The following is a 138,381-nucleotide window of genomic DNA, read 5'->3' as shown; positions in this document are numbered from 1 at the left end:
TCTGCAGGAGTGGTGAGCAGGGACAGACAGACCCTCCCTCCCTCCCTCCCTCCCCAGGCAGGGTCTGTGAGGTGAGCAGGGATGGACAGACCCTCCCTCCCTCCCTCCCTGCCCAGGCAGGGTCTGTGAGGTGAGCAGGGCTGGACAGACCCTCCCTCCCCAGGCAGGGTCTGTGAGGTGAGCAGGGCCCTGCTGTGCTGGTGTGGGTCCCACCCTGGCAGTCCCTGGTTCCCCACAGGGAGGCCTGGCCGGACTCACAGCCCTCCTGTGCCCTGGGGGCAGGGCTGGACATGGGCCAGGCGAGGGGGCTCATCCCGGGAGTGCCCAAGTCCCCGGACAGGTCCTGCAGGGACCCGGGGGGACCAGGTGGGACAGGCAGCCCCAGCTCTGCCAGCCCAGCTCCCAGGGCTCTGGAGGTGATGCTGAGTCTTTCCTGGCCCAGGGTCCCATTCCAAGACAAACACATGAGCTGAAGTGCAAGTTCAGTATTCTGGGAGAGAAGAAACAAAATCACCGAGGGCTCGAGATGGAGGAAACATCCTCACTTTAATTAACCCAAAAAATAGGGCAGTCACACTCCCACTGACATTCCTTTTTCAGATCTTTTATCGACCAGCATTGCTCAGCTATTTTTATCCTCAGGATGCAAAGGCAGCGCTGGAGGTGCAAAGTGGATGGGCAAGGATGGATAATTTATACAAATAGCAGGGAAACAAGAGTGAGTGCTCACACCAAGGAGAAAAATCTGCTGTGTTCCTCTCACAATTACCTCTTTGCCTTCTCCCCACTGCGACAGGGGCCTCTGCATCTCGGGCAATAAATGGGAGGTGAGGCAGGAGAAGGATGGACCTGTCACTGCAGGGCTCCAGCGGCGCAGGGGAGGAGAGGCTCTGCACAGGGACAGATAAAGTCAGCATGAGGAACAGCCTGGCAGCCAGGGCAGACGTTTGCTTTGTTCAGCCTGCAGAAAAGACCAGGCAAGGAAGGAAAAACCGAAAGCCTTGTGATGGATTTTTTGTTAAGCTGATGGAAGAGGTGACAAAAATATTTGTGTGATGTTGAAGCCAGGGCTGCTGGGAAGCAGGCCCGAGTGACAGCAGGTCTGGGGCTCTCTGGGAAGGATGAAATGCGGGAACAATAGAGCTGAACACGGTGCTACAGCACATTCCCCTTCCCCCTGGGGGGTTCCAGGCTGTGCTGGACTGTGTCTGTCCTGGAGAGGCGTTTGTTTGTCCTGGAGAGGAGTCTGTGCATCCCTCTGGAGAGGAGTCTGTCCTGGAGAGGAGTTTGTCCATCCCTCTGAAGAGCTGTCTGTCCTGGAGAGCTGTCTGTCCGTCCCTCTGGAGAGCTGTCTGTCCATCCCTCGGCAGTCGGGGATCACTGCAGCCCCGGGCTGAGCCCCACCATGGGCTGGTGCAGGAGATGCTGCTGCAGCTGCTCAGAGCCCCAGCAGCACTGCAGGGTGTCCCTGGGGGGGTACACGTCCCCCGTGTCACCTGCTGAGGTGTCCCAGCCCGCCCAGCACAGGCAGAGGGGTGGGCAGGGGGCTCCAGCCAGGGACCTGCAGGAGGCTCAGCCCAGGCCCCTGCCTGAGCCCAGCACTGACACCAGAGCTCGGGCACACACATTTACACTCAGCTCTGCATAACCCACATTTACACTCAGTTTTGGATAACCCAGACTCAGGCACACACATTTACACTCAGCTCTGGATAGCCCAGAGCTCAGGCACACACATTTACACTCAGCTCTGGATAGCCCAGAGCTCAGGCACACACATTTACACTCAGCTCTGGGTAAGGCAGAGCTCGGGCACACACATTTACACTCAGCTCTGGGTAAGGCAGAGCTCAGGCACACACATTTACACTCAGCTCTGGGTAAGGCAGAGCTCAGGCACACACATTTACACTCAGCTCTGGGTAAGGCAGAGCTCGGGCACACACATTTACACTCAGCTCTGGATAACACACATTTACACTCAGCTCTGGATAACACACATTTACACTCAGCTCTGGATAGCCCAGAGCTCGGGCACACACATTTACACTCAGCTCTGGATAACCCAGAGCTTGGGCACACACATTTACACTCAGCTCTGGATAACCCAGAGCCCAGGCACACACATTTACACTCAGCTCTGGATAACACACATTTACACTCAGCTCTGGATAACCCAGAGCTCAGGCACACACATTTACACTCAGCTCTGCATAACCCAGAGCTCAGGCACACACATTTACACTCAGCTCTGGATAACACACATTTACACTCAGTTTTGGATAACCCAGAGCTCAGGCACACACATTTACACTCAGCTCTGGATAACACACATTTACACTCAGTTTTGGATAACCCACATTTACACTCAGTTTTGGATAACCCAGAGCTCAGGCACACACATTTACACTCAGCTCTGATATTTCCATCCACAGGTCAGGCTTGGCAGGGCTCCTCAGCCTGACCCACTCCCTGCTCGAGCTGCCTGATTTTCTGCTTTACCTGTGCCTCCCTTTCACACACCTGATGCCAAGCCCTGAACATGAAAGGCTTGTCGCTGAAATCGATTTTTTTCAAGTTACAAATTACACAAAGCATGGGTTTTAATTGGATGTACAAGAGAACCTTTGCAACACCAGCAGGAATTAATAGTGTTTAAAAATAACTTTTCTACGCCGAGCAGCTCCTCTGAAGCAAATCATGGGAATGTAATGACATGGAGTTTGCATTTATTTAGGTATTTATTTATTTGTATCCCAGGCCCCACTCCTGGAAGTGTCCCAGGCAGGGCTGGACAGGGTGGGTGGCAGCTGGGGACCGTGGGCTGACCTGGCCCTGGGCACACAGCACAGGGATAATGGCTGGGGAGGGACAAAACCATCCTTCCACGGCTAAAACAATTAACAATTGTTAATTAACCATTGAAACTCTCCATCTTGAAGCTCTGTGAGGTTAAGTGCAATCAATGTTTATCTGATTACACTCAACAGGGTCAGGAGGCTCAGTGCACAGAGTGTTTGAGGAATTGCTTGGGAAAGAGAAATAAATGCTGGGGGCAGGATGGGGAGGGGCACTGGAGGGGGCAATCACCTCCAACAAACAAACAAATAAACAAATCCATCCCATGTTCAAGACTCAAATGTCCCTGGATGGACACATCTCCCATACAGACACCCTGGGGAGTGTGCAGTGTCTCAGTGTGCTCAGCAGAGATGATGTTTTTCTCTAAATCAAACCCAACACAATCAAACCCAACAAAATCAAACTCAACAAAATCAGACCCAACAAAGGCAGCCTGGAAAGGCCCTGCTCCACCAGCCCCTGAAGCCAACAGAAAAGTGTCTTCAGTGAAGCTGGATCGAGCTCAAAGTCTGCATATTTCTGCTTTCCTGAGCCGTGTAAACTCCATCTGTTCCCCGAGCCCTGGGGAATGCATCTGTGTCTGCCTGGCTCCGTGTGCTCCCTGCCCAGCCCAGTTCCACCAGTGCCACACACCAGTGGTGCATGGAGCAGAGCTCGGCTGCCTGCGCCAGGGCTGGCACCAGACACCTTTTTAATTAAAAATAAAATGTTATTACAGCACAGCCACCTCTCCTGTCTGTGTTCTGAAGAGCAGAGCCTGGTGTGGGACACAGCACAACACAGAATTTTGTGTCCTGCGTGTGCTGCCAGCGCAGTGCATGCAGGAGATGCAGGGCTGTGCATTCCCCTGCATCCCTGGCAGTGCCCCAGGCCAGGCTGGACAGGGCTGGGAGCAGCCTGGGACAGGGGAAGGGGTCCCTGCCATGGCAGGGGTGGCACTGGGTGGGATTGGAGGAATTGAGGTCCCTCCCAAGCCAGAGCAGTCTGGGATCCCAGGAACTGTGCCCAAGCTGCTCATGCTGAGCACAGGCCAGGCTCAGGGAGGTGTCCCAGGGCACGTCCCCATGGGAGCTGTCCCACACAGCACCCCTGGTGTCCCACTGGTGCCCTGTGTCCCCCATCCCTCACTAGGGGAGGTCCCTGCCCTCGCAGCTCCTGACCAGGAACCACAGCCCCAGAGCTGACAGCCACAGCAGGGAGGGCCAGGCTGGCGGAGCACAGCGAGCACAGCCTGAGTGTCAGGCAGAGAGCCCCAGAGGCAGCCCAGGAGACACAGCACAGGCGGAGCTGCCCTGGGGGGGTGAGAGCTCCTCCCAAAAACCCCAAAAACCCCTCGGAGCCGCCGCTGCAGCGCCCCAAAGCCCTCGGAGCCGCCGCTGCAGCGCCTGTCGCTGCCCAGGCTGATGGCAGCAATAACTCTGATGAATTGGTGCTGCAATTATGGACCTGTGAGGTTCTAGGAGGGGCAGCAAATGTGTCACTGCTTATCCACAGCTGGAGAAGCAGCTCCCTGTTCCTCCAAACCTCTGCAGCCTTGAGACGAGTCACTAGCACAGCTCTGCCTCTCCACAGCGTTCTGCTCCTGCACCTGAACACCAGTTCCGCAGTGAAATTGCATTTACAGAGCCAAATGTCACTGAAAAATATCTAAATCCTCTCTCTTGTTTGGTAGGAGCCATTCTCCAGGAAAAATACAGTTTTATTTTGCAAAAGCTGACCTATGGTTGTGCAGCCCTCCATCTGCCAGGGCTGTAAAGCTGCTCGAAAACACAAATGTGATTTGGGTTTGAAACGTCTACACAATTGAGTAAGAAATTGCAATGTTTGCTGATACGGGAGCTGGAAGCACAGCTCACATACAAATAAATCCTGGGTGCAATGAGACAATACCAGTGCAGGTGTTTAATCAGCCCTGGCCCTAGGAGCTGTGTAAACACGGGCCAGGGGTGATCCAATATTCATGAGAACCCCTGAAGATTGCAGGCCTGCCCGAGCCTCAGCAGGTCCTGCACCAGGCAGGGCCTGTCATCCCTGCTCCAACAGAGGGCAAACACACCCTGAGCAGAGGGGCAAACAAACATTCTTTACAAAGAGAAGAGGCCTTGGCTCAAGTGTTTCCAACCCATTCTAAACCAGGTGCTTCCTGTGGTTTGCTCCATGGCCCCATTTCCCTCTCTGCCTCTTGGACACGCAGGGGTTAAACCCTGGGGGTCTTTACATGGATTTATTGATAAGAATCCAGAAATTCACTGAAAATCAGAATATCTGTATCCTTCAGAACCATGGCAATCCCTTCACTACCATTCTGCTATCATTCAAACTTTTTAACCAGCATTTTGTGGTGTTCTCCCTTGGTGATGCTCAGTGTTCAGAATGTGACCCACCCTCCTCTCCATCAGCCTGGGAACAGCAGGAGTGATGCCCTGCTCCACCCCCAGGGAGGAATTTCTCACCCTGCCCTCTGGCAGTGGGAAGCTGTTCCCCCTTCCTCATGCAGGGTGCAGTTTCTGCACTATTAACCCGTTTATAATTTCAGTATTCTGTGCTCTCTTGGCCTGTTAGTTGGCCTTAAGCTCCTACATTTGTCAGCACACACAAGGCTTTGTTCCAGCTCTGGTACCTTTGTTTGCTGAGCTGCTCTGAGGCTGTTCCACAGCTCTCACCACACCCATCCCCAGCAAACACCTGCAGCTCACTGTCCCCATCCCCTGGGCAGGGGCAGAGCCAGCTGCTAAATAACTCCGTGTCCTGGGGAGGCAGGGACAGCAGCCTGCAGGGACACCACGCTGAGAGGCTCCAAAAATGGGGAAGAATTGGGGGTTGGAGCCAGCAGGAAGCCAGCGAGGCTGGACTCCAGCAGGGACTCTCCAAGTTAAGACAGAAGTGTGGGTTTTCTGTTTATCAAAAGGACTGATGTCGTCCTGCAAGATAAAGCAGCTCCTGGAAAGTGCTATTGTTTGTCTTTCTTAACCATTTATCAGCAAAGAACAGTTTAATGTTCTGGTAGAAGGCACAAGTGAGTATCTCTTCAGTGATGAAGGAAAATAAGCTTAGTGCTAAGGCAAATAGAAAATATTGATCTATCTTCAGGTACTGCAGCTGAAAATCTTTTGTGAAATTTATCTTCCCTACCCCTCCTGAGCAGTGCTCTTTGTCTCTTACCAGCTAATTCTCTGTAGTGAAAGTTTAACCTTGAACACAGAGAAGGGAAAAAACTCCAACCCAAAGCAAACTAGCTCTAGGAAGGGTTTAGATCAGTAAAGGCTCAGCTGGGGTGAGCATCCCCATCCCCTCTCCCATCCTGGGAAAACTCCTTGGGAAAACCACGTTCTGGGCTTCACTTCTTGGTGAAATCTCCAAGGCAGGAAAGAAACAAGGAGAGAAATCAGCTGTTAGGTAAACCTAGGAGGCTCAGAAATCGGACTCCCTGGGCTGTGATTAGATGGAGTCCCCAGCAGAGCTCTGTCTGTCCGTCTGTCTGTCCTTCACCTCAGCTCAGCCAACACTGGCCCAGCTCCTACAGCTGCAGCTGCACTGCAGAGGAGAACATTGACCATTCCCCAGGCTGGCTCAGGCCCCTCTCCTGCCCTGTCTGCAGCTCAGAGGGCAGGGACAGCACCAGGCACTGCCCAAGGGCACCTGGGGACAGGGGCAGTGGTGGCCTTGGCAGAGCTGGGAATGGTTGGACTCGATGGGCCCAGGGGCTTTCCCAACCTAAAGAAATCCAGGATTTTGGTTCTGTTGAGCCAGATTTCCCTTTTCAGTGTAATCATAAACCTGTGAATCATGGAATCCCAGAGGAGCCCTTCAAATCCAACCATTCCCGGCACTGCCCAGGTCACCACGGCCCGGTGTCCCCAAGTGCCACACTCACAGGGCTTGAAATGCCTCCAGGGGTGGGGACTGCAGCCCTTCCCTGGATGGCCTGCCCTTCCCAGCAAGAGATTTTTCCTAATCTCCAACCTGAACCTCCCGTGGCACAACCTGAGGTCCTTTCCTCTCATCCTGTCCCTGTCACCGGGGAGAGGGGCAGCATGGGGAGCATGGCCTGTCATGGTGGGACAGTGCCACAACCCCCCTCACTGGCATTAAACCAGGGCTAAAGTGGAAGGAGAGGAAAGAATGTGGAGGGGCTGACTGTGCTGGCAGCAGGAGCAGCGCCCAGGCAGCCTGGAGGGGCTGGGGGACTGCAGAGCCACGTGTGACACCGTGTGTGACACCATGTGTGACACCCCTGTGTGACAGCCCCGTGTGACACTGCGTGTGACAGCCCCGGAATTGTCACCACAACAAACCCAGGAGGCACAAAGAGCCCGAGCAAACTGAATTCCTGTTTAAGCAAATGTTCAGTCACTGCCCAAAGCAGGCCATCAACTCCAATTCCAACCAGCACTTGACAAGCTTCCTGCTTGTTCCAGCCGCGGGATGGGGTTCCAGGCCAGCCTGTTTGTATCTCCTCTCTTTCTGTTAAGCACAGCCTGGGCCATAATATCATTTTTCCTACTCTCATGCCACTGACAGCGCATCCATCATTCTTCATAATTGCATCTAACAAATATTGATTTTGTCTCCAAAAGAGTAAACAGAAATATTAAAGTGCTTTTGCAGAAGGCAAAAACACTCATGGAAAGCACATTTGAACAGGGCGAGGAGGATGAAGCCTGGACAGAACATATGGCTGTGAAAAAGCAGCTCCAATTTGCACTGGCTTAAAAATGCAGCAGAAGAGTGCAGAGCTGGGCAGCCGAGCTGCGTGCCAAGGAAACGCCATCGGGACAAGCGGCAGCTTCTGTGCTCTGTCTCAAACACGAGTGGCTCCAAACATTTCCCCACTCCTCCCTGAAGAGAGGAAGTGGCTGAAGCCTGCCCTCAGAACAGGGTTAATGCTGATTAAAGCACTGCTGGCTGCCTGTGCTGGGAGCCACAGCAGTGCCAGCCCCGGAGCCTGGCACGGGGCTCTGAGCAGCCTGGCCCGGGGCAAAGCACCCCTTGGGACTGCCTGGGCTTTAGGGCCCCCACCCCAAACCATGGGATTCCACGATGATGTTTGGCTGTACTAATCCATCACTTTAATCTCCCCCTCAGAGAACCTCTGGGAGGGCACAAACGAGCCCCACAAACGATCTGTCCGTGTGCAGCAGGGGCAGAGGGCAGCTGCAGCCAACCCTGCAGGGGTGAGTGAGAGTTCCTGGGCACTGCATGGGGTGGGGTCTGCCAGCCCGGGACAGCCCCGGGGGCAGGAGCAGCACCTCAGCCCCACGCTCAGCCCCACGCTCAGCCCCACGCTCAGCCCCACGCTCAGACCCACGCTCAGCCCCACACTCAGCCCCACGCTCAGCCCCACACTCAGCCCCACGCTCAGCCCCACGCTCAGCCCCACGCTCAGCCCCACGCTCAGCCCCACGCTCAGCCCCACGCTCAGCCCCACGCTCAGCCAGCTGGGGCACTCCTCTGGGGCGAGGGAGCCCAGAGTGTCCTGGGAGGGCCCGGGAACGGGACACCACAGCAGGAATTGCGTGGGTCAGGGCTGCCCCGCAGGGCACGGCCAGCACAGACCGGGGACACGCCAGGGACACAGCAGGGACACACCAGGGACATGCCAGGGACATGCCAGGGACGTGCCAGGGACATGCCAGGGACATGCCAGGGACATACCAGGGACATGCCAGGACCACAGCAGTGCCATTCCCGTTTGTGTGAGCCGCAGTGCCCAGGGCAGCCGCCCTCCCAGGACAGCCCAGGTGGCATCACCTGGCAGGGCAGTGCTGAGCCCCACCTGGCACAGACAGAACTGATGTTCTCCCCCTCGCCACAGGGCAGTGCAGTCTCCAAAAGAGATGATTCCCAGGAATACTGAGGCCACCTTGATACACCTCCATTAAGGACAAGGATAAGAAGGAAATTGTCACCTCTGCCAGTCTCAGGAGCAGAGTCCACAGCAGCAGCCCATGTTTGTCCCAGCTATGCACAAGCTCTCCTCTCCCCAGAGAAAACTCAGGTTATGTCCACATGCCTCTTCCTCTCACTCATGAAACTGCCACAGAGCAAAAGATTGTCCTAATGAGCCAATGGTTTATTTTCTCAAGGATTTTTCCACAGCTATGCTTAAATTCTCCAGGAGCAGCTCTTCCAGCTCCAGCCCCGTGGGCAACATGCTCAGATGTTTATTTCAGGAGGGGATGCTCCATTTGGAGACAACTCCAAGAGGGGAAAAAAACCATAAATCTCTCAAATCAATCAAGCAGTGTGTTGGCATGCAATAAACACCAATTTCTAAAGGAGAAATCTTTCTAGAGAAACTTGATCGACTCTCTGACAGTGTTACAGAGTTGGAAGATGAAAAGAAAAATTATACATTGGAGCTGGAGTAAAATATTGGGTTTCATGTCTCGCTGCATCTTGATTGCTAATACGGTTTGAGCTGTGTGTGCAAAATACCACCACGCTGGAAATGAGAAGTACATGAAACCATCAGGGATGAAGGATGGGGAGCAATCCCCAGCTGGTGGGTTCCCTGCCAGCTGCAATGCCAGCAGCAGGGTACAGCCCCCACTGAGGCCACCCTGACCTCTGCCCCCAGCAACCATGGAAAAATCCTGATCAGAGCAGATGTCATGGTAAATCAGGCACAAAACCAATCCAGGCCAGGCTGGGCAGGGCTTGGAGCAGCCCGGGACAGTGGGAGGTGTCCCTGGCCATGGCAGGGGTGGCACTGGGTGTGTTCAAGGTCACTTCCAACCCAAACCAGTCTGGGATTGTGGATCCAGCCCAGGGGCAGCTCTTGGGCCACCAGCTCTGGCCCATCCCAGCTGCAGGGTCTGCCTTGGGTCACAGCAGCTCAGCCCCACCTGCAGGCTCTGCTGCTGCTGTTCCCCAGGCACACGTCCCTGCAGACAGCTCCTGCATCAGGACTCAGGTGTGTCCCAGTTACCTCCTAGCCCTAGGGAAAACCCTTCCATGAGCCAGCTCTCTGGGAGCTGGCCTCCAGCACTGCAGGAAGGGCTGCAGGGATCCAGCAGAGCCCAGTGTGAAGCCAGGGCTCTCTGAGCAGGAATCCAGAGCCAGAGGTTCTCGTGTGGTTTTGTGCTGAAAAAATCAGGAGGGAATTTATGCATTTTTCTGTCTACAACAGAGGGTACAAAATCCTCCCAAGTTCTTTTCCTCATCTGACACCTCTGCTCTATCACATCCAAACTCTTGCTGATTTGATCTCTCTCCTCCCATTTGTCTCTTGTATTTCCTCTCCTGTTCCATTCCTAATTCTTTCTTAATTCCTCCTATTAAAAATGACTGAGGAACCAGTAGGAAATGTCCACAGTGGCAGAGAGTCAGGTCCTCATCTGCTCTTCCAGAGGCGGATGAGAGCAGTTTCCAGCTATAATATGTTACATCGAAAGGAAAAAAGCTGCTTTAAAAATCTATATTAAAGCTTTTATCCAATTAATATTTCATTACAGCTGCCTGGGAGAGACTCGTCACTCCTCAGTCGTTTCATTCTAAGCAGCTAAAACCCATTTGTGCAGTTGTAAATCCTTACTTTTTAATATGAATTTTTTGTAAGGTACTAATTAAAAAAAATAATTCAAGGAAATATTTTTTCCTCAATTGGCTTCTTCCTCTTATTGCTTTTTGCAGCATGAGGAGCAAGCATTAAACCCATCCCAGCCCCGTGGCAGTGGCTGCTCACAGAGCTGAGCCTTTCATCTGCCCGACATCAGGCAGCCAACAGCAAAGTCCGTGTGGGTTCGGAAAACCCTGGATAAGGAGCCAGGCAGGGCTTGGGGTGCGGGATGTGGGATGGGGAATCCGGGATGCGGGATGCGGGATGTGAGATCCAGGGTGCGGGGTGCCGGGTGTGAGCTCTAGAATGGGGAATCCAGGATGCAGGATCCGGGATGCGGGGTGCAGGATGCAGGCTCCGAAATCCAGGGTGCAGGCTCCGGGATCTGGGATGCAGGATCGGGGGTGCCAGATCCAGGATGTGGGATCTGGGATCCGGGATGTGGAATCCAGGATGCGGGATCTGGGATCTGGGATCTGGGCTCCGTGTGCGGGATGCAGGATCCGGGATGCGGGATTTGGGATCCGGGCTCAGGGTGCGGAATGCAGGATCCGGGATGCGGGATTTGGGATCCGGGCTCAGGGTGCGGAATGCAGGATCCGGGATGCGGGATCCGGGCTCAGGGTGCGGGATGCAGGATCCGGGATGCGGGATGCAGCTCCATCGGTGCGGGAGCACTGCCCTCTGTTGCCCGCGGCGTTGGCACTGCCGGAGCGATCGAGCGCCCCGTGGAACAGACCCTTCACTCCCTCTGTTCATCCCTCTTGCCCCAGTGCGCGATTTCCCCGTTCCCCACGCCAGACCCGTGTCAGGAATGGCCCCCAGAGCCATCGAGCACGGATCCCTCTCCTTGCAGAGCTCTCTAAAGGCAGAGCCCGCCCCAGGGCTCGCAGGCTCCCCGATCCCGGCGGGGCGCGGAGCTGCTCTCAGAGCTCCCTGGGCCCGTCCTTTCCATGGGCATCACCCGTGGGTTCCCAGGAGCAGCTCCGGACCCTGGCGCTGGCCGGACGAACCCGCGGGATGAGGCATTCCCGGCACCCCGACCGCAGCGGGCGATCCCCGGTGCCGAGGGGCATCAGCAGCTCACAGGCTGTCCCTGCCCGGAGCCAGCCCAACAAAGCTGAACTCATCACTCAGCTCGGCGTCTCCAGGAGCAACGAGTGCTCTGTATCTCTGCAGATCAGACACTTCCCATTCAATAGTCAATTAGGGAGCGAGTACCCAATTTACTGCAGCCAGCCTGGAAGAAAAATGTTAAACTGATGCAGTTTAAGCACAATTAACACGGGGACCTGCAGCTACCTGCTCGGGATTACAGGAGGAAGCTGTTCCCCAGTAACGGGTTCCAAGAGAAGAGATCAGTGATTCCTCTCTGCTGCTGATCCTGGCCCTGGTAACCCCCAAACATCCAAACATCCAAACCCCCAAACATCCTGCACTGCCCAGCTGAGGCTGTGCACCCCAGCTCAGCCCACCAGCACTCTGCGAGGGGGAGCAGGGATGCACGGTCAGACCAAGCCGATGCCAGGTCCCTGCTGGACCTGGGCTGGGACTTGGCTCTCCTCCGCAGCATCAGCCAGAAGTGTTTCTCCCATGTTCTGAGCCATGAGACAAAAGCCCACAAGGATTTGAGGCAGAGATGTCAAGACAATGTCACCAATGTCACAACTCTCAGTGCTTCTATCACTGCTCAATTCCTCCTGTGCTCCGTGACCTGCAGCTCCTCGGGAAGCTCCTGTTTGTGCCGTCTGTATCTGCCCTCTGTCGCCTCCTTGAGAGAAAACGCCTTCACAGCTCAAAGTGCCGAGTTCAAAGCAGAGTTCAGGAGAGCCTGCAGCGGAGCTGCGGCTGTGCAGGCTGCATCCGCCTGCACTGGTGCCTGCAGCTGCACTGGTGCCTGCAGCTGCACTGGTGCCTGCAGCTGCACTGGTGCCTGCAGCTGCACTGGAGCTGCTCCGTGCTCCCAGCACTGCGCCAGCCCTCGCCCAGCCAGGCAAACAGGGACACTGCAAAGTGTCAGGAAGGAAAAAGGGAACATGAACAGCCTGTCCTGGGGAATGCCCCTTCTGAACCAACCCTGCTGCCCATCCTCTCCGCTGTGCCCTGTGGTCTCGTGGTTGCTAATCCATCCCTGGGCTCTCTGAATTAGCAGATGGCAATTATGCATTCACTCTCACATTTTACCTTGTGACAGAGCATTTCTATACAAAACGTTCCTCCTTCATCAGTATTCTACCCACAGACTCGGAGTGTGTGAGTGTTGGAAATGGGTTCAGAGTCATTTCCCTGTGTTTTACACATTTTTCACTTTAAAGAAAGATGAAAACCCATGACCCAGAGAATCCGGTCCATTAGGATAAATCTCCATAATTTTGCAGTCATTAGACAAAAAAATCGTACTTGTTCCTCTTTTCATTCATGTGTAGAAGCTGTGTCGGAAAGACCCCAAAAGTTTGAGTGGTTTTTAGTGAAAATGCAGTTCTAAGTGTGGTGTAATAAGGACCAATGGTGCCACCAAGTGGGGACAGGGTGCAGATGGAAACACCGCGATTTTCTGTCATTCCTCGTTGGGATGGAAAGTCACAGGAAAGCAGAAAGAGCCACTTCAGTGAAGGCCATTGCTCTGCCTGTCCCCTCAGACCCAGGGGTTCCACATCTGTTATTTAAATTTTGAAGCACAATAAGGTGGAAAAAATCGGAAAAATCAAAAACTGTTCGAGAAGTCTTTCCCATTCCAAACATTTTCTTTTTCCACACACTGAGAAGCTGTGCTGCCCCTGGATCCCTGGCAGTGCCCAAGGCCAGGTTGGACACTGGGGCTGGAGCAGCCTGGGACAGTGGGAGGTGTCCCTGCCATGGCAGGGGGGCACTGGGTGGGCTCTGAGGTCACAATTCCAGGCTGGAATTCTGTGATTGTGGGCAGCAGCTCACAGGAGAACTCAGCAGAGAACCCAAAAGCCCCTGGAGCTGAAGGATGAGCAGAGGCTGAGGCACAGCTGAGGGATGTCTCTGCTGCAGCCGGAGCCCAGGACAGCAGGGAGCACTGCTGCACATGGAAAACACCCCCGACACTCCCAGCATCTTCAGACAGGGCTGAGCAGGACAGCAAACAGGACAAAGCACCTCCAGCTCTTACCATAAAATAAAATAAAATAAAATAAAATAAAATAAAATAAAATAAAATAAAATAAAATAAAATAAAATAAAATAAAATAAAATAAAATAAAATAAAATAAAATAAAATAAAATAAAATAAAATAAAACTGAAGCAGGAAATAGTTGATCACCAAAGAACTGTGTCACGTAATAAACCAAATATTTGCAACACATTGAAATGTACTACTTTGAGAAAAGCGGGAATATTTTAAAACTCCAAAGCCTGAACTTCTCACAGGAACTTTGGTGTTTGGAATTGTTGTAATGTTTAGTTCCAGGAAGATGGGGAGCGTCTTGAGTGCAGGAGGCTTTGCTGTAACAAACGTCCCAGCAGTGCCAAGGGAACCTGAGAGACCCCAGCCAAATGGCCACAGCCAGCAGCTTGTAAATTACAGCAAAAAAGGAAATTAAAGAAAGCCAAAAGTTTTTAAAATTACTACTGTTAATTTGCTGGATGGGTAACAGTGTGTTTCTGTGAATCTCTAATTGCAGGGTGCTAACCAGCTCAAAAGAAATCAAAATAGAATCCTCATAACTTCTATCAATGCTGAAAACTCCCTGGTCACAGCTGAAGACAACACCTTGTGCCAGCTTCCCAAACCTGGGGGGAGCCAGATCTCCTTATCCACGCAAACATAAAACCTGAGAGCCATAAAATCACAGACCTGTTCAGGGTGAAAATCCCCCTGAGCCCAGCGAGTCCAGCCATCAACCAGCACCACCCGGTCACCAGTGAACCATGCCCCAAAGTGAGTGCCACATCCACACGTCTTTTAAATCCCTGCAGGGATGGGGACTCCACCTGTGGGCAGCTGTGCCAGGGCTGGGCAGCCCTTTCCATGGGGAAATGGTGCCCACCCTGAGCCTGCCCTGGCCCAGCCTGAGTCCATTCCCTCTCCTCCTGTCCCTGTTCCTGGGAGCACAGCCCGACCCCCCCGGCTGTCCCCTCCTGTCAGGAGCTGTGCAGAGCCACAAGGTCCCCCTGAGCCTCCTTTTCTCCAGGCTGAGCCCCTTCCCAGCTCCCTCAGCCCCTCCTGGGGCTCCAGACCTTTCCCAGCTCCGTTCCCTGCCCTGAACAGCTCCAGCCCCTCCAGGGCTCTCCAGAGCTGCCCCAGGATCCCAGGGGGTCCCTCAGCAGGGCCAGCACAGGGGACAATCCCTGTCCTGGGGGACAGTCCCTGCCCTGGGGCCCAGTCCCTGCCCTGGGGCCATCAGTCTCCTGCCCCCCTGGGCCCGTGTCCAGCCCCTCTGTCCCTGCCTGGAGCGTTCATGGTGTCACCCAGGGCAGGACCTGGCTCTGGCCTTGTTGACCCTCACCCCGCTGGCTCTGCCCGTGCCCCACCACTCTGGTAACACATCACTGCCACTGACAAGGTTCTTGCCCCTGTGCAGTGGGAGATTATATCTGAGAATGTGCTGCCCATAATTCATGTAGCCCAAGCAGCACTAACGTGCCATGAACTGCCCAAACAGCGGCCCAAATGAGGAGGGATCTGGTGGTGTTGCAGCCTCATTCCCAGCAGCCAGCTTCATTTTCTGTCTGACTGCACAGAAGCGTCAGGATGCAGCATCCATCCGTGTTCCTGTCAGTTTGCACAGCGGGTTGAGTATCACTACCAAATTCTCCGGGCAAGGACAAGCATTAATCTCCATGAGCAGAACTGAAAGCCAGGGGGAAACAGGTGCCAGCAGCAGGGTGGGAAAGGTGCAGGGCAGGTCAGCCCGCTGAGCAGCAGCTGCAGAGCACGCCAGCCCTCAGTGACCCCCAGCAGCAGATCTGCAGTGACACAGCTCCTCCCCAGCTGGCAGCCCAGCCCTCCCAGAGCTCAGCCACCATCCCAGGTATTTGCCCAGTCCTGGACATCCTGGTGTCCCTGGAACTGCTCCCCTGTCTCACCCATCCCAGGACTCTCACACTGCTGAAGAACTGGCAGATACTCTGTTCCCCAGCTCCACATCTCCACCTCACACTTGTGCTGGCACACAGCAAATGCCACGGGCTGGGGAGGAACTCGGGCAGGGGCTGCAGCCCCTCCACAGGAGCTGCTCAGGCAGGAGGAGGCTTCAGAAAGAGCAGCAAACTCACCCAGTCCCTCAGACACAAGGAGCTCTCAGCAGGCAGGCTGGGAGAGAGCAGCTGTCCCAGCCCCAGCAGCTCTCCCAACCCCAGCAGCTCTCCTCTCCAGCAGAAACAGTAATTCCCTTCTGATCTCATAGGAGAAGGGCACCCCTGGGTTTCTGGAGAAAACCCTCTTGTTGGTGCAGCTTTTCTGCAAGGTGTGCACACCTTCTTCCCCAGGTCAGCACCTATTCTGAAATGCACTACATGGCTTCCTTCTTCAAAATAACTTCCATTTCTTTGACTTTAAGCAGCTCAACTTCCTATACAAAAACCCTCTGCCATGAAAGAGCCTTTGGTGTAGGGCTCATTAGTAAGCTCAGCTCTCCCCACTGCTTCCCACATCTCTGGGATCCCTGGAGAGAACAACTTTGCTTTGATTAGAGGGGAAAACATCTTCCCTTTCAGTTTATATCAGAGTGTCTGAAACCAAACACTGAATTTGGGATGGGGACACGGTACTTGTGCATGCAAGAAACGGAGAGGTTTGTACAGGATGGAGTGAAAGCAAAGAACAACTCCAAATGAAGCTGGGCTGGCAGACAGCACTCAGCAGCAGGGCTCAGGGCAGGGCTTTCCAGCTCTCCAGGGGAAGGTGTTCTCCAGGACCTTCTTGCTGACATAATTTCACTGGCTGTTCATCACCCTCTGTTCTGGGGGACCCAGGGCTCCCTGCTCCCTGTGGCCGTGCTGGAGCCCTCCAGAGGGATTTGGGGTTTTCCTGGAATGATTCAAGAAGTCATATGTATAACATGCGTCAGACAGAAAGTCTGAACACAGAACTTTGTAAAATGAGGAGTACAGTGCCTGGTTTTGGTGTGCTGAGTGCAGAGAGCCTGTGAAGGCACCTGCACAGCTTTGCTAGGGGGCTCACCTGAGCCAGAGCCAGCAGCAGGACAGGGTTTGACACGTGCACAGCTCATCACCCACAACACCAAACCAGCCCTCCCAGCCCCTTCAGCCCCACATCCCCCTCAGAACCTGAACATGGGCTGTTTTCCTACCCTGCCCACCACCAAGCTCCAACAGGACAGACACAAGAGAATGCAGACGAAAATATTGGTGTGAGGATAAAGAGGAAAGGTTAAACCTTGGAAACACTGAGCAAGAATCAGTAAAACTCAAAATGATGTGTGCTGCAACACTGGAATGAGTTGAATGTACAGCTAAAATGTGCCCCCCTTCTGGAGTGTAACTGGGTGGCAGCAAAGCAGCAAAGAGAGAGGAACTGGAGCGCAGCAGCTCCAGCCACAGCCAGGCTCCCTGGCAGTACCTGCGCAGGAAACCAGCCAGGGCTCATACTGCAACTCAACAGCCACCCTGACGGCTGTTACTAATGGGTGTGCCCTAGTCACTAACTTTTATGACATTGAACTGGAAATGAATCAGTGGAAAAGGCTTCACTTCGGAATTAGGACTTCAAAGAGTCCAATAGCTGAGACAAGTTGCACTACTAATAAAACTAGCTTTCTTTATGAGTAGGATATTCCACTTCCAGCAGTAACCCTCAGTTGGGAAGTGGCTGCAAACACTTCCTGAGCTTGTGTGAGCAAACAGGGCAGCTCCAATCACTGAAACAAACACTTGCAGAGGCTGTGTTGTGTTCCCGGGTGCTGTTTGCCCTGGCTCCGGGCCCGGTGCCAGCCTGCGTCTCACAGCTCGTGCCGTTCCGGGGACACGGCTCCGTCAGCACTGCAGGACACGGGCCAAGGGACACCTCCCCAGCTGGCCGGGGCAGGCAGGACGTGTCACCAGTGCCAGAGTAACCAGTGCCAGCAGGGCCCACCACAACAGCACGGCAGGGACAGCCCTCAGCTCTGCTGAGTGTCTGTGGGGTGCTGCACTTCGGGGTGCAGCCCCGGGCTGTGACGAGCTGCAGTGTCCCAGGCTGGGGGAACCCCTGCTCCTGCCCCATCCCTGTGAATGAACCTCAGCACAACCCCACACTGCCACACCCCAGGGACACTCAGCAGCCACGACACCCCGGGAGCACAGCACTCACACACCCCAGGGACACTCAGCAGCCACGACACCTCGGGAGCACAGCACTCACACACCCCAGGGACACTCAATAGCCACGACAACCCGGGAGCACAGCACTCACACACCCCAGGGACACTCAGCAGCCACGACACCCCAGGAGCACAGCACTCACACACCCCAGGGACACTCAATAGCCACGACACCCCAGGAGCACAGCACTCACACACCCCAGGGACACTCAGCAGCCACGACACCCCAGGAGCACAGCACTCACCCAAGAGACACTCAGCAGCCACGACACCTCGGGAGCACAGCACTCACACACCCCAGGGACACTCAATAGCCACGACAACCCGGGAGCACAGCACTCACACACCCCAGGGACACTCAGCAGCCACGACACCCCAGGAGCACAGCACTCACACACCCCAGGGACACTCAATAGCCACGACACCCCGGGAGCACAGCACTCACACACCCCAGGGACACTCAGCAGCCACGACACCCCGGGAGCACAGCACTCACACACCCCAGGGACACTCAGCAGCCACGACACCCCGGGAGCACAGCACTCACACAGCCAAAGGCTCCTCAGCCTATTTCCTGCCATGTTTTACAGCTCCCATTGTAACCATCCTAAGCAACAACATTCCTGTTCCCTGTTTTACAGAACCATGTCTCACATTCTGGAAGACCTGCCACACGTGGGTGGTGCTCTTAGCAAACTGCTCCTGCCTGGCACCAGCACTGGGGCTGAGAGGGGCTGGTGGGGCCGTGGCAGCGCACACAGCCGTGCCCACACGCCCTGGCAGCACCGGAGCCCCGAGGGCTCAGCCTGCAGGGCACAGCTCCTGCTCAGGGATCAGCAGCTCCCCGAGGGACACAGGGCTGTCCCTCTGTCCCCAGAGCCCCCTCAGGGCCACAGCTCTGGGAGTCACAGCGGGGAGGGCCCTGTCTCTGTCCTGGGGCAGTGTAACTGGTTTGGAACTCCCTCCCCTTCACACACCACAGTCACTACGAGGTGCACAGGGCAGGCGGGCTGGAGACAGAAGAGTTTTAAAAATTTCACTCCATGGAGCCCATAGTAACATATTCTGTTACCAACATCCACCAACTCCTCAAGGATTTTTCCTGAGACTTCCAACCCAATTTAGCTCCACCATATGTCAGTGGTACTTGCTTCAGCACTGAATTTCTTCCAGTATTTCACTACAGCTAAAACACTCTTCTGTTATTCTGAATAAAATGAATAAAAGAAAAAATAACTAAATAACTTTAAAAAAAACCCAAAAAACCAGTTTAAGAGGATGATGGGTCTGGAAGTCAACCAAACTTACCATCACTCTGTTGGACAGCGTGGGGCACACAATCACTTGGCCATGAAAAGATTCGACGTTTCATTTATAGAATCACAGAATCCCAGAATAATTTGGGTTGAGAAGGCCCCTAAAGCCCATCCAGTGTCCCCCCTGCCATGGCAGGGACACCTCCCACTGTCCCAGGCTGCTCCAGCCCCAGTGTCCAGCCTGGCCTTGGGCACTGCCAGGGATCCAGGGGCAGCCACAGCTGCTCTGGGTAACCTGTGCCAGGGCCTGCCCCCCCTGCCAGGGAACAATTCCTGCCCAATATCTCAGGTAAAGCTGCCTGTTTCAGCCTGAGGCCATTGCCCCTTGGCCTGTTCAGTCACACCTCCCTTAAAAACCCCCTCATTTTTTAAGAGTTTTACTGAACACTTTTCCCATGCCAAAGCCTGGTGAGCAGAGCACCCCAAGGGTTTACTAAGGCACTGCTGCTGGGATGTGCATTTCCTGCAGCAGCCAACAAGGAACGTAGAAGGGCTTGCTAGTCCTGTTCATTTTTAAATCCTGAGTTTGGCCAGTATGGCCCTTTGATCCTTTGACCCTCCTGAAATCACACCCTGCCATCAGCAGGGTAAGAGAGGAAAAGGAGTTCATTCAAGCCTTCACTATCTCAAACTAGAGAAGCTGCATCAAAGAAAAATGTCACTTCCTATATTTATGTCATCCCACATAAATGGTTTGGGGCCTTCTCCTTGCAGCCAAACCAAAGTGAGGGGAGACTCATGGGGGTCTGCAGCTCCTCCCGAGGGGCAGCTCCGATCCCTGCTCCCTGTGACAGGGACAGGACCCAGGGAACGGCTGCAGCTGGGCCAGGGCAGGGTCAGGCTCATCCCCAGAGGGGCTGGCACTGCCCAGGCTCCCCAGGGAATGGGCACAGCCCCGGGGCTGCCAGAGCTCCAGGAGAGCTTGGACAGCACTCCCAGGGGTGCACAGGGTGGGATTGATGGGGGTCTGTGCAGGGTGGGATTGTTGGGGGGTCTGCACAGGGACAGGGCTGGACTGGATGAGCACTGTGGGTCCCTTCCAGCTCAGGATATTCCCCAGTTCTATGACATAAAAGGGTGTTTCCCCAACAGGAGTGTTCACAGTGGAATTCAAACATTTCCTTCTCAAAATGAAGTGTTTTTCTTTTCACCCTGCCTTAAGCATCGCCATCAGTTTCGTGCAGGAAGAAATGCTTGAGGAATGAGTGCTGTCCCTGCTGGCTGTGCCACAGCTCCCCGTGGGGAAGGACTGAGCGCCCGGAGCGCAGGACCTGCAGCCACACCTTGCCGAGGCAGTGACTCACGGCTCCGCTGGGACACGTTCACAACTTTTCTTCTCCAGAGGAAAATGCACAGGTAGCAATTAAAATCTGGGTGAGGCTGGACAAACCCATAAATGTTTGGAATTATTCCGAAGTTTTAATTGAAGTTGGAGAGCGGAGCAGCTACAGCGGAACGGGAATGAGATTTTGACATTTAAGGAAGTGTCACTGAGAGAAATCTTGCTGTCACAGATATGACTCACCCACTGCTGTGCCTGACAGGTGTCTTCTCTGACTCCTGAGATCAAGATAATTTCACTTTAATCTGAGAGAAGCAGAGGGATGAGCAATTCCATTTATTTATAATAAAAGCCCCCTTCAAAGGTAACTTGAAAATGAATTATTTTGGGAGGACGTTCACAGTTCATTGCTGCAGAGGTGTGAACACAGCACAAAGGGCCCTCTCTGGATGGACAGCACGGCACAGAAAAGCAGCATCGACTGTCCCCAGAACAATGCCTGTTTAGGGAAGAGACACTTTGTGGTGGGGGAAGCTGGGAGACACTGGGAGAGACCAACATCAGACAACACAGCACGTGGCAAGGCAGAGATTTATTTGGTTTTCGTTACAGTAACAAGATGACAAATATTTGGCTCCCAATTTAGCCTGAAGGACCACAGTGAACCACACCTGGGTCCTTCCAACAACAATTCCAGTTGGGACAGAAGTGCCCAGGACCTGTGAAACGCCGTGAGCCAGCCCTGAAGCAAAGTGGCAGGGGCTGGGCTGGGCAGGACAGAGCAACCAACCACTTGTGTCAAAGGCAGCAATAACCTGAAAGGCTGACTGGAAATCTGACTGCAAACAGGATGGGATTCCCAGCTCTCACGCAAATAACCAGGAGGTGATCTCCAAAGTCACCCTCCTGCTCTATGGAACAGCAAGTCAGGGACCAAGCAAGATATGATCCCTGGCTTGGGGCTGAGTAACAGGGAAAGCCTTTTCCAAATCCACACCAGTGCCACTCAGTGCTCCTCAGCCAGGGGCACAAAGCACCCATTCCCAGGATCCTCCGCAGGCTGCAACACTTCTGACCCGACTCCAAAAGTGATTCCTGTAGAAGTGCTCCAGAGTGCAGAGAAGCTGCCTGAAGCATTGGGTTAGCTCTAGATCTTTCCTTATAAAGCCAGAGAGCAATTACTGCACCACAGCATGAAGAACACAATAGAACAGACACTTTCTTTAGTCAGGAGGTGATTCAGCTATCAAAGACATTCTTTTGTTTCTATTTTGGGGGAAAAAACCCATCACTGCTTTCAGATGTCTAAAGCTGACGTTGCCAGGGTTCTTCAGGGCTGTCAGCAGCCGAGAAGGGCTCTGTGATCCCTCCCTTCTCCTCATGCTCCAGCCTCTCCAACAGCCCCGTGGAACTCCTGGAAACGCCACCTGAGGGTGAGCAGGACACGGACAGTGACTCACAGGGCACACTGTGCCTCTGCAGCCAGAAATAGAGAGCACAGCACACGGCCTCGTCCCTTCTGTCCCCTCGCCCGGAGCCAGCCAGGACACACGCACAGAGCGCCAGGAAAACGCTGTGCTGCTCCTTCCTGGAAGAGCTGCCCTCTCCAGGGCCACGCTCAGCTGGGGCCAGGCTGGCAGAGGGACACTGCAGTCACAGGAGCTCTGCACGGGACAGGCTGGTGACAGCCAGGAAGGGGATGGAGCGCTGGCACCCGGGAGAGCAGGGAGGGTAAAGCTGACCCATGAGGTTTACGATGTTTGCCTGGACGTGACAAGAGGACTTTCCTGAGGGGCGTGGATGCAAGGGCTCTTTGGAGCAGGAGGAGAGTCTGAGTGCCATGCAAACCCCATACAATGCCAATATTTCAGGGAAAGCAGGGTCTGTGCTCAGCTGTGGGAGCAGGGACCTGGGCAGGAACCACCAGAGGCTAACAAGGACTGACCACAGGGTAAGGACTCAAGCCTGGTGTATCTTTATATACAACAGGGATAAATGCAGTGTAAAAAAACCTGGTAAAATTACTAAACACAGGGCTCATAAAGCAACACACCAACTGCCAAACCACAGGTTTGCTCCAAAGTTTGGAACACTGACAAAAATTCCATGGGAAAAAAGTCTGTTGCGCTTCTCACCTAAGAATAATCAGGTGAGAATGAGGTGTTTGCTGTCAATTAGCATGTGATATGCGTGTGGTTTCTATCTATTAATAAAATCTGACTCTCTGTGCCCACCAGCTGTACTTCCCTTTAGGATAAATGCTCTTTCCGTGGCTTGCCCTGTGTTTTTTGAAATTACCCTTCCAGCACCCCCTGTTTTCAGATCAGCAGCAGTGAGAGCCCCCTGGCAGAGCTCAGGGTTCTGTTAGTCCTAGCCAGAGGATGGAAAACAGTCTGAGGGGCACGGCGCTGGCAGCACCTCCCACAGCACACGGAGCAGCTGGCCCAGCACGATCCTATTTCCAGAGCACATTTGGAAACTTTGCTCTCAGGAGCTTTTCTTGCTCAGCGTGGCCAGGGCAGAACGTCACCTTCTCGTGAGTGCAACCCCCGAGTAGCCAGGAGTGACCCAGTGACTGGGACCAGCCGCTGCTGACACTCTGTGCCTCAGTTCTGGGAATTCTGCAAAAGCACCGGACACAGCCCCGGCCCCTGCTTGTGCAACGCCTCTGCCCAGCCCCACACAGCCCCCGAGCTGAGCAGGGAGAGCTTTCCCAACACTCCAGAGAAACTTTCCCAGCACTCCCACCCCAGAATCACCCCTGTCCCCAGCGTGGGCAGCAGGAGAGGGGGGTTCTGCCCCTGTGCCCAGGTGAGAGCCACCTGCAGAGCTGCCAGCACAGGAGAGACCTGGAGCTGCTGGGGCCAGGCCAGAGGAGGCACCAGGATGGGCAGAGGGATGGAGCAGCTCTGCTGGGAGAGCTGGGGGTGCTCAGCTGCAGGGGAGAAGTTTGGGGTGACCTCAGTGCGGCCTCAGTGCCTGAAGGAGCCAACAAGAAACTGGAAAGAGACTATTTACAAGGGCCTGGAGTGCCAGGACACAGGGGGAAGGACTTTCCACTGCCAAAAGGGCAGGGTTTAAAGGCATTCTTTGCCCTTAAAGATCACTTTCCTATAGCTACAGAGGAGACAGCCAGAGACCTAGTAAAAAATTATTTTATTTAAACACTTGATACACAACACACTGCATAGGGAATAAACACAAATCAAGTAATGAATTTATAAATGGGTACAGATGTCATACAAAGACATTAAATCAGGAAAACTCGAGTCAAATGCATTTCTGTATCTTAATTACCAAGAACAGGCTGCAAGCCCAGAGCAGAAATTTCTCTGAGAAGAGCCTCCCTGAACTCAGGCAACTGCTAGACTTCAGTCCTTTCACAGGAAAATCCTGAAGAACCCCCAAGTAAAATTCCATTCAGTAAGATAAAGACTCCCAGCAGAGAAATTTACTTGTCCCTAACAAGACTCTTACTCTGTAAGAGGATGTTCTTCACTCATCTGTGTTCAAGATCACAATTAACCATGTCTGTTCATCCACCACTTTCCTTGGGTTTGTACAAGCAACAGGATTTAGGAAACCACCTCAGAGACACAGCAATGCAGACCTGTCAGCTTTCCAAGCATTTAGCCCTTCTCTAGAAGCAGCTGGGCTTTAAAGTTCTTCAAGTTGTACCACTTTCCAAGGGACTTAGAGAGCAGGAATATATTAACACTGGAGTTTTGGGGCAAACACAGAATTCATTTTTGTTTCTTTCTGCTCTTTCGGACTTAGGGGCAGAAATTGCATTTTCACAGCTTCCAGTATCCATGCTTGGAAAAGAAGCAGTCAGTGTAAGAGGCCCAAACTCTACGGGGCACCAGGAAAATTCCAGCTGAGACACAGAGCCAGGACAGGCTTTAGGAAACGCTTCCACTGAGGGGCAGCTGAGACACAGAGCTGGGACAGGCTTTAGGAAACGCTTCCACTGAGGGTTGGCTGAGACAGAGTCAGGACAGGCTTTAGGAAATGCTTCCACTGAGAGGCGGCTGAGACACAGAGCTGGGACAGGCTTTAGGAAACGCTTCCACTGAGGGGTGGCTGAGACACAGAGCCAGGACAGGCTTTAGGAAATGCTTCCACTGAGGGGCGGCTGAGACACAGAGCTGGGACAGGCTTTAGGAAACGCTTCCACTGAGGGGCAGCTGAGACACAGAGCCAGGACAGGCTTTAGGAAATGCTTCCACTGAGGGGCAGCTGAGACACAGAGCTGGGACAGGCTTTAGGAAACGCTTCCACTGAGGGGTGGCTGAGACAGAGTCAGGACAGGCTTTAGGAAATGCTTCCACTGAGGGGTGGCTGAGACAGAGTCGGGACAGGCTTTAGGAAATGCTTCCACTGAAAGGGGGCTCAGGCCTTGGCACTGCCCAGGGAGGTTTGGAGCGCCCATCCCTGGAGGTGGCCAAGGAATTCCTGGAGGTGGCACTCAGAGCTCTGGGCTGGGGTCGAGGTGGGGATGGGGCACAGCTTGGGCTCGATGGTCCTGGAGGTCTTTTCCAACTCCGTGACTCTGTGAATCTGTGATAAATCTGTCCCCGAGCAGCACTGACCGCCTGAGCCCCCGCTGCCCTCCCTCCCGTCACCCCGGCTCTGGCGCTCGCTGAAGCGGAAACGAGTCAGAGCAACGTTTGGGTTTTTTGTTGTTTTGGGGCTTTTTCCCCTCATCACGATTAACCCTTCAGGGAGCGAGCAGAAATAAATGGGGAGGCACGGCGTTATCTCAGTGCCGCTGTGGCGGTCCCGCCCCGTGCCTTCACGTAAAGCCGCGTTCGGAGCGGCGCGTGTGGAGCCCCGGCTGCCGCCTGGGGAGCGCCTCCGCAGCCGCAGCACCAAGACCACCACTCCTTCCTCCTCCTCCTCCTCACGCTCCCGCTGCTGCTGCCCCGCACGGCTCGGAGCCGGCCCGGGGCTGTGCCGGGGCTGTGCCGGGGCTGTGCCGGGCTGGGCCGGGCTCGCCGCCCCGCTCGCTGCCCGGCCCGCCCTCCCTGAGGGGAGCCGGCGGTGACGTCACGGCCGGGCCGCCCGGCAATGGGCGCCATTTTGAAACCGCGAACCCTCCCGCGGCTCCGGGCGGCTCCGTCCCGCTCCCGGCCCCGCTCCCGGCCCCGCTCCCGCGGCTCCCCCCGCCATGGCAGGTCTGTGTCCGCGCTCCGCGCTCGGCTCCGCGTTCGCGCCGGGATGGGCCGCGGGTGGCTCCGTGCGGCCGCGGGAGCCGGCCGCAGGCCGGGCCGCGCCGGGCGGCACCGGCGGGTGATGCGGGAGCGCGGCGGCCCCGAGGGGTCCGGGCCGGGGGCCGGAGCGGGGTCTCCCCCCTCCCTCCCTCTCTCACCGCCCTTTCTCCCTCCGCAGTAGTGGCGAGAGCTGGAGGCGACGGCGGCGGCAGCAACGAGGTGCAGTGGTGCTTCTTGCAGGTGAAGGGGGCGATCGACGAGGACGTGGCGGAAGGTGAGGGGAGCCCCGACACGCTGAGCGCTGCCGGGCGGCCGCGGGGCAGCGCCGCGGCATCCCCGGCCGTGCCGGGGGGTGTGTGCCATGACTAAGCGAGCTCCCACCCGTAGAGCATCACACACAGTCACGGCGCCTTCCTCCAGCTCTTTAGTGCGAATCCCAGAACCCCCAGATCGCTGGGCTTGGAGGGGCCTCTGGAGATGATCCAGCTCAGGGCCCTGCCCAGGCAGGGTCACCTGCAGCAGGTGACAGGGACCGTGTCCAGGAGGGTTTGGAATGGCTCTGGAGAGGGAGAGCCCAGCCCCTCCCCGGGCAGCTGCTCCATGCAAAGAAGTTCTTTCTCACGTTGGGCTGGCTCTTGCTGTGCTTTAGTTTCTGGGCACTGCTCCGTGTCCTGTCTCTGGCACCACTGAGCAGAGCCTGGCACCGGCCTCCGACAGCCCCTGGGGAGATTTGTGTGGATTGATGGGATCCCCTCTCAGCCTTCCCTTCTCCAGACTGAGCAGGCCCAGCTCCCACAGGCTCTCCTCATCTCAGGGATGCTCCAGAACCAAAATGAGCTCTGTGGCCTCTGCTGGACCCTCTCCAGTGGCTCCTTGGCTTTCTTGTCCTGAGGAGCCCAGAACTGGGCACAGTTCTGGGCTTAGGATAACTGTCTCCAGTTCTGGGCTTGGGATAAAAGGTGACAACAGTGATACCATACAGGGAGAGGAAAAAAAGAAACACCAGTGGAGTCTGTCAGGCTTGTCAAGTTTCGCTCTGACGCACAGAGAGTGCAGCTCTGTCATTTGTGCTGCATTGAAAAGTGCAGTTTAAAGGGTTCCTGCAGCTGTGGAGAGATTTGATTCCCACTTGTTAACGTTTGGGAGCTATAAATAGGGATATTAAGCAGGGAAAAAGGGCACACCTTCACATTTCTCTGAAACTTTCCAAGCGCTTCATGTTTGGACAAAGTAGAAAATAAGAAATGTTGCAACTGGGAAAAGTGTCTTCTGTAGTGTGCAGAACCTGGGTGGAATTTTTCTTGACTCTGATGAGAAAGTTCTCTTTTTTTGCCCCTAAATTTCCTGTGTTCCAGCTGTCCAGGCTGGCAGCACTCCTTTCCAAAGTGTGAATTGACTTGCAGGGCCGTGTGTGCTCAGCTTGGGTTTGGGATTTTATTTTTTTACTGGATGCAGTAAATATTTTTCCTTGCTGCCTGCTACAGGGAAATTGTGCTGACAGTGTTTTCATTTTCATGCCACTTGTTTGGCATTCCGTTTAAAATAATGGCCATGGGAGGGATAGACTGGAAACTGCTCAAGAAACTAGACTCACTCAGTTGTTTGCTTCCGTTTTCTCCCCTCTGTGTATTTGGTAGCTCACTCTGAAGTTCCCAGAAATCTTGTAGAAATGTATATAGGTAGTTTTTATGTTTTTTTAAATAGTTCTTTTTTCTCAGATCTGTCACCTGTGTGACTAAAAGTCAGTTCTCCATGAGTAAAGGATGTAGTCCTGGGGCCACCTTGCTTCCCAGACAACTCCTGAGCAGGTGGATTTGCACAGAGCAGGAAAGCTCCAGCACTCATTCAGCACCTGCTTTTGCAAAACTTCCACTAAAGTTTCATTTTCCTATGGGAATACTAGAACTATTTACAGGCTTTCTGACTTTTTTCTTTTATTTTGATTTGTGGCCTTTCCCCTCCTGTTACATTTTGCCTTGAAATTGGAATGAAATATAAAAAATATGCTATTTATTTGCTAATAAGTGCCCAAATTTAATTCACTAGTAAGAGTACAGATACATTGCTAGATTTTGGGCCTCAGTTAGGGACATATTTACTCATTGCCATCTTTTAAATCCTCTCTTACCAAACTGCACATTTAAACCTGCTTGATGGACAACTGTTGCCCTGAAATAGCCTTCCAACTGCACATAAGTTTTTGTGACAGTGCTAACGTGCTACTGCTGTTGATTTTTGGTCTATTTTGTGAAGAATCAGCTGTCTCGAGGAAGAGGGCACTGTGAAGTTGCTGTCCAGCCTGTTCCATGCAGAGTGTTTGCTGGATTTTCATAGGGGTTTATTCAGGAGTTGAAACTGCTCAGCCAGGCAACTTTACCAGAAAATCCTTTCCTTCGTAGTGCAGCTCTAACATACATTTTATATTCCGTAGTTGTTTCTCAGGTGTCTGGCTTCAACACAAACACTGGCACGAGTGTCTGTATCAGAGTGGCAGCTGGGTTTTCCTAACTGGGTCATTAATACAGAAAATCACTGTCTCCCCTTTGTCTTGTCCGTGCCTTGCTTTTCCTCGGTGACTAATCCCTGCCCTCTGCTCAGGCTCTGTGTCAGGAAAGAGAGGGGCACTGTTCAGTGTGACCGTTTCTGAAAGACCAGGAGAATCCATCACTTACTGAATATGGATCTGTTAAAGGGTTGGACATGACTTTGCTGGGATGGAAAAGTTTAGTTGGATTCAGGGAAGAGGACTGGAGGATAAAACAGAGATTGAAAGATTTAATATTGGGGATGGCAACAATCATAATTTGAAAACAAAGCTAATTAAAGATTGTGTTGTAATTTTGTTGTTAGTGGTAACCACATGAGTCCAAAACTTGCACTGTCTGCCCATGGACCTTGTAATTCTTGGGTTGCGTCTTTGTAGAAAGACCTTTCTAAATAAAGAATACAATTGCTGCCAGAGACTTTATCACTTCCATGACTGCAGTGCTGAATTCGTTTTGCATGTTCAAAATTGTCCTGTTTTGGGAGGCTCTTTTTTTGGGCAAGTAAAATGTAGTCTGTTTATTCAATAATGAACAATAATACAGATATGCCCAAATTCCTGTGGGCCAGATGTTCTGTCTCTAATCCATGATCACTTCTGGACGCAGTTCTGTATCTCCAGTTAATGATCCAAAAAATAAACTTTTTTTTAGTTTAATTCTCAGATAGTGGCTGGTATTGACTGCCCTGCCAAACTGAGACATCCCTTGTTACCATCACTTCAGCCACCTCTGCTTCTTCTTTTGCTGTCTGTTAGGTGCTGGGTCAGACACCTCAGCAGTTTGCCAGGAAGCAGAACACAAGGGGCAAAGACAGCCACAATCTAATAAAAACATATTAGCCTGTAATCCTGAGTGCTGCTACAAGCGATTTAGAAATGTTCTTTAGAAAAATGTCTTTACAAATCAGTCATTTAAGATGTTCTGGTGTGGTTAGGAATTCACTTGTCCTATTCTCCTGTTCTTAAAGGAAATTCTGGCATGACTTTGTGCTTAAAAAAAACCCCACTTTGAGTAGAGGTGCAGCTCTGTGATGTCTGGTTCAGTTGCATGAAGGGAGCTGCAGAATGGGTTGTAAGGTTTAATAATGTCTTTTTTCTGTAAGAACTGGAAAATAGGGGACTGGTGACTGCAGAGCCGTGTGCTGTCCCTGGTTGTGCCTGGAGGTGACACTGTGCTGCAGAGGGGCACAGGGTGGGCTGGGAGCTGGGTTTGGGCTGGGTTTTTATTGAAAGCCAGTGCTTGTCCATGAGCAGGACCTCAGATGCCTCTTTGCCCTCCCTGAAACCTTAGGGTTACCCAGAGCAGCTGTGGCTGCCCTGGATCCCTGGCAGTGCCCAAGGCCAGGCTGGACACTGGGGCTGGAGCAGCCTGGGACAGTGGGAGGTGTCCCTGCCATGCCAGGGGGGCACTGGGGGGGCTTTGAGGTCCCTTCCCACCCAAACCAGGCTGGGATTCCATCATATTTTGAATAAAAATGAAGCTATGGTAAAATGTAGCTTATGAATGGTGAAGAGTTCGAATAAGCAGTGAATATCAATTGCAGAGTTGTAAGTGGGAATGCAGAACAAAGCAATTTGAGTATTGGGAATACAGGAATTAGTGCAAGTCTTCCTGTGTGAGCAGTGGGAGCCACTGAATTTGTCCCTGCAGAAGGGCAGGCTGGGTGCAGAGGGAAAAGCCTAATGAAAAATGACAAAACCCACTATTTTTTAAAGGATGGGAAGGTGTGAAAGCTTCAGCTGAAAGAAAGATTTGATTTTCTTATCATGTTAAGACTTTTATGAACTCCTGATAGAAGTACACCCAAAGCCATCACAATGAGCACTTAGAAAAAACTAACAATAGCATGAATTAATTAAATATACTTTTAGTAGGAGAAAGCTTATTGGAATTAGTCTTCCAAAGGTTAAAAAATAATTCCAAGGCAGTAGATTTGCACAAAGAATACAGGATTATGTCACGAATCTGAGAAACAGCCCCCATTATTTCTCATGGCTTGTGGGGAAGGCAGGGCACATCTGTGTCACTGAGCTCTGGCTTTGCTGCTCCCTTTTTGTGCCATGCTGGTCTTGCTTTCCTTGCCCTGGCACATCCAGACAGCTCCGGGCACCCCAAACTCAGAGAGGACAGCCTTGTTGGGATATCATTGAGAGGATTTTAGTATCGGTCACAGTCTGGTTCCACCGAGGAGAAAACACCAACTGAGCTGGATGAGGGAGTGGCACTGACTGCCACGAGCTGGAGCCCCGGGTGCTGTGCCGTCCCTGGGGCAGCCCCTGGAGCAGACAGGACCCAGTGCTGCTCCCTGCCCACCCTGGGTGCTGTGCCATCCCTGGGGCAGCCCCTGGAGCGGGGCAGGACCCGGTGCTGCTCTCTGCCCACCCCTGTGTGCTGTGCCATCCCTGGGGCAGCCCTGGAGCGGGGCAGGACCCGGTGCTGCTCCCTGCCCACCCTGGGTGCTGTGCCGTCCCTGAGGCAGCCCCTGGAGCAGACAGGACCCAGTGCTGCTCCCTGCCCACCCTGGGTGCTGTGCCATCCCCGAGGCAGCCCTGGCGCGGGGCAGGACCCAGTGCTGCTCCCTGCCCACCCTGGGTGCTGTGCCATCCCTGAGGCAGCCCCTGGAGCAGACAGGACCCAGTGCTGCTCCCTGCCCACCCTGGGTGCTGTGCCATCCCCGAGGCAGCCCTGGCGCGGGGCAGGACCCAGTGCTGCTCCCTGCCCACCCTGGGTGCTGTGCCATCCCTGAGGCAGCCCCTGGAGCGGGGCAGGACCCGGTGCTGCTCCCTGCCCACCCTGGGTGCTGTGCCATCCCTGAGGCAGCCCCTGGAGCGGGGTGGGTGCTGCTCCCTGCCCACCCTGGGTGCTGTGCCGTCCCTGGGGCAGCCCCTGGCGCGGGGCAGGACCCGGTGCTGCTCTCTGCCCACCCCTGGGTGCTGTGCCATCCCTGGGGCAGCCCCTGGAGCGGGGTGGGTGCTGCTCTCTGCCCACCCTGGGTGCTGTGCCATCCCTGAGACAGCCCCTGGAGCAGGACAGGACCTGGTGCTGCTCCCTGCCCACCCCTGGGTGCTGTGCCATCCCTGAGGCAGCCCCTGGAGCAGGACAGGACCTGGTGCTGCTCCCTGCCCACCCCTGGGTGCTGTGCCATCCCTGAGGCAGCCCCTGGAGCAGACAGGACCCAGTGCTGCTCCCTGCCCACCCCTGGGTGCTGTGCCATCCCTGGGGCAGCCCCTGGAGCGGGGTGGGTGCTGCTCTCTGCCCACCCTGGGTGCTGTGCCATCCCTGAGACAGCCCCTGGAGCAGACAGGACCCAGTGCTGCTCCCTGCCCACCCTGGGTGCTGTGCCATCCCTGAGACAGCCCTGGCGCGGGGCAGGACCCAGTGCTGCTCCCTGCCCACCCTGGGTGCTGTGCCATCCCTGAGACAGCCCTGGCGCGGGGCAGGACCCAGTGCTGCTCCCTGCCCACCCTGGGTGCTGTGCCATCCCTGAGACAGCCCTGGCGCGGGGCAGGACCCAGTGCTGCTCCCTGCCCACCCTGGGTGCTGTGCCATCCCTGAGACAGCCCTGGCGCGGGGCAGGACCCAGTGCTGCTCCCTGCCCACCCTGGGTGCTGTGCCATCCCTGGGGCAGCCCCTGGAGCAGACAGGACCCAGTGCTGCTCCCTGCCCACCCTGGGTGCTGTGCCATCCCTGAGGCAGCCCCTGGAGCAGACAGGACCCAGTGCTGCTCCCTGCCCACCCCTGGGTGCTGTGCCATCCCTGGGGCAGCCCCTGGAGCAGACAGGACCCAGTGCTGCTCCCTGCCCACCCCGAGCTCGGCGCTCCCGGCAGGGCAGCCTGCGCGCTGCTCCAGGAGCCAGGTGGCTCCGCTCCAGGCATCCAGGACACACAGGAGCTGGCAGGCTTTCCCACACAACTCCAAACAAGATGTTTGGAGTTTGCCATGGCCTGTCAGCAGCAGCACTGACCTCAAACAGCTTCTGCTTCCCGGCTGGCCGCTGCCCTGCTCATGCTTTACTTAAATCTGTTCAAGGATTTCAATTAGTCCCAAAGCAGAGTCATTTTGGACTAAGTTAAACCCTGCCAGGTCCTAAAGGCAATTCAAGCCATTTCACATGTGATTTGAATATTAAGGCATGGTTAGACCTTATGGATATTTTAAGTTGGCAGAGTGTTTAGTAGAGTAAGCTGAGAGAAGTTTGATCTGGGCAAAACTATATCCCTATGGCTTATTCTCCTGATTTCTAGTACATCTTACTCCTATGTTAACTCTTCAAAGAAATCTTAAAAGTGGACATGTAAAAATTGAGTCTATAAGGAGGCATATTCTGAAGAGTAGGTGATTTGAGTAACTTGGATGTGTATGTGCATTGTCAGGTGGTGATTGGCAGCTCTGAAGTTGGCTCGTGTTTCAGTACAGTTGTGAGTTGTGTCAGCTGTTAGGAAACAGCACTCAGGAGCCCTGACAGCAGGAGCCGTCGGTCCCTCCCCACGGCAGGGTGACCTTCTCTGGCTGTCCTGGCAGTGCAGGGGACAGCCCTCCTTCACCTGGAAGCAGCTCAGGGACAGGGATGGGGAGGAGGGAGAGGCTGAGGGGCAGCAGTGAGTGCTGGAGACAGAATCTGCAGTGGCTGAAATTGCAGCCCTGCCTGCCTGCCCAGCACGAGGAGGGTGGGCAGGGGTCTCTTGGGAGGAGGGTGCTGCCAGCAGCTCCCTGTGCGTGCCTGGTGTGGCACCTGCAGCCATCCCAGCTGGAGAGCAGTCTGACTTCACACCCCTGCTTCCCTCTGCCCACCCCAAACCTCCCAGTGCAGCTGCACATCCATGGGAATGTTTGGGAAGGGCAATTACTGCAAATCAGTAACAAGCAGTTCTGAGACCCTGTGTGTCTGGAACTTGTTAAGCTCCAATAGGATTTTGGTTTTTAAACGTTTTTTCTATGATTTGCTCTTTAGCAGGTGCCGGTCTCTAAATTGCTTCATTTTCTTTGATAATCTCTTCCCTCTAAAGGGGCTGTTTTTTTCACTGATCTTTTTTGGTCCTATTATATTTTTTATTTGAGGAGTCTTTCCTGAATTGCTCCAAAGCAATGGTTCCTTGCTGTTCTCAGTGCCCACGTTTGTCACCTGTGGTCCCTCAGAATGGTCTGTTGTCCCTGTCTGTGCAAAGACGGTTGTGTTCTTCTGATGCTGTGTCACACAGTTCAGCACAGCGTTCCAGGGAGATCCCAGCGTCTGCTCTCTGAGGTGATTTAGGAGCACTGACCTGCTCTGATCCCTTCTGCACACTCTGCTTGCTTCCCATCCGCTGTGGGAGACCACGCAGTGCCTCCCACAGCTTTGTCCAGCCACAGGATAACTCCAGCTTTGTGGGATAACAGTGCTGGGGGGAAAGGTGTGTCACCTTTGAGCTTGATCACAGCCTCAGAAATACTCCCTCTGCCCAGCTCCCTCTGGCAGTCTCCCTGACAGTCCATGCCAACCATCTGCAGGCCAGTCCAGCCATTTCCTCTCAGAGCAGGAGCCTTTGCAGAGGTTTCCTGGGGCCTTGCAGCAGTTCCTGCTTTGGTCCCAGGATGGTCATGGAAAATGGGGCTGTCCATTCACACTGCTCTCCAGAGAGCAGCACTGGGGCCAGGTTTGCAGCAGGCATTGTTCAGGCTGGGTGCTGAAGTGGTATGTTGTCCATTACATCCTTGGAAAAGTGTGAGTTAAAATGCCCTGGAAGCTGGAGCAGCCTCCTTTTTAGGTGCTGTTAGAGAGCTGTGAGTGTTTGGTTCCTTTTCACTACATGTCTAAGGAGTCCAAATGTGATAAAAGGCTCCGAGCAGCTCAGGAGGATGAGAGGCACTGGCCATGTCTCATCAGTGTTGGTCCTGAACACGGCTGCAGCTGCAATTCCTTCTCTCCTGGGTGAGCTGTCAGGTAACTTGGTGTTTTCAGGTTTGGGTTTAACCAGAGCAGCAGTGCACAGCCAGCTTAGAGAGGAAAAGTTCACAGGAGCTAATTTTAGGCACCTGATGTAGATGTTGTGGATCTCTTTGCATTCTCCATTACCTCAGCTGAGAGGCCGGGCGTTGATACCGGTGTCAGAAATACCCGGGATGAATCCTGGGGGGATTAAGTTAGTTTGCAGGTATAAGCTTGCTGCCATCTCCAAATCCTAACAAAAGCTGGTCTCTGCCACCCCGGCCCCCTCCACTGCCAGCAGAACTTGCCCAGGAGGCTCTGGAGGCTGTAAACTTCCCAGAGTTCTGGCAGGAGCCGTTTGTAGGGAGGTTTGTGTAAGGCTCAGAGCTCTCAAACTTTAACACATCTGTCAGGGCTGTCCTGAGGCAGGGATGGGCTCCACCACATTGCTGTGGAGCTGGATATTTGTGGCCTCTGGTGTGTTGGGATGGTGTTTCATACCCATGGAAGTGATCAGGGCTCTTAAATTTGGGGTTGCTACAGAATCACAGTGTAGTTGCCAGCAATCCTTTTAATATACCAGCTGTGAAAACAGCTCGGAGTTTCTCCTCTGGATGCAGTGTAACCCTTTGGAACTCATTTCCAGATGTGAGGCTAAACATGAACTTTCATGTCTAGAAAGAAATATTGCCAGCCTTGTATGTTACTGTGAAGTCCCAGGAATTGCTGCCCTCCCTGGTTACAGGGATGCAGGGGAACAGAACTGGAGGGACAGCTGCACAAATCTCTGTTTCTAGAAAAGCAGCATCTGAGAAGAGAGCCTTGGGGTGCTGTCCATGAGCAAATATCACCCTGGTTTGGCTTTGCTCACCCTTCCCCACATCCATTGGGAGTTACTCTGCTGCATGGAGAAGAGGGTCAAAGTAAGGCGGGGGGTGAGACTGGTGCTTGTATATCTGAGAAGCAGTTAAATAATTAGACATCTAATAAAAAAGCTTAGAAATCCCAGAGTTAATGCAGTGATGAAGAACCTGCAGAGGTTTGCTTTGTTCTTTCCTAAAAGTTTTAAGCTGGCTTGGAAGAGTAAATGTAGGTGGGTGAAGTGTTGAGCAGAACAGAGATGGTTTGGAAATCATTCTGTGCTTTACTTGGAGTCTTGGAATATTTTTTTTATTTCACCTGCTTTGAGATGGTAGAGTGCTGAGGATCGTGGGTGGAATGATTTGGGGGATTGATCTGCTTCAATTAAACATGCCTATGGGGAAAACTTCATAATTCATACATTTATGGATAAAACAAGTACAGTGCTATTAAAACAGGTGATTGCTCATATTCCAAATTTTGTAACTTAGAAAATATTTGAAGGAAGCGTCTCTATTTTTGTCCTGCTGTGCCCCCCCAGTTCCCTGTTCCCTAGAGCATGTTGGTGACAGACTATTTCAGTGCATGTTCTTTACCCTCCTCTCCCCACACTTCTTGTTTCAAGCCATGGAATTTGGGTAGTGTCTGTGTTTTGGTGTGTTTCCACCCAAGACTCTGTTAGTCTGGATGCACTGCTGGGGAATAATGCCTGTGTCAGCAGCTGGTTTGAGCACTTTTGGGAAACAAAAACGATGCACAGATTATTTTGAGTGAATAATTGTGTGAATACTCCAGTAGAAAACGGGAGAAGCTAATAATAACCTTTTCCCTGTCTAAAACAAAATGGAAAAGTAGTTTTTGGGACTTGGAAAGAATTGTATGTGTTAAGGAGGCATTTATTCCTGCTGTAATTCCTGAGTCTCCAAGGGTAAAAGGAATTCTTGCTAGAAGGGCTTGCAGGTGGAATATTAGTTTTGCTGCAAATAAACTTTCATACCTCAAGGGCTTTTTCATATGTGAGTGCTGAAAATGTCATAAAATTCTCATTGAAGTCACTTCACTGATTGCTTACCTTCTCAGTTTGTGTCTTTTTCCTTCATTTGCTGCTTTTCCAGGGTGTCTTCTAAAATCCCTGTGTATAATTAATAATAGCTGATAATTGACAGGTAATTCCCTTTAAAGAAAGGTGACTATAAAACTAGACGTGTCTAAAAGCTGTTTAGTAATGTGATATTGAAGGCTGGCATAAATCTGTAGAAAGATGATATTTACTCATTTATTTAGGTGTTCTAAATAATCATTTTTTTAATCCAAGAAGATAAATCGTTATTCTACATACTAGGGAAAAACTTTAAAGGGCATCATTGATAAAAGGTGAAAAATGAATTTATATTGAGGGAAAACAGGTTAGGGTTTCTAATCACCTTCCTTGTGAGAGTGGGGCATTATTGAAAGGAATTTCAAAGATAGCACATCAAAATCAATACAGGAAAGGAGTTTCCAGGGAGTCTCCAATTGCACACTCTGGAACTAATTGATATCATACACTTCAAACCTCAGAATTTTGCTATCTGCATCATAAATGCAGAATTTGATATGAGCAGGCCCAGCAGGAGCAGTGTTTGCTGAGTGCTTTGTTGGGTTTGCTGCCATCTGCCCCTCCCCGGGACAGCCATTTCCAGCTCCTTATCTCACCTCCCCTTGGCTGGGGTTCTTCAGTGGCAATTATTTCTTGTTTGCCACCTCCCAGAGGGACTGGAGCTGCCCTGGGGACAGGCACCAGCCTCTCTGCAGGCCCCAGGGCGTGCAGGTCCTGAGGGCTTTTCCTGTGCCCTCCTGCTTCCACGAGTCCTGGCTGAAGCCTCTGCAGGCGGCTGGGTCAGGGAGCTCAGCTGGAAGGATTTGGGGGTTGTTTTTCTGCTTTGGCTGGGGGGAGCTGCCTGGTCCAGGCTCCTGAAGGAACTCCCTGAGTGCTTGGGAAAGGTGGGGGTGCCTCAGCCTCACCTGGATCAGGGCACCCTGGGAACAGCACAGCCGGCAGGGTGGGATGGATGGATCCCACTGGGATGGGGTCCCTGGGGAAGCCCAGGCAGGGACATCCCCATGGACACTGCAGCATTCCTGCCCACCCCTGGGGAACTCAGGGCAGGGACATCCCCATGGACACTGCAGCATTCCTGCCCACCCCTGGGGAACTCAGGGCAGGGACACCCCCATGGACACTGCAGCATTCCTGCCCACCTCTGGGGAAGCTCAGGGCAGGGACATCCCCATGGACACTGCAGCATTCCTGCCCACAGGCAGCACACACAACTTGGGTTCTTAAGCCAATGTGACTAAAGGCCTGCACTGAGGAATGAGTAAGTGTTTTAGCTTGTCAGTAAAAGTGTGTCAGGCTTTAAAACATGGCTGCATTTGGGGATGTAAATGGAGAATTATGTCATTGCATTAATACCAGTTGTAATGCTTTTTATGTGCTCAAGTCTTGGAACTCCTTGATTTGCTTTCCACATTACAGTGCTGGTTTATTTCTGTTCTCTTTACAGCTGATATAATTTCAACAGTTGAATTTAATTACACTGGTGATCTTCTTGCAACAGGAGACAAAGGTGGCAGAGTGGTTATATTTCAAAGGGAACAAGAGGTCAGTGACTCAAAAAACAAAAGTGTTGTTACTACGCTGTTCTTGTGTTGCACAGTCTCACTTCATCTGTTCATGCCCTGAGGTTTAGAGGGAGAGTTTTCTTAGAAAACCCCAAGTTAGCCAAGTTTCTAAATACCTGCCCTGTGCTATACTTGGTAAGTTTGTGAGGGTTCCCCTCCCACCTTCCAAAAGAAAGGTCCCCAAAATCCAAGTGAGCTCTTTGTATGGGACCTACCTCAGTGTTGCTTTGCAGAATTTGGGCTTTCTCCTGAATTTTTCCATTGGGTCACGCTGATCTGAGATAAATCACAATGCTTTGGGAGAGGATGTAAGAGAAGTTCAGGAAATAAGCTGCAAGGACTACATGATAAGGTGGCTAAAATTTGTTTGAGGATTTAAATCCAGTGGGAACAGCCGCTTCTCCAGAAGCACTTGAGTGTTTCCCATCTGGAGGGTGGGAGCACTGTCCCTCCTGTCCTTCCACAGCTGCTCTTTGTGAAGTTCAGCTGTGTGGCAGTGCTGTGATGTTCCTGTGTGTTCATCCTGAGCCCCATCCCTGAGCTGGGATACCCCTGAGCTGCCCTGAGCAGGGGAAATGTGCACCAAGTGCTGAAAAGTAATTGTCACATCTGGGAGAATCGAGGATTGTGTTCTTTAAAAAGTCAGGATTCCACATAGCAGTTTTACCAAAGTGTCTGCTCATCCTGTCCTCTGAGGAGCTGAGGGTTTGAGCGTTCTCCTGGGTCAGAAATACCAGAATCAATCACAGAATTTCGATTCAGCTTGTCTGTACATGAACATTACGAATCTTCAGAGCAGAGGCCGTGGGATTTCCCCAGCAGAGGCCCTGTGCTGCTCTCCGTGCCTGCTCTCCTGTGGGCTCGGCTGGTGTGAGGTGATGCCCGCCTGGCCGTGCTGTGCATTTCTGCTGCAGCCCTGCAGCACAGAGCCGGCGCTGTGAAACGTTACCCGCCTGCACCCGCGCAGCCCCGGCTCATTCATCATTTACCCACGGGGGCAGAGGCTTCACTAAGGCCACAAGGGCCTCAGCAGCATCCTGAACCCCTCAGCATCTCGGGCTTGCCTGAGGTGGAGGAGCACTGTTATGGGTTGGCTCTCAGTTGTTCCGTAAGGCAAAACCCACCTGTCACAGCACTCCCTCAGAGGGTGGGCGAAAACAAACCCCAGGTCAGACTATTCACACAGGAGTATCCAGCTGTCTCCTTGGGAACACGTGGGAACTGAGGGAAGAGCTGGGAATGAGGGACATTTCTTTTGTCATGTGAAAAACTGCGGGAAGGAATCTAAAATAAGTGTATAATACTGGAACCTTAAAATAATAACCATATTTTGTACCCAGTTTGGATTTAAGACTAGGTTAGCTATGTCAGTGACAGCTTAGGGTGGTTAGACAGTTCCCCAGACACCTGGATTTGGGAAGGCACCTGGAATGCTCTGCATCATGCCCTGGGCTCATAGGACTTGACTTCACTTGCAAGCAGCAATTACTCCAACCAAGTGTGTGAATAGAGGGGGAAAGCACCAGTGCCAAGGCAGCTCACTCTGAGTGCAGGGAACTTCTGCATCGGGTCAGGTGAGAGGAACCTGCCCAAAATTCTGACAGGTCAGTGATGTGTAGGGAGTAAAATGATGTAAAGCCTGAGAATAAACTGAGAGTGTGGGAACTCCACAGCCACGGGACACTGCAGGGCAGACTGCACCCTGGGGCTGTTCTGCGGCACAAACCACTGACACCAGCTTGCTTGGAGGACTTGATAACAAGTTGCCTCAAATCTGATAATGCAGATCTGGGGAACCTTGGGACTTTGCTCTCTGTTCCTTGCTCCCACACCACCACACAAGGACAGCAAAGCCTGAAGAGTGCACAGATATTTATACATGAAGCTGCATTTTAAAGAGGAAGGCTGTGTGCACTGTATTGGTGCTAAACTGGGTACAATAACACAGACTGAAGATTAACAGTTCAAGAGCTGTTGTAAAAGCTGATGTTCTGATTAACAGTTTCTAGTGCTTGATCTGTGTTGGCCTTTTCTGAAGGGAACCAGTGACATTAGCCCCAAGAAATGCTCTTTTTCTTGCAGACTAAAAGCCGTCCTCTCTCTCGGGGAGAATACAATGTTTACAGTACCTTCCAGAGTCACGAGCCTGAGTTTGACTACTTGAAAAGTCTAGAAATTGAGGAAAAAATTAATAAAATTAGGTGGTTACCACAACAGAATGCTGCTCACTTCCTACTGTCTACAAATGGTAAGGGCCCTTTCTTTTGTACAAAGAACTTTGTGATTGGAATATTGTCTCGCCTGTCATACAGTTGGGGTTTTTGTCTGACATGTTTTGGGGTTGTTTTAATGTGCTCTCTGATTACGTGCAAAATATGTTTTGATTGCAATGTTGGCTGTGTGAATATTGGGTCTGTTTAGTTTTGGTGCATCACAGAGCATCTGTGAATAAAATTGTAGAACTGGGGATGTGACTTAGTGGGGACAGTTAGACTCATGTCTTAAAGGTATTTTCCAGCCTAAACTATTCTGTGGAAAAAACTTGCTCCTGTTATCAGAGGAATACATTATTCCTGACAGTTTGGATCACTTTGTGAGGTCATGGTGAAATTCCAAAAGCAGGAATGACTGTCTGCTGGTCTGTGAAATCAAAATCATTTCCTCTGATAGAAGTCCTAATGAAGCATTTTTAAACTGTGTCATCTGAAATGCTCTGCAGGAGTTTGGGGAGCAGAGTTTGGCTCCAGTTAGGCACGGATCCCACCATTGGGTGAGACAAGTGTGCACTCGCTGGCTGTACCTGGAACACTTCCCTGGAACACCTGGGAATTGCATTTCTTTGGAACCCCAAACAGAGGGGAAATCCTGATCTCTGTCTTTACTGGCTCTGAGCACATGCCTGGGACAACGCTGCTTTCCTCCAGGACAGTTAGTGTCAGGAGTTCAGGTGTTTGTTGGGCTTGGTCCCTAGCAGTGGTCTTTAATGTAATTCAGGTAATCATCCAGGGCCTAGTGGGGAATTTGGATAATTGTGTGTGAATCTCTCCCCAGGCAATGGCATTTGAGTGAGTGGGAGGCACAAATTGGGATCTTACTCAGACTGCACCTCACGTTGTGGGCAAAGAACCCCACCAGGGTCCTTCTGCTGCAAGCAGTGCAAACACAGACAGGTCACTCGTGTCCACTCTGCTGAGTCCATATTCAGTGATTTGGTTTTGTATTCAGTTCATTCTCAAGCATGTGAATTTTTTGGTTTTAGATAAAACTATTAAACTATGGAAAATAAGTGAAAGGGATAAACGAGCCGAAGGTTATAATTTAAAAGATGAAGATGGAAGACTTAGGGAGCCTTTCCGAGTCACAGAACTACGGGTACGTCTCTGCTCTTTGACTTTGTGTATCTCTGCATGCTCTTCTCTGTCTTTGTGCTACCAAACTGGAATGTGCAAATCAAAAATGGTGTTTGGGTCAGGGTCATTGAAAACTTCCAGAAAAAATGGAGACATTTCATTTCTTATATATAAAAACTATTTTAAAAAGTTCCTCTGGAAAGCTTGAGGGAAACTTTCATTGTTATAATACTGTACTTCTAAGAGGATTACTCAGTAATTGGAATCTGTTATTCTGTGGCTGGCTAAAGGTGTGTTTGTTAGAGCAAATTCCAAGCATTTGGATAACCTAATGTGCACTGGAATAGTCTTGGACATCATGCTGTAGTGGTAGGGTTAGTGCTCCAAACTTGGGATCATTTGGAGCCGAAGCTCAAGAAATGAAAGGTGGGGTTGGGGTTTTTCCTGGGGTTTCTTGTTGTTCCACCATCAGCAGGAACAGAACTGAAGCTCTCACTGCTCCCACCCCTCCGTGGTAAGGACTTCAGCTGGAGGCATTTCTTGGAGGTTTGTCTTGCTTTTGCTAAAGCTGAACAGTGAACAGAAGCACTGAGTGTGCAAAATGCATTGGGAAAGGATATCCAGTGCCTCAATGTGTGCAAGCCAGGGTTGGATTGAGCATTCCAGGGAGAGCAGCTAAACCCAAGACATCCCTTAGGATCCAGTGGTAGAAGGGGTCCTGGGGGAGTTTTGGGTTCTGCTGCCTTGCCCTCCTGAAGCAGTGGGAGTGGGTGAGAGCAGGCACCAGCTGGGGCACTGGAGGGGCACTCTGGGCTCCTCAAGGCACTGTCCTGCACGGGGGGAGCAGCAGGAGCCTCTGCAGTCAGTCCCCTGCACTTGCTGCTGCTCGGGGCTGCAGCCCTTGCAGGCACTGCAGCCTGGGAGAAGGGCTGAGGGGTGAGCAAATCTGAACAAGAGCTAGCTGGAGGAAAAGCTCACCTGGAGGTACCTTCATGTGCTAACATGCTCGGGGTTTGGAGAGCCAGAGTGTACCATGAGCTCTGGGGCTGTGTTGGCAGCTTTGTCACAGAAGCACAGTGCCCGTGTGGGTGGGGAAGCAGCACTTCACACAGAGACCACGGCATCTCCCAGTGCCGTTCCTGACCTTCCCCATTAGTGCACGTGTGCTGTCACAGCCAGGCTGGGAGCGCTGTGCTGAGATAGGCCAGGCCTGATAAAAAGTAATGGATCAATTGTAGTTGTTAGCTGGAAGTAAACAGGCTGGGAGATACAAACCAGGGGAGCAGGCAGGGAGCACTGGGGTGGAGCAGTCCTTGTTCCTGGAAGACAGGTTACCTGAGGCACCCCTGAGCTGGGCTGGCTGTGCGAGCAGGACACCCAGTGTGCCCAAATTCCTCTGACTGTTCATGAACAAACTGGGAATTTTCTCAGAGACTGTTCTTGCCAGTTTCCTGAGCACTCGTCTGAGGTCTGGAGACATTTTTAAGGGCTTGTTTCTGTAACCTTTGGATGCCATTACCAACACAGCTCATGTGCTGTTGGGTGAGGCACCAAGGGCTAGCTTTGACTGGGAGGTTTCCTGTTGGCAGTGTCCAAAGTCAGCATCCATGTGCTCTCTCAGTATTTTTTGTGCTCAGTGGATTTCAGAAGTGTTTAGTCACCAAATCAATACAGAAATCTGTGCAGTGCAATTAATTAATTGCCATTAAACAAGCTGTGGGGTTCAGGGCTCGGTGTTGGCGCCAGTTCTGTTTAAGGTCTTTATTGATGATCTGGCTGAGGAGATCGAGGGCAGCCTCTGAGTTGAGAGAGGATGGAAGGTGAGTGGGATGTGCATCTGCTGGAGGGCAGGAAGCACTGCAGGGGAAACTGCACAGGCTGGATTCATGGGCCAGGGCAGGGCTAGAGTCCCTGTCCCTGGAGGGGCTTCACAGCTGTGTGTGGCACCTGGGGACAGGGGATAGTGGTGGCTTCAGCAGGGCCAGGGGAATGGACTCAATCCAGAGGATCTTTGCAGAGGCAGTGGCTCTGTGCTGGGTGATGTGGGGGTCAGCAGTGACTCTGCTGGGTGAGTGTGGGTCAGCAGTGACCCCTGGGGCACAGCAGTGACTGTGCTGGGTGATGTTTGGGGTCAGCAGTGGCCCCTGGGGCACAGCAGTGACCCGTGGGGCCCAGCAGTGACCCGTGGGGCCCAGCAGTGGCCCCTGGGGTCAGCAGTGGCCCCTGGGGCACAGCAGTGACCCGTGGGGTCAGCAGTGACTGTGCTGGGTGATGTGGGGGTCAGCAGTGACTGTGCTGGGTGATGTTTGGGGCACAGCAGTGGCCCCTGGGGCACAGCAGTGACCCCTGGGGTCAGCAGTGGCCCCTGGGGCACAGCAGTGGCCCCTGGGGCACAGCAGTGACTGTGCTGGGTGATGTTTGGGGTCAGCAGTGGCCCCTGGGGCACAGCAGTGACCCGTGGGGCCCAGCAGTGACCCGTGGGGCCCAGCAGTGGCCCCTGGGGTCAGCAGTGGCCCCTGGGGCACAGCAGTGACCCGTGGGGTCAGCAGTGACTGTGCTGGGTGATGTGGGGGTCAGCAGTGACTGTGCTGGGTGATGTTTGGGGCACAGCAGTGGCCCCTGGGGCACAGCAGTGACCCCTGGGGTCAGCAGTGGCCCCTGGGGCACAGCAGTGACCCGTGGGGTCAGCAGTGACTGTGCTGGGTGATGTTTGGGGCACAGCAGTGGCCCCTGGGGCACAGCAGTGACCCCTGGGGTCAGCAGTGGCCCCTGGGGCACAGCAGCCAGCCCATGCCCAGCCCGTGTGCTGTGTGCCGCAGGTGCCAACGCTGAAGCCCATGGACCTGATGGTGGAGGCCAGCCCGCGGCGGACGTTCGCCAACGCGCACACCTACCACATCAACTCCATCTCCGTCAACAGCGACTACGCCACGTACCTGTCTGCAGACGACCTGCGCATCAACCTCTGGCACCTGGAGGTCACCAACAGGAGCTTCAGTATCCTTGGGTGCCCTCTGCGCTGCCCGTGCCTGAGAGCCACTTTAAGGTTCCTAACTAGAGTGGGCGTTTGAAGTCAGGGATTGAGAGAGGGTTCTGAAGTGTGAGGTGTAATGCAGTGAGAGCAGGCTTTGGGATGCTCGGTCGTTCTGAGGGCAAGCGTGCCTCCAGTGGAAAGCCATCATTAGAAACATCAGAGAATGTTTGATTTCCAAGGAGAAATTGAGGAATTGTGGGAGCATCCCTAACTTGTGGAGTTCAGTCAGCTTAATAAGAATTGTTGGATATGAACAGTAGATCCTTTGTTACTGTGGATACTTCTTTCAATGTTTGTGGTCTCTTAACCAAGTAACACTTCTCTTGAAACCAAATCTCACTATTTTTTCATGTCAGATGATACCATTAACTGCAGAAGTAGTTTTCAGATCATTTTGCAAACCTGTGCAACTAAAACTAACAGCGTGTTTTACACTAGCAAATCTGCAGTTTTGAAAAATAGAAGTTGCATGAGTACTGACACCTAAACAGGTCACTTTCTAAAGTTTTAGTTCAGGTTTTCCAAAGCTTTAGGTGAAGAGATGAGCTTTATTTGGTGTGCAATAGGAAGTGTTAAGGAAGAGGCTTGAGGAGAATTGCTGGACTTTGATTCTTGTGAGATATTCTTTCACTCCAGGAGTCTGAAATTGCCCATTATACATGGATTTCAGATGGAGAAAGCTGCAGAGGCACTTTTTAAAAGCATGTAATGACAGGCCAAAGGGGAATGGCTTCTCACTGCCAGAGGGCAGGGTTAGATGGGATCTTGGGCAGGAATTGTTCCCTGGCAGGGTGGGCAGGCCCTGGCACAGGGTGCCCAGAGCAGCTGTGGCTGCCCCTGCATCCCTGGCAGTGCCCAAGGCCAGGTTGGACACTGGGGCTTGGAGCAGCCTGGTCCCTTCCAACCCAGACCATTCTGGGGTTCTATGGCTTGCCAAGTCCAGAGTTCTCCAGGCTTTCCCCCGCTCTCGTACCTCACACGGTGGAAGGGAAGCTCCTGCCCCATTTCCTGCCTGGCGTTTTTAAGCTCTGTCACTGAGGAGCTGCCGGACGGGCTCGGGTGAAGCGTTGCAGGCCTTGACCAGCTGTGGCAGACATTGTGGACATCAAACCAGCCAACATGGAGGAGCTGACAGAGGTGATCACGGCAGCCGAGTTCCACCCGCACCACTGCAACGAGTTCGTGTACAGCAGCAGCAAGGGCACCATCCGCCTGTGCGACATGCGCTCGGCAGCGCTGTGCGACCAGCACTCCAAGTGTGAGTGCCTCCCTTCCTGCCATCCTTCCTCCCTTCCTGCCATCCTCCCTTCCTGCCACCCGTCCCTCTGTCCTTCCTGCCCCCAGCCGTGCTGCTCGGGGCCTGGGGGACCCGACCTCCCTGGGGTGACAGGGCTGCAGTGCTGGGGAGTGCTGGGCACGGCTGGGTTGTCCTGTTCGAGGCCAGCAGCAAGGGTAGCATGAGGTGCCAGCTGACTGCTCCTGTGGGCCCGTTTTTGCCTCATGAACTGAAGGCAGTGAGTGTTTTGGGCACCAGTCAGAGCTGTCTGCTGGCCACACGCGGGCTGGGGGCCTCTCTAGGGGTCTGCTCACCCCCTGCCAGTCCAGGGCAGCTCTGTCACTGCTGTGCATTGCAGACTGGGCTGATGGTGCCTGAATCCCTGTGACCAGAGCAGCTGCCAGCACAGGATGAATCCTTAGCAATAGGCCCTGGAAGTTCCCAGGGATGCAGGGTGGCTGCTCCTTGGGCTGCCGAGCCCCCAAAGCACGAGCAGGTGACAGGTGAGGCAGGTGACAGGTGAGGCAGGCGAGCGTTGCTGTGGCAGCCGTGAGGCTCCTGCCTGGCCTCGCACACAGCCCGTGTTCAGTTCCTGCTGGCAGAGCTGTGCTCCAGCAGTGTCCCCAGCCCCGGGGGGCTGCCACACTGCCACCCCCTGCCAGCTTCCTGCAGTGCAGAGAGGGCTCCCTTGGTGCTAGAAGGAAATCCTTGTGCAATGGGAAGTGACCAGTGCAAGGCCGCCCCACTGATCTGGTTCAGTGTTGCATTAAATCACTTAAAAGCACTTTATTTTTAACTGCTTTCGACTGAATCACATCCTGCTTATCAAAAGTGAGCGGGATCTGGGTAGCCTGGGTCAGGAATCTCTGATTTCAGAGGTTGGCTTGTGGATTTAAACAACACATGTTGATCTGCCCTGTAAAATCACACAAACTGTGATGCAAATGTATCTGCTGACATTTCAGTTTGTTTAGTACCGCTGTGGTTCAGAGCTAAAGGAAAGTACATGGTCTAGTGGTCTCCTCATGCTTGGGTCAGTGCTGTTCCCATCTGGCCCTGTTGTGGGTGATGTGCAGATCAGGAGTGGTGCTTACAGTACCCGCTGCTGTTGCTGCTCTGGTTGATCCCTGAGATCTGTGAGCTGTGGTTTGCTGGTGCTGTGCTCCAGTTCACTGTTGAGATGGACATCTGGTAACCTGGTGACCTACAACAATGCTGTGCTAAAAAAAGAGAGATTATTTCTGAGAAGTATCTAGCAGCAACTTTCTTCAAAAAGAAACTAGTCACTGATTTAAAGTTCTCCAAGACTGAAAACATTGGAGGCCGTAAGAGCTGCCATTGGTTTCATGTGGAACTGTGTGTTCTCTCTGCAGTTTTTGAGGAACCTGAAGATCCTAGCAGCAGATCATTTTTTTCAGAAATAATATCCTCGATATCTGATGTGAAATTCAGCCACAGCGGGCGATACATGATGACAAGAGACTACCTGTCTGTCAAGGTGTGGGACCTCAACATGGAGAACAGGCCCGTGGAGACCTACCAGGTACAGCATCGGCGTGTCCTGAGCTGTCCCCCTGCCCCTGTGCCCGTGTCCAACACGTGTCCCTGTCCCCAGGTGCACGAGTACCTGCGCAGCAAGCTGTGCTCCCTCTACGAGAACGACTGCATCTTCGACAAGTTCGAGTGCTGCTGGAACGGCTCTGACAGGTGAGCTGAGGGCTCAGGGCCTGGGGCAGGGCTGGGCTCAGCGTGGGGCAGGGCTGGGCCTGGGGCAGGGCTCTGCGTGTGCCGTGGCTCCAGGGGCCTCAGCTGGGCCGTGGCTCCAGGGGCCTCAGCTGGGCCGTGGCTCCAGGGGCCTCAGCTGGGCCGTGGCTCCAGGGGCCTCAGCTGGGCCGTGGCTCCAGGGGCCTCAGCTGGGCCGTGGCTCCAGGGGCCTCAGCTGGGCCGTGCCTGTGGCCTGCACAGGGCCCAGGCTGGCTGCTCTCAAGGGGGTGCAAACAGCTCCCAGTCACGCAGGCACAAATCCCCTGCAGCAGGCAGTTCACACAAACAGCACTGCCAGGGCTGTTCCTGCCCCTGTGCCCAGGGGAGACCTCACCTGCAGAGCTGGGGCCCAACACAGGAGAGACCTGGAGCTGCTGGAGCCAGGCCAGAGGAGGCACCAGGACGGGCAGAGGGATGGAGCAGCTCTGCTGGGAGGAAAGGCTGGGACAGCTGGGGGTGTTCCCCTGGAGAGCAGAGGCTCCAGGGTGGCCTGAGTGTGGCCTCACAGTACCTGAAGGAGCTAACAAGAAACCGGAGAGAGACAATTTACAAGGCAGGGAGGGACAGGACACAGGGAATGGCTTCCACTGCCAGAGGGCAGGGCTGGATGGGATCCTGGGAATCAGGAATTGTTCCCTGGCAGGGTGGGCAGCCCTGGCACAGGGTGCCCAGAGCAGCTGTGGCTGCCCCTGCATCCCTGGCAGTGCCCAAGGCCAGGCTGGACACTGGGGCTGGGAGCAGCCTGGGGGACAGGGGTGGCACCGGGTGGGATTTAGGGTCCCTTTCCACTCAGACCAGTCAGTGACTTCTGTTAACAAGGGTCAAAGGGATAGAGGAGAAACCGGCTTTGCTGATGTGCAGATGAACAAAGTGTAGCTGCAGCTGAGTGCCAGTGGCAGGAGGGGACACCAGGGGAACACCTGCTAAAAGAGAAAAAGAGAAGTTGTGCTGGAGGCAGTGCAGAGTCCAGGGGAACGGAGCAGGGGTCCAGTGCAGAGGAGAGGAGAGGAATGCCCTGGAGTGCGTGGCCTGGTGATGAACGCGGTCTGAGTCACATGTGAGAGAGGAGGGGTGGATTTTATTTCTGACAAGACGTGCCTTCCTCTCCCTTGAACCAGTACAATCATGACTGGATCCTACAACAACTTCTTCCGGACGTTTGAGCGGGAGACGCACCGGGACACGACGCTGGAGGCGTCCCGGGAGAGCAGCAAACCGCGTGCCGTCCTCAAGCCGCGCAAGGTGTGCGCCAGCGGCAAGAGGAAGAAGGACGAAATTACCGTGGACAGTCTGGACTTCAACAAGAAGATTCTGCACACGGCGTGGCACCCCATGGAGAACATCATCGCCGTAGCTGCCACCAATAACTTGTATTTATTCCAGGAGAAGGTTAACTAAGGATGGCTGCCCGCGGACAGAGTCTCGTCTCGCATAGTTCCGCTCAGTTGTTTATCTGTAACAGAAGGCCTTGTTGTCCTGTCCGTGAGGAACATTGATGCACTTACTTCCCTTGAGCTATCGGAGAGCATCTGGCCTGGCTTTGAGTTCCTGGCGTGGTTCTGCCTTCGGTGGGGTGGGAGCGTCCACGCGGCTTTCGGGGAGGCCCCTCCGAGGCAGAATCGGTGGACAGTGCTCAACAAGGCCAACACTCAAAACAAATATATTTATTGATGTCTGAGCCTTCCTTTCCAGTTTATAGACCAAAAAATTCAACACCTGAGAAGAAAAAGTTGTCCTAAAAGTGTAATTTCTCTCTCTCGCTCTCTCTGCTGTAATATTTGGGCCTTTCAGAACATTTCTCGTGCTTGATGCCTGTACATTCCTCCTCGGGCCCGGGGCCAGCTCTGACCTCGGAGCACTGCAGCAGGGCTTGAGGCGGGGTCTAGGCAGGTGTCCATGGCTACTTACTCACCAACTGTACCTATAACCACACCTTCTGGTGGAAACCACTTAATAAATAACAGCCTATCAAACGTGTTCTTAGAGCTGGAGGGATGTATTCAGTCTTCTTTTCGTATTGCATGTCCTGAGCTGGTGCAGAACAGTTCTGGTGGCACCTCTGACAGGGTTTGCCCCAAAACACTGAGTTTTGGCAGACTAATACAAACTTTTTTGTGTAGTATTTCAGATTCTAAATTTAGAGTTTCCATGGCATTGTCATAGAGTTGGAGTTGCACTGGATTTGTTGTCAAAGGCTCTGTGTGTGCCAAGTTAGGAGATGGAAAGGGTCCTAGAAACATCCACAGCCTTAAGCAAGTGTCGGCCTTGCACGGAGGGAACCAAAACATCGACACCTTCTCTGCTCTGAGGATAACAATGCAGCTTCTCTGGTGCATCTCACCCTCAGCCAGAGACAGACCTGACGTGCATTATGGTTTTTAACCTTTTTAGTATTTGTCACAAAGGGAATAGTTTATTTTAAGTATTTGGCATAGTATCTTGTATTTCCCACTGCAGTTCCAGAGCCAGTCCGGGCTGTGCTGCAGCATGGCCGGGCTGGGCTGCCCAGGGAGGGCCAGGTCGAGCCCAGGCTGGCAGGACAGCAGCTGCTGGAGCTCTCTTGCTCACTTGTTTTAAGCCTTAGGTACTGTTTCTTTCTTTCTTTGTGTTTTTTTTTCTTCCAAAGAGGCCTAAATCACATCCCCTTCCCCCGGATGAGCCCGGGGCCAAAAGGGCAGTCCAGCAGCCCCCGCCGCCCGAGGCTGCCCTCCGCCAGGTGCCTGCAGCCTGGGAACTCCTTCCCAGAGCCCCAGGCTTTCCCCAGCACGTCCCAAGTGTGGTTACACTCCGCTTTCCCTGGAACAAAAGCGCGTTCCAGTCCCAAGAGCAAACCGTGGCCGTCCCGCCCCTCCCGGTACCGCCCCCGAGCCCCTGGGTCCCAGGAAGGAGGGAAGGACAAAGCCGGAGGTTCTCCAGGAGAGGTTCGGTTCAGCCAGCCCTGTCCTGTTGGTTGTGACACTTTGGAACTCTGGAGATGTGAACTGGGGGTCGCTGAGGCGTTGATCCCACCACGTTCCCAGCGCCTGCTCGAGCCGATCCGTGGGGTTGTACATAATTGTTCAGTTCTTTTGACCAAAAAGTTTAATAAATTTTAAATGTTTACCTGGCCGTGCTCCCTGTGCTTTGACATTTCCTGCCGTGTGGGAGGGAAGTGGCTGGATGGGCCAGCCCGGGGCTGTTCCCAGCTGGGATGGTTGGAGTGGCCGGGGCTGCTGCCCCCGCTCCAGGACACAGCGGAGGTGCCAGTCGTGGAGCTGTTTTCAGCAAATGCAAGTGGAGGATCAGTAAAAAGGACGGGATGGAATCTCCTGTAGCCCTGTTTGCTTGTGCCACTTTCAATTAGCTTTTGACTGTTTTTTTGGAATTTTTATCCTTTTATCGAAAACCAGATGTTAATGCCAAGTTTGCTAAACTGCCTAGTGGAGCACCCTGGTCCAGTGAAAGGCAAGGGGTGGAGCTGGGTGGGGCAGAACTGGGTGGGCTTTAAGGTCCCTCCCAGCCCAAACCCTTCCGGGATTGCTCCTGCCCATGCCCGGGGCAGGCCCGCCCGGGGAGCGGCTCCGGGCCATGGGCTCAGCCCCCGGTGCTGGGCACGCTGTGAAATCGGAGCTGCAGTCACTTCACCGAGTGATGACAGAGCCTGGAACATCTCAGAACCTCCGTGCCCAGCAGGAGCCAGCGCGGCCCGGGGCTGTGACAGGAGCTGGGGACACTGGCAGTGACACAGGGACACCGTGGTTTAACCCCTTCCCTTCTCCAGCCAAAGCCCAAAGGTTGGCTCAGCAGAGATCTGCGCTGTCCCACAGGAAATGGAAGCGGCTCCTGAGCATTCGGGGGGTTCTGATCCCACCTTTGCTTTTGGCTCCAGCCTCAGGGGACAGGTCTGGATTGGGGATTAGGAAAAATTCCTTCCTGGAAAGGGCTGCCCAGCCCTGGCACAGACGCCCAGGGCATCCTGGCAGGATTTCACAGCCTGTGGATGTGGCACTTGGGGACATGCTCAGTGGTGGCCTGGGCAGTGCTGGGGAGCGGCTGGACTCGATGCTCTGACAGGGCTTTTCCAGCCTCAGTAATTCCATGGTTTCCAGCTCCTCAGGAGCATCACAGCCGTGTGTGTGTGCAGTGAGTGCAGGTTACCCAGGGCCTGCTGAGCTTTGTTTGATGCTGCTTCCATGGAAACGTCTCAATTCCACGTCAGGAAGTGACCAGTGGGAAAGGGGCAGGCCAGGAGCCTCAGCCCCTGCCAGCCATTACTGGAGAAAAAGGAATGAGGAAACTCCGAGTTCACCAGGAACCTTTTTATTTAAATATATAAAACATGGTATTTTGGCAAACATTCATTTTCTCATTAAATAAAGTAAAATCACTGAAGGGAAAGGCATTGCATCAGTAAAAACCAAGGAGAAGCCACCCTGTGGTTTGTGTGCGCAGGGCTGGGGGCAGGTGCGGATTTATAGGGACAGGTAAAGCCTGTAGCAACAGCCTGCAGTACGTACAGCAGGGAACCTGGAGTAACTGCTAGGGGTTAAATAAATGTCCTGGCAAAAGCAGCGTGTCGTAGGCACTAAATCCAAATTCTACCTCTGAACTAGGACAAACTGATGGAGTTTTACCCACGTGCTCATCTCTTCCCACTGTGTCTCAACACCTTACACCTCCCACCGAAGTGAACTAAGCAACAACCACCAGAGGAAAATCTGCCCCGGGGCGGTGGCAGCCCCGGGAATTCCCGGATCAATCAGTAAGGCCACTCTAGTTTGGGCTCATCCCTCCCTGCGGGGACTGCGGGAGCAGTGACAACATCCCCACCACGGGCACGGGAGCGGGCGGGCTGCGGAAAGCTGGGACTGATGGAAACACGGAGCTGCTCTAATGCTCAGGTACTTCACTGCAAAGCACTAAGGGACATCACAGCATCTGCCACGTGCTCTAGGGATTGATCCAGCAGGGATTGATCCAGAGGGCTCTATGTGACACGGGAGCTCCAGCGTCTCCCTTCCCATTTTTAGACTAAACTAAAACAGGACACGGACAGGACACACACACACGGCGCCACGACCAGCTCCCCCTGCTCTGCACCTCTGCTCCAGCTGCGCCTGCTCTGCTCCAGCTCCGCCGTCCCGGCGCCTCTAGAAGGTGCTGCTGGAGGCCGTGGTGGTCAGGCGCCTCCCGATGTAAATGCTGCGGGTCAGAGCGCGCGGTCAGCCAGGCCCTGTCCAGAGCCAGGCCCTGTCCAGAGCTGGGCCCTGTCCAGAGCCGGGTCCTGTCCAGAGCTGGGCCCTGTCCGGAGGCAGGTCCTGTCCGGAGCCGGGCTCTGTCCGGAGCCGGGTCCTGTCCGGAGCCGGGTCCTGTCCAGAGGCAGGTCCTGTCCGGAGCCAGGCCCTGTCCAGAGCCGGGTCCTGTCCGGAGCCGGGTCCTGTCTGGAGCCGGGCCCTGTCCGGAGCCAGGCCCTGTCCAGAGCCGGGTCCTGTCCGGAGCCGGGTCCTGTCTGGAGCCGGGCCCTGTCCAGAGCCAGGTCCTGCCTCTGGGATTCCCGGCAGGAGCAGCACTGCAGCCGTGCCCAGCAGGAACAGCCCTGCCCCAGAGCCAGCCCCAGAGCCTGCCCCAGAGCTGGCCCCAGAGACTGCCCCAGAGACTGCCCCTGCTCTGGAACCACTCCCCGGCCCCAGAGACTGCCCCAGAGCCGGCCCCAGAGCCGGCCCCTACTCTGGAACCGCTCCCCGGCTCCAGTTCCCCACGCTGATGTGGGAAGGAACCTTCCACTGTGTGTAATGGCCTCAGACAGTCACACAGCCCCCATCCTCCCAGGAGGGGATTTAAAAATACATGGAGTAATTTAAAATAATATTTAGTAGTTTTAAATCTACGTCTGTGGAATTTTAAAATCTATTCAATATTAGCTTTTTCCTTGGCTGATCTTCTAGTGGTGAGATTAAGAGTCCCATCTCCAGTGGAGCCAAGTGTTGTGTGACTGCAGTTCCAGTGTACAGAATTCCTCATTTCCCTGCCCCTTAATTGTTCTGAGAAATTCCCAGACAGGGAGAAAATCAGAAAACCTCAACCATCCAGCAATACCACAGGCAGGAAGCACCATCTCTCCCCCTTCATGGAGACATGTTACTCTTGTCTTGGACAAAGAGATCATTGGGAATCAGAATTAGGCCACAATGAAAGCAGGGAAAAAACCTATTTTTTTTTTCCAACTGAACCTTACCCCAGTCCAATGGCCAGCAGGTGAGAGAGCAGCAGGGATGGGAGGAAAACCTTGAGGAATTCAGCAGAGAATATCCCGCCTTTCTTCATGACACTGGTGTTCCTCATGCTGAGCGTGGCTGTGCGCCGGGGGTGTTTGAAGAGGAACTCCCTGCATTTGGGGAAGGAATGTGGGGTGTGTGTTTGGCCTGGAGAAGCTGCGGGGGCTCCCCCAGCAGCTGTGCCAGCACTCACTTGGGTGGGATGTTCTCGGGCCGGCTGGACCAGTCCCAGATCCAATCCGCGTTCTTCCTCAGCAGCCGCTCCACCTCCCTCCTCCTCTCCAGGAAATCCTCCTCGGACTGCAACCAAGAGCCACAGCAGTCAGCACCCAGCCAGCACAGTGGGGGCTGCCACAGCTCCTGCTCTGCACCAGGAGCCAGCTCTGACACCTTCCCACCCCTCCCCGTGCCCTCCCGTGAGGTGTTCACATCCCAGATTGAGATGGGGAGCAGGGAGATCCATCCTCAGAGTGGAGTAAGAATACCCCATACCCCATACCCCATATCCCATACCCCATATCCCATACCCCATATCCCATATCCCATACCCCATATCCCATACCCCATATCCCCTATCCCATACCCCATACCCCATATCCCATACCCCATACCCCATATCCCATATCCCATACCCCATATCCCATATCCCATACCCCATATCCCCTATCCCATACCCCATACCCCATATCCCATATCCCATACCCCATATCCCATATCCCATATCCCATACCCCATATCCCATACCCCATATCCCATACCCCATATCCCATATCCCATATCCCATACCCCATATCCCATATCCCATACCCCATATCCCCTATCCCATATGTGCCTGAGACAGCACTGCCCTGGCAGTGAGATTCTAGAGCCCAGTGTTTAATCCTCACACACAGACCCAAAATATCCCCAGTTCCAGCCTGATGGACACTGGGCACAGGGATTATCCCAGTTCCAGCCTGATGGACACTGGGCACAGGGATTATCCCAGTTCCAGCCCTGCTGGACACTGGGCACAGGGATTATCCCAGTTCCAGCCTGCTGGACACTGGGCACAGGGATTATCCCAGTTCCAGCCTGATGGACACTGGGCACAGGGATTATCCCAGTTCCAGCCTGCTGGACACTGGGCACAGGGATTATCCCAGTTCCAGCCTGCTGGACAGCGGGCACAGGGCCTGCTGCCCACGCTCAGGGCTGGCATTGTCCCTGAAGTCCCCGTGCAGGGGTGTGCCCACGGCAGCAGCCCCCAGCCCCGGCTCTCTGCAGTGAGAGCACAAACGCTGAGTCAGGGCAGAGCTCCTGGCTCAGCTCAGCTCCCCTGCACACAGCCCAGGCCCGGGATAAAAATAGATCCTGCTCCCAGAACTCCAGCAGCTCCCCATGCACACACACGGGAGGGAAATAAAACTGTCCAGCCACTCTGATGGCTTTCCAACTTGGGGTTATTTGTTCTCAAAGTCTAAATAATGACTTTTAAACAGCTGAAGGGTGTTTCTGACAATATAAAAATAATAATTTCCAGCAATAATTAACTTGCAGTACCACATTTAGCTAACCTAAAGCCGGGTCCTCAGAGTCTTGCAGGAGTTGCAGAAATGATGCAGAAAAAAATCACTTCCTTGGAATACTTCCTTCCTCAAAATGTTTTGTAAGTTATTTTTTTCATATTAAAAGCTAATTTATTACACTCAAGACTTCAGATTTCAGCCTGTCATCCTGCAATAAGCCCTGTATTGATTAAATATGGTCAATGTACAACCTTTCCCCCACTCTTGTTGCAAATGTGTTTATTCATTTTCCTTGCAGGGTAAACAAACCTACAAAGTGAAATCAGAAAGAACAGGGAGTTTTCCACAGCAGCATGTATTCAGGTTTGGTATTAATTGTTAAAATACCTGGAATCAAAGCTATGGCAGGGCTTGGAAATTGTGTAATTTTGGCTACCATATTTAAGTGACTGTAGAAATTCTTGCTGCTGGCAAAATAACTTTTAAAATTCCTACTAAATTGGTGGAGGTGCATTTCAGCATCGGTGGGGGATGCAGGAAATGTACCCCATCAGCAGCCAAAGGGAGAGGGGAAATACTTCTGAAAAATCCCAGTCACAGACTGGAAAGACCAAAACATCCCTACCAGCCTGGATCTGCCAGGGTTACTGTGGGTTGTGGAAAGTCTCTGCTTCAGCAGCGTCCCCTGTTATCCCCCAGGCACAGGCAGTCAGAGCTCCCCTCTGGCAGAGCGAGGGGAGGATCTTACCTGGAAGCTGTTCTTCTCCCCACTGCTGTGGCTCTCTACCTCCAGAGCTCTGTGACTGTCCTGGGGGGTCTGGGAGCGAGGAGGGCTGAAGGACCAGGAGAGAAGGAGGTGAAGGTTTGTGGGACACCCTGGGAGCTGGGCACAGGAGTGCCCTGCCCACGCCCCAAGGGCTGGATGGGGCAGTGCTGCCACAGCTCAGCCACCAGAGTCCCCTCAGCCCCAGCTCTGAGCCCCAGCCCTCTGCACACCCTCCTGCTGGGCCCGGGCTCTCCCACAGGAACAACAGGCAGCCAACGAGGAGTGGAAGTGGGGTTTGCTTGGAATCCCCACCGGCCAGGCCAGGCCAGGCCAGGCAGTTCCACATCCCGCTGTGGAGTTCCAGTCCTGCAGTTTGGGATTTCCAAACACAGCTTAGGCTGGAGACCTCACGGCCCATCAGAGTCCAACAAATGCATTAATGGCACTGCCTGACCACCTGCCCCAGGGCTGAGCTGCTGTGTGACCCTGCTGGAAATCTGCTCTGCTTTATACACACACATGCACACACGTGTTCACATGGGAACACACAGCACACATAAAACCCACACCCTATGTAAACGTGTGTTCTATAACTAGGCACATGTATGTAAATGCACCCACACAGGATTTGTCTTTGCCCCTGGGACACCAAACGTCCTTGGGGCCTGTGGTGACCTTGGCAGCGGCCCCTGCTCACCTGTCACAGTGGGAGCTCTCCCTGGAGCTGCTCCTGCCCGACTCGTGCTGGGCGTCCAGCAGGATCTTCTCCATGTCCCCGTTGTGGATGGACAGCGAGGCTGGCACCTGCTCCTGGCTGCCCGCAGACACGGAGCTGCCACTGCCACTGCCACTGCCATTGCTGCTGAAGTGCAGCTCCACCCAGGACCCTGCTGGGCACAAAGCACAGCTCAGCCACAGCCACGGGCAGGAGAGCCACGGCCCTGGGGCTGTGCCCGAGTGACACTGCAGGGACACAGAGCCAGCCCTGCCTCCTGCTCACAAACAGCCAGGAATGCCAAATGCAGGCAGCTGAGCTGGGAAGGCTCACAGGGCTGGGGAACAGCTGCTCAGTACACTGTGTTTCTCTCTGCACATACAGATCTTTTACTTTGGGATATGCTGAATTTTTATTGTTCAACATAGGTGGCAGTCAAAATAATCTCAAGGACTCTTGCTGCCAAAGTTGAGTTATTCATTCATTGAAATTATTTTGGGCTCCAGAGCCCAGGGACTGTTCTGTGCAGCCTTTTTTCAGTCCCATTTGTAGGTGTTGCTGTTAAGCAACAGCGGCTGTGTGGCAAGGGCTGTCATGGGTTTGCTCCTTGCAGTATATTTAACACGGTCACATGGGCTTTGTTTTCCTAAGGGAGGGAATAACAACTCCCTCCTGGGCAGTGACAGCTCACTGCAGGGCCAGAGCTGCTCCCTCCCCCACAGAATCCTGGAATGCTTTGGGTTGGAAGGGATCCCAAATCCCCCCAGTGCCCCCCTGGCATGGCAGGGACACCTCCCACTGTCCCAGGCTGCTCCAGCCCCAGGGTCCAGCCTGGCCTTGGGCACTGCCAGGGATCCAGGGGCAGCCACAGCTGCTCTGGGCACCCTGTGCCAGGGCCTGCCCACCCTGCCAGGGAACAATTCCTGATTCCCAAGAGCCCATCCAGCCCTGCCCTCTGGCACTGGGAGCCGTTCCCTGTGTGCTGGCACTCCGGCCCCCCAGGAATGAGCTCAGGGAACAGAAAATACCCAAATTACACAAATGCCACAGGAATCCCACTGTGGAATAGACATGGCCCAGCCACGGCAGAGCAAAAGGAACAGAGCAGTGAGGACAGGGGGAATTCCCGAATTGTGGGGCAGGATGCCTGAGGAGCAGGGAAAGGCCGACACAGGCAGTGGTGCTGGCAGGGCACAGCCCAGGGAACGAAGGCACAGCAGGAGCAGCTGCAGGGTCCCTCCCCAGCAGCATCGCAGGAATGCAGGTGGTTTAGGGTGAAGCAGGAACGTCAGACAAGCAAAGATATCTCAGATATCCTGGCTGGGAAGAGACTGAGGGCTCCAAAATCAAAGGGGAACAGCACAAAGCCAAACTGAGTATTTCCCTTCTAAATACAGAGACCATTACCAGCCAAAGTACCACCAAACCTGCTGGATAAAAACATTCCAGGCCACCGAGTTTGGAAGAGCCGCTTTTCTTCAAAAGCCCTGTTCCTTCCCAGCGGGTTTGCTGCTGTCTGATCTGTTTGGGAATTTTCCCTCCACGTGACAGTGCCCGGTATGTGGCAGGGAGTGTGCTCAGAGCCAGACAAACCCTTCCCTACCCTTTCCCCCGAAATTTATGGGAGCTCAACTTGTTAGCAAAGAACGACTACAACCACTAGAGCTCAAACTAAGACTTTATCTGCTGAAATCTTGCTGGGGGCAGCGCTGGGAAAGCAGGATAAAGCAGGGAGAGGATTGGGATTGCAAGAGCAAGAGGACAGTAGATGTGGTTTACAATTTTCCCTTTTTGCCCTCTCCTTTTGGACACTCCTCAGAGAAAGGCTGTGCTGGAGCACACGGAACAGGCTGTGATATCTTCATTTAAAGAGAAAAGAGGCTGTGTTTTTACGAAGCTGGAAGTACAAACAGACCAAAGCCCACGAGAGGCGATGCAGCCCGGCCAGACGAGTCACGGGGATGGGCTCGGGACAGAGGGTCAGTCACGACATCCCAGCCCAGGACACATGGGCGACCACAGGCCAGAACCGCGAAGTACCGGATCGGCACTGGAAAGCTTCATTTTCCTAAAATACAGCTTCCAACGCTTGAAATTAAGAGGCAGAATTCCACACAGCCATGAGAATATCGCCTTAAATCGCTACAACTACCGTGTCAACCGCACTGTTTGTGGCCGCACTGGGATTTTTCCCTTTCTCGGCGAATTTAGTGCTATGTAACAGCTGACTGACCCGACCCGGCTCACAGGCACATCCACCCGGCCTCCTCCCTGAGGCGGGGGGGCTGGACACGCACTGCGGCGCGCCCATCCCCGAATACCGCGGCCCCCAAGGGCCCCGCGCCGCCGTGGGCGGGCAGTGCCGCCCGCCGTGCCCGCGGTGCCCGCGGTGCCCGCTCCCCGCGGCCTTACCCTGCAGGTTCTCCTCCTGAGGGCTCTGTCGCGACATGGCTGGCGGGCGGCGCGACACGCACTGACCGCGCAGCGCCCGCGCGCAGCGCCCGCCGTGCGCCCCGTGACGTCAGCGCAGCGCCGAGCGCCCATTGGCCGGCGCGGAGGGGCGGGACGGGGCGCGGCGGGGCGGGGCTGGGGGCGCGCGCCCCCTCAGCGCCCTCCCCCGGGCTGCCATGATGGGGAAAATGGGGGGAAATCGGGGAAAATGGGCGAGAAACAGGGAAAATCGGGGAGAAACGGGGAAAATCGGGGAAAAACGGGGGAAATGGGCGAGAAACAGGGAAAATCGGGGAGAAACGGGGAAAAACGGGGAGAAACGGGGAAAATGGGCGAGAAACAGGGAAAATCGGGGAGAAACGGGGAAAAACGGGGAGAAACGGGGAAAATGGGCGAGAAACAGGGAAAATCGGGGAGAAACGGGGAAAAACGGGGGAAATCGGGGAGAAACGGGGAAAATCGGGGAGAAACGGGGAAAATCGGGGAGAAACGGGGAGAAACGGGGGAAGTCGGAGCGAACGGGGCCGGTCCCACAGAACAGCCCCAAGAAAATGAATAAATAATAATAAATTAATAATTTATTAATAAATAATAATAATAAATCTCTTCGTCTTTAATTGACGCGATGCCATCGGGGCTCTCGACAGCGGGAACCACTTAATTTGTGTTGTCATTTGAAAGCAGATACTGATTTACTGCTGGGACTTTGTAAAGTCAAGTGCACAAAACCTGATTTTATTTAGGCAAAGTATTAACTCAATTAAAGCGTGCAGGCTTTTTTTGTCTTGTCTGGAATCGTTTTCACTTGTGCCTTTCTGCAGCTGAGTCAAAAAGCCCGAGTGGAATACACCAGTGAATAGTCTGTGAGTTACTGCACAGTGAGGAATATTAACATTGCTTTATAACCTTCGCAGAAGAGCGGGTCAGGATGCAATGGATGTGGGCATTGCACTCTGTCTAGCCCATGGCTGAAGAGGAGGAATGGAACCAGTTCTGTTGTACCGAGGAGCTCGGGGAGGAGCTGTCCATGGCAAACAGAACAGTTTCACTGGCAGCAGTCCGAGGCGGTTCGGTGTGCGCGTTCACTGTGGCAGCGCTCTGCTGCTCCCTGCCGCCCGCCCGGCTCCCCCGAGCCGCTCCCGCAGCACCGCGGGCTCTGCCCGGGAACGCGCTCGCTGCTGAGCCCGGCAGCGCTCTGCGAGGAGCGGGGCTGTGCGGGGAGCGGGGCTCTGCGAGGAGCGGGGCTCTGCGAGGAGCGGGGCTCTGCGAGGAGCACTCTGCGAGGAGCGGGGCTGTGCGAGGAGCGGGGCTCTGCGGGGAGCGGGGCTCCGCGAGGAGCGGGGCTGTGCGAGGAGCGGGGCTGTGCGAGGAGCGGGGCTGTGCGAGGAGCGGGGCTGTGCGAGGAGCGGGGCTGTGCGAGGAGCGGGGCTCTGCGAGGAGCGGGGCTGTGCGAGGAGCGGGGCTCTGCGAGGAGCGGGCTCAGGGCTGCCTGCCTCGGGACGGACCGTGCAATCACAGAACCCCGGAAGCGTTTGGGTTGGGAGGGACCCCAAAGCCCACCCAGTGCCCCCCTGCCATGGCAGGGACACGTCCATTGTCCCAGGCTGCTCCAGCCCCAGTGTCCAGCCTGGCCTTGGGCACTGCCAGGGATCCAGGGGCAGCCACAGCTGCTCTTTCATCAGTCATTGCGTGAATGATTTTATTTTCATGACAAATTTAAAGGCAAAAACTTTTGGGTTATGGACAGAAACGCACGGTGCTGTGATCAGGAAAAAGTGTGAATTTTCCTGTTGTTGGATGAAGTCTTTGAAAGGTTATTTGTTGCACTGGGATCCTCTGCACAGCTGGGACTCGCTCTCATCTTATTTACTTGCATGTCATGGACCAGTCACGTATTGATTAATCCCATTTAAGCCAGAGACAGTGACCCATCTCCTCCACAGACTAAGGCCATGATTTGGGAGTCATGCTCACTGCTCAGACAGCTTCAACTTTGTGTTTGGTTTGCAGCCTGTGGCTTGGGCTTGACAGGCAGGCTCAGCCCAGCTGTGAGGAATGGATATTTCAGGCATTGCTCAGAAGTTGTTTGTAATCCCAAAGAGGTGATAAACCTGCATTAATTTAGAAACAGATAATATTCACTGTTTCTTTGTTTTTTTAATAATGAAAATCAAAGTAATCCATTCAATTCCTAGCAGTACAACGTGAGAGAGTGGGAATTTCAGGATTGACTTGGGAAAATGTGCCTGCAACACCTGACAGGAGGGGACAGCTGGGGGGTCGGGCTCTGCTCCCAGGAACAGGGACAGGAGGAGAGGGAACGGCCTCAGGCTGGGCCAGGGCAGGCTCAGGGTGGGTAGCAGCAGGAATTTCCCCATGGAAAGGGGGCTCAGGGATGGGAACTGCCCAGGGAGGTTTGCAGTGCCCATCCCTGGAGGTGTCCAAGGAATTCCTGGAGGTGGCACTCAGGGCTCTGGGCTGGGGATGGAGCACAGCTGGAACTCTGTGGGCTGGGAGGGCTTTTCCAACCCAACTGATTTGGTGATTCTGTGACTTTTCAAAGGCTCAAACCCTGCTGGAATCGGAGCACTCCCTGTCTCCATCCCACCAAGGGGTTGCTCATTAACCTCCCTGGCTGCCTCTGGAAACGGAACCGTGCGTGTGTTTTGTGCTGAGCACTGCTTGGATTAAGGTTCATCATTAACCACCCAGCTGCTCCTGCGCTGCCCGAGCTGCTGCTGCTCGCCCAGGCTGTTCACATGGGACAGTGCAAGTGTCCCTGCCCATGGCAGGGGTGGGACAGGATGAGCCTTAAGGTCCCTTGCAGCCCAAACCCTTCTGTGATTTCCTGGTTCTCTGCTTTTGTCCCACTTGGAGAGCTAACACAGAACCCTGTGTGCGGTGTGGGTGCTGCCGTGGCAGGGCTGTGTGCCCTGGGCCACCTCTGTCCCATTCCTCAGCAATGCCCACGCGTGGTGCCACTTCTGTGGTGGCTGCACAGGTGATCGATCCCTGCCTGAGCCGAGCTCGGTGTCACAGGGAGCTCAGGACCGCGTGCTGGCACAGCTGGGCACGGCACAAACCGGGGCTTAAACCAAACCCAGGCTGCTGCTGGTTTGCTTTTCAGTCTCACAACAGAAGGAACTGACAACCTCCAGTGTGAATCAGAAAAGCAGAGCATGGAAATTCTTTCAGCTCTTCTCTACTTAGCAACTTCAGGTTTTTAAAGTCCATTCCCGTTTTTGTACAGCTCAGGCCACGGAAGTTGCCAGAGCAATGCTTCTCCTGAGCACTTGCCAGCTGAAAAACAAACCCCAATTCTTTGAGTGATGCAAACCACTGCTGGGTTCTTGCTGTAGGTCACTTACAACACTGCCTGCAATGTGACTTGTTTTGTTTACAAACTCCCACCAAGTGTTGCAATTCAGCTCCAAAAATAGAAAACAGTTTTATTTATCCTGGAGCCCTTGTTGTCACAGCTCTCAGAGCCACAGCCAGTCCTGTTGTCTCCAAGTGCTGCTACATGTCCCTTTGGCAAAGGATAATTGAACCACCAAGCAGGGAACAGGCAGGAGGAACACAGTTTTGGTGATCCACAGAAATAGGAATGAGTTTCTGAGGAATTTGGTTAACAGTCACGTGTTTCTTGTCCTGCACAGTTGTGAGCTTTGGATGGGGGGAAAATGAAGATTTTCAATGGAAAATTCCAGATACCTATCATTGTTTAAGGGGAAAATAATCCCCAGACACTCCTTTCTAAAACTGAAGCTGTGCTCCAGGGTAGGTTTCTGCTTCCTGTCAGCAGGTCATGGATATACACCGGGAACAGTTCCCAGTCTTCTTCCCAGTCTTCACTGTTTCTCATGCCAGGAAGACACAAAATCAAATAAATATGCCCTATATCCTATTTGCTTATAGAGAACTTTGTGGTGTGGGGCTCTTAGAAGTATCTTGTACCCAAATGCTTTTATTTTGTGCATATTTCATTTTGTGATTCATTTCTGAAGGAAAGGGGAATTTTCAGTGGGCAAGTGAATATTGACAATGGATATTTCCTCAAGTATGAGGAGTAGGGGGATACAGCACATGGGGAGTTACAGACCTGCTTTACATCCCTGTGTTTTAGTCCTCAAATTGAACCTTACATGGCCTTGGAACAACACCTGCCTTTCCCCACCTCCCCAGCACTCCCACTGTGGAGCATACTGGTACCCAGGAATGGCACTCCTGTGAGAGACACACCCCAATGCCTGGCCCTGCACTCCCTCTGGTGTGGATTTCCACAGAACACGGACCTGCTGGAGTGAGTCCAGAGGAGCCCCTCTGCTCCGGAGCCAGGCTGGGAGAGCTGGGGGGGCTCACCTGGAGAGGAGAAGGCTCCAGGGAGAGCTCAGAGCCCCTGCCAGGGCCTGAAGGGGCTCCAGGAGAGCTGGACAGGGACTGGGGACAAGGGATGGAGGGACAGGACACAGGGAATGGCTCCCACTGCCAGAGGGCAGGGCTGGATGGGATCTCGGGAATCAGGAATTGTTCCCTGGCAGGGTGGGCAGGCCCTGGCACAGGGTGCCCAGAGCAGCTGTGGCTGCCCCTGGATCCCTGGCAGTGCCCAAGGCCAGGCTGGACCCTGGGGCTGGAGCAGCCTGGGACAGTGGGAGGTGTCCCTGCCATGGCAGGGGTGGCACTGGGTGGGATTTAAGGTCCCATCCAAGCCAGAAGAGCCTGTGATTTCATGATTCCATAACTTGATCCCATCCCCTTTGCTAGGACCAAGCACAAAGCCTGGTAGCTGTTTTTAAACCCAAATATCCTTCAGTCCCCCTGGCCCTTTTCCGCAGTGCAGCCCTGCTGAAGGAGCAGCTCCGTGCAGGTTCCAGCTGTGCTGGATGTGGAGTTTTGGCTTCCTCATGGAGCTGGAAATGCCGATCCCCGCAGGCACAGCGCCCTGAGCACCGCAGGGGCGCGGGCCCAGCAGCATCCCCGGCAGGCTGGGGAACGGAGGGAGCACAGGAGTACAGGATGGTGCTGATCTGGGAAGGGAGGGCTCCGGAGGAGGGGTGCTGATTTGGAAGGGAGGGCTTTGGAGCACAGGAGCGGTGCTGCTCTGGAAGGGAGGGCTCTGGAGGAGCGGTGCTGCTCTGGAAGGGAGGGCTCTGGAGGAGCGGTGCTGCTCTGGAAGGGAGGGCTCTGGAGGAGCGGTGCTGCTCTGGAAGGGAGGGCTCTGCTCGCTGCTGACGTGCTGCCGAGCTGCAGTCGCTCCGCAATGGCTGAGCCTGCCGGCGCTGAGCTCATCCCGCCCCGGAGCGCCCGCAGCCCGCAGCCTGCCCGGGAATCCCGTCCTTAGCTCCTCCGCTTGCTCGGATCCGCGCTCGGGGGGACGTGGTGAGCACATTTTCCTCTACGCTTGCGGGGGTTTCAGTATTTTTAATTTGTTTTCCTTCTCCGTCCTCTCAGTGCTTCCCTGGACCAATCGATGCATCCCTCCTCATCTGATCCCGCTGTTCAGAGGACAGAGAGGGAAAATAGAAGCGTATGCAGCAGGGATGGATTTTTTTTTTTTCTTTTTTTTTTAGCCTTTTGCAGTGTGACTCGTAAAATTCATTTTAATGTGGCTGCTGGAGCAGCCTACAGGTTTTATCTGGAGTGCAATGCAGGCAGGGACTCCCTGGGTGTGCGGCAGGAGGGAGGGAGTGCTCTGCCCACCTGCACTCCTTCATTAGTGTCTACCTGTGCTTGCTAATGAGTGTCTACCTATGCTCCTTAATTAGAGCCTGCCTGTGCTTATTAATCAGTGCTTACCTGTGTGATGTATCTATAAATATGGACATACTGTGGGATAGATTTGTTGCACATGACCCATCTGCTGCCTAAGGGCTTTGTAGGCTCCATTTTCAGCTGTGCGTTTGGCATTCTGTGTCTGAGGTTCTTTCCCCGTCCTCCCTTCGGGGTGGTTGTAAGCAGGCTCTGATTTGCAGAGCTCTGCTCTGGATGCCAGGAAGGGGATGGCTCTGCCTGGCACCGGGGCCCAGCTGCACCTTCCTCTCTGTTTATTCCTCGGGATTTCGTGCAGTCTCTGTCGTGTGTGATGCAGTTGAGATGCCAGGGTCCGTGCTTGCTGCTGAGTCTCCTCTGCAGCTGTGGATGTTGGTGTTTGGGGCAATGCACGCCCCAGTGGGTTGCTGTGATAAATAATCTGTGTCAGTGCTCACCGAGGAACTGATTCGGGCATTTCCTGTTTGCTGAACTCCGTGCACTGCGTGTCAGATCTGCTTCCCATGGCAATCCTGTCCTCGTCGGGAAATCGCCCTGGGAGCGCCCAGGGCCAGGCTGGACAGGGCTGGGAGCACCCTGACCTAGTGCCAGGTGTCCCTGTCCATGGTAGGGTGCAATAGGATGGGCTTTAAGGTCCCTCACAACCCAAACCACGCCGGGCTTTTGATTCCATTCTGTGCTACATAACCTAAAAAAAGAAAGTTCTTTCCTTTTTCTCTCCCAGCTGCTTACTCCCTCAGCCATTTTAAATGTGATTTATCTCATCCAGATTCCTTTTCCTTTCAGTTCATGGGGTGCCTCTACTGACACTGCTAAAAATGGAGACAGAAATTAGAAAACACATTGGAGTTGGGTTGACTTTTGCCTGTTATTTCACACATTGTGTTGTGATCCAGCCAGAGGAATGTGTGTAGTACAAAATAATAATTTCCTGGCAAGAAAGACTCAGCTGTCAGCCTGGGCTCTCAGCAGCATCCTCAGCCTGGCCCCTCTCTGCACTGGGGCTCCTCTCCCTGTGTAAGGGCTTGCTGGGTGCTTCAGGGATGCTCAGAGACTGAAAGTGTCTCAGGACTGGCAGGTGACTTTACTCTGCAGTGGAATTTCTGCCTGGTTTGTGTTGGCTCTTGGCAGCTTCCTGACTCATAACTCCTTGTTCTTCACCTGCAAGTATCAGACTGGAGGAATTTTAGTGTTTTAGTGGTGTTAAAAGGCAATGGCAGCAGTACAAGGCCACAGGGATGGCCTGACCAGAGCAAAGTGCCTTTGTCACCAGGCCCTGGTGGAGAAAATAACACCCCACTTGAATAAGGCTCTAAAGCATGTGCTGAAGGCTCATGGGCTGTCTTGACAAATACCAGTCTGGGATATATTTGTGGAACTGTGTGCCTGTAAACCCTTCCCTTGGTATATGCTCAGTTGTCAACACCTCCCACGTGGTGAAGTTTCACCAAGTTTCCCAGTGCACTGTCAGTTTACAAGAGTAAAACTTTGCTTCATTTTTTTTCCCTAAAATGCATCTCTAAAACATTACTTTTTATTGCAGATGGCTTGAATTCAAAGTAGCATCAGCAAGTGAATGTTAACAAGTGAAGGCCTTTAAATAATGATCTTTAACATTTTCCCTTAAAACATGTGTTCTCAGCTTGTCACGTTCTATGCTGCAGTTCTTCATGTATGATCAGGAACAGAGGCTGAGCTTAAATGGAAAAATAATTTAAAAAGCAAGTCCTGAAAATTTTACACATCCTGGTTGCCTGGGATGTAGGATTCGACCCCATCCAATCACTCTGGGAACAAGACTCTAACAGCACTGAACAATTTGAAGGCACAAAACAGCATTTGTACAAATATATTTTGTGGTAAAAACAGACGAATATTAGCCAATACTTCCAAAATCCAAACAAAATCACTCATGGCCTCCTGTCTTTATTTGCCCACAGTGGGCCAGGAGCAAACCTTTGCATACACCTGCATGCAGAGGAGAGGAGAGCTCCCTTCTCCCAGAGCATCGAGCCTTGGCTGCTGCAGAGGCAAAATGCTGATCCATTTCTAGCAATCATTCAACCTGGAAAGCTAATTCCTGATTTTCCTTTGCAGTTACAGCCAAATGCACCGTGCCCAGATAAACCCCAGAGGTGTCAGGAATTGAACAGAATTGTGCAGAAATGCCTCTGATGGGGAATGACATCGTGGCAGATTTTTGAAAACTCTTCATTCCTGTGCAGACCCGCCGTTCCTCCCTCCACACGTGATCAGGGATTTGTAACTCACTGCTGGTGCAGAATGGAGATGAGGGTTCAATGGATTTCATCTGTGGAGCAGAGACAGTGCCTGAGGACAGACAGTCGGGAAGGGCTTGACAGAATGTCTGGAGGATAAATGTGTTTCCTCAAACACGCAGCCAGCAGCAGGGTGTGCAGTCTTGGCTTTCCTTAAATCCAGCAGAGATCCTGGCCTTGGAGCTTTGCACTGGTGCTGTGGTCACTCGACCTTGACAAGGTCACGTGCCACCAGGGGCTCTTTAGAAGGGTCACTTCAGGCTGCAGAAAGTGCCTTTTCTATCCCCTCACCTCACGTTCCTGGCTCTGTTTTCCCTGTTGGTGGTTCCAGCCCAGCTCACCCTGCCTGGAGGCACCCCTGCCCAGGGAGGGGCTGTGGGCTGGGCGTCCATCCCGCAGCTTTCCCACTCTCCCTGGGATGGGATCATGGAACTGTGGGGTGGTCTGGGTTGGGAGGGTCCTCAGAGCTCACCCCACTCCTGTAACCATCCGGGTTTGACCCAGCATGAGGCACAAAGGCTTGAGACACCACGAGATTTGCCCAGGGCGTGTTAAAGGAAGTTTGCTGTAAGCATTTATCAGATGGGGGCAGCAGTCACTGGCCACAGTGACTGGTTTGTGTGCTCTCAGGGCACTGGGCTTTTCTCAGTGTCACTGCTGATGATCCCTGTGGTGCTGGTTGTCCCCTCTGAGCTCTGGGCTCAGGTACCCTCGTGTTGGGTTTGTGACTCTTGTTTATGATACACTGGAATGGTCTTGAAGGAAAATGTATTTGCTTGATGTGTAGTATAAAAAGCAACTGGCAAACACTCAGAGGTCAAGATTTATCCATTCTATCCCAGATAATGCCTGCAGTGGTTGAAAGCCTTTTCTCTCCAATCCAAATGCTTTTGGGATTTCTACTGTGGCTACTAATGGCTAATTAAAAACTTGCTGTACTGGTAGATCCCAACGTTTCCCTGCCTGAGCTCTCCAGGTCCCCAGCAGTCACTGAAGGAGGCAGGATGCATTTGGGGGTTGTAAGCCAGCCCCAAGCTGTTGGGAGCATCCACAGGAGCCTGCAGGGCTGGCCCCGGGCTGGGGCAGCCTGGTCACCACAGGGAACCCTTCATTGTCTGTGCTGCCTCTGGAAGGACTCCTCACACTCCTGGCACTTCCACCTTGGCCTGTGCCTGCTCATTCCTGGCTGTTTGTGCCAGGGCTGGCAGGGCTGGCAGGGCCCCTGGCACCCCCAGCCCCATCACAGCCCTGCCCTGCCTCTGCCCCTCTGCTCTGGGGAAAGGAAGGGGCTCAGCCTGGGAACAGGAGGCTCAGGGAGGATCTGCTGGTCGGGCTCTGCTCCCAGGAACAGGGACAGGAGGAGAGGGAACGGCCCCAGGCTGGGCCAGGGCAGGCTCAGGGAGGAGATTGGGAAGATTCCTTCCCCAAAAGGATGCCCAGCCCTGGCACAGCTGCCCAGGGCAATGCTGGAGTCCCCATAGCTGGAGGGATTTAACAGCCCTGTGGATGTGGCACTTGGGACATGGGGCATTGGTGGCCTTGGCAGTGCTGGGAATGGTTGGACTTGATGGTCTGAGAGAGCTTTTCCAGCCTGACCAATTCCCTGATTCTTGCTGTTTGGGACACACAGGGGTCCTGTGGGCATGGCCCTGCTGTGCAGGTGTGACACAGGTACCTGCAGGGTGTGCCCTGCCTCAGGTGAGCCTTGGTGCTGTGGGTCCAGCACAGTGAGGGCTGAGCATGGAACTCTTTAATTAAGGAGTGAACTTTGAACAAGTATTTATGGATATGGAACGTTGGGGGTCAGGACCTGCTCCTGGGTGTGTAAACAAATAGAGAAGTATTTGTTAATACAAATAAGAACAGGCATCATTCCCTGGGTACCAGGGAGGGTTTTCCCTTGAGGGTCTTGTCAAGATAATCTTCAGTGCTTGGATGGGGCACTGAGGTGTGCAGTGCTGGCTGTGGCCGGGGTGTTCCAGGTTTACTGAGGGCTGCTGTACTTATGGCTTTAGGAACAATATTTCATGCCTGCTTATTTCATATTCATGAATCTCATCTATTTAAAGTAACATGCGTGCAAGCTGAGGTCCTTCCAGTTTCCCTGGAGTTCTGAATTCCAAGCTAGCTTCACTCAGATAGAGTTAATTTTTTGAGGGTTTTTTTCATGTTCTTTATCACTCAAATCAGTTTTGTTACATCTAAATGCAGGCCAGCCATCAGCCATGCAGGCTGGTAGGAGTCATCTGTTCCACCAGTGGTTATTTCATTGCTGTTGTGTTTTCATGCTCAAACCCTTTCTGGGTCTGCCTTGTGTCCTGCCACTGCTGACAATAAAGCTGTGCTGAACATCAGAAATGTGAAGTGAAAACCTGACAGGGCCAAACTTTCCCCTGCAGATCAGAATCCTGTGTCATTTCCTCTGCAGCCCCCAACAGGTCACTGATTCCCAGACATGCCTCAGAGCAGTGCTGAGCTCGAAGTCAGCCTGCTCTCAGAAATGTGTCACTGTCTCAGTTGTCGTCTCCTTGTGAGCAGAGGGCTGGGAGGGAGCTCAGAGAGAAAAGCTCTGTGTGAAATGTCACATTTAGCAGTCTTGCAGCACCTCTTCAGAAATTTCATTTGGAACCTGAAATGTTTGTAATATTCTTGCAGGGATATAGGATTTGTTTTGGTTTTCTAAAAAAAATTGCAACACATCGACTTTGAAGATGAAGCATAAAAATTATTTTTAGCATTTGCTGCTAAGTCATCAGAGATGATAAAGGAGAAAGAACATTTATAGCTCCCTTCTCTTTGGCAACAGCAGAAAAACCCCATCCTCCTTCCTGGCTGAGTAAGGAGCTTTCCTCAAAGTTGACCTCAAATCCCACCCAGTCCCACCCCTGCCATGGCAGGGACACCTCCCACTGCCCCAGGCTGCTCCAGCCCCAGTGTCCAGCCTAGCCTTGGGCACTGCCAGGGATGCAGGGGCAGCCACAGTTGCTCTGGGCACCCTGTGCCAGGGCCTGCCCACCCTGCCAGGGAACAATTCCTGATTCCCAGGATCCCATCCAGCCCTGCCCTCTGGCAGTGGGAGCCATTCCCTGTGTCCTGTCCCTCCATGCCTTGTCCCCAGTCCCTCTGCAGCTCTCCTGGAGCCCCTTCAGGCCCTGGCAGGGGCTCTGAGCTCTCCCTGGAGCTTCTCCTCTCCAGGTGAGCCCCCCCAGCTCTCCCAGCCTGGCTCCAGGGCAGAGGGCCTCCACTTTCAAAACAGGGCTTTAAAATTCTTGATTTTAATTAAACATAAGTGCTTCTAAAAATTCAAATGCCATTCTAAAACATTTCAGTTTCATTTTTGACAGCATCTCCATTTTTCATCTTAATGTTTTGACTAAAATGATTGAGAAATAAGTCAATCATCAGAAAGTGCTGCAGGCAGCAAGGTTTGCCACAGCAGCTGTGTGAGGTTTGCAGTGCCCATCCCTGGAGGTGTCCCAGGAAGGGCTGGAGGTGGCACTCAGGGCTCTGGGTAGGGACAAGGTGGGGATGAGGCACAGCTGGCACTCCCTGGGCTTGGGTTTCTTTTCCAGGCTAAGCAGTTCATTGGTGCTGTGTGTCAGACATTGCCCTGTGCCTGCAGCCTGTGGGAGCTCGGGGAAATCTCAGCCACTGATCTGCAGCAGCTCTTGCCCTTTTTTTAAGAAGGCAAAGGCAGAAGAGCAGCGGGTTTGGCCTCCATGGCAACGGCAGGGCTGGCAGGCTGCTGCTGCCTGGGGAAGCTGCTCCTGAGGATGCAATCAGGATTTGTTTTCAGAATCTGTCTGGCTACAAGCCCGTTTGCCAGCGAAGAAAGTCCCTTCCTTAATCCAGTTAGGAGAGGGATGTGTGGCTGTGCAGGGACCGGGGGGTGCCCTGGGGGCTGCTCTGAGGCCTGGCCCTGGGTAAAGGGGACCAGGTGGGACAGGGCACACCTTGAGCACCAAAGCCTCTGTTCAGCTCGAATCAGGGTATTTCATTTCCTTCCCTGCAGTTCATTTCCTGCTCTGTTGGGAGGTTCCCAGCCCAGGGCATGGGCTGGAAGTGCCCAAGGCCAGGTTGGACACTGGGCTTGGAACATCCTGGGGCAGTGGAAGGTGTCCCTGCCATGGCAGGGGTGCAGTGAGGGGAGCTCTCAGCTCCTTTTCAACCCAAACCAGCCGGGGGTTTAAGGATATAGCAAATACCAGTCAGACAGCTGGAAGAGCTGGCCGAGTTTGAGAAGGAGAGGTTACAGCCTTTGCTCAGGTCTGTGTCCCCTCCCAGAGGTGTTCTGGGTGTAATTAGGGGCACTCTGGTGGATTCTGTCCTCGGGGGGGTCTGGGCTGCTGCCCCCCTTCCCTTTGAAGCCAGACCAATGCTGTGAGCAGGAGCTGTGGCAGCAGGAGCACAGCAGCCGTGCTCTCCTGGGGGTTGGGAGGCTCTTTGAAATTGGGATTCTCTAGTGCTCCAGGCTAATATTGATTTTTTTTTCCCCTGTTTTTATTATTTTTTTATTCACGTATTCACCTCATGTCTCCTGCACGACATGAAAATTTCATTCTTCTTCTTTCTTACTCATTCACTCGTTGAATCCATTCTAAAACTCTCAACTGCACCTTGTATTTCTCTTTTTAAAGATGCTGTTCATTGGTTCACACCTGAAAACTGTACCTGGTGGTCTTAATATTTTAATGGTTTGAACAGATCTGTGCCTGCAGAGATGTCAGAATTCTGTGTGTATTTCTTCTAGATGTATGTCTTCTGTGTCTCTTCTGCACCAGCTTTTGGCTGCTGCTGGAGCACCCTGTATCTCAAAGCCTGATGGTCAGAGGCTTTGTAACCTTGAGGACTTTGTTAAACTCATGGAAATTTGCAGGATGTGTGTGGGATTCAGTGGTGCCAGCACAGGAAGGAAAACAAGAGAGTCCATTTATGTAAATGGCATCTGCATTCTTGCTTCTAATTAAAAATCGAAGGGAAAAGCTTTCTGTAATTAAAGGACATGTTTGCTAATTTGTCAGGCTGGATTCTGGAGCACTTCTTGTCGGATCATTCTGGCAGTAACTCGCAGCTTTCCCTCTCCGTAGGAACAGGCTGATCATTCCCTTCTCCTGGTCACAAACGCCAGGGCAGGGACAGGGGCAGGACAGTGTCCGTGTGTCCCACCCGCAATGCTGGGCCTGGAGCTTGGGCCTGGCACTCCTGGAGACACCTGCACAGGTGTGGGGCGTGCCCTGGGACGGGCTGGGGGTTGCAGTGTGGGTCAGCTGAGCTCAGGCAGCCCCAGGCTGTGTCCCGGGGTCGTGTCTGGGGCTGTGCCTGCCAGGCAGGCTCAGCCTGACAGACGGGGGGCTCAGCCCTTCAGAGCTCACCTGGGACCCCCTCGGGGATCCCCGGGGCTGTCCCTCCGTGGTGGGGGCAGTGCAGAGCCCGGGGACGTGGTGGGCTCTGGCCCACGGCTCAGGGCTGTGGTTGGGGTGAGGAGCTCTTTCCCTGCCTGATCCTGTCCGGGGGGATCCTGCAGCCTGTGAAAAGGCCACAGGGATCCTCCAGAGCCAGCCTCACTCGCGGGGCACTTGCCATCCCTGCCACCAGCTGGGATTCCCCGGGCAGGGCTCCCCGGGCAGGCCTCCCCGGGCAGGGGGTCCCGGGCAGGGCTCTCCGGTCAGGGTTGTTCGGGCAGGGGCTCCCCGGGCAGGAACTCCCCGGGCAAGGGCTCCCGTTCCCGTTCCAGCCCAGCCCGGGCACCCGCAGGTCCCGGGATGGGATGTGGTGTGATGGGATGTGGTGTGATGGGATGGGATGTCCGACTCCCAGGCCAGCAATGAGACGTCACCTTTTCTCTTCAGAGCAGCGCAGGTAGAGGCTGGCAGTGTCTCCTTCCTCGCCCAGCCCGCTTCCCATGCAGGCTTTGCATTTGATTTTTTTCCCCCAAGAAAGCGTTTCCTGTTGTAACGTAACCAGATGGGGAGGGTTCAGTGGAAATACCTCGGGAGAGGCTGGCAGAGCAGTGGATCCAGGAAGCAGATCCTCCCCGTAATACTGGCACGGTTTGGTAAGTTCCATCTGAAAAATAAGAAGCTGCTCCGATTGCTGAGTCACAGCCCCTCGGAGCTGGAGCCGCCACAAGCGGAGCGGCCGCGCTGCCGGGGCGGGAGCGGAGCGAGGGCGCCCCGGATCCCGCCCAGGTGCTTTTCTCGGCCGAGATGGGTTTTTAAATCTCATTGAAGCGCTCTGTAAGTTGAATTGCGTCCGTGGGGATGCGCAGCGGCGCTCGTGGCTGGCAGGGCGGGGGTGACACGGCTGTGCCGAGGCGGATGCGGGCGCACCGCGGGGACCGGGGCGGTGCGGGCGGGGCAGCGCTCGGGACGCGTCCCGGGCCGGCAGCGCACGGAGCGACCCTGCCGGGCCCGAGGGCCGGAGAGCCGCTGCCCGGTGCCAGGGGCAGTTCTGCCGGGCCCGAGGGCCGGAGAGCCGCTGCCCGGTGCCAGGGGCAGTTCTGCCGGGCCCGAGGGCCGGAGAGCCGCTGCCCGGTGCCAGGGGCAGTTCTGCCGGGGCGGGCGCAGCTGCCCCAGCTCCCCGCGCAGCCGAGGCTCTGCCGGAGCCGCTCTCCCGTTCCCATTACCGGCTGTCCTCACTGCTCTCCCGTTCCCGTTCCCTTTCCCATTCCCGTTCCCGTTCCCGTCCCCGTTCCCCGCTGCCCTCGCCGCTCTCCCGTTCCCATTCCCATTTCCATTCCCGTTCCCATTCCCGTCCCCGTCCCCATTCCCATTCTCATTCCCATTCCCGTTCCCGTTCCCGTTCCCGTTCCCGGCTGTCCTCACTGCTCTCCCGTTCCCATTCCCATCCCCATTCCCGTTCCCATTCCCATTCCCATTCCGGTCCCCGTCCCCGTCCCCGTCCCCGTCCCCGTCCCCGTCCCCGTCCCCGTCCCCGTCCCCGTTCCCATTCTCATTCCCATTCCCGTTCCCGGCTGTCCTCACTGCTCTCCCGTTCCCATTCCCATCCCCTTTCTCATTCCCGTTCCCATTCCCATTCCCATCCCCATCCCCGTTCCCGTCCCCATTCCCGTTCCCGTCCCCATTCCCGTTCCCGTTCCCGTTCCCGTTCCCGTCCCCGTTCCCCGCTGCCCTCGCTGCTGCAAGCCCCTGTGCAGCCGAGGCCCGGGGCTGCTCCAGGCTTTGCACCGGGTTTGTCTCCTCGGTCCAACATCTCCCTCTGCACCTTGTACCTTCGGGGCCTCAGGTGCACAACCCCACGGTTTGTGTCCTGAAGATTTCCTGTCTCCTCAGCCCGCAGAACCGGGAGCCCAACCCAGAGGAATTCATGCAGGGAGGAGGGAGCTGGGACTGCTGAAGGAAAGGCAGCAGGGCTCCCTTACAGCAGGGGCTGCAGAGGGCAGGGACACCCGAGCGTTCCCTGAGCACCGGTAAAATGTAGCATTGGACACTTGAAAGTAATCCTAGTTCTGCTGAAATGCTGCCAAGATATGTATTATGTAGACAGAAAAATGCTCTTGGGCTGCTATTTCCAGTGTATCTGTGGTCTTTCAATTACAGGTTTGGTTTTTAAAGCAGATCTGAAGTTATTATTGTTAGACATGCTGTCCTTGCACTTTTAAATAAGCTTTTAAAAAGTTGTTTAAAACTCAGTGTCATTAGGAGCTGTGATGCTTCTGATCCGTGGGTGATCTGCCCACCTCTGCCTGAGCCCTGCAGGTCACCCCTGAGGGATGGAGCAGAACCATGGAATCACAGAACTGAGGAGGTTGAACAAACCCTTGATGATCATCAAATCCAGCTGTTGACACACACCACCCCCATGCTCACCTCTCAGCCATGTCCCTAAGAGCCACATCTGCATTTTTTGAGCACTTCCAGGGATGGTGACTCCACCATTGCCCTTGGCAGGACTGGACAACCCTTTCTGTGCAGAAATTTTTCCTGATCTCCAACCCACACCTCCCCTGGTGCAACTCAAGGCTGCTTGCTCTCATCCTGAGGAGTTCAGCTGGGCCTTGCCCCCACTCCTGAGCCTCGGGGCTCCTTCCCTCTGCTCCTGGCCCTGCAGGGCTCCCTCAGGCTGTGCCACTGGAATGGCACAGGGATGGCACAGGGATGGCACAGGGATGGCACAGGGCTCCCCCAGGCTGTGTCACTGGGATGGCACCAGGATGGCACAGGACTCTCTCAGGCTGTGTCACCAGGATGGCACAGGGTTCCCCCAGGCTGTGTCACAGGGATGGCACAGGGATGGCACAGGGCTCTCCCAGGCTGTGTCACCAGGATGGCACAGGGTTCCCCCAGGCTGTGTCACCGGGATGACAGAGGGATGGCACAGGGATGGCACAGGGCTCCCCCAGGCTGTGTCACCAGGACGGCACAGGGCTCTCCCAGGCTGTGTCACTGGGATGTCACAGGGCTCTCCCAGGCTGTGTCACTGGAATGGCACAGGGATGGCACAGGGCTCCCCCAGGCTGTGTCACTGGGATGGCACCAGGATGGCACAGGACTCTCTCAGGCTGTGTCACCAGGATGGCACAGGGTTCCCCCAGGCTGTGTCACAGGGATGGCACAGGGATGGCACAGGGCTCTCCCAGGCTGTGTCACCAGGATGGCACAGGGTTCCCCCAGGCTGTGTCACCGGGATGACAGAGGGATGGCACAGGGATGGCACAGGGCTCCCCCAGGCTGTGTCACCAGGACGGCACAGGGCTCTCCCAGGCTGTGTCACCAGGATGTCACAGGGCTCTCCCAGGCTGTGTCACTGGAATGGCACAGGGATGGCACAGGGCTCTCCCAGGCTGTGTCACCAGCATGTCTGTCCCATTCTGCTGGCTTTGCACCAAGCAAGAGCAAAGCAGGAGCTGTGATTCCAGTACAGAAACAAGTAACTGAGCAGGACAGGAGTGTCCCCCAAAGGCAGAGTGCAGACTCCAGGGAGTGCCAGTCCTGGCTGGAGGGGCTGACCTGTGGTGGCTGTGCTGGGGCTGGGGCTGCCTGCAGCACCAGGGGCTCAGCTCCTGCCCTTTCCTCCCCTCTTCAGCTTGCCCAGTGGTGGTTTGACCCCAGGAGCAGCAGAACATGGGCAACTGCTGCCAGGGTTTGTGGTGTGTGATCCCAAGTCAAAGGTTCATCCTTCCACCAGAAAAATCCTTTAATTTCCTGCCAGTGCCCACAGGTGGTTTCTTGTTCTTGCAGATAGTACAAAAAGTATCCGAAACATCCTTTTCACCTACACAGTATCAACCATTTAATAACTTCCTGTTCAATGCCCCTTCCAAAAAATCACAGATCCTGACTCTTTTATTACCTGGTTGCACCTATTATGTTTCATTTAGGGGAATTTGAGTGGATTAATGAATGCCTACCATTTAGCTTTCTGCAGCAGCATAATGCTTTTCCTCTAATTTCACATCTCCTGCCACTGTAATACCTTATTTACATTGCTGTGTGCACAACAGATGTCCTTAGTGATGACTTGATCTTTCCTCCTAAATCTCTGTGTGCAGGATATGTCAAATTGTATTTTAAAATGTAGATTATCTTGTACTTTCCCGGATTGAGTTTCATGTTGCTAAGTTACCAATTTTTTCAGTTTGAGGTTATTGTTTTATTTGTTCTTCCTTTTGCCTGCCTGTCCTCTTTCCTGATTGACCTACATAATCCTCTGTTATCAGCAGGTTTTTCTGTCCTGCCCTTTCCCAGGTCACCAGAACACCAAGCAGAGCCCCAGCCTTGGCGCTCGCAGCTGGGAATCTCCTCCCTGGAGCAGCAACTCCTTTGTTTTGATCCTCCATCTGTGATGGAGCCTGTTACACACCACAGTGCTCTCCTCACAGGGTGGGATTGCTGGGGCGCCCTGGCTGGGCCAGGAGCTGCCTCAGTGACCCCTGTGGGTCCCCCAGCTCAGATACTCTGTGATTCCACAACCCTTGAGCACTTTATCACAGGAGTGTCCAAGCCAGGAGTGTCCTTGTGAAACTGAGATCCAGATTTCCATCCTCGCCTCCCCATCACCTTTAGGAGCCAGGATTCCCTGAGGCCGCTGTGCTGCCCCAAGCACAGCCCCCGTTTCTCAGCCCCTCTGCCTGCTGGCAGTCCCTGGCCTGCTGGGCAGGGTTTCCTGGGCACGGGCTTCTCCCCTGGATGGAATGAGCTGGAGGAATTTGCATACTTTTGGTTAAAATTCCCAGGCTGCTGTTTATCCATCAATATAAGCCAGACTGCAGAAATGATTTTGAACCTTGGAGTTTTGGAAAAAGATTCTCAGCATCTCTTTTTTTACCACAACTTAGTTCAGCAGCAGCGCTAAAACAGCTGGATGGACTCGGGTGTGGGCTGAGTAAGCAATGCAATGCTCCTCCCTTGCATTAAGTGACATGTTAACAGATGGCAGGGGTGTTAGACATGCAGCTTTGCAGAACAGGGCTGCAACTGCAGCCCGGAGCAGAGCAGCCACAGCCATTGCTGCCCCTCGTGCTGCCCCTCGGGTGCCCAGAGCCCTGCAGAGCTGCAGTCCCCCTCTCAGGGCCCTGGGAAGGCCTGGCTGGGCTGGGGGACACAGCCCCTGTGCCATCCTGGCTGCGGGCACTGCCCGAGCATCAGGACCAGCCTGGTCAGGAGCCAGACGGATGAGCACAGTGCCAGCAGCCACTTTCCCTGGAGGAGTAAATGCAGAAGGCTAAAGGAGTGGAGAACCCGGGACTCAAATCCCAGATTACCCAGCTGCCACACTGACCCAGTAGCTGGGAAAGGGCTCCTCTGCAGCTCCTCCAGCCTTGGAAGGAGACGCTGGTGGGAATGGTTTCCCGGTTCATTATGTTCCACATTCCACAAGGAAAGTGCAGCCGTGCTTTTCCTGATCGCCTGCACAAGTCCTCGAGGGGGAGATTCCTGCAGGGGAGGGGTTTCCCCGGAGGAGAGGAGGCATCAGCCAGGAGATGCCGCTTGGGAATGAGTCACTTGGCCTCAGAGGTGAACTCTGGGAAGTCAATTTTAGTGACCCAATGGAGGGCACAAGCAGAGGCAGCTGTTGAAGTTCCTCTTTTACCTTTTTTCTTCTTTTTTTCCTATTTGTTGCTAGTCTTGGGGGGGAAAAAAAGAAAAAAAAAAAAGTTATGGAGCTCTTGTGTTGAAAATAAGATTTTTCCAGATAAATGGATTTTGGAATCTCAGAATGGTTTCAGTTGGAAGGGACCTCAAAGCCCATCCCATAAAGCCAGCCATGGCATGGCAGGGACACCTTCCCCTGTCCCAGGCAGCTCCAAGCCCCAGTGTCCAGCCTGGCCTGGGACACTTGGATGGGGCAGCCACAGCAGCTTGGGCAGCTTATTCAGCCTGTGGTCCCTGCGTTCCAAATGTTAAAGTGAGGGTGGAACAGCCTCTTCTCCCCTCCCTGGGTGTGCCGTGGGCAGGGAGGCCCCAGGCCCTGCTGTGGCTGCGTTCAGTGGAGCTGCAGGGCAGCGCTCTCTGCATGCCAGGCACACTGACTCCAAAGGTTATGCAGCATTTCCAATCCAATCAGCTTTAAACAATCAGATTAGCTGCAGGGTGCTCGGCCGGGTGCATGTGCAGAGCCCTCCTGGCACAGCTGCCCAGGGTTCACCTCCATGCCTGGGGGCTGTGCCTTGATACCCCCACGGGCACAGGGCTTGGCTCATGCCACACCAGTGCTTCCCACTGCTCTCTGAGTCCTTTCCCTGCAGCCTTTTCCTCCCCACCTGTTGCTCTGTCTCTCCTCTGGAAAACCCGAGCTTGGTTCTGCCAGGTTGGTCAGGGTTTCTGGCTCACCATCTGGCAGGACATTTTGCTTTTAGGATTTTATTCAATCATCTTCTAGGGGCTTCTTTTGTTATAAAATCCTTTTTATAATGAATCTTTTCTGTATAGTTGGAAATATTTATTTAGCCAGTGCCTAAAGGGGCTCCAGGAGAGCTGGAGCGGGGCTGGGGACAAGGGCTGGAGGGACAGGACACAGGGAAGGGCTTCCACTGCCAGAGGGCAGGGCTGGGTGGGATCTTGGGAATCAGGAATTGTTCCCTGGCAGGGTGGGCAGGCCCTGGCACAGGGTGCCCAGAGCAGCTGTGGCTGCCCCTGGACCCCAGTTTAGCAGTTGCTGTGTTCTGAACTCGTTTGCCATCTCTGGATTGAGTCTCTCCCTTTACCTTCCCCAACAAATCCATGCTGGATGCTCCATGCAGGCAGCACGGTGTCTCTCAGGGCTCTAGGGCAGACCTGCCTGCCCCAGAACGTACCCAAAGTCCTCTGATCCTCCCCAGGGACCCCTTCCCAGCTGAGAGCCCACTGGAGGCTGGCCCCTGACCCCACGGGAGTTCCCCTGCCAGCCCCTGCCCTGGCCCAGGGATGCTGGGGGGACAGGACTGGTGCTAATGCCTGGCACTGCCACCCCGGTGGGTGCCACCCCCTCACAGCACATCCCCAGCCACTCTGGGAGTCTGGGCACGCTCCTGCCTTCTCTCTAAAGCAGTGTTTGTGTTTATTTGAGGATGCTGCTGCTTTGTGTTTGGTACTGTGTTTCTGAGGATCCCCTTTGCTGTTCAGTGACAGGGCAGAGGAGGGCTGGCATAGGGGAGGACACTCACAGCAAGTGTCACAAAAAGGTCATTTAAACCAGGATACTTAGCAATGAAAAATCAGGTTTGAAATAATCTGATCCTCAGTTTTCCAGGCTGCAGGAACAGCTTTTCACTAGAGCCTGATGGACATCTCCCAACTGTTTGCATTTGGGAGATTAATCGACTTTCCATTCAAATTCTCCTCTGTTGCTGTGAAATGTCAATTTTTATCTTGATTTAGAGCTGGGCACACACCTACTGAGAAGTAAAACACACTGTCAAATAGAAATGTCATTTTTGGATAGTCTGGGTCAGCCCAAAGAAAGGTTCCTACTCCCATCAGTCTTTTCCTGCTGCCCAGTTCCTCACAGCTGAATTCAATGGTGATGAGTCAGTCTGGAAATTAACCTTAATTCTGAAATCCAAAGCACAGTGGTTTTGTTGCCACTGTTGAGTCTGTTATTTTTCAAGCTCATTTATAAATTGAATAAATCCAAGAATTGAAAATCTTTTATAAGAGTGTAGCAATTAAATACTGCCTTTTCCATCCTCGAATCCAGCTGTGTTGTGTGTTGGTGCCGAAGAGGATTGGAGGGGTAGCATTAAATAGTTATTTAGGGATGTTAATAACATGCTTAAAACGTTTCCATCAAGTGCTTTTGGATGGTGCGATGCCATCTGTGTTACAGTTGATTTAGTTAATTACACAGGCATGAATTCCTTGGGAGAAGGGATGGCATTGCTCTAACAGCTTGTTTGTGAGCAAGATAACGCAGTGACACGCTATTAAACTCGTGGAATTGGGTCTGAAATATATTCCTCACTAACAGTCCTCCCCAAATTATGCTGAGCTGCTCCAGCGTAATGGATAATTTGGGTGGGTGTGTTATTGGAGTGTATTGCAGAAACTCCAATGGAGTTTTGTACCTTAAACTTTGGGGGCTGTCTGAGAAAAATGAGAAATTACTTTCCTACCTACTCAGTTGTTTTTAGTTAATTATTGCTCTTTCTACAGATTAGCCCCCAGAGCTGTACAATTAAACAGGCATCCTGCTGTAAAATGGGCCTGCTGGGGTTTAGCAGCAATTGTGTCTGCCAGTGTTGCATTCAGAGGCTGTCCTGAGCTGGGACACACAGGATCACCCATTCCAGCTCCTGGCCCTGCAGACACCCCAAAATCCACGCTGGGCATCCCTGGGTGTCCAAACCCTCCTGGAGCTTTGGCAGCCTCGGGCCGTGCCCATTCCCTGGGGAGCCTGGGCAGTGCCAGCACCTCTGGGGATGAACCTTTCCCTAAACCCATCCCAAACCTCCCTGGCACAGCTCCAGGTGTTCCCTATAAACCCAAATTAGCTTCAAAACTGACACCCAACTCTGGTTTGCACTTAAACCAAACCCCAGCAAACCTGTGTAAAATTAACCAGAGGATGGGACTTGGATTGTGGGTGTGGCACAAACAGGTGCCACTCACAAGGGGAGTGTGCCCAGGGGAGCCTGGAAGCTGCAAATGTGGAGCCTACAGAGGACATGATCCACCCAGCAATGAGTTAAAGCCAACTACGGTGGAAGGATTAATCTTTGAGGAAAAATTCAGGTCAGTCGGGATTTGACATGTGTCTGTTACAGCTGCTGCTGGAATTGATCTAATCCTCAGCAAAACTTTGGCCAGACTTCCATCTGCAGAGATGTGGGGGCTGAGGGGCAGAATTATTGTGACTCAAAAGCAGATATTATTTCATGAAAGAGAGGGTTTAGAGCTTACATCACTCTGGAAGCATTGGTTGGTTATTTATTTCCCTCTGGAAAGGGAGACTTGCTCCACACCAGCCAGCTGCAGGTACCAGGCTGTGTTACCTCTGCAGTGTGGGGAGCCCTCACCTTCCTCAGCACCAGCATGGAGCAGTCAGATGTGCCTCTTTGGACACCTGGGTTCAGTCACCCACACTGATTGTATTTAAAAAAAAAAAAAAAAAAAAAGAATTTTATCTAATCAGTCTCAATCCAAACAGCACAGAGAAAAATCCTCACAGAATGTCCAGGGAATGGAGCTGGGAAGGGTCTGGAGCCCCAGGACGGGCTGAGGGAGCTGGGAAGGGGCTGAGCCTGGAGAAAAGGAGGCTCAGGGGGACCTTGTGGCTCTGCACAGCTCCTGACAGGAGGGGACAGCCGGGGGGGTCGGGCTCTGCTCCCAGGAACAGGGACAGGAGCAGAGGGAACGGCCTCAGGCTGGGCCAGGGCAGGCTCAGGGTGGGCAGCAGCAGGAATTTCCCCATGGAAAGGGGGCTCAGGGATGAGAACTGCCCAGGGAGGTTTGCAGTGCCCATCCCTGGAAGTGGCCCAGGAATTCCTGGAGGTGGCACTCAGAGTTCTGGGGACAGGGTGGGGATGGACACAGGGGGACTCCCTGGGCTGGGTGGGCTTTTCCAGCCCCAGTGATCCCAGGATTGGATTCTGAGGTTCTGCATGTGAAGGAAATGCACAATAGAGCCCTGTGTGCAGGACAGTTCATGTCTTGGCTATTGTTCTCTGCTCTCAGCTACCTGGTTTTCCCATGCAATTTCCAACAGGTTTCCTTCTCACCTTGCAGTGAGTGACACTGTTTATATGGATATATGACAAATGTTGTATGGATAAAGCCCAAAGCACAACTCCAGCATGGGACACAATTGCATTGGCTTAGCATGAAATTCCTTTCCAGAGAAAAACTCATTTTTTGCATTCGGATCTATAGGCTGGTACAGGCCTAAATGGAACATGGGTATTACTCATAGGAGGAAGTGGGAACTCAGCCACGAACAGTATTACATTTTCTTTCTATTATAGCATTTCAAGGTGCACCAGAGGCTCTAAGACGTTTGTTTAAACTAATTAATCAGAACAATTTGTCAAAAACAGAGAACACCAGTGCTCACAGGGTTGTGCAGACATTGGAAATGTTCCATATTTGTAAGAACAGTGTTCTGCTTTCAAATATTGGTACCCTGGGTAGGGATTAATTCACTTATTTTTAAGCATGGTGAAACATTCATTTCAGCAACTACTACCTAGAAAACACGTTTCCCAATTAGTCTTGATGTCTGAATTGCAAGTCAGGAGGCAAAGGGAGCGCTGAGCCCTGCTCAAGGCAGCTCTGATGCATTATTGATGCTGTTTTCAATATCAAACATGCCAGGAATCAGATGCATAATCTATTCTCCCAGCATCAAAAATATGATGACCTTTCTGTTCTGTTAAGGTGATGTGCCTGATACCTGCCCCTTCTGTGTAACTCCTTGGAAAAATAAAGGAAAAATCCGGAGGCAGGTGCCTGGTTTTCCAGGGAATATCTCCTGTGCCCAGAGCTGCTCTGTGCCCTGCGGGGATGGGGTGTGCTGGGGGTCTGTGCTCGGGGATGTGCCCCCCGAGATCCCCGCGTGTCCCCAGTGTCAGAGCAGGGTCCTGGAGCAGCAGCTCTGTGCTCCCCAGCCCGGGGTGAACCCCTCCTGGCTGCCCCTGGGCCAGCACAGCGCTGCTGGCCTGGCAGGGCTTTTAGGGATGTTTTTCTCCCAGTATTGGTGATAAATATTCTTTCAAGCCTAGCCTGGCATTTGGCCCCGGGTCCCAGCTGGCTGCTCTGCCCGGGCCGTGCTCCAGCAGACACGGCTGCTCCTGCTGCAGGGCCACACTTGTGGCAGCACAGACCCCACTTTCATGGCCCCAACAATGGCACTTGTCCCCTGCACACACTCAGGCTCGTGGCTGTCACTGGGAGCAGCCCAGTTCAGTCCTGTTTCCATTCTTACCCAGGGAGTGACGGCCCGGCGTGTCCATCTCTGCTGTCCCCAGCAGCAGATCCCACGTGGGCACTGCCACTCCTTCACCACGCTCACACCCCCACTGCTGTCCCAAAGGGATTCTCTGTGGAATCCTCTGAACCCCTCAGGGGAATCCCTGGAGCCTTGCCTTGGAAAAATGCACTCTAGGGTCTCCACCTGGGCTGAAAGAAGACTTCCCCTGTGGTGCCTTGCAACTGTGTGGTTTACCTCAGTTCTGTTTCCCCCATGTGCCCCTAACCCTTGTGGTTTCTCCAAACTCTCCAGTTGTCCTGGTTTCTCCAAGGGTTTCCCCTTTGGCTCTGGCATCCCTGGTGGCCTGCCCCGTGTCCCCTGTAGGGCACTGCCCTTTGTGGCATCCCTGGTGGCCTGCCCCGTGTCCCCTGTAGGGCACTGCCCTTTGTGCCCCCTCGTGCCCTCAGACCGTAGGCTGCTGACCCCACAGGTGACCCTGTGCACTCCGCGTGCTCGGGTCTCTTGTCCCGATCCCCTTGGGCGTGCTGGAGTAAACCTGGCTGGATTCCTCATACAAAGGCCCCTCCTGCCCCTCTTGGCTGAGCCAGCCGTGCTGTGGGTGGTGTGTGGACCTGCCTGCTTTGCCCTGTGCCTCCCGAGCAGCCTTTCCACAGGAGATGCCTTTGGGGACTGGCAGCAGCAACCAGCACCTGAACCCCCCGTTGGTACAAGGCTCCTCCACTGCCCCTCAGGTCCTTCCCCACCGCTCCCCAGAGGGTGCCTGGGCAGTTGTGGCATTGGTGACATGGTTCAGTGGCCTGGTGTCATTCCTGGACTGTCCTGTGCAGGGCCAGGGGCTGGATGTCAGTGACCTAAGCAGGTGCTTGGCATGGAATGTGGCAGTTCCTCCCATTAAGCCTTTGTAACATTTTAAAGAAATTTTAACATTTTAAAGAAGATTTAAAAGCTGTGACACTGTAAGTATCAGGACCTGTGGTTCTACAGATTGACCTCAGATAAATTCCACCAAGTGAACTCTGCCTCACAGTACCAGCTCCTCAGTTTTTCGTTTCTGTGAGCACACAAATGTAAATTCTCATGGCCCTCACCTGTCAAAAAGAATCCTGTTAGCAATTACTCTCTCAAATCCCTGTACCAGTCAAATTAGGACTTGTCTGCCATTCATGTGGAAGCAGCTAAAGCTTGTTGGTGGCCGTGTCTCATTTCCTCAGGTTGTGAACTAACCTGGCTCACACTGCCTCTGCCTTTGGAGGGAATCCTCCAAGAAAATAATTGTACTGTGCACAAAGGCCTCATTTGCTGCAGCAGGTAGAACTCTGTGCCTGTGGCTACAGGCTGCCCCATTTTTATCAATAAAGAAATAGGGTTTTAAATCTCCTCTGGTGGGTTGTGTCTGCATGCACAAAGCAGCAAGAATCTTAAATGTGAAGAACACGTACTCACGTTACAGATTTTTCAGGCAATATCTTTAAAATTTAATTTATTTCTATTTCTTTGCCCAACCAAACATGCTTCTTTTTATAGAAACTTCCAGGCTACAAAGTCAGGCACCAGCCTGAGAAACAGCAGAACTGAGGCTGTTTGTACCACCTTGGTTTGGACAATTAACATCAGGAATATTATTTTATTCTCCCACTTTCTTCTCTAGCTCTCAGCCTCCCTCCCCTCTGACCCAATGCAGATGTGTAGTGACTGCTTGTCCTGTGGGATTTCTCTGGCTCTTGGCAGCTCTGCCCCCCAAATTCCAGCCGCTCTCCTGGATGCTCTGAGCCCTCTCCCAGCCTTGTATCCCATTTTTATACCCCCAGAGCAGCTGCCTCCCTCTTTTTTTCCCTGACAGATTCAAGCTTTTGCTCTTGGAATTCAAACCAGGCCTTTTTACTGTGATGTTGTTGTGAGGTTGGCTTTGTTGCTGTTACCATTAATTGTTGCTCTCTCCCTGCAGCTGCCCTGACCTGCTGAGCCCACCCCGAGCCTGGACAGGGCAGTGCCTGTGCTGTGCGTGGACCCTGAGTGATGAGGGACAGAGCCAGGCACTGAGGGCACCGGCCAGGAGCACTGCCACCTGCCTTAACTGCGCTGGTACTAAAAAGGTTGGAAATGTTTTCCAAAATCTGAGCACCTTTTAATGGGATTTTTTAGTATAACCATCCTGTGATTCCATGGAATTCCATGGAAATAGACTAGAAATAAAATCTTCCCAGCAGCTGCTGTCTCCAAGCAGTGGCAGTGCTGGGGCCTGGTGTGTGGAAGTTCCTCCTGAACATCCACATCCCCTGCCCTGTGTGGGTCCCACATCCCCTGCCCTGTGTGGGTCCCACATCCCCTGCCCTGTGTGGGTCCCACATCCCCTCACTGGGGGTCCCACATCCCCTCACTCTGGGGTCCCACATCCCCTCACTCTGGGGTCCCACATCCCCTCACTGGGGGTCCCACATCCCCTCACTCTGGGGGTCCCACATCCCCTCACTGGGGGTCCCACATCCCCTCACTGGGGGTCCCACATCCCCTCGCTCTGGGGTCCCACATCCCCTCACTGGGGGTCCCACATCCCCTCACTCTGTGGATCCCACATCCCCTCGCTCCGGGGTCCCACATCCCCTCGCTCCGGGGTCCCAGGGCAGATGGAGGAACAGGACCCTGCCTGGCAGGAGGGTGCAGCCAGTGGGGTCAGGCTCTGCCCCTGGGACAAGAGGAAATTTCTGCATCAGAGGAGGTGCAGGTTGGGCACTGGGCTCCAGTTCTCCATGGAAAGGGCTGTCCAGGGCAGATGTGGTCCCCACACACCGTCCCCAAGCCTGGAGGGATTTAAAAGCCGTGTGGATGCGGCACCTGGGGACACGGGTCACCGGCAGTGCTGGGGAGACGCTTGCACTGGATGGGCTTGGAGGGCTTTTCCAAGCCGAAGCAAGCTGTGATTCCACCCCCAGTGCAGGGACCCGGCCCCCCGGCGCTGTCCCGGGTGCCGTGTCCCGGGTGCCGTGTCCCGGGTGCCGTGTCCGGGCCGTGTGACGGTGCTGTCCCTCCCTGCAGCCCCGGAGGATGTAGAGCGCGGCGGGCCGGAGCAGCGGCCGCCCCCCGCCATGGCCCGGAGGGGCCCCAGCGGCCGCGCCCGCGGGGACAGGCCCGACGCCCTGGCCGCCCTGCAGGCCGCCAACGAGGAGCTCCGGGCCAAGCTCACCGACATCCAGATCGAGCTGCAGCAGGAGAAGAGCAAGGTGGGCAGCCTCCCCTCCTTGGAATTGGTGTTGTTGGGGAAGTCAGAAATGCCGAAATGCTCTCTGCTGGTTCTTCTCTTTCCCTGTTTCGCTGATTTCATTTGGGTTTTGCGCTCCTTCAAACCGGCTGCTTTCCCACGTGTACAGCACTAAACCTCAGCTCTGCCTGCTGCGCTGATCCCAGATTCCCAGGAGACAGCTTCTTCCTCAGCCCTTGGGAGAGGGACAGCTGATGGGGCTGGAGCCTCAGCTCTGGGAGTCTCCAGCTCTCGCCCTCGGATCCCCTCTCAGCAAGAGCATGGAATACTCATTTGCTTTTCCCTAATTCCCCAAATCACTCTCCACTGATAAACTTTGGGGGTTTATTGGTTCCGGAACAGAAATGTGTCACCATGCAGGGACAAAATGACAGTCTGCATTTTTCCATGAATTTGCATCATTTTATTATTTGGCATCTCAGACTATGAATCTGACACACACGTACATATAAATAGAACATCTGTTAATCGTTTTGCTGTGAAACAGCATTTGCAGATTTAAGGCTGAGGACTTTGTTTTCCTTCTCCGTGTCCTTCACAGCCACTTCAGGCCATGGCTTCTCTGAAGTTTATGGCATGGTTTTAAATTAAAGCATCACTTGAGCCTTGTGTGGTCAGGTACAGTCGGTTATTTCTGCTGAATAATTCATGGCTTAAAAAGCATCTGGTAAAATGCAGCTGTTTGGGGCTTCACAGGAGCTTGCACAGAGCTTTTTGTGCCCTGCCCATGCAGGTGCGGGGTTTGGTCTGAACAAGCCAGAGTGATGGCCCTGGCATCTGATGTTTCCCTTTTTTGGGGGAATGTGCTGTGAGAGCTTTTGCAGAATAAAGTAAGGACTCACTCAGAACTGTCAGTACTGACTGATTCCCAAATGTGTATTAAACACGAGCCTGCAGTGAGAGAAAGGTCTTTGCTACCACCAGTTTGTAGACACACACATACTAGCATTGAGATGTAACACTGTAAAGTCATCTGCACCAGTTTTAAATAATATCATATCTGTTCATTGGTTGATTGAAAATACTGTATTTTTTTGATTTTCCTCATAGGTCAGCAAGTTGGAAAGGGAGAAAAATCAGGAAGTGAAGCAGATCAAGGAGCACGAACAGCATAAAAGCACAGTGGTGGTCACAGAGCTCAAAGTCAAACTTCACGAAGACAAAATGAAGGAGCTCCAAGCAGTTCGAGAAACACTCCTGAGGCAGCACGAAGCTGAACTGCTGAGAGTAATAAAAATCAAAGACAATGAAATCCAGAGGCTCCAGACCCTGCTGAACGCCGTGCGTGACGGGGCCCCGGACAAGGTGAAGACGGTGCTGCTCAGCGAGGCCAAGGAGGAGGCCAAGAAGGGCTTCGAGGTGGAGAAAATCAAAATGCAGCAAGAAATTTCTGAGCTGAAGGGGGCTAAGAAGCAGGTGGAGGAGGCTCTGACGATGGTCATCCAAGCTGACAAAATCAAAGCCGCGGAGATCAGGAGCGTGTACCACCTGCACCAGGAGGAGATCACCAGGATCAAGAGGGAGTGCGAGAGGGAGATCCGCAGGCTGGTACGTGTGGCCCTCTGCTCCCGTGACCTGTGCTGCTGGTGGGAAATGAGCAGTGCTGCACCCACTGGGGGTGCTGAAACCTTGGGGCTTGCTCCAGGTCTGTTTTACATTTATGGCACAAAGGTAAAACTGGTTTTTAAAAGTATGAGTTTGGTTTTAAAGGTATTCATTTGGTTATAGAAGTATTAGTTACTGGTTTTGTCAGAAACTTCTTTATCCGTGTCACAGCCTGTGGGCATTGTTCACATCAAAGGTGTCAGGGAGAGCCTCAGGTTCCTGGCTGGTCAGGGGAATGCTACAAGAAGTGAAAACAGTGGAATAGTTTTGTTTCTTGGGCTATGCCTCTATTTCCTCACCAAGCATTCCTTCCTGATGCACCTTGGTCCCTCCCTTTCCCTGCCTTTGCTAGTTCCCATGAGCATCCCACAGTGAGGCTTGCACAATCCCAGATGCTCTGTTTCTGCACCCCTGAGTGCTAGACAGGCACAGGGCATTCGGGGGAGCTCCTCTCCATAGCCAGCGTGGTGGATTTCCCCAGGACAGGGGCAGGCTCTGCTCCTCTGCTGGCTCCACTGAGCAGCTCACTGGGCTCTCACCTGGCTCTGTGTGCCTGCCCTCAGCTGATCCAGCCTTTGATCCTCAGCTGCAGCAGCTCCACTCTCAAAGGCAGCAGCCTCACACCTGTGGCCTTGGGAGTTTTCTTCTGGCGACGGCGGGAACTGGCTGGGGAGGTTGGGAGGGAAGGTGGGGTTTGGAAAAGGGGAAATCCCTGTGGGAGGGAGCTCCCTCTCAGGGAAGCCTTTGCACCAGAGCCTGGCAGACCACCAGCACCTCTGGGACTCGAGGGGTTGCTTCACTGCTCTGTGACCCACAGTGCAGAGTGCAGGAGTGCCCCTGAGCTGCTCCAGGATGTGTGCCTCGGGTCTTGTCTCAGTATTCATGTGCTGTCACCATCGTTCTGTTTGCCATGCTGCTCTGCAGCACGCGGTGTCCTGGTACCAACCCATCCAGGTCTCTTCCAAGTCATCAGCCCTTAGCTGTTACCCAAATTCTAACAAGTTTGGAATGCCCAAGGAGCTTGCAGCCTGGCCCCAAATCAAAGGCTGGCAGCGTGACCACACTGCAGAACCTCCTACCCTGGCAGGATGCTGGCACAGCATCACCTGAGCCCTGACACCAAGGGGCCTGGCAGGGACTGACACCCCAGCAGTGGAGTGTCCCCTGCCTTTATTTATCCTCCTCTTCTCTCAGGCTTTAGGCCATTGAGATTTTTTCATAGGTTATTTTATTTTTATGAAGAGGATATTAAAAATAATTTATAACCAACTGCTCTATTGATGCTGTTCAATTATCCTGCAGTGTAAGTACCTTCTTCTCTAACCATCCATCACTGGCATTGATTTCATACATCACAGTGAATGGGGGGCTAATGAACATCCTAAATAAACTTGCTGCATCACACAGAACGTCCCCACTAATGGCCTTTAATGTAGACGCTGTAAAATAAATATAGTCTTAGTTATAGGGAATAGAGCAGTTCAATGGAATGTTTTCTGAACTGCCTTTGAAAATCAAACTTTTTAAGTTCCTGCTTGAAAGAACGAGACTTGTTCACTGCACCAATGTAATTACTTGATGCTGTGATTCCTCCAAGCCCTGAGCGTTTCCTGGGTGGCATCAAGTGCTCTCAGCTCCGTGGACTCCACCCTCAGCTCTTTGGTGAGAGCTGGTGGCTCCTGGCACCTTGTGGGGAGGGCCCTGATGTCTGGGGTGAAGGGCTGCAGTGCCCTGGTTACAGTCAGGGATGCACTGGCTTGGGCATTTTCTGTGCCTGCATGGACTGGCAGTCTGTGAGAGGAGCAGAGGGAGCGGCCTCAGGCTGGGCCAGGGCAGGCTCAGGGTGGGCAGCAGCAGGAATTTCCCCATGGAAAGGGGGCTCAGAGATTGGCACTACCCAGGGAGGTTTGCAGTGCCCATCCCTGGAGGTGCCCAAGGAATTCCTGGAGGTGGCACTGAGTGCCCTGGGGACAGGGTGGGGATGGACACAGGGGGACTCCAGGCTCTGTGATTCTGAGTATTCACCACATAAAACCCCAGCTCTTCACTGTGGTCATTCCCAGGGCCAGGGTGGGTGCCAAAGGCCTCAGGCCCTTCCCAGGGAGCAGGGCTGGCAGCTCGCAGCACTGCAGCAGCACAGGAAGGCAGTAGGGCGTTTGTCAGGGGTGCTCAGGCTGCTCTGTTCCTGTGCTGTGCTGCACACGTGGCTGTGCTCTTTGTGTCCCTGCAGCTCCCCAAGGTGCTGGACTCGCCCAGCCCAGCTGGCCCTGGCCCAGCACCCCAGCAGGGCCCTGCAGGAGATGAAATCCCCTTGCAGATGGCAATGGGCACGTGTGGCAATGGCCTCCCTGGGAGAGAAGGTCCAATTTTAGTCAACTGTTTTGAAATTTCAGTTTGTGCACCTTAAACCGCCCTGAAACGCTGCACGGCTGTGTTTAATTGTTTAATTCCATTTGTGTGGGCAGGAGCACTCCTGCTTCCTGTGTGCACTGCCAGGGGAAGCAGCTTCCAGCCTGCAGTGTTCCCCAAGCTTAACTGGCCTGGATGCTTGCCAATTGGGGACCAAAATTCAGTGTGGTAAAGAGCATTGAAACTTCAATTAACCCTGGACTGGTCAGGAAGGAGAGGTTCTACAAGCCATGGCCACTGCAGCCTCCTCACTCCTGTCTCCTTTATCAGGGGACTGAGAAATGGGAAAAACTGAGGAAATGGGATTTACTAGAGCCTGGGAAGTGGGTATTTTCAGTCTAGATAAACTTCAATTAATTAAGAGTAGCAAAAGCTTTAATAACCTGTGCCAATCCCTCTGTGACACCCCTGGACGTGGAGAGCTTCCCAGCTTCCTCATGGCAGTGCCACCCCAGGCACAGAGGAGAGCCAGGTTTTGAGCACCATTCTGGACCTCTGTGCTCTCAGAGGCCCTCAGCTCCCTGCCAGGCAGGGGTAAATCAGTGAACACTGATGGAAAGGGTGGGATCAGATGAAAGGGTGGGAGGCTGACTTTTTAAACAGTAATATTCCAGAGCCACCTGGTGCTGCTGCTGGCTGTCAGGTGCACCACACAGGGGGCAGGGGGTCTGGCTCTGCTGTGAAATGTTTTGTGTTTTCTCATGTCTTTGTTCCTCCCAATTTCATGTGTTGCCTTTGTTGTGTCTTTGTTTCCATATAAATAAGAATCAACTACCCAATATTCTGCTTATTTTAAATGAATAATCATTCAATGATGATTCAATGAATCTTTTCATCTGTACATACATTTAGATTTCTCCTCATTAGGCATTTAGCAGAAAGACCTCAGGTGCTCACGAGCACCTCTGTCTTTGTTTCATTCAAAGTCAGCAGATGCTGCCTTTACAGACGTTGTTGAAAGGATCTCTAGTCAATGGCACCCAAAATCCCTTTCATTTGCACCATTTTGCTTTCCTGATACCTGCGTGACCTGCCAGCACCTGCCCCGGGTGGGCTACGTTGGCATTTACTGCAAAGTCCTTGGAGTGACTGCTGATTCCCAGTGTCATTTTCTTCCAGGTTTACAGGCAAAGCAGAGATAAAAGTATTAACACAGCTTTTACAAGGCAAAATGTTCTGCTTTGAAGCAGGCCAGGTTTAAGAACTGACCATTGAAATTAAATGTCTAAAGTCTCAAAATCCGATGGCAAAACTCTTGTGTTTGTGGAGTGTGAAGGCAGCTGGCAGAGCCCGGAGGGGTGGAGGTGATTTCTGCCTTTCTGTGGGGTCTGTGTCTGTGCCACCCGTGGTGTGAGCAGCTCTGCAGCTGTGGGTGGTGTGCCTGTGTGGGTGCAGGCTGGGCAGCAACCCAGCCTGGCTCAGCCCAGCCCAGCCTGGCTCAGCCCAGCCCAGCCCAGCCCAGCCCAGCCCAGCCCAGCCCAGCCCAGCCCAGCCCAGCCCAGCCCAGCCCAGCCCAGCTGGGACCAGCGATTTCAGCCACCCTCCTGAGCTCCAGCCAGGCTCCAGGGGTCAGATCCTGGCTGATCCACGGGATGTGCACAGGTCCTTGGCACAGGCAAACAGGGAAGGAGAGCGTTAGAGGGCATTGATCATTTAAGCACTTAGTGATTTTGCATAATGTTTATTATGTGTAAGTAAAATCTCTCATGGAAAGGGAATTGCTCATAAGGGAGAGTTTTGGAAAAAATAATTTTTAAAATTTCACATTTCTTCTGGGAATTTTGAAAATTTAAATTATACTGAGGTTTCAATATTTTTCTTTAAAAAATTTTAATCCAAACTTTCCAGGGGTGACATCCAAGCAAAATTCTGCAGAATCCTTAAAGTGTTTGAGTGAAGCCACCAGAGTGTGATGCGAATGTCCAGCTTTAATTTCTTTTCAGATACTCTGAAATGGTGATAGGATCACAGTCTGTTTGCCAATAGTTCAATGCCAAGGTGCCTGCTGAAGGGGAGCTTGGCTGCTGTGTGGGCCCGGGGCAGGGCAGTGCTGCTGCGCTGGTGCAGCCCGGTGCTCCCTGTCACTGTCACCGTCACTGTCACTGTCACTGTCACCGCGGGGTGCTGCGGGCGCTGCCGAGCCACTGTGTGATTGTGTTCTGTTCTCCTTGTAGATGGAGGAGATTAAGTTTAAGGACAGAGCAGTCTTCGTGCTGGAGAGAGAGTTAGGGGTGCGAGCCGGGCATGCTCAGAGACTGCAGCTCCAAAAGGAGGCTTTAGATGAACAACTGTCCCAGCTCAAAGAGTCTGACCGGCACCTGAGCAGCCCCAAGCGGGAACTTCCTTATGCAAGTGGTGCAGGAGACGCTTCAGATCACTCGGGAAGCCCCGTAAGCACTTCCACGTGGTTTCACCCGAACGAGTGACGGAATCTTGATGAGTGCACCCTGAGCAAGAGCTGTCCCATGGCTGTGCAGGGGGGCCCTGGGGCACCCGCTCCGTGCTCTCGTTTTTGTCGTGCCCAGACCGTGGAGATTTCCAATCAAACCTCGCCATGGGAGAGCTTTTGCTTCCTGTCGTTTTGTTCCCGGTCGGTTTGGTTCGGTTTTGTCAGCGGGGTGAAGTTCCTCTGTTCTTTCTCTCCTTTTCCTCACTGTACCATGCTCAGCCACCGCCTTAGTTTGACAGTTTGACACGATTCTGCCAACAAACGATGCAAATGCGTTTCTCACCAGTGCTGTTTGTGTGCAACCTCTCGAGGGCGAGCTGGGGCGCGGGGAGCAGATGGACGAGGCCAGTTCCAGAGGGGACGGGGAGGCGCTGGGTGCAGGGCAGCACATAAACCCTGCAGCCCCCAGGACACCCCTTCCCTGCTGCTCAGCAGGGCATAAAGAGAACCAAAGACCTCCTAACCTATTCTGTCCTGATTATTCACCACAACAGCCAGAACACTCGATTGGAGCCACCCCTCCACAGTGGGTTTTTCAGTAACTCTGGCACCTCCCTGCCTGGGCCTCGCTCAGCCCAGGAGAGCCCTCGGGTAACTGCCCTCGTGCCTCTGACGTGTGCAGGTCGTCCTCATTGCTGATCCTCATCAAGATTTCTTTTGCGACAGCCTTGATTGTCTCAGTACAAGTGTAAAACTTATACCTGAGCAAACCAGTCTGTTTTATTCTTTGGCCCAAGCCTCTCCTGCACCTGTTGAATGAGGAACCCTAGACCTCCCAAAAGTGCACTAATTTGCCTCTCTCTGGTTGTACTCAACTTCTGCCAAAGACCAGAACAAGTTGTAGAGAAGGGGGAAAGTCTGTCACGTCTGTCAGTAGCTGTAACTCCTCTCTGATTCTGAACGAGAACACATCTACCTATATCTCTATTCATTTCTAATTTGATTCAAGCGTTTTCACTCAGATAGAGTGCTACCCCTGGGGCCTTACGAGTGACCCTTTAGGACCCCATAAGGGCCATAGCTTTCTGGAAGAAGAGCTTATTCAATGCACAATTGCATGGATTTTCCCCATTCAGTAATTCAGTAATTTTAATATCAGTTTCTTATGACCAATTTCTCACAGGGTGCGATGTGTCTGAAGCTCTCAGTTCAACAGTGGCATCATTGGAACACGGCCTTCAGTTTTGATATTTTCTGTTGTTTCCAAGTTTACCATTTGTAAACTTTGTATCTGCACATTTGTATTGCCACATTTGTGACTGTGTATTTGCATATGCATATACATATGCATATACATACCCCTGCATTTGCATTCTTTGTTACATTTCCACTCCTGACTTTCCATCGGTCTCACCCTGCAGCTTTCCATGGGTTCCATGGGTTACGCTCCACACGGTAACATTTTGAAATGTTTGGATTTGGGATAAGAGAAAGCTAGAGCTTAGCTAGTGTGCTCTTGCGTGTCACTTATGAACAGTTATTTGCAGTTGATCTTTGTTTTAGGAACAGCAGTTGGATGAAAAGGATGCCCGGCGCTTCCAGCTGAAAATCGCGGAGCTGAGCGGGATCATCCGCAAGCTGGAGGACAGGAACGCGCTGCTGTCGGAGGAGAGGAACGAGCTGGTGAGTGCAGCAGGGCTCGGGGCGGTGGGCCTGCCCAGGAACACCCTGGTGTTTGCCCTGTGCTGCTTGGAGAACAGGGGCTGCCTTCCCCTCCTCCTCCTCCTCAGCTCGGAGCTGTGCAGCATCACTCCGCTCTTGGCTTCTGCAACAATGGATTTTTAAGATGGCACTAGCTCGAATTATATTTATTTCTCTTTAAATAAATAAATTATATATAATATATTTACTTATTTTTAAAATCAAATAAGTAAATTCCCCACATTGAACATTTGCTGCATAGATGGAGTATTTTCTCATGTTGAAATGTTCTCTTCCCAATGGAAAGTCCCAAGAGTTTTTGATCACTTCTGCTTTGCATCAGGAGAAAGTACTTCTAGTATGATAGTTACAGAATGTAGTTAAAATATTTGATGAAAAAGCTCTAGAGGTGTTATTTTTCTCTTTCAGCTGAAACGTCTCAGAGAAGCAGAAAGTCAGTACAAGCCCATTTTGGACAAAAACAAACGTCTCAGTAGGAAGAATGAGGAGTTGTCACATGCCTTACGTCGAATGGAGAATAAATTGAAATTTGTGACGCAGGAGAATATAGCGATGGTGAGTGCCTGTGCTCCTGGGAGCAGGTGGGATGGGAGCTGCTGGGGCTGAGGGAGTCGGGCATTGGCCCACACTGGCAGCTTCTGGGAAACTGTTCTGTTCTGGCAAGGTCCCTTCCAGCCCAAACTGACCTGGCATTCTGTGATTCACCTTCAGCTTTCCTGCCAGAGCCACCTGGTAATCCCTGGGGAATGGGCACTGGTGACCCTGCCCCTTTCCCCAGCTGGAGCAGCGGGACCAGCTGGCGGATTTGGAGCCCGGGTGTGAGGCTGAGCAGAAGGGGAGCAGGAGAGCTGCCAGGGCAGCCACTGGGGAGATGCATCCCTTGCTGTAAAGGGAAGGGCCAGACATGTCCCTGGCAAAGCCTCCTGATCATTTCCTGCTCTGCCCTGTGCTTTTTGGATTCTAGAGGCAAAGAACTGGAGCAATAAGGAGACCAAGCTCACTAAATGACCTCGACCACAGCCAGGAAGAAAGGGAAGTGGATTTCCTGAGACTACAAGTAATTGAGCAGCAAAACATCATTGATGAGCTGTCCAAGGTGAGATGGAAGGCTGCTGTTCTCACGTGGGAGTGACCAAGGGCAGAGCAGAGGAAGCCAAGAAAGGGGTGCTCAGGGTTCTGGGGGCTGACAGGCACAGTGGGCAGCAGGGGAACCTGGCAGGCATTCCTGTGCTTAGTAGCCATACAAATTATCTGTGGTGTGTTGTTTGGGGGGAAAACCCTTTCAATCTGTATTGGCCTGGCATGATAGAACCATGTCCTTACATGTGCTGGTGGCCAGATCTGGGAGGGAAATTGTCTGAGCTCCTCGGCTAGAGACACCACCAGGGCTGAACATTCCTGTGTGCAATCCTGGGTTTGGGGTTTTGTGTCCTTCTTAACATGTTCTTAGTCCTTGGAAACAGAAAACATCAAAATCATGATACTCCTCTAGAAAATAGCTTTTATTTCTTCCCTTTTTTTTAAGCCTGTCCAGTTACTGACATTATTTCCCTCTTTTTCATTAGACCCTGGAGACTGCTGGCTATGTGAAGAGTGTCATGGTAAGAGTGACATTAACTTCCTCCTCATCTATTTGTGCTTCAAATTGCTGTTCATGCAAAGCAGGCAGGCCACAATAATATTTATTCTTCCTTCCATCTGTTCAGCAGTGAGCTGACCCGGGGGTTTCCTCAGAGTGGATTTTTTATCAGCAGTTGTTCACCAGGGAAAAGCACAGTCATAGTGGGAGGAAAGCTTTAATCCCACCACCTGCTCTGATGGCTGAGAGCAAATGTCCCCATCTCCAGGGCACCTCTGTCACCTTGGAACTGCATTTTCTTACTCTGGCTATGCTGGCCTTGTGTCACCCACACCAGGGTGTGCTCAGCCCTGCCCTTGCCCCATCTCTGAGCTGTTGTGGGGTCACACTATGGATTGGTATTGATGGGATCTGTTTGATTGTCCTCCCACTGCTGCTGGCCTTGGGAGTGGCCACCAGGCTGAGGCAGCAGCACGTGTCCGTGTCCCCAGTGTCACACATCCTTGTAGCCAGTGGGTAGAATGAAACATCTGAGGGTTTCCCCTTTAGAGCTTCCCTCTCTGCAGTCCTGGGCTTTGCCAGTCCAGAACAAAGACTTTTTTCTGAGTACTATAAAATATCAACCTAACTTCATAAAGAGGAAGAAATCCTTCCCTGGCAGGGTGGGCAGGCCCTGGCACAGGGTGCCCAGAGCAGCTGTGGCTGCCCCTGGATCCCTGGCAGTGCCCAAGGCCAGGCTGGACACTGGGGCTGGAGCAGCCTGGGACAGTGGGAGGTGTCCCTGCCATGGCAGGGGGTGAAAGGAGGTGATATTTAAGGTCCCTCCAACCTAGAATTTGTTCCAATTGGAAAAATTGTTGGCAGCAGTAAATGCTCAAACCTTACTCCAGAGGCACCTGCAGATCCTCAGAGGAGGAGCTGAGCCTGAAAGTGCTGAGCTCAAGGAGCCCTGAACTGTGTGCAGGGGCTGTTGGGTGTGTGCACTTCCAGAGCCACCAACAGCCCCAGAGCTGGGGCAGAGCAGAGCCAGGGCAAGGACTGCACTGCCATGGTCACCCAGGGAGCAGCTCCAAGGGACCACCCAAACTCAGCATAAAACTTCTCATCAGCTTTATTTTAGTTTGATTTTCATGGACATATAGAGAAATTTCTAGTTGTCTATGGCAAACCTGGAAGATGTTGGAGTAAATCACCCAGGACTGTGACAGCGGGGCAGTGGCCAGGGACAGCAGGGACATTCCTGTCGGTTGCTTCCCCAATAGCTCCTTGTGCTGACATGGTTCATTTAAATAACTGCTCTGGAAACAGCTAACACATGTCTCTGACTCTTGCAGGAACGTGATAAGCTGCTCAGGTTCAGGAAGCAAAGGAAAAAAATGACAAGAATTCCTAAGGTAAAAACCAAAACCTGCTATGGTGACATGCTGATGGACAGTGCTGGGGTGCTCAGAGCACCTCAGGACCATGGCAGTGTTCTCCTTAAGGGTCTGCAAATGGGTCCTAAACTTAAATTTGGGTGATGTAGCTCAAGGGCATTCACAGGCTGCACTGGGATATTCGAGGGGGTGCAGGGAACCTGTTTGCATGGAGCATTCTGAGCCTTTTCATGCTCTGCATTTACCCTGAGGGACTTTGGTGGATGTGGTTGTCTTAAGAGGAGGCAAATGTTATGAATTAACACATCTCCAAATGATCTTCTAATGGTGCTGCCTGAAAACATGTGTATGTTGTAAATAATTCATGGTGGAGTTTAGTAGCATGCGAAAATTGCTGTTTGGGGAGGCAATGGTTAGAGCTGAGGGAAAAGGGAATGTTGGTTAATGAAGGCTGGGCAGGGTGTTAATGTAAATATTAACACTAAAATGTCACAATAAGGTTCACTGTCAGGGACTGCCAGTGTGCTGTGATCCACAGATGAAGAATTAGATCGAGACTGGAGCTAATGAATCTATGAATAACTAATTGAGGTCAATGGGAGATAACTCCTGTCATCCTGAAAATCACATCCAGCCCTTCCAGGGAGTCCCGTTCTGTCTCTCTGAAAGCTGGATGGGGCTTTGGACAAGGATGGAGGGACAGGACACAGGGAATGGCTTCCACTGCCAGAGGGCAGGGCTGGATGGGATCTTGGGAATCAGGAATTGTTCCCTGGCAGGGTGGGCAGGCCCTGGCACAGGGTGCCCAGAGCAGCTGTGGCTGCCCCTGGATCCCTGGCAGTGCCCAAGGCCAGGCTGGACACTGGGGCTGGAGCAGCCTGGGACAGTGGGAGGTGTCCCTTCCACATTCTGGGATCCTGTGGTTCTCCTTCAAAAGCTACCCACTGCAAATTAAAACCAAAGGCCAAAATACAGATATGTTTTTGTAAAACATCAGCTAAAAGTATCTTTAGATCTGTGTTGTCTTTGACTTTCAAGCATTTACAGTAAATCCTTCTTTACCACCATTCTTTTAAACAAAAAACAGCTTTGAGTGGAAAACTGGATTTCTTCAAACCATAGACACATTGCTGTGGTGATTAACTTCAAGTAAAATACTTTTTGAAGATCTAACTTTCATGTGAAAGTTGTGGTGCTGACAGGAGGGACACCATGTTGATGACAGTGGATTAAAAGACATTTCAGTGCACAGCTCTCCCCTCATGCTAAGGTGAACACTCAAAATAAAAGGGGTGCTTAGGCATGGGGAAATGGAAAAGGAAATGCATTTAAACAGGCAGGGCCTGGGAGGTCTCACAAATATGCCAGTTCAGGGATTCAAACAGTTCCAGGTAGGGTTTGAGCTCTGTCCTGTGGTGAAAAATTTTATAAATATATGTGTAAAGGACTGGGCTGCTGCTGGAAGAGCAGCAGAGTGAGGACTGCCAGCACCTGGAGCTGAGGGGGCTGCAGGCACTCGTGCTCAGCCCCCGGGGCAGTCTGTCTGTGTGCAGGGCAGTCTGTCTGTCCCCGGGGCAGTCTGGCTGTGTGCAGGGCAGTCTGGCTGTCCCCGGGGCAGTCTGTCTGTGTGCAGGGCAGTCTGGCTGTCCCCGGGGCAGTCTGTCTGTCCCCGGGGCAGTCTGGCTGTGTGCAGGGCAGTCTGTCTGTGTGCAGGGCAGTCTGTCTGTGTGCAGGGCAGTCTGGCTGTGTGCAGGGCAGTCTGTCTGTCCCCGGGGCAGTCTGTCTGTGTGCAGGGCAGTCTGTCTGTCCCCGGGGCAGTCTGGCTGTGTGCAGGGCAGTCTGGCTGTCCCCGGGGCAGTCTGTCTGTGTGCAGGGCAGTCTGTCTGTGTGCAGGGCAGTCTGTCTGTGTGCAGGGCAGTCTGGCTGTCCCCGGGGCAGTCTGTCTGTGTGCAGGGCAGTCTGTCTGTGTGCAGGGCAGTCTGGCTGTCCCCGGGGCAGTCTGTCTGTGTGCAGGGCAGTCTGTCTGTGTGCAGGGCAGTCTGTCTGTCCCCCAGGCAGTCTGTCCAGACCCCTGACCCTGCTCTCTGCCAGAAGCCGGTGGTGGAGACGTTCTATGGCTACGACGAGGAGGCTTCCCTGGAGTCGGACGGCTCCTCCATCTCGTACCAGACCGACCGCACCGACCACACGCCCTGCACGCCCGAGGACGACCTGGAGGAGGTACAGCCCAAACCCCGCCTGGGCTGCACCCTCCGGACTGCTGCCAATGGAGCTCCTGCTCGGTTCCACCGTTTCTGTCTGTCATTTCTGTTCTCTCATGCCTGCTCTGTCGTTCTGTCACCTCAGACCACAAAATGGAGCATTTCTCTGAAATGTGGTACTGTGTGTGTTGGTCAGTGTCTCTAAATCTCAGGTCTTCAGTCAGTTCACAAGTCCCAGCCAAGCTGGAAATCTCATGTCCTAAGAATATTGAATGTATGACAGGTTTGCAGGTCTGACAAACTGAGAAATTGGACAGCCCCTGGGAGATGTGTTCACTCCAAGCCTGGCTGCAGATTTTGGGATGTGCAGCTTGGGCCAGCCGAGCTCGGCACAGAGCAGTAAGGTCTGTGTTTGTGGAAGGACAGGGGAATGTTCCCCTGAAGCTCCAGGGAAAGGCTGCTTCCTGCCTGGGCTCTGGAGGCTCTGAGAGCAGAGCACACTAATGTAATACAAATTAAAGGGATTATTCCATGTATTTGCCAGGGCTTCCCCACAAATGCACTCCCCAGTGTATGTCAGATCACTGGACCATTACACAGCTCTGGGCTTAACGAGAATCTTGTCATAGACAAGAATTGCCAGTGATGACTGCAGCCCTTTCATGGTGTGTCTGCTGCAGGTGTGTAACTAGACCTGCTAAAAGGGGACCTGCAGAATTCCTCACTCCATCAGGAAAGACACGAGATGTTTACCAGGCGTGTGCTGCACTGCAGGAAATCTGAATGTGTTTGTGTGTGTGTGAGCCTGTTTGTTTTTCATTCCTGTATTGACATTCCTCCCCCTGCTCAGCCAGTGGGAAGTTGATGCATGCAGCCAGTAATTCCATTTCATGTTGAGTGAAATATTCCGGTCAGCCTGACATGAAAGCATTCCATACTGGATATTGTAAGGAGGGTGAAGAAGATGAAGGGCTCCTTTCATGTTGCTGTCACCACTCCTACAACTATTAACTCTGTATTCGTGTTTTAATAATTGAGTGAGGCTGTCAGGCTTGGTTTCCTTTCCAAATGGAAAACCTTTTGTTGTTAAAGAAAGCTGCATTTTCACCTTGAATGTGATGATTTTCCCTGTTCCAGTAAGAAAGGGTGGTGCAGTCATTAGTGTGCTATATGGAAGGCAAGCTTTTATCTTTCCGAGGCAGGGATTATCTTTTTATTTCTGTATTGCATTTCCTGGAGGTAAGAGCATGCAAGAGACGTGCAGGGGATGGAGGGGAAGCAGCTTGAGGGCACTTAACCAAGATTTGTAGTGCCATGCTTCCAAATTGCATTTCAAAAGTGCTAATTTGGGCTCTTTTCAGAGCAAACGAACCTAATGCCTCCTTCTTTGTGCTGGCAGGGCATGGCCAAGGAGGAGACGGAGCTGCGGTTCCGGCAGCTGACGATGGAGTACCAGGCGCTGCAGCGCGCCTACGCCCTGCTGCAGGAGCAGGTCGGGGGCACCCTGGACGCGGAGCGGGAAGTGAAGGTGTGCAGGGCTGCTGTGCCAGGCAGTGAGGGGGTGGCATGGGAGGGGGCAGACCCCGGGACCCTCGCTCGGGCTCTCCCGGGCTCGCTCGGGCTCCTGCCGGCCGCCCGGGAAGGGTCTCTGAGGATCCCCCACGCTGCGGCTCGGGCTTTCACCTCTCATCACTTCAAGGGAAACCCAGGGGGAGTTTGCATGGGAAATCCTTGAAAGTAAGCTCTTTTTCTATAGAGAACTAGGACAGATAGCCTTAAATATATAATGCATGGTCTTTAATTCCTTCTGGGCTCTGGGAGATTACATGATTCCTCATAAAATGTTTAGAAGGCTTATAACTGAGATTTTTCTGTTAATTAAATTGCTCAGTGCCCTGTGCTGTTCTGCCTGTCTCTCAGAGTTGCCGTGGCTGTGGACAGCTGGCCTGAAGTGCTGCTTTTGTTGGGAGCTTGTTGTGTGTTCCAGGGAGTTACAGAGGAATTGGGTGGGCAGGGTGGGCAGCCCTGGCACAGGGTGCCCAGAGCAGCTGTGGCTGCCCCTGGATCCCTGGCAGTGCCCAAGGCCAGGCTGGACACTGGGGCTGGAGCAGCCTGGGACAGTGGGAGGTGTCCCTGCCATGCCAGGGGGGCACTGGGGGGATTTAGGGTCTCTTCCAACCCAAAGCATTCCATGACTCTGAAGGGCTGGCAGGATGGGTCATGCCCAGCCTGCAAGGGTGACTGCAGTCAGGAAAGGGACAAATTTACAGTTCATCAGGAGAAACGTGCCCACAGAGCCTTAAATTGTTCCTGCATGTGTTCTGTGAGGATGTTATCCAGGAGCATTCAGAGTGGGTCAAGGTGTAATGCACAAGAACTGACATTCCCAGAAGTGTTCCCAGCATGAGCATCTACTCTGAAACATCAGGGGATGCACCTGGAAAGAAAATCTCAGGGAGCCAAGGCATGCCCAGCTGTGAGAGTGACTGGGTTTTGGATTTCTCACAGTGAGCCAAAGGAGGCACCAGTGTAGGTCACACCAACGAGGTCCCTTTCAGTGTGAATAATGGGGTAAATAGCAGAGAAATGGTTCAAGGAAAGAAAATGTTCTATGCAAGTATGTAACAAATAAAACAACTAACAATTACATTTGTTCTCCAGAAAACCTGTAGGAATGGGGTGTCTATTTAAATAAGCAGGAAGCTACAACTATCATAAATATGAGACAGGTATGAGAGAGGGCAGTAAATCACTAAATTTAATTAAATAAGGTTTTAAGTCATAGATAAGGCACTAAAGGCACAAAGGTCAATGAAATTTGTCAGTTTGTAAGGTGGGTTCTGAGTGTTTAATGTAGCCCAAATTCAAGGGAACTGGGTGGGCCAGAATTGTGCCATAATAATTCCATTTGTTTTCCTGGACAAAGGGGGCTCTGGCTGCAGCCTGCCATGACCAGCTGGGAGGAGCCGGCTCTGCTTTGCCATTTTGTTAATCTCGAGTTAAATCTCAAAATCAGTAATCCTATCTCCCAGACTTGACTTGATTACATTTGATTATTTGATACTTAGCTGCAAATTTCTTCTGCCAAAGAACCTTCAAAATCATTTGTTAAAAGCATTTGGTGTTTTAAATATTTTCTGTAACTGCATTAGGCTGTCTTTTGGAGAAAGTTTGATATTTTTTTAAATTTATTTTTTAATTATTCTTTAATGATCTTTTTTTCTGGTTTTTTGTTTCTCTCTCATATCCCACAGACACGTGAGCAGCTCCAAGCAGAAATACACCGGTCCCAGGCTCAGATAGAAGACCTGGAGAAGGCTCTGGCTGAGCAGGGACAGGTAATGCTGACTCCAGCCCCTTCCCCACTTCCCTGCTGGGGGACCAGAAAGGTTCCCAGGCTGGTTACAGAAGTGTACCAGTTCTGCAGACCAAAAAACCCAACAACCAAACAAAGCAAAAAAATAAAAAACAAAACAAACAAACAAAACGTAAACAGAAAATGTTTTTGAGAACAATAAAATATTAAATAATTCAATCATTGCCTTCCCAGCTTAGCCTCTTATAGTTGTTCTTGCTGATAAATTATGTTCTGGGGTTTGTGGATTTATATATTCCTCAAACTAAGAGATTAGCTTCCAAATACAGTTTCATTTGCCTGATCTGCAGAAATATGTCATTTGTGTTTAGCAAAGTAGAAATTTGATAGTAAACACATAGTTGGAAATATCCCTTTTAATGCAAACCAGATTTCACCTCAAAGAGTTTTTTAATCACTGGAATGTTTTTATTCCATTTGTCTACTACAGAGCTGTTAAAATTATAGGGGCAAGTTTAGCTTAGGAAGTTGTTTTAGGAAGCAGTGGAGTTACAGTTTCACAGCCAGCATTATTCTGCCCCTCTGTATGTGAGATTCAGTGAAATCCTTGCTCCTGTGCAATTGCTAAATTGCAGCTTCACCTACAGTGTTGTTCATTCCCTTCCCAAGGACATGAAGTGGATTGAGGAGAAGCAGGCATTGTACAGAAGAAATCAGGAGCTGGTAGAAAAGGTACTCAACTTTTCTATTTGTATTATTCAAATAATTGTATTATTTGTGTCTAGAGGGACGCAGAAGGTGCCATATTCTAATCTGCATGGCACAGCCCCGCTGGAAATAATTCCTGTTTAACACAAGATCCTTGTGGACCTGCTGGGAAAGGGGGGTTCTGGCATTCCCATGTGTGTGTGAGGAGCCCTGTGCCCTCCCCTGTGCCCCCAAGCTCAGGGATGAGCCCTGTGCCCCCCCTGTGCCCCCAAGCTTGGGGTGTGAGCCCTGTGCCCCCCCTGTGCCCCCGAGCTCAGGGATGAGCCCTGTGCCCCCCCTGTGCCCCCTGAGCTCAGGTGTGAGCCCTGTGCCCCCCCTGTGCCCCCTGAGCTCAGGTGTGAGCCCTGTGCCCCCTGAGCTCAGGTGTGAGCCCTGTGCCCCCCCTGTGCCCCCTGAGCTCAGGTGTGAGCCCTGTGCCCCCTGAGCTCAGGTGTGAGCCCTGTGCCCCCCCTGTGCCCCCTGAGCTCAGGTGTGAGCCCTGTGCCCCCTGAGCTCAGGTGTGAGCCCTGTGCCCCCCCTGTGCCCCCTGAGCTCAGGTGTGAGCCCTGTGCCCCCCCGTGCCCCCTGAGCTCAGGTGTGAGCCCTGTGCTCCCGAGCTCAGGGATGAGCCCTGTGCCCCCCCTGTACCCCCTGAGCTCGGGGTGTGAGCCCTGTGCCCCCCCTGTGCCCCCAAGCTCGGGGTGAGCCCCGTGCCCCCCCTGTGCCCCCAGCTCGGTGTGAGCCCTGTGCCCCCCCTGTGCCCCCTGAGCTCAGGGATGAGCCCTGTGCCCCCCCTGTGCCCCCCAGCTCGGGGTGAGCCCCGTGCCCCAGGGCCGTGCCCAGCTCTGTGCTCTGGCAGATCAGGCAGATGGAGGCCGAGGAGGCGCGCCTCAGACACGACGTGCAGGACGCCAAGGACCAGAACGAGCTGCTGGAGTTCAGGATCCTGGAGCTGGAGGTGGGCACCGGGGCAGCCCTGCCCGGGCACGGCGGGTCGGGGGCACTGCAGAGGGCAGGGTGCTGATAAAGGGGAACCCACACACACCAGGGGCACCCCGTGCTGGGGGAGGTTGTTGTAGCAGGAGGGTGGGATGGGCTGGCTTTAAGGGCCCCTCCAGCCCAGCCCGTGGGGCTGTGTGTGACACCAAGTGGGTAAGCAAGGAATTCTTGTCCTTTCAGGAGAGGGAGAGAAGATCCCCTGCCATCACCTTCCACCACGGCCCCTTCACGGAGGGGAAGAGCCCTCTGCAGGTGTACTGCGAGGCCGAGGGTGTCACAGTAAGGGACGCTCCTTTCCTGTCCTCCTCCCCCTGAGCAGAACCGGGGGCTCTGTGCTGACTCCTGCTTCTCCTTTTCTCTCTGTCAGGACATTGTAGTAGCAGAGCTGATGAAAAAGTTGGACATTTTAGGGGATAACGCCGTAAGTGTATGTTCCTTTAATAAATTGTGCATGCTTTGGGGAGTACCTGTCCTCGTGTGGAGTGAGCACAGCTGCCTGCTGTGGGGCTGCACAGCCTGTCCTGCCTCTGCTGTGGGCTACGAGCAAAGCATTTCCTGGCATTTAAAGGGTTTGCTGCCACCTGAAGAGCGGAACACGGGCTGGGTGTCACCACATTGCTTCAGAGACTCCTGTTGTTTGGGGAATGATGTTGTGTTTGGTGCTTCTGGCCACTGGGCACACACGGCTTCTTGATTTGCTTGCTCTGCATTTGCTTTGCCTTTGCATTTCAGCAGCTGTGTGCTTTGAGTTTCTCTAATAACCCATTAGCCTTTAATATCCCTCAGGATATTAAACAAGAAGTCAAAACAGCAGGGTGAAAAGGAGAAGTAAATAACAAGGAACTTGCGAGTGCTTCTGCTTCAGCAGGTGGAAAACTGCACATTCAGTGCCCGTGGAAGGCACACACATCCTGTGTGTCCTTTCCTGTGCTCTGCTCTGTCAGCAGAGCCCCTCTCCAGCCCCCCAGGGCCCTCCTGGGAGCCCCACCCCAGCACGGGGCTGCAGAAGGGTCCTCCTGTTCCCCCAGCTCTGCTCCTGGGCTGTCCCAGCTCTCCCTCTGCACAGGCTGGATACAGCAAAACGCCATCCCCAGGACTGCAAGTACCACAACTATAAACACCTGGGGGTGGGCAGGCCCTGGCACAGGTGCCCAGAGCAGCTGTGGCTGCCCCTGCATCCCTGGCAGTGCCCAAGGCCAGGCTGGACACTGGGGCTGGAGCAGCCTGGGGGACAGTGGGAGGTGTCCCTGCCATGGCAGGGGGACACTGGGGGGGATTTAGGGTCCCTTCCCACCCAGCCATGCCAGGGTTCCCTGATCCAATCCCTGCAGGATGGCACTGCCACGTCCCAGCAGTGCCTGAGGCTGAGGCTCCCCACAGTGCTCAGCACCTCCCCTGCCTCTGGGTCCCCACTCCGGCGAGCCCAGGGCTCTCCTCCTGCTGCTCACACTGAGGCTTGGGAGGAAATGCAAAGCCCAGCTCCATTAGCTTGGGTTTTTTTGAGAAAGCAACAGAAGATGGATGGACTAGCCAACATCTCAATAAATGCTTCCCAAAATCCTCACTTGGCTGCACAAAGTGAGGATGGTGCATGGGATGAGCACTGCATCTCTCCTCCCCATAGCTCTTTGTGCTGAGCTTGATCTTGTCCTGTGTAAATGTGTGTTTATTCCCTGTTGGGTGCAAATAGATCCAGTGCCCGTTTTCTTTTTGGTAAATATGAGGATTTTGTAAGAATTATGTACGATAAGGATTGGTAATGAATAGTGACAATGGCTTTTACAATGATTTTGCATTACAATATTAATTCTCCCTGCCTCAGTGTATTTTTCCTGAGACATGTTTAACTTCAGATGAATTTGAAACAGCAGTGGCCCAAGCAGTGGGTTAGGGTTCATTAGCAGTGGGATTGGTTGTGATTGTGCTCTGCTTTTGGTGCAGAACCTGACCAACGAAGAGCAGGTGGTCATCATCCAGGCAAGGACCGTGCTCACGCTGGCAGAGAAGGTGAGACCCCAGCAGGGCCCGTGTCTGTGTGTGACAGTCCCCCTGGGCAGGCACTGCCCCTCCCCAGCCGTGCTGCTCTGTGTGCAGCTGCCCTGGCCTGTGTCCCAGCACCGTGCCAAGGCAGCAGTGCAGGCAGTGCTGCATTTGAAATGTTCCTGAGCTCGCAGGGCCATGGCAGAGGGACAGGCCAGGCTTTGTAACGCGGCTCTTGGGGAGGGAGAACACAGATCCAGCTTGCTTTGCTCTGTTGTTTGGGTGGCTCTTGCTGCTCCTCGTGCCCAGGGGAGGCTGGGCAGGGCTGTGCTCAGCGGGGCTCTGCTCTCTGTCCCCAGTGGCTCCAGCAGATCGAGGTGACCGAGGCTGCACTGCAGCAGAAGATGCTGGACCTGGAGAACGAGAAGGTACCGGGGAGGGGCGGGGAGGGGACACGGCCCTGGGCTGTGCTGGGCTCTGACAGCCCCTGCCTTGGTCCCCAGGAGCTGTTCAGCAAGCAGAAGGGCTACCTGGACGACGAGCTGGACTTCAGGAAGCAGTCCCTGGACCAGGCTCACAAGGTGAGGGCTCTTGGGGGGGCTGAGTTAGGACACCTGGGTGAGCTCAGTGCATGTGTGCTGTCCCTGGGCAAGCCCTCCTCGGGCAGTGCTGCTCGTGGGGCTGCGTGGGACCAGAGTTCAGCACACCCCCTGCACCCTGAGCTCACCACAGCTTCCTCAGAGTTCCTGGGGTTAAGTGGCCCTTGCAGAGTGAGGAGCTGAGCATTCACTTGCTCAACATGAGTTTTAATTCAGCCAAAGTCTCAGTAAAGGACTGATAAGGAAATTAGGTTCTCAGTAATTTGTCTTGCATTTTAGAAAAAAAGATATTTTAGCCTAGACATTTCCTTGGATTTTGGATTACACCCTCTGAAACCAGAGCAGCTGGAGGTATTCTGGGATGTGTAAATTTGAAATGAAACTGCTTTTAAGTCAGGTTAATCATTAGCTGATCCTAAGGCATTTCACCCATCTTTCAGTCTTGTTTCCATCAATGAGAGAAAGGTTATTTGTATATATCCACAAAAGGCATAAAGTTTCCTCTCAGTTTATGTAATTTTTCCAATTTTACATAAACCTAGAGCACAGTTACACTTTGTGAGGAGCAGTGAGTATTTATGCCTGTTTCTGCATCCTGTTTTCTACTTGTGTGTTGAACCATTTGGGGGAGCTTTTGCTCCATACATTTTCTGTCCTGTGGGTGATTTTTAGCACTGATTTTGCCACATTCTGAGCTATATCTGGAACCAGTGCACAGCGGGAACCTTGGAAAGCACACGAGCCCCCTCACCTGTGGTCTCAGCCCTGTAGCACCTTTCAGTGGAATTTCCCTGCCCATGGCAGGCATGGCCTTTAAGGCCCCAGTCTGGGACTCTGATTCCATCATCTCCTGTCCTGACAGCAGTTTGTGCAGCTGAGTCTGCTCGTGGAGCAGTGAGTGCAAAGGGTGTGCAGCCTGTGCAGAGGGGCTGAGGGTTATTTGCATTTTCTTGTATTTTCCCAAGGCACCACACGAGAGTGTCCCAGGCACAGCTTTGCTCCAGGGCACAAATGCAGCCCAAAAGCAGCAGAGGAAGCTTTGTTCTGCCCTGGAGTTCAAGTGGCAAGAGCTCCTTTGCTTTATAAAATTCGCTTCACTTCCTGTTTCCTTTGTGCCCCTGGAGATGAGGAGCAGCTAATCGTGATCCCCCCAAAGCAGAGCCAATGAGATTAGCAGGCAGAACCGCTGAGCCTTGGCTGCTGCAGAGCACTTGGCTGACACTGCTGCAGCTCTGGAGGCCAGCAGGGTGCCCCTGCCCTTCCTCTGCAGGAGTCAGTGCCTCCAGAGAGGGCTGATGGTTGTGTCCGGGAGGTCTGAGCAGAAATCCAGGCATCAAACAGCAGCATCTTGCTGGGACGAGGTCAGCAAGGTGTTGGTGTGGTTTTTAAAAGGAAAAGCATAATCTCCTCCTGAGATCTGATGTGTGCTTCCCCACGGAGCGGCCATGGTTATCATCAGTTATCCTCAGTTCTTCCCAGTTAATACCAGTGATCATCACCGGTTATCACTATCAGTTATCCTCAGTGATATCACCAGTTTTCAGTCGTCCCCAGTCGTCCCCAGTCATCCCCAGTCCCGCAGCTCTGCCCTGGTGCCCTGTTCTCCCGGGAGCACCCTGCCCTCCTGGCTCTGACTGCCAGTCAAACACCACAGCAGCCTCAGCGTGGTGCTGAGCTGAGCTGAGCTACCCCAGGAACCAGCAGGGATATGAAATGTGTGCCTGTGGCACCTGGGACATGGGCTAGTGGTGGCTTGGCAGTGCTGGGGTACTCTGAGGACTTTTCCAGCCTCACCAGTTCCATGATTCTGTTGCAGTGGGGTTCTCCTGAGGCCATGGAGAGCTGTGCAAGGTGCCTCCAGCTCTGGAGGGGTGTGCAGAGGTGCCACCAGCTGCTGCCTTTCCTCCTGCTCTGGATCAAACTTGCTGAAATAGATTCCAGCTCTCTCGTGGCTTGCCTGGGGGAATAGCCTTATCCTGAATAAGGATAAGGACAGGAGACACAGTCTGGCGACACCAGCTGCCCCAGGAGGGTGCCAGGCTCAGGGAGCCCAGGGAGGGCAGGCCAGTCTATCTCCTGCACACCTCTCCCTCTCAGTGAGTGCAGGGTCCTTCTGTCTGCCTGGAGGGGCAGGAGCAGAGCCCAGCTGCAGGACAGGGTCCTTTCCCTGGGCACAAACCCTCCTGGAGCTGACAGCTCTGCCAGTGAGGTGCTGGGAATGCCTGCACGAGGCATTTCCACGGGTTGGTACAAAGTGCTGCACACATGGCAGGCAGTTGTTTGTTCCTTCTGGCAGGAGCGTGGTGGCTGCTGTGTCCTCTGCTGGATACAGGACAGCTGGGAAAGGGAAACCAGGGACTGAAAAACACATGTAAAAACATCTGTAACTCACAAAATGAGGCTTTTATGAACCTCTTTCCTTCTTCCCTTTTTCTATTTACATTTTCCCTTCTCCCCTTTCCCTCTCCCTTCTCCCTTTCCCCCTTCCTTTGCTGTTTTTCCTTTCCCTCCTCTCCCCACGGCCATCTCCCATCCCCAGGAAGGAGAAGGTGCCTGCCCCGTGTTTGTGGGGCAGAGCAGGCTGTGCCCAGGGGCTGTCCCGGTGCCAGGGCAGGTGGGAGCCCCGCGGGGTGAGGACAGCCTGCAGGATTCTCCCTCTGGATGGGGTTTTCCATGCTGCCCTGTGCAGGAGGCTCAGCACGCAGCCCCTGCCCTGCTCCCGTTGCCTTTCAGGTTCCGTTCCTCACAGACTCCTCACCCAACCAGGGACAAGGTGGAGCTGACAGCTTTATATTGTTTTTGATTAGCAAATTCTGGAATTAGAAGCCATGCTCTATGATGCCCTGCAGCAAGAAGCTGGAGCCAAAATTTCCGACCTTCTTTCAGAAGAGGAGAAGGAGAAGCTGAAGAGCGCCGTGGAGCAGTGGAAGCGGCAGGTGATGAGCGAGCTGCGGGAGAGGGACGCCCAAATCCTGCGGGAGAGGATGGAGCTCATCCAGCACGCCCAGCAGGTGGGTGTGGGGCAGGGCAGGGCGTGCTCGGGGAGGGACCGGCCCTGAGAGCCTCTCCTGGAGCTGTCCCGAGCCAGGCACAGGCGTGCCTTGGCCTTGGATAGCCCTGCACACGGGGCATCCTGCTGGTCCTGCCTTTGCCACACACGGTGACAGCCACAGGGGACTCACCTGCAGCTTAATGCCCAGTTTATTTTTGGTAGAAGCACAGCACATACATTTTATGTTCCCCCAAACTAACGCATCTTCCGGGTACACCTGTATTTGGTTGGTTAATAAATATCTTTTTATTTGAAATCTGACAGAGAATTAAAGAGCTAGAAGAAAGAATTGAAGGCCAAAAAAGACAAATAAAAGAGTTAGAGGAAAAGGTAAGGTCATGCAGACGGAACAGCTGCTGTGTGTGCACATGACCATTCTCCATTTCACCTGGGCCAAGGACACAAGCTTAGAGAGAGCTCGTGTGTGCAGTGCAGTGAGCAGGGGGGACAGCTCCAGGAACACAGCTTGCATTTGCAGCAGGCCCTCTGAGGAGGGAAGGTGGACTGGTTCAATTGAGCCCTTCCTTCCAGCTCCCCGGGGTGCAGCCCCAAAGGCGGGCTGGGGGCTCAGGGGCCAGGGCAGAGCCGGGGGCTCCGGGCAGCAGAGCTCCGGGAGCAGCAGGGCCTTTGCTCCCTCCTTCCCCCCATCCCAGCTCTGGGCGGGCAGTGCATGGAGCAGCCTTTCCCTGCAGGGGCTGGGGGCTCTCCTCCCTCAGCTTGGAGGTTCCTGCAGCTTTCCCCCGCCAGCCAAAAGGGAGAGTTTTACCCCAGAGCCAAAAGGGAGAGTTTTACCCCAGAGCCAAAAGGGAGTGTTTTACCCCAGAGCCAAAAGGGAGTGTTTTACCCCAGAGCCAAAAGGGAGGGTTTTACCCCAGAGCCAAAAGGGAGTGTTTTACCCCAGAGCCAAAAGGGAGTGTTTTACCCCAGAGCCAAAAGGGAGTGTTTTACCCCAGAGCCAAAAGGGAGTGTTTTACCCCAGAGCCAAAAGGGAGAGTTTTACCCCAGAGCCAAAAGGGAGGGTTTTACCCCAGAATGGCCTCAGCCTTCCCAGGGACACGGCCACGCTCAGGTGCAGCAGGGGCTGCGCTGGGCCAGCGCCTGAGACTGCCCAGGGCTCACAGGGCTGGGCCTGGGCTGTGCCAGGAGCACGGAGCTGATGTTCCCCCTTTCCCTGGGCTGTGGCTGTCGGGGCTCAGAGGGGCAGGGCACCACTGTCACCAGCCCAAGGGACACAGGAGCTCTGCAGAGCCCAGCTGAGCCCCAGCACTCGGACTTCACACTCCATGTTTCTTCTCACCTGAGAGTTTTGTTGCACTCTGTCTGTAACCATAGCTTATTTCTCTTAAACACACTGTAAACTCTTAATCTATTTCTTCTCTTCCATTTTTTCCTCTCTTCTCTCTCCTTTTCAGTTTTTATTTTTGTTTTTATTTTTCTCTTTAGCTTTCATTCTTTGGTCATAGTCCTTCAGGCCCCATGCACAAGGTAAGCCCTCGGGTCTCCTCTGCTCTCTCCTCCTCTCCTCAGAAAGCACCAGAACCTTCCTTTTGCTGTATCAGCAGGATTGAAGGGTCTCTTGGGCATCCCAGAGAACCCAAAAATGGAAATCTCCACATCCTTTAAATAAAAGTGAAACCTGGACCTCAGCAGGCAAATCTTGTCAAACAGATTTTCCTTCTTTAGAGGGAAGGACAAGGGAAATTAAGGAGGCTCAAAAGCAAGGAAAGCTCTAGCAAGCCAGGGAAAACAGCCAGGCTGGGGTGATTCCTCTGACTGCACCAGGGACTGCTCCAGCTGATCTGTGCTGGGAGTCCATGGAAACCCTGAGCCCCCCTCCCTGCAGAGCCAGAGAGCTGTCCTGCCTCCAGGACAGCAGCCAGGTGGGTTTGGGGAAGAGGGGGTGTGTTACTGGGGTGTGTTCCTCCAGGCACTGTGCCATAGGGCCCCAGGGACTCCCTGAATCCCCTTTTCCCCTGTAAATAGGGGATAAATTCCCCAATTTCTGTGTGTGCTGCCAGTAATGACCACGGCATGGTCATAGAGGGAAACACTCTCACTAACAACATAAATGGAATATATCACAAATCCTTTTGTATCAGCTGTACAATTCAGCAGATAATTATAAACAGGACCTCACAGAAGTTCTGTGCATGCTGTTTTTGCCCAGGTGGGCTTGTCTTTGATTCCTGTTTTTGTCTCTTGTTTCAGCCCCCTGAGGCCACTCCAGCTGCTCCTGCTGTTCCTCCCAGAGGGGCAGCCCTGCTTCCCGAGACTCTCACAGAGACTCTGCCCTTTCCACCCCCCCAGATCTGTGTCCTTCTTTGCTGCTGGCGATGGCAGGTGCAGTCTGTGGGACTTCCAGTGGGGCTGGGTGGGAGCCCCTGCTCCCCTGCAATCCCCCAGGAGCCTGGACAGTACAGAACTGAGCTGACAAGGAAGCCAAAACCTCTGCTCCTCCCTGTCCTACGGCCCCAGGCTGCTCCTGGAGTGCCAGCCCTGCTGCTGGACAAGCCCTGGGCTCTGACAGGAGCACCATCACCCATTCAGATACACTGAATTTAGTTCTTCTGGTTCCCTGCTAAGCAGGTGGCAAATTGCTTCTGTGAAGAAGTGCCCGTGTCCTGTTTGTATGCCACACATTCATGTTTGTTCCCCACAGTTCTTCAGAAATCTGTCTTGAAAGAAGATTTTAGGAAGCATTCCAGAGGAGTAGCTCATGAAAAGATGAATATGGATGAAAATGGAGTGGTTTGTTCCAAGGTTTTCTTTGTTACACAGGGTATGTCCCATGCTTTGTTGAATATCCGACGAGCCCAGTTTTAGGGAAAAAACGTAAAGCTACATTCAGGAAGCCAAGCTGTAATTATTTTTTTTTGGAGTTGTCAGTAAACCATGATGAGAAAAATTATGCAACAATTTATAATTGGTTGTCCCTGAACAATGACAAAAGGCTTAACACTGTCCCAGCAAAAAGTTCAACCTGGAAAAGAGTGAACTGAACCAGATTATCCCTGATCCACGTGCACAGGCCTGGCAGAGGCAGCAAGAGGGAGCAAGAGGTTGTCACCTGGAAGATGTCACCTGGAAAATGTCCTCACCCTGGGGAAGGGGAGCACAAGTCCCACAGAGCCAGAGCCCAGGAGGCTGGCACAGGAACCAGGAAGGAAAAAGAATCCTCTGGAAAAACAGGGGAAGAGGGGAGAATCCAGAAGAAATTCCAGAGAGTGATGGACCACATGGGACCCACAGCCAAGCACAGAAATGTGGGGCTGTGGGGCAAGGCCAGGAAGTAGGAACAAGGCCAGGAAGGAGGAGCAAGGCCAGGAACGAGGTCCTGTTGGCAGCCACGGTCCCACAGCGCCCACACCCTGGGAGCACGGGGCAGGAAGGGAGCAGAGCTCCAGGCAGGTAAGATGGGCTGACCCCTGGAAACCCCTTCATCCTGGGATTCCGTGTGCTCCGAACTCCCTCACTGCTGCTCTCTCTCACTTGGGTTAAAATACTTCAGGTGATAACAGAGGAAGTACTAAATTTGGGGTTGAAATTACCAGAGTCTTTATGTAAACATTACTTAATTATTGCTATTTTACTGCAGTAATTTAGGGGTTAAATTTCAGTGTGATATAATAACAAATACTGACTTCATGTTATAGATCAGTGGCACTCTTAACACAAAGTTATTGGGAGGTGATCAAATGCACTGTCAGATTTGTATGGACAGCAAGCAGTCAGGCTGCTCTGAAAAAATACCTCGTTTAAATGCAGGAGATGAAAATACTTGTCATTTTGCATAGAGAAGACAAATAGTAATCAGAAAAGTATTTTCATTCACTATTTCACTCACTTTTTTTCAAATTTGTGCTGATAATGAGTTACTTGGCAGACAAACATGATGGGGAGAGCAGCAGAGCAAGCTGCAGTTGCACAGATTTTATGTATTAATTAGGGATCAGATTGTAATTCTGCTACAAGATGAAGATGTGGGTCAGAGTGGGCAGTGCCCAGGGAGGGGGGTGGGCACCCAGGGGTGCCCCACAGCAGAGACCCCATCAGGGCCCCAGTGCAGGGGCTGCAGCCAGAGGAGACTGGGACTGTGTCCTGCAGGAGCAGAGCTCTGCCTTCCAGGCCACTGGATTGTCCCAAGCAGGCTCAGGATGGTATTTCAGTCATTTTTTGGTGTGTGTTTAGTTTTGTGGACTAGAGGCTCACGGGGGTGGGTAGCACTTGCCTGTGTCCAAATAAATAAGTTGTCAGTTACCCAAGAGAAATTTTTATTAGATATTAACTCTTGCATTTATGGAAGAGGCTTGAGCATCCATGATATTTGCTCCAAGTATCTTAGTTTAATTTAAACCCCCAGCATTTATTATAGCTCCATTGATATTTGTTTATTCAAAGGAAATAATGTCTGGAACATGCTGGAACAAACAATATTAAATTATTGTTTTCAATTTCCCAGTGATAGAAGGATGGGGAAAACACCATGGCAGAGGGTTGGAACTACATGATCTTTGCAGTCCCTTCCCCCAAGGCAGCCCATATTGTGTTTCCAAAAGCAAATTGCTGTGTTTAACTGGAGCCTGTGGAGCTGAACGTGCCCTGGGTCACGGGGAGATGCCTCTCCCCAAAATGCCAGGGATGGTCACCAGCAGTAAGGCAGTTTTAGGTTCATGGTGGACCCATCTATTTTCAGATCCTCCTCTAACACTTGTATTTCTTAAAACAATATATATTCTATTTAGAAATGGCCTTAATATTTTTATTTAAGAATATACCACACATTTCCTACTGTTGGCAGCAATTAGAAATACCATTTTCAGAGTTCAGAGCTTGATGTTTTTATTTAACCACGGGTATCAGGTGTGGGATGGGGGCATTTCCCCGAGGAGAACCTCTCACCACTGGAGTGGGATCATCCCTGTGAGCCCCTCCGTTGTGGAGATAATTCCTTTTCTTTCAATGGCTTTTCATTCTGTCCAGTTCAACAGCAGGCAGACTGCTCTGTGTCCTGGTGAACTCCAGCTGTCAGCAGAGGTTTGGGGTTTTCCTTCCTTTCGGAAAGGTGCACAGGGGAGGGGAGGGGAGGATGGAGCTGAAATCGGCTGTGAGGCTCCTCAGCAGCGGTGGGTGTGTGCTCAGGCTCTCTGGAAATTATTTCCTTCACGGGGGCACTAATGAGCTCCAGCATTAGAACGCTAATTGCAGAGTCTTTGCTGTGGGGGTGACCCCAAACATCCTTGTCTAAAGTGAATGGGGGGAAATTCGGGCCATCGAGGAGACTCCCACTGAGCAAAGGCATTCCTGGAGGGCCAGAGGGGTTCACTCAAAAGCTTTTCCTCCCTTTTACTGTGCTGTAAATCCTGCGGTTTCTCTCTCGGCGGAGAGCAGGACGGGCTCGGCAGCGCTGGAGAGCTTTGCGGTGGTGGTAATTGTCAGTGTGGATCAGCGCGGTGTCTGCCCGCACGGCGCTGTGCCCGCTGTCCCGGGGCGTGCAGACTGAAATGCACGGAGGTGACAATGTCAGTCTGAATCTGGGCACGGGCACGGTGAGCGGGGCCCGGGGCGGCGGAGCGCGGCTGCTGCGGGGGGAGGCTGCAGCCGGGGCTGGGCAGGCGGGAGCTCATCCCAGCTCATCCCAGCTCGTCCCGGGCAGCTCTGGCTGTGCAGGGGCTGCTCCTTCCCGGCCTGGCCAAATCCACGGGAACACACTTTGACACAGACCGGCTGGGCTTCTCCTCCTCAGCAGAACACCTGCTCTGTTACAGCAGGGACTCTCGGTTGTGCTTTCGGGCACGTCCCGAGGGCAGGCAGTGGGACCAGCCTTTCCTTTATCCTCTCTGCAGCTGGAAAGCTCCCACTCCTGGGTTGCAGTAGGGATATCACACAGCACAGGATCCCAGAATGGTTTGGGTTGGGAGGGACTTTCAAGCTCATCTCACTCTACCCCTGCCATGGGCAAGGACACCTCCCACCATCCCAGGGGCCTCCAGCCCCGTCCAGCCTTGCCTTGAATCGTTTTTGTGGGTGTTCCTCTTTCTGTGGGAAATAGAGCAGAGGTTTTTGGAGTGTGAATTTGTGCAGCAGCAGCAATTTGGTGTCCAGTGTGCTTCCCGCTCAAAACCCCAGCGCCTTCCATCCTCAGTTTGCTCTCAGAAAGAAAACTCCACCTAACTGTGTACAGGGCTGGGGCTGGCTGGGTAAGAGCCTGCTCCACTGAGCCCATTTTAAAGATAATCATTCATTTCACCTTTCATTACCCAAAGCACTCCTGGGCAGAGCAGCTTCAGTTCTCATCGCAGCTCAAGGGTTCTCCCCCTTAATTTGGGTCTTGCTGAGCTCTTGCAAATGATAAGGACACGTATTTTTGTAGTTTACCAAACTCAGTGCTAGCCTGAAGAATTATTCAGCTGGAAAATCTATCATAGAGTTAGCTTTTTTGAAAGAATGCGTTCTGTTTGTAAATTGTTGTTCGTGTAAATGGCCCCTGCCGTGGAGGGGGTTGGGGTGCCCAGTGACACATCTGCACTGCCAGGTCAGCAGAAATCCCAGAGAAACCTCCCCGGGAAAGGAGAGCATGTCCAGGTCACTGAGGCTGCTCTGCCTCGTGCAGATCTGTGGAGGCAGGCGAGGAAATGCCGCTCTGTCGATGGCTGGTTCTGAAGACAGCTGCCCCGGGGGGCACTTTGCTCCTCGTTCCAAACAAGGATGCTGTAAACACCCCCGGGATGCAGCAAACTGTGAGTGGAGTGACAGGAGGCTGTCACTCAGGAGGGGCCGGGGGGACCAGCCTTGGCAGCGCTGAGACGGTCCTGGAAGGGGATTGTGAATATTCACGTCGTCAAATGAAAGCCACATTTCTCTCTTTCTTAAATCTACCGGGAGAATTCTGGCGGCTGTAAATCTCCGCAGTGCCAGGTCCTGAGAGGGCTCTCTGTTCCCAAAAGCCGCAGTGGTGAGGCGGTGCAGGCAGCAGGCTCCAGCAGGATGCTCCAGCGGGATGGGGCCGTGCTGTCATCCAGCCCCGTGTTCCTGTGGGGCTCAGGGCTGCCAGCCCCCCGTGTCACCCCGGCGCCTTTCCCTGGAGCAGGTGCAGGGGAGGCCGAGGTGTCAGCCTGCATTTCCTGCCTCACCTGTCCTGCTCAGCTGTCCCTGAACTGATCCCACTGAGCTGTCCCCACTGAACTGTCCCTGAACTGTCCCCACTGAACTGTCCCTAAACTGTCCCCACTGAACTGATCCCACTGAACTGTCCCTGAACTGTCCCCACTGAACTGTCCCTGAACTGTCCCCACTGAACTGTCCCTGAATTGTCCCCACTGAGCTGATCCCACTGAACTGATCCCACTGAACTGAAAATCCAATGTGAAAAGAAAATGCTGTGGGCTTCTATGCACATATATGTGTGTAAAATGAGTAGCAAGACTTTATCACAAGTAAGTGATTTGTAATGGAAGGAAACAGCTTTTTAAACCCCTGTTATTTAGGCTCGAGGGAGCAGCCCTGTGTTCTGCTGTAGCAGAGGCAGCTGGCAGCGTGGGTGTGTCAGAATGCCCCATCCCCATGGGGGAGGATGGGCACAGCCTGCCCGTGGGGCAGAGCCGTGGGTTCCTCTTCCAGCACAGGAGGTGATGCAGTACCAGAACACAGCCCTGCCCTGCCCTGCCTCGGTCCCTGCCCTGCCCTGCGTGCCCTGCCCTGCCTCGGTCCCTGCCCTGCCCTGCCCTGCCTCGGTCCCTGCCCTGCCCTGCCCTGCCCTGCCTCAGTCCCTGCCCTGCCCTGCCCTGCCCTGCCCTGCCTCGGTCCCTGCCCTGCCCTGCCCTGCCTCGGTCCCTGCCCTGCCTCAGTCCCTGCCCTGCCCTGCCTCAGTCCCTGCCCTGCCCTGCCTCGGTCCCTGCCCTGCCTCGGTCCCTGCCCTGCCCTGCCCTGCCTCGGTCCCTGCCCTGCCCTGCCCTGCCTCGGTCCCTGCCCTGCCCTGCCCTGCCCTGCCTCGGTCCCTGCCCTGCCCTGCCCTGCCCTGCCTCGGTCCCTGCCCTGCCCTGCCCTGCCCTGCCTCAGTCCCTGCCTTGCCCTGCCTCAGTCCCTGCCCTGCCCTGCCCTGCCTCGGTCCCTGCCCTGCCTTCTCTGTCTCGGTCCCTGCATGAGGCTGTGCAGGAAGGACCAGGAACGGTTCCAGGCAGATTTGCTGGCTGTTCCCTGGCAGTCCCCACCTGGCAGAGCAGTGCCAGCCCAGCTCCAGCCTCCCCCGGCTCCTGGAGCTGCTGGAAGGCTTCAGGGGGCCGGGAACAGCCTTTGGGATTCCAGGTCATGAATATTAATGAGGTGAAATGCTTTTATGCTCGTGGGCACTTCCTCTGCTCAGCTATGCTCCAGCATAAATGGATACTGTCAGGAACGCTCCTTCCACTGGTAAATTGGACTGGTTTAAGAGAGGAAAACCCCAGAATTTTCCAAGTCAGTATAGATAGGAACAAAATAGGCCATGGACATGTTCACTGGGATGTCCCGTGAATTTAGTGCTCTTAATTATTAAATTGAAAATGAGGAATTAAATAACAAATTATTGGGCAGTGAGAAGCTTCTGATTGCTGAGGTTCTCAGGGCTAGTAGCCCGTCCTCCAGCCACAAAAACCATGGGACTGTGGCCTGAAATGCAATCAAGAATCTGAATTTTTGCAAAGACTCCAAAGCTAATTTTCTGAGTGTGTTCACCCCCTCATCCTGCTCACAAAGGCACGTGTTAAAAAAATAGCATCTTAAAAAAGGTGCACTTTGTCAAAGCTGGGGGTGCAGCTGAGATTTGTGTTAATATTGAAAGATCCATTAACTGTTATTGCCTTGATCTTTGGTTGCTTCACTGCAACCAGCAGATTTTCCTCTTTCTCTCCAGGAAAAAGGGGGAAAGAAAAAAGAGCTTCCTCTTCTTCCCCGGGGACCTGCCCCATCATCTTCCCTCATATCAGATGTTCACCTTTCTGCTGAACCTATTGGAACTAAATGGCCGCTGGTTTTAGATGGTTAAATAACTCCCCTCTGTATTTTATTCTGCTCACAGTTTCTCATCTTCCTGTTCTCTGGGCCCCCTCCCTGCCCTGCAGCAGGTCCCAGTGGGTTATTTGCATTTGTATTCTGACATATGTGCACAAGAGGGGCTGAATATGCCATAAATGCCCTCGTGTGAATCCAGTGGGAGAGGAAAGGGAACAGGCAAGGAAACCAAGTCTAGCCCATTGTTCTTTACATGGACATGAAATTCCACCTGTTTATTCTCAACCTGGGGCATGAGTGGGAAGATGAGAGATTTTGCATTTCCACCTCGTGGCACCTTGTGGGGTCCAGGTGAGGGTGGGACCCAGCCCCCGAGGCCAGGTTGTTTGTGCAGGGGCTCTCTGGTCCCCTTTCCCATCCCCTGGATCCCAGAGGACTGATTTACTGTCCCACTGACACCTCGCAGGCAGCAGGAGGGTCCCAAGGTGTGTCCCAAGCTGGATTCAAGCTTAGCAGATGATGAAGGACCTCAGGCTCATCCAGGCAGACTCTGTCAGGAGAGAGGGGTGAGCTTGGAGACACCTCCAGCATGGCTTCACCTGCTCATAACTCTGCTTAAGGGGCTCAGTGAGGCGTTAACTTGGCCAGTCCAAGTGCTGCCTGGTGCTTTTGGTGCCTCTTCCTTACTCCCCAAACATTTCCCAGCTTTTCCACCAGCCCAGGCTGCTGTCGGGTGCCTCCCTCAGCCATATGGTCCCCTGTGATATATACAAATAAACATATATAAATAGGCATGTAAATACGTAGAGAGAGAGAAAGATGAATGTGTAAATATATATCTCCTTCCACTGCAGCCTTGGTAAGAGGCTGTGCTGATGCAGGTGATGGTTCTTCATCAGGACAAGGAGTAGTGGGTTAAAACTGAAACAGGGGAGATGTGGCTTAGATAAATGGGAGAAACTCTTCCCTGGGAGGGTGGGCAGGCCCTGGCACAGGGTGCCCAGAGCAGCTGTGGCTGCCCCTGGATCCCTGGCAGTGCCCAAGGCCAGGCTGGACACTGGGGCTGGAGCAGCCTGGGACAGTGGGAGGTGTCCCTGCCATGGCAGGGGGGCACTGGGGGGGATTTGGGGTCAAAGCTTCCCACCCAAACCGTTCTGGGGTTTTGTGATTCTTTTCTCACATGAAATTTGATCCATATTCCTGGAGGCATTGCCTCCCTGCGTTGTTCTATTCAGCAAAGCTGCTGTTCTCCACAAGCCGTGAACACTCCGAAGCACAAATATTAGCGCTCCATCCGTTACCATTTTTGAAATGCTTTTGTCCCATTTTTACGGCTTTCTGGTACAATTGGCTGTCGCTGGCGGAGGCGGCGGGGTGAGGGGATGGTAACTGTGCCTTGTGCGGGGCCCGGAGCCGCGGGCAGACGGCGGCGGGGGCAGCTCCGGAGCGCCGCGCTCCAAACGCGCCGCGACGGCCGCGGGCGTGACGGGCAGGGCGGCAAAGCGAAGCGGCGGCCGGAAAATCCCCTCCGCCGCTCTCGCCTCCTCCTCTGTCATTTACTTCTGGCTCTCTTTTCAGGAATTGCCTCTGAAACTCCTGGGGTGCTGTTGTCCGCCTGTGAGCAGCATCCCCTGGCCCAAGGCCTCAGGGGGACAGAGGAGCCCCCTGAGCTGCAGGACCTGCTCTGGTGGAAGGAGTCCCTGCCCACGGCAGGGGCTGAACGAGCTGAGGTTTAAGGTCCCTTTCAGCCCGAGGCAGCCCGGGGTTCTCTGCCCCACCGGCCGGGCGGGCTGGGAAGGGTTAATCCTTTCCTCCACAGTGCAGGGGCTGCGCAGGGAGGGGACTGAGCTATTTCCAGTATATTCCAGTATTCTGCTGCTGGGGGCTGGGGGAGAAGGGACATGGAACAGGGGATGGAGGAGGGACAGGGGATGGGGCATTCTCTCCTTCCCTGCTCCAGGGCGCTCCCAGGAATTCCCGGTCCGGCTGGCGCTGCTCCCGTGCTGGCTGTGAGGGGGGAGCGGGGACACAGCGCCAGGGCTGCACGGGATGGGGCAGGGCAGCCGCAGCAGCCCCCTCCCACCCACGGGCCCCACGCCCTTGGGGCTCCTCTCCTCCCCTGGGGAGGTGGGGTTCGGCTCCGTGGTTATGAACCCGTCCTCTCAGAGCTTGTCAGATGAGGCAAATTTTAAATTCATCATTCATCACTCTCATCACCATATTCTGAGTGTTACCCAAAACTGCTAGGGGAGTATTGCTTAAGCAAAATTAATGATGTGATGTATGGCACAGCCTAGAGAAAACATTTAACATTTAATAAATTATCTCCTTCTTTTCAGAGAAAACACAGCAACTGGGCAAGCCTACTCCAGCTTAGACTTAACTGAGGACTGCTTAACACAACCCAACACAACCTATGGAATAGATGTAGATTTTGGGATTAAAAATCCCATGGGGAGGAGAGGACAACAGCTGCAGTTAAACCTTGTGTTTATTTTACTCTGTAGGTACCTGTGCCACTGGAGTTTATAAAGCTATGAAGAAAACCCCTTGATACTGAAACTCTTCCACCTCTTCCTGCACTCGCACATTGACCATGTTTTAACCCAGCACAGAGAGCTCCGCTGCAGGAACAGAAGGGAGTGAGTTGGTCAGAGAAGTGTGATATTTGAACTGAAGGGATGTGATGTTTTAAGGCCAAGGTTGTGGATTTTGATATCAGCATATGATTCTATCATGGAATTGATTTAACAAGCTCCAAATCTACCAGACATCAATACCAGTGCTGGGATTCTGGGATGAGCTGCATTTTTGTTTCTGCATTTCACACGTCAAATGGGTCCATTTTGAGTTCTACTGAAATACTTCATTTTACTGTATTTTCTGGAAGCCCTTTGGGTGGTGGTTGAGGTGACAAAGGCCACGTTAGGAAGTGGCTTGAGCCCATTTCATGGCTCTTCTTTCAGGACGTGCTCTTGCCTGGTGTGTTCGTGTGTCTCAAATATCGGTTCTGTTTTCTGATTAATTTCCCTGATCCTGGGGGTTTTAAAGTACAATTGTACAGGACAGGTCTGTGTGTAAATAAGGGATTGTGCTTATCTATATGTCACTATAAATATGTATGAAGTTTTGTACATAAGACGGGAAAAACGGCTCAAAGAATGTTTTCAGAACTGTTTCCTCCGTTTAAATGCACGGACAGGAGATTGCCATCCATGTGCTCCCTCACTCCCGGGAAGGGATCCCGCTGGGCTCTCTGAGGAGTTTGTTGGTGGCCCCGGCCCGGTCTGGGCTCTCTGAGGAGTTTGTTCCCGGCCCGGGGCAGGGCTGAGCCGTGTCGGGTCTCGGCTGCTGCCGCTCACTGTGGCCCCCGTGCATCTCTTACAAACAGCGTCTGCAGCCCCCGTGCCCGGTGCGGGGGCAGCGGCCGGAGCAGGGGGTGCCCCGGGCCGCCCTCGCCCCAGCCCGGCCGCTCGTCAGGCGTGGACTTCTTGTTCAAGCTGCTGGAGGATGCGGCTGTTATTTCCAGTATTCTGCTCTATAGTATCTGTAGCCTTCAGTGATTCCTTGAGTGCCTTACATGGCTTGTGGACAGAATTCCTGACCAGGAGGAGAAGATGCCCCTGGACCGACGCCGGCTGCTCCGCAGCCCTGTGCCCCCGCCGGCAGCGTGGGTGTGCACAGCAGATTTAGCTTCGACTCAGGAAATCGCCATGTGAATATGTGTATTAAACCCTGTATGATGTGCTGTACAGTTTATAAAAAGGACTAATGTAAACTTATGCAAAACGTAACGCAGAGAAAATGGAGGTTTTTGGTGCACTGGCTGGCGTGCCGTGACCCGTGTCCTCTAACCCTACTCCAGGATCATATCCAAAATACAGAACGTTGGGTTCAGTGCTGTGACAGCAACCGACAGCCCCAGAACGGGGCTGGGTCGATCGACCAGAGAATTTTACAGATATTTTTGTATTGTGATTCCTATGATATATATCGAGAGACTTTCTATTCCTTTGTAAAATACATAAATTATTGTCAACTTTTAATTAAAAAGATCTGTTTTAAACCTTCAAATCAGATGAACTGGTTTGGGGTTGAGGGGATGGGGACGCTGGGCTGTGACACCCTGGGGGACCGGGAGGTGCCCGGGAGGGCTCGAGGGGGGCCGATGCCCGGGGCAGCCAACCCGCGCTGTCGCTGCCATCACAGACGCTGGGAGATGTCACCTCCCGGTCGTACGTGGGGACGGGCACGGGTGGATGGGCACCGGGAGGGGCGGGGGTCCCTGGGCGGCTCTTAACGCGGCGCTGGGCTCTCCTCCCAGGGCGAGCGGCTGCGGGAGCGCAGCGGCAGCGGGGGAGCGCGGGGTGCCGGGCCCATGTCGGGGCGGCAGGAGGAGGCTCTGCCCGCCTGCTTCGCGGGGCTGGGCGCGGGCAGCCCGCGGCCGCGGCAGAAGCGCGGCGGGATGTTCTGCAGCGTGGAGGATGCCTTCGACAACAAGACGCTGAACTTCGCCTCGCTCGCTGCCTCCGGAACAGCAACGCCCGTCGGGGGGCACCGCCGCGACACCCGCCCGGGACCGAGCCCCGACGCGGGACCGAGCCCGGACCCTGACCCCGGCCCTGGCCCCGGCCCCGGCCCCGACCCCGGCCCTGGCCCCGGCCCCGCCGCGGCCGCGCTGCCCCCCAGAGCCGCCGCTCCGGCTGCGCTGCCCGACGGCTGCCGGCAGGTAACGGGACTGCACCGGGACAGCGGCGGGGGCGCCTCTGGGAGCCGGCCTGGCCGAGAACGCGCCGGGAGGGCGAGCGGGGACCCGTCCGGCTGTGCTCCTGCCGTCCCGCCCCGTCCCGTCCGGTCCCGTCCCTCGGTGCCGGGCGCGGGCCCTGGGCCGGTCCCTTGGCGCGGTTGGGCAGGGCCCGGTCCGAGGGCGCGCTTTTCTCTCGGGCACACGAACCCGGGGCTGCAGCGGCCCCGGCCCCGCTCGGCTCCCCCGCACCCGCCGTGTCCGCGGGCGCGCGGCGGGGCGGGCGGGGGCGCGCACGCAGGCGGGGGCGCGGGCGGCGGGCGCGGGCACGCGCGGCAGCCCCGCACACGGCGGCGGAGGCGGCGGCGATGTCGCAGGCGGGCAGGAAGAGCGGGACCCGCGGCACGGTGAGCGCTCCCCGCGGGGACAGGGCTGCGGGGCTGCCGGCCGGGGCCGCGCCGGGGCCGGGGCTCGCTCCGGCCGGCGGAGGTGGAGCGGGCGGGCGGTCTCGCACGGCCGGGGAGCGCCCGGGCTCCTGCCCGTCCCGGGGCGGTCGCCCGGCGGTGCCGGTGCCCGCGGAGCCGAGCCCCTGCCCTGCCGCCCCGCGCAGCCTCCCCGCTCCGCTCCTTTGTTGCGCGGCCCCGGAGCCCGGCGGTCCCGGCGCTTTGTCCCGGGGCCGCCCCGGGGGGACAAAGGCGGGCGGGCTCCGCTGCGCGGCCGCGGGGCTGCCCCGCCGTGCCCCGGGTCCCTGTGCCGCGACAGCGAGATGCGCTCCGGGAACGCTTTTACGGCGGGCTGGGCTCGGCGGTGTGAGAGCATCTCGCATCTCGCATCTCGCTGCTGCTCCCCGCCTCAGCCCGGGGTCCCCGCCCGCGCTCCCGCTCCTCCCGCGGCTCCCCCGGCCCCGGCGCTGCCGCCCGCGCCGGAGCTCCCCGGCCGCGCTGCGTGGGAGGGGATTCCCTCCTCCCGGCGCTTCCCAGCAGCAGTCGGGACAAATCCCTCGACTGCGATGCCTTGTGTTTTGTTTTTTCTCTTTTTGCTGGCTCGTGGCACAGCTCCCTTGGGAAAAGCCCGGCGGGTGCGGGAGCCAGGGACCAGCCGCGCTCCCGGGCTGCGGGAGTGGATCGGGGTGTGGGGCGCTGCCGCTGGGGAGGGGATGGGGTGAGGATGGGGGTGAGCAGGGAGAGAGGATGGGGATGGGGTAAGGACGGGGATGGGGTGAAGATGGGCCCCACAAGGGGAGGGGCCGCCAGGTTCTCCCGTGGGGCAGCAACACTGAGGCTTCTTTTGATTGGTGTTATGGGACAAGGGGAAACAATAAAGGCAATAAATCCTTGATGGTTCAAAAAGGAAAAAAAAAAAAAAAAAAAAAAAAAAAGCAATGCAATTCTTTAGTTTTCCTTTTATATGCCAGCGATGCTCTTTTAAACAAGCCCCAAAATGTTTCAAGGCAGTTTTGCCTCAGGACCCGTCTCTTTGTGGTGCAGCATCTCCAGGCTGTGCTGCCACGTGCTCAGGCGTCCCTCGGCTGGTTTTGTGCCCAGGCCGTGCTCTTTGTGTTGCCCATTCCAGCACTGGAAATGATTCTTCAAGCAACACCAGAGAGCAGGAAAGGAATCCTCTGAAATTAGGCTGCAGCCGCACACAGACATCAGTGCTGCTGCTTCCTAAATTTTCTAGTTAAAGATTCTGGGTGAAGATTCTGCAAATCTGAAAACTGTGACAGTGTCTGGCTTTGAAGTGAGGCACGTCCTCGAGGCTTTATCTGCCTCTGACTGTGAAAACTAATGAGTGGCAATAAATTACCAGGTTAATGAGATGCACTGAGAGCTGAGGGAGGAGGCAGGAACGTGGCTCAGCCCTCCGAGCCAGGCTCAGCCATGCACCCCTGGCTCCTGCCACCCTTCAGAGAGCTGTGCTCCTCCAAATTACAATTTCATGTGGTTTCCCTTGCAAATGTAGGTGTAGAATAGTCAGGATAGTCACTGAACTTGAGTGATTGAAGGGAAAATATTAAACCTAGATTTACTTAAAGCTTGGAATGAGTAAAGTGGAATCCAAACGAAAGAATCTTTAAAAAACTGTGGGTTTTTTTCCCCATTAGAGTGACCAGATTCTAATCAAAGGAGGAAAAATTGTCAACGATGATCAGTCATTTTATGCAGACGTCTATGTGGAGGATGGCTTAATAAAGTAAGTTAAAAATTTATATTTGCTAATGTAATTTCTTAGAATGATATAGTGCCTTGGGATTTGAACAACGTTCCTTCCCATCAATTTTTCTTAAAAAATCTTTTGGATACATAAAGACAGCACTTTAGAGTAGCGTCGAGAAAGAGCTCCACTGGTGCGGTTCTGCAGCTGGAAAGACTTTGCAAAGCACTGGCAGCCCGGGGAGGAGCAACGGAGGTTGTTTTGTCATCCTCACTTCCAAGTCTTTGCCAGTTAAGAGGAGGTCTGTTTCCCTTTATTTCCCTTGCAGACAGATCGGGGAGAACCTGCCGGTGCCCGGCGGCGCCAGGACCATCGATGCCTGCGGGCAGCTGGTGCTGCCGGGGGGCATCGACGCGCACACGCGGCTGCAGGCGCCCGCCGCGGGCATCGGCCCGGCCGACGGCGTCCTCCAGGGCACCAGGGCAGCGCTGGCAGGAGGCACCACCATGATCAGTAAGAGCGAGCACAGCCCAGCGGGCTGCTGAGGTTGCTAGCAAAACCCCCAGGTACAATGAGCATCCCTGGAGTCAGTGCAGGGCTGGTGATTTACCTTCAGAGCACAGCAAGGTCAATTCCTGCAAATCAAAACATCACGGAGCTAATGGAAGGTGTTGTGTACCGTGCACAGCCTCCTTCCCTTGCTGCACATGGATATTAAAAACACACACGTATATTAAAAATATGTGCCTGCTCCTGCCTCACCTCATCAGAGAGCAAAACAGAAGAACATTTTAAACACCTTTAATTTGTTTTTAACAGCTTTGCAAGTGTGGGGCTTTTCTGAGTTTCTTGGCTTGAAGTACAGGCTCCATTTTTGTGTTAATGTAAAATAATTTTGCTCTCTGTATTGTTCCTATTCCATCCCCAAGAACCACTGTAGAATGTGACTGCAGGGCCAGTCTGAACTGTCCTGGCACAGCTCCCCTCTGAGCAGGGGGTGCTGCCCATGGGAAATGCCCTGAGCAGAATCATCACCAGCCACTCACAGCACTGTGCTGTCTGAGAAAAAGATGAAAAGCCATCATCAGCCACTCACAGCGCTGTGCTGGCTGAGAACAGGCTGAAAAGCCGTAACTTGGGGTTTGCTTGTTCTGTTTTTATCACTTTATCTGGAGATCCATCACCCATTGTCCCTAAGCTGTGCTGTAAGATGAGCTGGCACTGCAGTGTCCATTCCCACCACAGCGGGTGTCCGGCATGGCCACAGAGCCCGGCTGTGTCTGTGACAGTGACACGGGGCCCGGCTGTGTCTGTGACAGTGACACGGGGCCCGGCTGTGTCTGTGACAGGGACACAGAGCCCGGCTGTGTCTGTGACAGTGACACAGTGCCCAGCCCTGTCCCTGGCAGGGGTGCTGTGATGGGCTGTATCCCTGGCAGGGCTGTGGTGCCTGTCTCTGTCCCTGTCAGGGGTGCTGTGATGGGCTGTATCCCTGGCAGGGACACGGTGCCCAGCCCTGTCCCTGGCATAGCCGCGGTGCCCGGCTGTGTCCCTGGCAGGGCTGTGATGGGTCCTGTCCCTGGCAGGGACGCTGTGATGGGCTGTGTCTCTGTCAGGGGTGCTGTGATGGGCCCTGTCCCTGGCAGGGACACGGTGCCCAGCCCTGTCCCTGTCCCTCACGCCGTGCTGTCCCCACAGTTGACCACGTGTGCCCGGAGGCGGGCAGTGGCCTCCTGGCCGCCTACGAGCAGTGGCGCAGCCGCGCCGACGGCCAGGCCTGCTGCGACTACGGCCTGAGCGTGGACATCCCGCGCTGGCACGAGAGCCTGAGGGAGGAGCTGGAGGCCCTGGTCAAGGACAAGGGTAAGGGCAGAGGGACCCTGGCGGGGCGGGGGAACTGCAGGGCCCCAGGCAGCCCCAGCGCTGCAGGGACGTGCACTTCCCGTGGAGCTGGGACCATCCTGGCATCCAGGAGAGCTGGGGATGGGACACTGGCACCGAGTTCCTGCCACAATGTCTGGGTCTGTGCCCTCACCTTTGGCAATCGGCAGCCTGGTCATGGAAAGGGATTTTGGAAACTAAAGGAGCAGGGTTGGCCACCCTGATGCAGGCTTCTGGATGTGCAGAAAAAATATTTAAATAAAAACCTCCAAGAAAGGGCTTGGAGAAGGAAACTCAGCTTTAAGCTGAGCTTTAAGTGATTCTGTTGTGCCTGTAACTCCTGTGCATCCCGAGGTATCTGTGGGACGTGGCTCCACACGCAGGGATTCATGCATTCATTAATAACTATTGCCATGTTTGGAACTACATTTTCCTTCAGATATGCTAATGCAGAGCTAAATGTCTTCGGTGTAATTTGTAGTCTTGCAAGCAAGGGTTTAATTGGCCAATTACCATAGAAATTCGCTGTGAATGTCCTATTAAAATGCAGAGTGGCTGAAGTAATGGAGCTGTTCCTGGGAACATATGACATACAGCTGTAATTTGATCATGGTTTGGTGTTGCTTATTGCCCCTATCCATACAAAATACAGCAGCAAGTCATAGAATCATGGAATGATTTGGATTGGAAAGGACCAGCTCCCATTCCCTGCCATGGCAGGGACACCTCCCACTGTCCCAGGCTGCTCCAGCCCCAGTGTCCAGCCTGGCCTTAGGCACTGCCAGGGATCCAGGGGCAGCCACAGCTGCTCTGGGCACCCTGTGCCAGGGCCTGCCCACCCTGCCAGAGAACAATTCCTGCCCCAGATCCCATCCAGCCCTGCCCTCTGGCAGTGGGAGCCATTCCCTGTGTCCTGTCCCTCAATCCCTTGTCCCAAATTTGAGGATAAGCCATAGGCTGAAGCCACCACTGGAGGAAAACCATCCTGTGAGTGAGGCACTGGCTGTGCATTCAGAGCCAGTCACAGAGGGCACCTAACCCCAAACATGGATCACTGGGGTTTCATTTTTTGGATCAGGTGCACCATAAAGGAGGGGTTTATTGCCTTTCACCACTCCCAAGCTTTGGGGTCAGTGCTTGTGGGGACATTTCCTCTATCAGCCCTTGGCTTTGATTTGTTTCCAGTGTAATCCCACCAGCCACCCCTGCCCAGCCCACACCAGGGCAGGGAGTTCCTCGAGGGACAAAGCCACACTTGTCATTTTCTTTTTCAAGGTGTGAACTCCTTCCTGGTGTTCATGGCTTACAAGGACAAGCTGCAGTGCACGGATGGCCAGGTAGGACACTGGAATGCAGGGAAAGCCTCACCCCGCTGAGCCAGGTGGGTGTGACGGGGCTGACCTGGGCACCGCTGTGTCTTGGCAGATGTACGAGATCTTCTGCACCCTCCGGGACCTGGGCGCCATCGCCCAAGTGCACGCGGAGAACGGGGACATCATCGAGGAGGTACCGTGTGTGAGGGGCCACTGAGACCCAGGGCTGGCCAGGGAGGAGAATCCCTGCCCCTGCCCCTGCCCTGCCCCTGCCCTGCCCCTGCCCTGCCCCTGCCCCTGCCCTGCCCCTGCCCTGCCCCTGCCCTGCCCCTGCCCCTGCCCCTGCCCCTGTCCCTGCCCCTGCCCCTGCCCTGCCCCTGTCCCTGTCCCTGTCCCTGTCCCTGCCCCTGCCCTGCCCCTGCCCTGCCCCTGCCCCTGCCCCTGCCCCTGTCCCTGTCCCTGTCCCTGTCCCTGCCCCTGCCCTGCCCCTGCCCCTGCCCCTGCCCCTGCCCCTGCCCCTGCCCCTGCCCTGCCCCTGCCCCAGGAGCTGGTGCCCCAATGCCCTGGGGGGAACAGGACCCTGTGTAGCAGCTTGTGCAGGCAGAGGAATGTGCAGGAGGATCAGGGTGTCCTGAGGAATCATCAGTGTCCTCATGGGTCTCCACATGTGCTTGGGTTCCCCAAAAGCACTTTGGGGGTTCCTAAGGGTTAAGTGACTGCCTTAAGTGATGCTTTATCCCGTTATCTGTCGTGTTTAGGAGTTTGGATTACTTGAAAAAATCAGGAGGTTTGAGGCTCTTACAGTGCTGTCCATGACACTGGCAGTATTGAACTCCACCGTCAGCACTTGGGGATTCCTTGGTGTCGCAGCCTCTGCTCATGGGCCTTATTTTTCCTTTTTACTTGCAGAAAAGGCACTCTTGGCTCCAGCCTCAGTCAGATACATGAGGTGGAGTTAGACTGGCAGTTCTTTAGCTCATGGTCACACCAGTGTTCAGCCTGGTGTGGGAGGAAGGCTGAACTAAAAGCCAGATCCAATCCTTCAAATGGGTTTATTTGAACAAACAGGATAGAGGCTAATTCCCACCTCCTGGGATTTTATCTGGAAACCTGTTCCTCAGCTGGCTGTGGAGCATAACATGACCCCAGGCAGCTCAGAGCTGCAGCAGTGTTCCTGTAAGCTGCCAGTGTGGTGACACTTGAGCCCCGGGGACAAACTTGGAGGAGATCTGTGACAAGAATACAGACAAACAAGCACCCTCTAAGAGCAGGGTCCTTTAAAGGATCCTGTGGGATCTGCTCCGTGGTGTTGGATAACATCCTTGCATTAGTGCCGGCTGACTGGGAGGGTACATGATACAGAGCAGCACAGAGGGGACAGCGTGAGTGTGTGCTGGACATCTGCATTCAGATGCCACATGAGTGACCTGGGACATCCCAGAGCTCATCTCAGCATCTGTCACCACGGGTTCCCTTTCCTCTGTGCCACATGCTGAAGTGCAAAGGGACAGGAATGCAGGAGAGGGGGCCCTTGCTGCACCCCAATGACAGTGTCACATCCCTGTGCCCATCCCTGCCTCCTGCAGGGCTCCTGAGCAGCTCCAGGTGGTGGGAGGCCCCTCTCCCTTTGCTGCAGCCATGCACCAGGGCTGGGGCAGCCTCGGCATGAGCTGCCATGGTGTGAGTCCCCTCCTCCAGAACTGTGGGTCTGAGGGAGCTCCAGAGGTGCTGCTGGGACATGGCAGCTCCCACGCAGGAGCATTTCTGCAGCACAGGACAGGTCTCTGGGAGGTGGCCCCGCGGTGAGCGGGATGTCCCAGTGGGGTGTCCCAGTGGAGTGTCCACTGCTCGGTGGGTTTGTGACTGGCCCCCACCCTCGGGTGGCTCTGGACGAGGTGTGCTGTGTCCCGTGGTGCTCCAGCGGGCTGTGCCCAGCACTGACTGCTCTCTCCCTCCTCCTCCCCCAGGAGCAGAAGAGGCTGCTGGAGCTGGGGATCACGGGCCCGGAGGGGCACGTCCTGAGCCGCCCTGAGGAGGTAACGCCGCCAGCCTGGCGCCGGCTCCGCGCCCGCCGTGCCCAGGCTGGGACAGCCGCCCGTGTTCTTGTGCCCACAGGTGGAGGCGGAGGCCGTGTACCGCGCCATCACCATCGCCAGGCAGGCCAACTGCCCCCTCTACGTCACCAAGGTCATGAGCAGGGGCGCCGCAGACGTCCTGGCCCAGGCCAAGAGGAAGGGTAACGCTCTGGCCTGCACGGGCACTCACTGAGTCCTGGCAGCAATCCCCTTCTAACTGTGAGCTCTGGGAAGTCCTCATCTCTGAGCTCCCCTCCTGGCAGCAATCCCCTTCTAACTGTGAGCTCTGGGAAGTCCTCATCTCTGAGCTCCCCTCCTGCCAGCAATCCCCTTCTAACTGTGAGCTCTGGGAAGTCCTCGTCTCTGAGCTCCCCTCCTGCCAGCAATCCCCTTCTAACTGTGAGCTCTGGGAAGTCCTCATCTCTGAGCTCCCCTCCTGCCAGCAATCCCCTTCTAACTGTGAGCTCTGGGAAGTCCTCATCTCTGAGCTCCCCTCCTGGCAGCAATCCCCTTCTAACTGTGAGCTCTGGGAAGTCCTCGTCTCTGAGCTCCCCCACTCTCAGGGCACTGAGGCTCCTGCCGGTTTCTGTGGCAGGGTGTGCTGCAGCTAATTGCTTGGAGCTGGGAAGATTGGAAGGGATGTGTTGGGAACTGTGACACTTCCATCTTGGCAGACACAGCTGAGAAAGGGGAATAATCCACTTGTGATAGTTTGGTGTGAACTGAATGAAAAACAGATGTGGAGCAAGCTCCAAACTGGGGCTGTGGGTGGAGTGGGAAGGGCTGGGATCAATCCTGCAGGGAGCAGGGTGGAAGGGGAGCACAGTCAGCGCTTCCCCTGGCCTGGTGGCTGCCAGACAGTCAGGTTTGGTTTAAAGGAAGGCGTGACAGCTTGTAGGAATGTGTGCCTGCTGTAAGGAGAGGACAGACAGATCCAGAACTTGCTGTGACAGTGTCTCCCGTTGTGTGAGATAATCTAAAGGATTAGCGAGACTCTGAAGTGCTGGCAGTGCTGAAGGGAGTGGAGCTGTCGTGTGTGGTTACGGCAGCGCCGTGCCCGTGCTCCCCCCTCACACCCACACTGCTCTGCAGGCGCCGTGGTGTACGGGGAGCCCATCACCGCCAGCCTGGGCACCGACGGCTCCCACTACTGGAGCAAGAACTGGGCCAAGGCCGCCGCCTTCGTCACGTCCCCACCCATCAGCCCCGACCCCAGCACGCCGGATCACCTCAGCACTCTGCTCTCCAGGTGGGTCCCGTGCCACACGGGCACCTGGGCACCCCTGCCCCGTCTGCACCCCACAGCCCCCGACGCCACCGACAGCACCGGCCCCGCCTGAGGGGCCCAAAGCCCCCGAGCCATCGGTGCCCCCGTGGTCTGCCCAGCAAGGGGGGCTTTGCCAGGCTGGGGGGGCATCAGTGCCCCCTGCCTGAGCCCTGCGCTGTCCTCTCCCCAGCGGGGACCTGCAGGTCACGGGCAGTGCCCACTGCACCTTCAGCACCGCGCAGAAGGCCGTGGGCAAGGACAACTTCACCCTCATCCCCGAGGGCACCAACGGCATCGAGGAGCGCATGAGCATCGTGTGGGAGAAGTGCGTGGTAGGTGCTGCAGCCCGGGCTGGGGAGCACACCAGGGCTGTGCCCGTGTTCCAGGCTGTCACAGCCTCCTCAGTTCAGACAAGCAGAGCGGTGACACTGTCTAGACACTGCTGCAGCTTCAGAGAGCTGCTGACGGGAGACTGAGACACACAAATGCCTTCACGGTGTCTTCAAAGGCTGCGGTGCAGGGACCCTCCTCCACCCTCGCTCAGTCACCAGGGAGTCTCTCCAGCACTTTCTCCCAAGGGTGACGAGGTTCCTGTGCCCTCATGCTCCCCACAGGCCTGGGGAGGTGGATGGGGAGAGGATGTCTCTCCTGTGGGACACGGCCGTGGCCATGCTTCCCACTGCCTGCTCACCCCAGGCCCCACCGGTGGGAACAAGTCTCCATGTCACCTCAGAGTCTGCCTGGCAGCAGGGCTGTGATCTGAGGGTGGGATCAGTCCATGTCCCTGCACCCCAGCACACACTTCCCTGCTGGCAGCATCCCTGGGGGCTCTATCCTGCATCCCACAGAGCAGATATCCCTGTGCAGACTGCAGGAGCTGGGGAGCCAAGCCACCCTGAAACCTCTCTTAGGTGAGCTTTGTTCAAAGAGAAATAGAACTTTTCCTAAGATGACAAGTGAAGATGATAAATAGCACTGGTGAGGTTCACTTCCAGTCTTTCTCCACTGGGCTGTCCCTAACCCTCTTCAGTGATCCTGGGATGCCTGTGCAGGAGCTGGAGCCAACCAGTGAAGGTTTGTTTTTCAGAGACTTCAGCCTTTGGAGTCCAAGGAGAATAAACCTGTCTCTTGTATCCTTTATCCCACCGGGACAAGGCCCATCCTCACATGCCCCTGCCCCTGTCACCGCAGCCCTGTGGCAGTGCAGACCCTCACCCACACGGGCACAGGGGTGGGTCCAGCAGTGGAACCGTGCCCACAGCAAGGGCCGTGTGGTCTGTGATGGTTCCTCATCCCCTCCCCAGGTCCCTGGGAAGATGGATGAGAATGATTTCGTAGCAGTGACCAGCACCAACGCTGCCAAGATCTTCAACTGCTACCCCAGGAAGGGGCGCGTGGCTGTGGGCTCCGACGCAGACCTGGTGCTGTGGAACCCCAAGGCTACCAAAATCATCTCAGCAAAAACACACAATCTGGTAAAATATATTTTAAATTTAAAGATTTAAATGGTTTTGGTAAAATATATTTAAATTTTCTGGGGCTGGTTTTAGAGTCAGAAAAGATCTGAAAAGCAACAGATGTCGTTAGCAGGATTGGATCATTCAGCAGGGGAGGCATTGTCTGTGTGGGTAAACTGATGAAGGGCCCTGTATTGCTTTTAGAAATGCTAGGAAAATATCCTTTTATTACTGTAAACGGTGGGATTGGTACTGAGTGACCACCCCAAGACAGTCAGCATCTGGTATGGAAATCTTAAGGTCCTTGTATTTGCTGTGGACTAGAAAATGTCATGCTGAACTCAAGTGTTGAACTATTGCTAAACCATAATATGTATTAGTTGTAGTTTAATATGTATTAAACTATTGCTATCATTTAATATATAATTGTATTAATCCTAATATAACACATTATTTAAATATTCCATAAAGAATATACAAATAATAATAATATAATTTAATAAAATTATTAAACTATTGCTGTAGTTTAATATGATTGGTTTTAAGGTTTATTTTCTCCATTCCAGTTTGCTTCCCATTGGAATCTTGTTATTTGAAATACTAGGGGTTAGTTAGTTCTGACTGATGGTGCATGAGGAGCAGTGCACAAAAATGGGAGGCATTGTTGGCCTCCTCTTAAATCCTGCAGGCACTGAATATCAGGGTTTGCTTTTTCCAGAATGTGGAGTACAACATATTTGAAGGCACCGAGTGCCACGGGGTCCCAACCGTGGTCATAAGTCAGGGAAGAGTTGTCCTTGAAGATGGAAATCTGTGTGTCACCCAGGGCTCAGGGCGCTTCATCCCTAGGAAGACATTCCCTGACTTCGTTTATAAAAGGATAAAGGCAAGAAACAGGGTAAGGAGAGTTTTCTTTGTCATTTTCCTGTGTTTTGATCACAATCTGTCTGCTTTAGTGTATTGGGGCCACTATGATGACAAACCTGTAACAGCAGCAGGAATATTATTAATGCTATTTCTTTCTGTGTGTTGTTGTGCAACTGCCTGGCACCTCAATCAAGAATTCTTAGTATTAGAGCTAATAATGACAGTTTTATTAGCCTATTAAAATGTTACAAAGCAAAAATGTGACTTTTAGCAAAAGGGATTTTTTTGTTTGTATTGAGGTAGAGGAGGAATTCCTCTCCTGCCTCTGCTAGAGAAGTTTCTCTTGCTGTACTCCCAGTGTCTGCTCTGCAGCCGTTGGAGGGGTAAGGGAGGTACATCCCACAGGTACTGGAAACACAGTAAGATAAACCCTCTTGTGTGCTGGCACAGCTTTGTAAAGAGACACAAAGACATGCAAATATGTCACAAGCTTCTTAACAGCTCTGTCTTCCTTCCCTTTTCCCTGTGCTGTTGCAGACACTGTAATTCTGCATCCTACACAAAGGCAGAGCAGGAATCAGTAACCCAAATTAACTGCAGAGGCAGGAGCAGTTACTCTGGGGTGCCTGGCGGGCAGGATGGGGGTGTGCCAGCTCCCTGCAGGGTGGGAGCGGGACCCAGAGGAGCTGTAGATGCCCCATCCCTGGAGGTGCCCAAGGCCAGGCTGAAAGTCCTTTTACGACCACTGATTCCAACCATTCTCCTAGCACTGCCACGGCCACCATTGCCCCACGTCCCCAAGTGCCACATGCACACAGCTTTGCATTCCCTCCAGGGATGGGAGCCCCACCACTGCCCTGGGCAGCTGTGCCAGGCTGGGCAGCCCTTTCCACGGAGATCTGTTCCCCGTGGCCAGCCCGAGCCTCCCCGGCGCGGGGCGCGGCCCTGAGTGCCCGCTGTGTGCGCTGACGCTGTGCTCCCTCCGCAGCTGGCCAAGGTGCACGGCGTGCCCCGGGGGATGTACGACGGGCCGGTGCACGAGGTGCCGGCCAGCGCCAGGGCCGTGGCGCCCGGCGCCGCACCGCGCATCGCGCCCGGCGCCGCCAAGGCCGCCGCGCCGCCCGTGCGCAACCTGCACCAGTCCGGCTTCAGCCTCTCCGGTACGTGGGGTGGGCCTGGCGGGGGGAGCCGGCGAGGCTGAGCTGTACCAGCTTCGTTTGTGCTCGCTAATTAAGCACTTTGTCCTGTGGCAGCAGCCACGGGACCGAGCGCAGCACAGAGAGCTCTGGAATGTTCCACAGTATTTATGTCAATGCACAAAGCCTGGCGGGGGCTCTGCTTCCTGGAGCCAGAGCAGGCAGTGATTCAGCATCATTTGTTCTGCAGAAACCTGCCTAGCAGCTGTCAGGAGCTTGGAAAGCCAATGCTCTGCCCTAAAAAGACTTCCATAATGGATTTTTAGCTGGTTGGATCAGATGGGTCCCATATTGTTTGATAAATGTTACCAGGCCCCGCATTTTATTATATACAAAATCTATTTATAGGAAAGCCATTTATAAATCTGCCAGAAAGAAACAATGAAAAATTAAGAAGTTCAGGCAAATACAGCCATTCCAAACTGTTCTATGCTCATAGAGAGTCCGAAAAGACGTATAATGAATTATTAGTATTTCCTGAGGCAATGTTTTGTGGTTGTGGCATTGAAAGCAGCGGGGCTGCCCCGCTCTCTGCTCTCCCCCAGGGTCACAGGCAGATGACCACATTGCCCGGCGCACGGCGCAGAAGATCATGGCCCCGCCGGGCGGGAGGTCCAACATCACCTCGCTGTCCTGACGCTGTCCTGGCGCTGTCCTGACGCTGTCCTGGTGTTGTCCTGGCGCTGTCCCCAGCCCGGTCCCCGCCGGCTCCTGCCGCCAAGGGGCCGGTGGGCCTCTCTCACACAGGAGGACCAGCGAGCGAGGGCTGCGCCAGCCCTCCCGTCGTAGGTAGAAAGTAGAGTGATCCCCGAGGTAGCGCTCCCAGCTGGGTTCCCTGTCAGTGTCCCTGCTAGCTGCTAGGAAAGCCCTTCCCTGTGCATGCGGCACCGCCACGTCCCGGGGCTGCGGGGCCGGCCGGGCCCCTGGGGGCCGGGGCAGAAATGAAGGCACATCCAGGCTGGATCCCGCTCTCTTCCAGCAGCATCCACTGCCCACTCATTTAAAGGGCTTCCAACCGATGGGCGCTTCCATGGTTTCCACCAGAGCCCTCCGCCCTGGCCGTGCTCCCAGAGCCACCCCAGGCCGTCTGTCCTCGGCGGTCACAGCCCGGGGCGGGTGCAGCCCCGTGTCCGGGGCAGGGTGCTGCTGGCCCTCCAGGACCCGGCCATGCCCTGGGCCCGTGTCCTTCTGTCAGCCTTGTTTTTTAAAGATTATTTATACAGTTTTTCAAGAACTGAGTGTGAGTCCAATACCCAATACCAGGGCTCGTTTGGAGCCAGGTGCATGCGACACACTTTTTTATAAAGATTATTCTAGCCCAGTTATATTTAAAAGTGTGTACATAGACTGAACCTCTGGCCGTAGAGCCATGCATGTACCTCCAGGAATGGCTTTCCGTTCCTGTCTGCTCCTTGCTTGGAATAAACTTGGTTGGAAACCACAAAATGGTGGAAGTGCTTGATCCACCCGAGTCCCTTTTGTTGTTTTCTTCCTTTCCTTCCTTTGAGTTTTTCTGCATGAGGCTTGTACCACGCCATCCTTGCAGGTTACTGTGCTCCCCTTGGAGCGGGCAGAGGCTCATCCTGTGTGGGCAGTCCCACCCTTCTCAGCCGTGCTGGGGCCGTGCAGCCGCCTGCCCCCTGGCTTGCAGATGACCCCACAGCTGCAGGAGTGGGGGCTGCTTCCCCCAGCCCACGCTGGCCCCAGTGCTGGTGAGAGGTTGTGACACGCCCAGGAGACACTGATTTCCCTCTGCCACTGCCAGCCTGGGTCTCCAGCTCTGTCTGAGCCAGGCACGAGAAAGGGAGCAGGGCTTGTGGTGGCAAAGCAGGGATCTGAATTGTGAGTGGGAGCTGGAACCACACATGGCAGCTCCAGATATGTGAATCCATTAATTAGGAATGAACCCACAAATGTAAACCAGGGAGGGATTTAATTTTTTGCTGGGTTTTTTGGGGGATTTTTTGATTATCTGATATGACCTATATTTCACAGCTTAATGCTGCAGTAATTTCTGCATTAAGCATATAGGAATGTATTTGTTTGGATGTTTTGTATTTAACTTTAACATAATCTCATTTGTTGATTTTCTGATTTTCCCTGAAATTGCACTGAGGCAATTAACATCTAGTGGAAGGTGTCCCTACGATGGCAGAGGGTGGAATGAGATGAGCTTTAAGGTC

The 138,381-nt window shown here is 53.8% G+C and overlaps 4 protein-coding genes across 35 annotated transcripts; 3 read left to right on the top strand and 1 right to left on the bottom strand.

Moving 5' to 3' along the window:
- The first annotated feature begins 25,301 nt into the window (after positions 1-25,301).
- Positions 25,302-50,024, top strand: PPP2R2D (protein phosphatase 2 regulatory subunit Bdelta). Of its 3 annotated transcripts, none has more exons than XM_063405077.1 (10): positions 25,302-25,485; positions 25,703-25,795; positions 37,381-37,478; positions 39,581-39,746; positions 40,758-40,870; positions 43,668-43,845; positions 44,976-45,140; positions 46,532-46,701; positions 46,774-46,865; positions 48,041-50,024. In XM_063405077.1, exons 1-10 carry the CDS (start codon positions 25,479-25,481, stop codon positions 48,318-48,320), a joined length of 1,362 nt encoding a protein of 453 aa, XP_063261147.1. In that variant the 5' UTR covers positions 25,302-25,478; the 3' UTR covers positions 48,321-50,024. The 3 variants fall into 3 exon arrangements, with proteins under 3 accessions (XP_063261147.1, XP_063261146.1, XP_063261148.1); XM_063405076.1 differs by having other exon boundaries at positions 25,304-25,485; positions 25,700-25,795; XM_063405078.1 differs by lacking the exons at positions 25,302-25,485; positions 37,381-37,478; positions 39,581-39,746; positions 40,758-40,870 and having other exon boundaries at positions 25,700-25,795.
- A 1,181-nt stretch (positions 50,025-51,205) lies between these two features.
- On the bottom strand, positions 51,206-58,725 carry BNIP3 (BCL2 interacting protein 3). The gene is made up of 6 exons (XM_063405075.1): positions 58,578-58,725; positions 56,148-56,337; positions 55,433-55,517; positions 53,370-53,476; positions 53,137-53,286; positions 51,206-52,103 (listed from the first exon to the last, which is right to left on the bottom strand). The coding sequence occupies exons 1-6, from the start codon at positions 58,612-58,614 to the stop codon at positions 52,052-52,054; spliced, it is 621 nt and encodes a 206-aa protein (XP_063261145.1). The 5' UTR covers positions 58,615-58,725; the 3' UTR covers positions 51,206-52,051.
- A 5,003-nt stretch (positions 58,726-63,728) lies between these two features.
- JAKMIP3 (Janus kinase and microtubule interacting protein 3) lies at positions 63,729-123,312 on the top strand. 29 transcript variants are annotated; one of them, XM_063405045.1, is made up of 25 exons: positions 63,729-63,995; positions 84,975-85,122; positions 86,063-86,247; positions 87,336-87,833; positions 92,474-92,689; positions 94,252-94,371; positions 94,819-94,965; positions 95,375-95,506; positions 95,976-96,011; positions 97,324-97,383; positions 99,457-99,585; positions 100,966-101,094; positions 102,821-102,904; positions 103,552-103,614; positions 104,489-104,587; positions 104,809-104,907; positions 104,996-105,055; positions 106,570-106,635; positions 106,968-107,036; positions 107,112-107,189; positions 110,015-110,218; positions 110,524-110,589; positions 111,703-111,744; positions 112,468-113,667; positions 121,752-123,312. In XM_063405045.1, the coding sequence occupies exons 3-24, from the start codon at positions 86,113-86,115 to the stop codon at positions 112,813-112,815; spliced, it is 2,880 nt and encodes a 959-aa protein (XP_063261115.1). In that variant the 5' UTR covers positions 63,729-63,995; positions 84,975-85,122; positions 86,063-86,112; the 3' UTR covers positions 112,816-113,667; positions 121,752-123,312. The 29 variants fall into 29 exon arrangements, with proteins under 29 accessions (XP_063261115.1, XP_063261142.1, XP_063261114.1 ...); XM_063405044.1 differs by lacking the exon at positions 63,729-63,995 and adding an exon at positions 71,592-72,719; XM_063405054.1 differs by lacking the exon at positions 63,729-63,995 and adding an exon at positions 72,728-72,900 and having other exon boundaries at positions 110,057-110,218.
- A 190-nt stretch (positions 123,313-123,502) lies between these two features.
- Positions 123,503-137,637, top strand: DPYSL4 (dihydropyrimidinase like 4). 2 transcript variants are annotated; one of them, XM_063405074.1, is made up of 14 exons: positions 123,503-123,973; positions 126,093-126,181; positions 126,471-126,655; positions 127,841-128,005; positions 129,299-129,360; positions 129,449-129,529; positions 131,304-131,372; positions 131,452-131,572; positions 132,504-132,660; positions 132,869-133,010; positions 133,983-134,153; positions 134,854-135,033; positions 135,991-136,162; positions 136,744-137,637. In XM_063405074.1, exons 1-14 carry the CDS (start codon positions 123,623-123,625, stop codon positions 136,833-136,835), a joined length of 2,037 nt encoding a protein of 678 aa, XP_063261144.1. In that variant the 5' UTR covers positions 123,503-123,622; the 3' UTR covers positions 136,836-137,637. The 2 variants fall into 2 exon arrangements, with proteins under 2 accessions (XP_063261144.1, XP_063261143.1); XM_063405073.1 differs by lacking the exon at positions 123,503-123,973 and adding an exon at positions 124,267-124,395.
- The last annotated feature ends 744 nt before the right edge of the window (positions 137,638-138,381 follow it).

The sequence above is a fragment of the Prinia subflava genome, chromosome 9 (genome assembly GCF_021018805.1).
Source record: "Prinia subflava isolate CZ2003 ecotype Zambia chromosome 9, Cam_Psub_1.2, whole genome shotgun sequence".
Lineage (NCBI taxonomy): Eukaryota > Metazoa > Chordata > Aves > Passeriformes > Cisticolidae > Prinia > Prinia subflava.
Note: the sequence above shows the minus strand (reverse complement) of the source record. Positions and strands in the feature narration are given on the sequence as shown.

Bases quoted from the DNA above. Each gene is read 5' to 3' on its own strand.
- PPP2R2D (XM_063405076.1), top strand. The intron at 25,796-37,380 runs GTGAGGGGAGCC...TTCTCTTTACAG, and splicing joins CGACGAGGACGTGGCGGAAG to CTGATATAATTTCAACAGTT. The intron at 37,479-39,580 runs GTCAGTGACTCA...TTTTTCTTGCAG, and splicing joins TATTTCAAAGGGAACAAGAG to ACTAAAAGCCGTCCTCTCTC.
- BNIP3 (XM_063405075.1), bottom strand. From the start codon at position 58,614: ATGTCGCGACAGAGCCCTCAGGAGGAGAACCTGCAGG. The intron at 56,338-58,577 runs GTAAGGCCGCGG...TGTGCCCAGCAG, and splicing joins TCAGGAGGAGAACCTGCAGG to GGTCCTGGGTGGAGCTGCAC. The intron at 53,477-55,432 runs GTAAGATCCTCC...TCTTGGTTGCAG, and splicing joins GGGAGAAGAACAGCTTCCAG to TCCGAGGAGGATTTCCTGGA.
- JAKMIP3 (XM_063405045.1), top strand. From the start codon at position 86,113: ATGGCCCGGAGGGGCCCCAGCGGCCGCGCCCGCGGGGACAGGCCCGAC. The intron at 87,834-92,473 runs GTACGTGTGGCC...TTCTCCTTGTAG, and splicing joins AGAGGGAGATCCGCAGGCTG to ATGGAGGAGATTAAGTTTAA. The intron at 107,190-110,014 runs GTGAGGGCTCTT...GTTTTTGATTAG, and splicing joins CCCTGGACCAGGCTCACAAG to CAAATTCTGGAATTAGAAGC.
- DPYSL4 (XM_063405074.1), top strand. From the start codon at position 123,623: ATGTCGGGGCGGCAGGAGGAGGCTCTGCCCGCCTGCTTCGCGGGGCTG. The intron at 132,661-132,868 runs GTGGGTCCCGTG...TCCTCTCCCCAG, and splicing joins CTCAGCACTCTGCTCTCCAG to CGGGGACCTGCAGGTCACGG. The intron at 134,154-134,853 runs GTAAAATATATT...TGCTTTTTCCAG, and splicing joins CAGCAAAAACACACAATCTG to AATGTGGAGTACAACATATT.